The 113,344-nt window shown below is 41.9% G+C and overlaps 1 protein-coding gene across 2 annotated transcripts; it reads right to left on the bottom strand.

The window, feature by feature from the left end:
• Positions 1 to 18,012: 18,012 nt before the first annotated feature.
• On the bottom strand, positions 18,013 to 98,739 carry LOC122540912 (membrane progestin receptor gamma-B-like). Of its 2 annotated transcripts, none has more exons than XM_043677200.1 (8): positions 98,618 to 98,739; positions 54,183 to 54,411; positions 48,287 to 48,414; positions 39,345 to 39,577; positions 39,033 to 39,159; positions 25,389 to 25,485; positions 21,398 to 21,542; positions 18,013 to 20,088 (listed from the first exon to the last, which is right to left on the bottom strand). In XM_043677200.1, the coding sequence occupies exons 2-8, from the start codon at positions 54,231 to 54,233 to the stop codon at positions 19,763 to 19,765; spliced, it is 1,107 nt and encodes a 368-aa protein (XP_043533135.1). In that variant the 5' UTR covers positions 54,234 to 54,411; positions 98,618 to 98,739; the 3' UTR covers positions 18,013 to 19,762. The 2 variants fall into 2 exon arrangements, with proteins under 2 accessions (XP_043533135.1, XP_043533136.1); XM_043677201.1 differs by having other exon boundaries at positions 39,372 to 39,577; positions 98,618 to 98,730.
• Between the last annotated feature and the right edge of the window lie 14,605 nt (positions 98,740 to 113,344).

Raw genomic sequence — 113,344 nt, 5'->3', positions numbered from 1 at the left:
TCCACATTGATGCCCTGGGGTTGAAGTGTTCCGAGGCGGAAGATGAGGCGTTTTGTCGAACTCTGTTGGTTTAAAGGTGGTCTGGAGTCCGTGTGGGATGAGTTGGTTACGGAGGCAGGTACTGAGGAAGCAAATGTGGCTGTAGTAGCGGGTTTGTTTCAGGACATGGTTGAAGAGCTTCAGGGCAGAGGAAATGACCTGGGAGTTGCAGTGGGAGAGAGACTCCCTGAGATTGCCCATCCCAAATTGGCAATGATTTGCCAGGCCTTGTCAGAGGGCAGCTAAAAGTCAACCATATAGATATGGGTCTGGAGTCACATGTAGGTCTGACTGGGACAGCAGATCTCTTTCCCTAAAGAAGGTTTGTCAATGAGGACAAAATCAACACAACTGAGACTAGCGTTATATTCTCAGTTTATTAAATTTAAGTGCCATGAGGAGTTCTGGTTGGACCTTAACCCATGTCCTCAGGGCCTTGTGGCTTAATAACTCAGTGACAACTCCAACACCATCTTTCCACTAAGGTTAGAGAGGGTGAGGACTGTACAGGATTAGCTGTGTTTGCAACACCAAGTAACTTTGCCAGAGATGACTTCCATATAGCAGCATCTGGGTAAGATGCCAACAACATTTGCTCCCTTTCGGGGCTAAGGCAAAAGTCCAAAAGAAAATGAAAATATGAAACAGATTGAAACATATCAAGATCAGAGTTCCACATGAGGGCAGTAGAGCACTGGAAATGTGCTGATTAAATGAGTTCAAAGTGAAATGTTTCCTCCGAATGAATAGGATCAACAGATAAAATTAGATTAAGGGGTTCTTAAGGCAAAGTCTTAAAGGTAAAAAAGAATATTTGATCCCGAAGAGCATCTTAATTATATTAATGAGAGCTCTGAGTATTTTCCTTCATTCTTAATACTTGTGTTCATAAAATCTAGATAATTACATTTTAATCCAGATTCTCTATTGAAATCCATGCCAAACTAATTCAAGGAGATAAGGCAAGAGCATTAAGACAAAGAATTGTTTCCAAGTTGATAAATGCCTTTCTCTCAGCTTCTTTCTCAATCTTTGTGATGCCTGCGATGAGTCTGATTGAGACCTCAGTTTCAATTTTACAGTACTTTGAATGAACTGTTCTCAACCAATGGACCATGGGGAATGATGCAGTTAACTTCAACTTCCCCTAATCAGAGAGGGGTAAAAGTTAGTTGAGGTCCCTATTCCTGATTAAATACTACTGAGTGACTGTATTGGGAAAGCAACACATTGGAATAGCAGGTGAGAATGGTGTTGTTCTCAATTGTAAATCACCTAGTCCCTTTAGTAAGACAACTTACTGTTGAGGTTTAATCAATGAGAATGTGTAGTGAAAATCAACATCTTATTGAGAGCTGTTTTCAGGACAGACCCATACTACAGGGGATGTCACTCCGGGCAATATGTGTCCATACTGGTAGATGGTGGCATAGAGATGATATCTGGACTGTACTTCATTAATCCAGATGGGTACAAATCGCACCATAGCTGCTGTTGAAATTTAGATTTGATGATTAAATCTGAAATTGAAAGCCAGTCCCTAAAACTATTGATTGTTATAAAATTTCATTTCATCCTTAATGTTCTTTCAGGGAAGGGAATTGGCTGTCTTGACATGGTCTAGCCTACATAAAACTCCAGGTTTACCGGACTGTCCTCCCTCTGAAATAGCTGAGTAAGACCAGCTCATGAGGAATGAAGACATAGGCAGCTATACCCATATTCCATGAAAGAATAAAAAATATTGTAATAGCAGTGAAATTGGATTGGTTTATGGCTTTAAGGAGATAATGATGGTCATTAAGTCATAATTAAATTGGCTCCATTATTAGACAAATGCTTCTTGCATGTTTAAATTTTTTATGCACCGTCTGGGTGTGGGACATTACATCTAAGGTGATGAAACATTTTCCATTTTGAACAGTGAACATTGGGCATTGCTGGGTCAAGGGGAGAAATCTCCCTTTCAGTCCCTCCATTTAAATTCTGACTTTGGTTCCAATGCCTGCACTGGCTGTCTCATGGTCAATTTGTGAGAATTTATTTTAATAAAAAGCTGATTTTCCTACCATCCTTGTTGCATGCATCTGGTAGAATCTTACAGGGGCCTGAACGATGTGGGCTGTGGTGACAATGTTACAGAATTGTGCTCATCATCGAATGGGAGGCATGTGGCTTGTGGGGGTGGAGGTGGTACCTTGTCTCACTGCGTGACACTCAGAAAAGTCAGTCTGACTCCCAACTGCGGCAAACACATGGCACCTTTATTCATCCAAATCACCAATTCACAAACTGGGTGGGAGCTTGTCCTCAATCCAGTCAAGGGGGAACTGCTGTCAGTCAGAGGCACAGTCCACATGTTGTCCAGGGCCTTCGTCACGGTCAGTCATCTGCTCCAGCTGCTCACAGGCTGGTCTGGCTACAGCCTGGGGAGTGGGCAAGGATCAGTCCTGTCAGGAATGGGCAGTGGTCAGTCCTGGCCGGGAAGAGAGTCAGTGAACCGTGGGGTCAGTCAGAGAGTTGCAAGGACAGTGCTCAGTCAAGGCCAGTGAAGATGTGGTTCCACTACAGGTTTCCAGGGGACACAGGGGACAGGGTATCAGTGATGGGGAGAGGGGGTTTAAGAGGGGGATGTTACACTCTATTAAACTCAGGGGGGAGGAATCCTGAATGGGGTACAAAACCCACTGTTTCCTCATCCAGTCAAAAAGAGGGTTAAGTGAATTCAATTGCCTAAATAACCAGGGCCAACACTGCACACAAGCCCAAATTCTGTTTTTGCTCACCATTCACACACACACAGACATTGCCAATAGGGATGGTTGTACTGACACCATGAGTGAGACCCCTGAATATTGCCTTCACTCACAGTGGGCACAAGAGGGACATCTGCTGATTTGACCTGGGTGGATTTAAACCTATGCCTTAACCATATTCAAGGCTAATTATCGTATGAAAACTTAACGTGCTTATACTAAATCTTTTTGCTTTTAAATGCTCATCAGTATATTTGGAAGACATAGACACTCAATGTAAGTGTTTATGATAACGTGAAATGGTTTAATTTTACATAGAATTGCACACTCTGTTCAGCAGTAAAATCAGCCTCAGGTCCTTCCCATGTTTAACTCCCACATGGGCCTCCTTCCTTCATCAACGTATTCTTCTTTTCCTTTGTCCAAACACAGTCGCAAATATATATATATATATATATATATATACCTATATACTTCTCATGTATTCCCTTTTGATTTATTAGTGACTATCTTGCATTTGTATTATATATATCTCCATTTCTGGCAAGTGGAAATATCCTTAATTCCTTACATATCTTAAAGACCTCGATCAGATTAACCCTCAACCTCATCCATTTTAGACAAAAAAAAGGTGCAGCCTTTCCTGTTGGCTATCATCTCTCAGTTCTGCTACTGCTTTTGCAAGTTTTCGAATTACAACTTTTGTTTTTGCAACTAAGTGCTTTCCTTATAAAAAAAAAAGCACTCACCATGTTGGCAGTAAAATAAATCCATAATTTGTTTTGACATGGTTTGCAGCTGATGAGATTACATATAACATGCCTCTTGTGCACATTGACTACTTATCCACTCTTGTGTCCTGTCCTGAGTGTTGAGGCTGTTTCTGTTCAACTTACCCCTGCAGCAACACTCGGTTGAAAGGAAAGTTGAAAGTGCAGGCAGCTGGAAGGTATACCCAGGCTCCTATTGCAGTGGGTAATGTCTTATTTATCTGGTAAGTGTGAGCAGGCTTCTATCCAGCTGCTTTTAGACTCAGCTGCATTCATTTTCAAAGAGCACTGAGGTTTGCTAGCCAGAGGACAAGAATTCCTTTCTCTTACATCTATTCAGCTATTAGAGTAATTGAGGCAGCCTGCACATATTTGACATATTCTTTGAAAATGTATCTGATGGAAACTCCACTTTATTGTATTGCTGCACATATCCTACATAATTGGAGATGTTTCTGCAATAGATATATAATTTACATTGGAAGTCCATTATTATGTGGTTGAATATATCGTGAATATGCAAACTGCATGGAGGCTCCAAACAGAGGTAAACCTTTATTGAAATCTTCATTTTGTTAGTTTAAAAAAAAGGAATTTGTTTGTTAACACAGTGCATAATTAACAACCTCACAGATTCCAACATCCCCAATAAAATGCGAATTCACTGTGAGGCGAAAGAGAGTTAAGCATTGGAGGTGCGGTACAGTGGAAACTATAAGTCATGAAATAGTGTCACATACAAACTGTTCATTTGCCTCATCAATGGTCTGCAATTTTACATTACCCATCTAGTCTAATCCTACTTCCTGTTTACTCTCAGAGTGAGAGCGACAGCTTTTGATATCAAGGCCGTATTCGACTACGTGTGGCATCACACAGCCCTAGCAAACTGGAATCAATGGGTGTCATGGGGAAACTTTCCACTGGCTGGAGTCATACCTGACACATTGAGAGATGGTTGTGGTTGTTGGAGGTCAGTCATCTCAGCACCAGGACATCTCTGCAGGAGTTCCTCAGGGCAATGTCCTAGGCCCAACCATCTTCAGCTGCTTCATCAACCACTTTCCTTGCATCAAAGGTCAGAAGTGGGGAAGTTTGCCGATGATTGTGCAATGTTCAGCACCATTCGCAACTCCTCAGCTACTGAAGCAGTCCATGTTTGAATCTAACAAGATCTGGATAATATCCAGGCTTGGGCTAACAAGTAGCAAGGAACATTCAGGCCACACAAATGCCAGGCAATGACCATCTCCAATAAGAGACTATCTAACCAGTGCCCCTTAACATTCAGTGGTTTTACCATGATGAATCCATCACTGTAACCTTGGGGTTACCATTGATAAGGAACACAACAGCAGGTCACAATATAGAAATACCATGGTGAGTAACTCATCCTGACTTTCTGAAGCCTATCCATCACCTACAAGGCACTAATCAGGAGTGTAATGGAATACTCCCCATTTGCCTGGATGGGTGCAGCTCCAACAACACTCAAGAAACTCGACACCATCCAGGACAAAGCAACCCGCTTGAGTGACTCCACATCCACAAATATCCCCTCCCTCCACCACCAATGCCCATTGGCAGCAGGGTGTACCATCTCCAATTTGCAGAAATTCATCCAAAGTCCTCAGACAGTACTTTCCAAAACCATGACCCCTTCCAACTAGAAGGACAATGGTAGTGAATACATTAGAATACCACTACCTGCAAGTTCCCTCCCAACCACTCACCATCCTGACTTGGAACTCTATCAGCATTCCTTCAATATCGCTGTGGCAAAATCCTGCAATTCCCTCCCCAAGGGCATTGTGGGTCTACCTACAGCACACGGACTGCAGCAGTTCAAGATGGCAGTTCACCACCGCCTTCTCAAGGCCAACTAGGGACGGGCAATAAATGCTGGCCCAGCCAGTGACACCGATGTCTCACAAGCGAATTAAAAAAAACATACACTTTAATATTCCCCTTCTTTCAGGATCCTATCTTATTTTGTTTGAAGCAAATGTTTTGCCTTTGCTTCAATGACAGTTTTTTGTCACTGGCATTTTCCACAGTCGCGAAGAATAAGATAAAGTTCTGGATAAACATATAAACACCTTCCATCACCTCACAATGTCATAAAGGTGCTTTGAAGCCAAAAAGCACACTTTTGCAGCACAGTAACTGTTGCTCTGTGGGAAATGTGGCAGGCAATTTACACACAAGCTCCCACAAAGAGCAATGTGAAAATGACTGGACGATTTGATTTAATAGTGAAATGGCAGGGATAGATATTAGTCCAGGCCTAGAGAGAACTCTTCTGCTTCTCTTTGAAATGGTGCAGTGGAATCATTTTATATATCCACAGTAGAGGGCAGGCAAGTCTTCATTTGAAAGAAACAGCGTACCTTCACAACTGCAATGCAGTGTCCACTTCAATGTTGCGGAGGTATTGGACAGGGGTAGACAAAGTTAAAAACATACACCCGATCTATAACCTGATGTTGTGTGATTTTTAACTTTGCGAAAGTGAGTACTGCAGATGCTGGAGATCAGAGTCAAGATTAGAGTGGCGCTGGAAAAGCACAGCAGGTCTGGCAGCATCCAAGGAGCAGGAAAATCGACGTTTCGGGCAAAACCCCTTCACCAGAAATGGCATTCCTGATGCAGGGTTTTTGCCTGAGACGTCGATTTTCCTGCTCCTTGGATGCTCCCTGACCTGCTGTGCTTTTCCAGTACCACTCTAATCTTGATTTTTAACTTTGTCCACTTCAATGTTGCCCTCCACTTTCTCAAATGGAACTTATACATACGACCTTTTGACTCCTTGCTATCCACTGAGCCATAGCTGAACACCGAAATGAAGACTCGAGAAACAAGCTCACTCCCCAAGAAGAACCTTCTTGTGATCAGGGAGCATTGATTCACACAGTATAGGAACTGCCAGTTCCTGTGGAGCTGTACCTCAGCATGAGCTAAACACCTCCAGGATGGCAGGCAAACAAGCGAGAAAGGAATCAGCTTGGGTTTTAAAAACTATAAGAAATTTAACACTTGGCTGGAGCTCCAGAGCTTAGAAATCAATTTTCATGAATTCCTCCCACGCAAAAGCTTATCTTGATTATTGTTAACGTGAAGGATTTTGTTGGCTGATTTTTTATTTACACATTTGAAGATGGGGCCAAGACACGTAGAATGCGAGGATTGCAAATTTCTTCTCAATTTCTGCTATTGTTGCTCCTTCAAAAGTCATGAAATGAATTACCAATGAGCTCTCTCCCTGAAAGAACAATGTTTATCTCTCAATGAAACATCATGAGAACAGATTATTTGGTGATTAACAGATGATGGTGGGAGCCTGTTGTGTCTAAATTGGCTGCTACATTTCCTGTGTTACAACAGTGGCTAGATTTCAACAGGTACTCCCTTGACTGTGAAGGATGTTTTTGGATATCCTGAGATTGCAGGAGGTGCTAGAGAAATGTAAGTTCCTGAAAGAAATTTCAATTCAAATTTTAATTTTAAAAAAAGGAGAAAGAAACACACAGGCTGAAAGAGAAACAGAAACTGTTGTGAACATACAGTTTGTACCTGGAACTGGAAAGATAAAGCTTCCGGTTTTCAGAACTCAATTGTACTGCACAAGATTAAGGTCAAACAAAGGCTGCTTATCAAAACCACTCTGTGAAAAACAAGTCAACAGAACAAACACAAATAAAATCTATGGGATGGTATTTGAGTCCTGAGGGGTGGTTTTGAGTTTGTAGGGAGTGCTGTGTGGAACATGCTAAATATTTTGCATCATTATCCTACAAGAAAGGACAACGCGTCTTTACTGAAGATACAGAGTAAAGGTTTGTCGGGGGGTTGGGGGGGGGAAGTTTGCACTGGCAAAGAGTAAACTGGTTGAGGGATGTTAGCACCTATGCTACAAAGACGAGCTCAGAATAGAATGAGTTGCACAGCACAGATTTCCATAAGATATTGATATAGACAGATAACCTTAATGTTCATTGTTTTAGCTTCCACCATCTGTCAAATGCAGATACTTCTGTTTTATTATCAGCTTATACTAAACACATTAACACTGGAGAGTGTGATTAAAATATGCCCTTGACTGATGGTTAATTATATGAAAATATGATACAATTTAGCTTTAATGTTCTCATCACTTTAGATGCCTTTTCTTAATTAAACTAATTGAAAACACCTCAACCTCCAGCTGCACTTCACTCCCATGTTCCTGATCTTTAGTCATTGAGAGAGTGCGGTGAGTTTGAGAATCTGCTAATGGCTTTGCTCCTCGGCTTGATCATGGAGGCCATTCACAGGTTCACTGGGGATGTGCTTATTTAACCCAAATATAGTATTTGCCTCTCTTCTGAGGCTAGCACCCTGACCTGATACCACAGGCACGTTGCTTTCACTCCCACGCTTACAGCTTCTGTGATGGCTGGGCTCTACACGCACTAGAAGTGTTAGACAACAGGACCAACAAATGAAAACAAAATAGTATGGATGCTGAGAGTCAAATAAAAATAGAAAATGTTGGAGAAACTCAGCAGGTCTGGCAGCATCTGTCGAGAGAGAAAGAGTCAGTTTTGAGTCCTGTATGACTTAGAGTTGAGAACATTTTCCTCAGAATTAGAGAAAAAATTAAGGACACATTTTGCTTCAATTTAATAAGTTTCCACTTGTTTTCTAACCTGTGTTGTCATCCCTTTAAAAGAGACATTTTGTTCACTTATTTTGATGCCAATTATGTCAATCTAATTGTGATTTTATAAAAGATTTAGTTACACATCTGGATTACCAGAGATGCAAAACACTCGTACAGAGATCCAGAAGAGGTCACAGATATTTAGCTGCTTGACAATTAGCACTGTGGAGTTGAACATAACTCAATCCTTCATCAGTGATGCATAATAAAGTTGAACACAGCTGGTAAAGCAGATATTAAACATCAGCCTGCAAGCATGCTTACTTTTCCCATCACAAAGGATGGTCTGTTTTATTAAATTTAAATAAGTTTATTCTCCTTTCCCACAAACATTATACATTTGGTGTTAGTTGTCAACAATGTAACAAAAATAGAAAATCTTAAACCTGTTACAGTCGCATGTAGAATTCTCAACATGTAACGGCATCTGATAGCCAAGGGAACCACAAGAGTTCAATTTTAGTGCAGTTATCTTGATTGCAGCTTTAAGTAAAAACAGAATCAACTCTAAGAACACAAAATACATTCCACATAAATCCTAAATTACATATTTCAGACAATACCAAAAATACAAAATAGCTTTAAAGCTGGGCTGAATTGCTTTATAGAAATTTCTGATTGATTAAGATACTTGAAACACAGATTACTTAATTCCATTTTTCTAAACTATTTAAAAGCCTAAGACTGTACTTAATCACAAGACAGCTTTGCACCTACAGTACATTTGTGGTGTGAAGCTCGATCTGACTTTTAAATGATCCAAAACTCCCAAGATAAAATGATTACAAATCATTCCACTACAATCCTAGATTTACACTCCAAATTCGTGGTGCAAGGCAACGCTGTTTCACTCCAACAGTATGGGTTGCATCTCACTACACTCTCCATGAACCAGGGTATTGTGTCACAGTGTGTGACAGTCCACAGCAATTCTTCTTTTCAAATTTACTTATTTATTTCACTTAGCGCTAATTGAGATCTGGGCTGTTAGCGTTGCAGAGTGGAAGGCTGTTCATGTTAAAGCCATATTACCAGCATGCATCAATCCCAAGTCAAGCATCACCCAGGGAAAGATATGAAATGAAGCTCTTCTGCTCAACTGTTTCCAATATTAGAAGGTCACACCAACCTTCATCAATGTAACAGGTTTCCATTCATGAAATCACCGTGTCTTTTAACCCGAGTGAGATTGCCAAATTGGCATGGACCCCCTGGTTTCATGGTTCTGTCCTTCACTGTAACTGTGCTGGAGGTAGTTATCATATTTCATGTTACATTCTCCTTGCTCCACACCTTTAAGGCACAATTTCTCAAAACCAAAGGCCACAGAGGTGTTGAAATGATCTGCAACATTGGGCGGGTGTGCCTTTGTGCATACATTTTCTGATCACATTGATTTAGTTTTAATTACAAACCCCCAAATGAAAATATAAATATTTTTAAAAGATTTTGAACATCAACATTTTACAAATATAGATTGAAAAAAAAATTACTTCAGATAAAGGTTATGGCTTTAAATATAGACTGTCCATTTTCACAGCCCAGAATCCCCTATGGTTCCTCAGGCAGCTTTTTAATATGTGCTGGTGTACTGCCTCCAATTTCCATAGCCTGTAGCCCAAACTAATTACTTTGCACATTGTTATTAAATTAAAATATCTTAAATCTTCATGCACTCATGGGTAGTGCTTTTACTTCTGAATCTGACCATGGGTTGAAGGCCTATTCAAGATACTAAACATGAACGCTTTACCGTAGTACTGAGGGAGTGCTGCATAGTTAAATGAACTGTCTTACAGATCAAGCATTTCCTGAGGATAAATGTATAAGATCCCACTACACTATTGAAATGAAATTCAAGGGCATTCTCCCCACTGTCTGGTCAAAATATATCCCTCAATAACTATCACTAAAACGCCTGAGAACTTACTGTGTATAATCTAGTGACTGCCTCTCCTACATTACAATATGCCATTTCAAAGTACTTCATTGGCTCTAAGGCATGTTAGGATATCCTGAGGTTACAAAAGGCACTGAATAAATGCCACCTTTCTTTTCCTTCAATGCATCTATGCTATTCACATTAATTTGTTGAGACATTCCTCATCCTCACCCTGTCATGTGCATACCTGGCTTCCCCTTAAATGGACATGTGTGACTCCCCTCAATCTGTCCTCATGAAAATGAGTTCCACATTCCCACTACTCTGGGCAAAGACATTTCTCCTCAATTCCTCAACAGATTTATTGGCTACTATCTTATATTTATGGACCTGAATTTTGAAGGCACAAAAAAACTATATGTGAACCATTAAAAATACACACATTTTATATTTTGCAACAATCTATGTTACAGCTGTGCTTACACTAGTAATCTGGATCTTTTTAAAACAACTTTGAAAACCTCAGATTTACTCCAAGAACCTGTTTTACAACAAACAAAGGAACAATTTCTGGATTTAATCATTTGTTCTGTATCAGATTGGAGCACATACACAGATCTGTACTTCTGATATTGCTACACAAAGGGTGCTCCATTTGCAGTGTGGCACCTGTAAGGGTATTTTGCACAGCTAGCTGACCCGATTTCAGTTGCTAGTTCAATGTGAACCTTCCCTAGCATGTACAAAGCAGTCATCAGTGGCAAACTTATCTCAGTTGGGTTGATAACTTTCTAAGATTGTCTTCATTCAGAAATGAAGTGTTAATCTCATGGATTATGAGCAACACTCCTGAAAAAAATACAAATGTCCAAAACTATTGTGTGGCTTTTATCTATGTTTTCTTTGAACACTTTTGCTTATTAGAAAAGGGAGAGAAAAGTCCTTTGACTGGTTGAGGGGGAGAGGCTATAATGTCAGGATCTAGCAAATCCAGATGCCAAGGCTAATGATCTGTGGCAAGTGTTCAAATCTCACCAAGGCAACTGGTGATATTTCAGTTCAGTTAATAGTGTTTAATGCCACAGCAATAGGGTTTGCCACAGAGATAGTGTTTGTTCCCACTTTAGTCTGTAAGGTCCAGGCTACATTCCCATCATGATCTGATAGGCATAGACATATATCATAAAAACCCAAATCTTCAGCAACAATTTCAGAAACAATGGAACCTGACGAGGTGACTGCCAATGCTTAACATCACACCTTTCGAGGCATAGGTATATAGATAATCAAGCCAATGGAATTTATTCCCTTTAGTGGGAAGGTTAGTGACCAGGGGCATAAATTTAAGGTTAAGGGGCAGGAGGGTTAGAGACTATGTGAAAAAGACCACATAGAGGTAAGAATCTGAAACTTGTTGCCTGTGAAGGTGGTGGAGGTAAAAAGCCTCTTAACATTTAAGAAGTATTTAGATGTACACAACGCATACAAAACCATGAGCTAAGTGCTGGAAAATGGGATTAAAATAGTAAGGTGATTGCTTCTAACCTGCGGAGATTGATGGGCTGAAGGGCCTTCTTCTGCGCCGTAGAACTCTATGGCTATTTTAAAACCATCAGATATGTTTTCACATAGAATGATAACTCTATTTGGTAGTGTTTGAGAGTCAGCAATTGTGATTTCCAAGCAATGGAGCATTGATGTACCAATGCAGTACCCAAGAACTCATCCTAAAGATGAGATTTTAAACCAATTCCTATCAACTGGTTCTGAACTGCATTAAAGATCTCATGTAAGGGAGTCCTCCCAATGATCTGATCAACCTTCATCCTCAGCTAATACAGTAAAAACAGACCTGCCCCACGTTATTGATGATTGCTGGATTTTGCTGTATGCTAAATTGATTCTGCATCTGTGTAAATGAAGGAGGATAAAGTACAAAATAAATCGCAGGCTACACATGAATGGTGTCAGCACGTTGCTTTGATTTCACCATTTTACAGGGCAGCTGGAAAAGATGTGGCTTCCTGTGAGCCAGGCTTTATCCCATACTTTGTGCCAAACTCAAAAGGCTCTTGAGACCAATCTGTGTTGTTCTACCTTCAGCTTTACTTTACAAAGTAGTGTAAAAAGATGTTAAAACATTTCCTGCCCAATCCTCTGACTTCCCACTCTGCCTCCCCACAAAAAATTTACTCCAGTTACTAGTTCAATGACTTTTCAAACAATAAAACACTCTCTACAATATTGTTGGGTGAAGGCTTTGGGCTTTAGTTTCTGTTTGTTCAGTAGAGCAATGGTTAATTAACTAAAAGCAACTGACTCAGGGGGTTTTAGGATCAAGCAAACTGACATATCTACAGGCACTTCTCCCTAGATTAGAGAACTGAGAAAGCACTCAAAGCATTTTAATCTATTTGCTGTGTTTCTAATGAAAAAAAAAAGCTGCTTCAGAAGCCATTAATAGCAGCTGGTAAACCAGTTCTAGTTCTCATGATTAATCAATAATGTTTTAACCATAATTACGTTTAAAACACCCCTTATAATTGTTCCAATTGCTCTGACAAAACAGCACCAGGTCCTTTAGACCAGGCAACATGTTAGAGCGCTGTAAAGTATATTAATAGCTGCAAAGTATTCTTTTCATAATACTTTGCAACCAAATGTGCTTTTTGTTGTTTTACTTTGTGCTCACTGAATTGACCGTGAATATAATTTATGATTCTAGGACCAAGGGGCCAAAGATGTAGTTCTCATTCGAAGGGTTGGGGGTAGGTTGAGCAGAATGATTTTTCACCCAGAGAGTGATGGGTTCTGGAACTCACTGCCTGAAAATGGTGGTCTCACATTTTAAGAAGTCCTGGACATGCACTTGAAGAGCTGCAAGGACAATGGACTCTGAGTTCGAAAGTGGGATTAAATTGGGTAGTATTTACTTTTCAGGCACGGATAGGATGGGCTGAATGACTGTGGAAATCTATGAGGCTGTCCCAGGGGATACAACATTTTCTATTTAAGGCACCCAGGATAGAAACCTGACCAGAAAATGAGTGAAATCTAGATGCGAACAACCCTGGTATAAACTCTGCCCGCAAAGCATCACAGTCAATGGAATCGTTATTGGATAGAGCCACATAACAGACAGTGGATCCAAAACTGCACAAAACAAATTCCTATTGCATTGTGTTCGCTTCAGATACAGCACGGTGTAAGGGAGTTCACTGTCCCATTTTAACATGCCTCAAATCTCAAACACAGTCATGTGTAAGTGTAATAAACCTTACAAGGCCCGGGGGAACTCCTAAATAATCTCCTCATGGAGCTTGTAGAGGTCTCCTTGGTAACAGGCAATGGCAACTGGAACTAATCATATGAGCTCTTCAGAAAGCAGACTGGGGTTGAAAAGGGGTATTTTCCATCCATCTGTGCCAGGAGACTCAGGTTCATGTCCCACATGCTCCAGAATCATAAAATCCCTACACAGTATGGAAGCAGGCTATTTTGTCCATTAATTCCCCACACCAACGCTCCAAACAGCATCCCAAGTACTACCCTAACCCTGTAACCCTGCTTTTCCCATGGCTAATCCAACAAACATGCATGTATTTGGACAGTGGGAGGAAACTGGAACACGCAGAGGAAAACCATGCAGACACAGGGACAACATGCAGACTCCACACATATATATTTCACCATTCATCTCATGGACTTTCATACACCACTGATTCTGAAATTGTGCTCCTTGTGGGAAAATTATCTAATTTTCAATGTAATCATTGTACTAGCTAGACGTGTATTGTCTTTCAATTAATTGACTGTTCCAAGTATAATCAAATACTTCATTCTGTGAAAGTAAAGCACAACCTAAAAAAATTGCTTCTGGTTGTTTTAAAGATTTTTTTCTCACCTGTTAGCTAAACTCTGCGCTAATATTTCCTTTCAAACACTTGTCTTATGGAGTATTCTGTTAAATATTGGTCCATACTTGAGTTGCAGGAAGGGATAGATAGATATTTGCCTTATTCAGTGAAGATTGGTTCACCATTCTTAACCTAGACCCTGGAATTCTGCTTAAGACCAACAACAAATTATTAGAAATGAAATGAAATGCTAGAACTGTATCTTGACTTTGCTCAAAGTGTCGGATCTGGGCCCTTGACTTTCTAAATCAGGTATTGCAATCAGTTGTGAGGTTCACTTTCTCCATGGGTAAACATCTATACATTGGCTGTGGGAGTCACACCCACACAGTATTTCCTTATAGAGTTAAGTGCCAATATGTTAAATACACACATTCTCCTGAGTTCCAGCCATTGGGTTATACTTCAGGAAACTGGGAATCTGCTCTGTAAAATTCTGTTCCTATTCAGATTACTTGACGTTCCTTATCATAGCCAATCAATTGCAGTGTTGGAATCCCAGATTTAAGAATGTGGAAAATGTTGCATCTAGTTTCTCTCCATCAACACTCCCAGATGCAGTTTGAAAAGCCAATTAACATGGTTCCCTTATAACATCACAGTAACATGAACAGATCTGGCTTTGAGCTGTAGTTCTTTGCATTATATTCTTAGCAATAGTCATTATACACTCTCTCCCAAATGAGGGTTTTATGCCAGAGATAAATTGCACAGGGGCGCTACATATCTCATGTCCAGTTTTAGCTTTTGCCTCACAGGTCAATGAAAGTCAGACATTGTTGAAAAATTCAGAGAAAAATGTGTTGAAGGTTTCTAAACAAATATACTAATGATGATTTTCAAATAATCTCTATCCTCCTTATCAAGCAAGTGGTTGAATCAACACTTTACAAACTCATTACAATGTTTCCAAATCCAATTTCATTCTCTTCCAGGATCTAAAGTCTATGGATCCTCTAATTCCATCAAAAATGTACGACCTTACAAAATCCTGCTGTTCCTGAATCAATATACCTTTATCTAAAATAAAACAAGGACCTGTGGATTTGAAACACAAAAACAGAAATTGCTAGAGAAACTCAGCAAGTCTGACAGCTTTGGTCGAGAGAGAAGCAGAGTTAATGTTAACTCTGTTTCTCTCTCCACTTATGCTGCCAGACCTGCTAAGTTTCTCCAGCAATTTCTGTTCTCTGTGCCTTGATCTATCTCACTATTTCTACTATAAAAAAAATCTTTGCTGGTAAGCTGTGCTGTGATCTTCACTGATCACCTCACTCTCTATAAAAAACAATTCTTTTGTTCTCTGATCAAATTTACCTTCTCAGGGCATTGGGTGAGTGGAAAAGGAGTTTAGGATTGAGGGAGGAGAGATGTTGATCAATTAAAAACACACTCTGACCCCTACTTTCACATTATTCGGACAATTGAAGCATCAATGGGACCCCAATGCTGAAGACGTATCACCCTGACATAAAGCATGGTTTTGATTCCACAAACAAGACATTGAGATCAATGTTATATAGACTTATATAGAGAGTGTTATGTAGTGCATCTATTCAGCCTAAGCAGCTTGTCCTGCATCTTTATCACTTGTAAAAGTAGTGGCCCTAATCCCATTAACTCATTTGGTTCCACTAGTCATTAATCCCATTGCCCTCAACCTTCTGTGGGATCCAGCCTTAATGGTTGACACAGAGTTTATTTCAGTCAGTAGTGTACTGTGCATCTCTATGTAAGATAAACATTTCTCCTGATCTCTCAAGACTAAATCATATATCTGTCTCCCCTCATTCTGAACCCCTCATCCATTGTAAATAGTCCATTTCTATTAACCCTGCATCATTAACTTAATGATCAATATTTTCAAAATGATGCATAGTAGTTTACGTAATATATCAGCACACATGTAAAGATATCCAGGAATTCCTTTAAAAATTACATAAAGATTGATATTTTCTGCAACTATATTAACAAGGAAGTCAGTCATTGAAGAATGATGGGTGCCTTGACTTTTCGCAATCGGACTTAACATTAAGGAATTGAAAATGCAAACTTCACTTCAGTGCTTTGAGAAAGAGCTATGTGGAGCTTATTCCACATGCACACGAGGCTGGCACAGATTCTGTGCCAATATAACTTATACAAAACATATGACAAATCAATGGGCTGTGAAAAAAATTGGCATCCTTCTCATAACAACCCTCTCACTTTGAAATGACAAAGCAATTTGGCATAAACATTTTAAAACTTCGGATGCTAATATCCACAGCACAGCAAACACCACACAGCGTGGTTGAGGCAAATGATACCACAGCATTTAAGGGAAAAACATGAGGGGAGAAAGGCACAGAAGGATACAGTAATGGGACTGGTTAAAGAACAGCACGGGAGGAGGCTCATAAGAAACATAAACACTGTAAATGTTAGGTCAAACTATGAAATCGCTAACCTTTATTTCTAATAATATATTTAATTTCAAGCTCTATTTCCCACTTGGACTGTCCCATTAATTGGGTTTGAAGTGATGAAGGTCCAGTTTACCACTTGGTCCAATTATAATTCCTCTCAATTATGAAGAGAACATCAGTTCAATGAAGTTGTACAGCATGATATTACTTTCTCAAGGCTAAACATGTTTATGTCAAATACCTGTTCATTGAAACAAACCACTCAAAATGGATGGATTAGATTTTCTGCTAAAATAATTGTCACCCCCATATAATTACAAGTCCAATTATTTGCTTTGTTCTTGTTTTGGGTAAGATTGTTAAATTACTATTTCCTACATTGCACTAAGAACTTCATCGGCTGGAAAGTGCCCTGAGGGCTTCCTGAGTTTACGAAAGAAGTTGTATAAAAATGCAAATTTTATCTGACCAATTCCTTCCAACAGGACTACGTTGGAAGGCTTGACTATTTATGATTTTTTAAAACCTTTTCCTAACAATGCTTCAGTTTTTCGACCAAGTTTGCACCATCACAATCAATGAACGGAAAAAAAAAGACGTCACTTTTGAGCTTTTGTAATCCAATTGCCCTTAGCCTTCTATTCTCTAATGAAAACCATCACAGCTCCTCTGAAAACAGGAGAACTTAATCCGTGGGTACTATTCTAATAAATCTCCTCTGTATCCCCCTCCAAGACCCAGAGAAGGAACATGTGATGGACATTTCTGAAATTTCAATCCTGGTCTGCAACATTCAAGGAAGTGACACTAATTTGTTAGTCTATGGATTTCGCTCTGAGGTTGAAATGTAACAATATTGAAGGATTCTTAGAAAAAAGACGACTGGAAATGTTTTTGGAAGATGGGAGGGGAGCATTCTTCTGAGAAAAAGCAGAAATTCTCTTTCATTTTAGAATCACTTCTTGTTAATTTCTCTCAATGAGATAAGCTTAGGAAGTCTTTGTCATGCAGCCAGCTCATAGCGATGAGAAGTTTCCTCCCACCTATTTTCAAGAAAGTTAGAAGCCACACAAGAAACCTTTTGGGAATGTTAAAATGAAAGATCTCTTTCCAGGCATTTCAGGAAAGGGCGGCAAGTATGTGAACCAATTTTCTAGAGACCACATTTAGACATTGATCTACAGGCTTAGATGCAGTGTCAAGTTTTAAAATTCTCTTTAAAAGTTCTTACCCTTGCCTTCAGACACCCTTCCATGGTCTCTCTTCCTCACTCCTCTCCATCCTGGTAGCCTCATGAATTCTATAACCCCTCCACAAATTGTGTTCTTGCAATTCCTGCCCCTAATGATAAACGTCAATGGCCCAATTTACTATCGGCTGCTTTTGTCCAGCTCCCTTTGGCTTAAGCTCTGAAATTCCTCTCCAAACAGATCAAATTCTCTCTCTCTCTCTCTCACCTGAAGCTATGTAGCTTGAACTTTGACCATGCATTTGGATCTGTTCTAATATCTTCTTTTGTGACTAGATACAAAGGCTTGTTTGTTTACATTCGTGTGAAGCACTTTTCGATGGTTTTTGTTACAGTGCTATGTAAAAGTAAGTTGTTCTTGTAAAGCTCCCAACACTCCCGCTTCAACAATGCTTTAATTTCCCATGGTCTGGTTTAGACTGGCAACACAGACCACCCGTACCCTCACAATTAGACCTCATTCTAAACATGGCCATTGAGTAAATACAGAGGCCACAGAAGTCACCTGGAGTCATGGTTTTCATGTCACAGGTTATTCCCGGAAGGAGAAACCAGTAAAATGCTTGGAAACGCTCCGATATATGACATATTCAGAATGAATCAGGCCACTCACATGTTTTACTGATTCCTCCTTCTAGGATTGTGTCAGCAATGGCACCACGATCCTGATCTTGAGCCATGTTCAGAGACTGGTCGAGGGTCAGAGTGGTCACCCACCTGCAAGCTGCTGATAGCCTGCTAGGGATAACAGAATGGAGTCACTTCTCCGCACTACCTGGGATTTCCAGTCAATGTGCGTGGCCAGCCCAGATCAGCCTGAGGTTAGTTCAGGCTGAGGTGGTGGTATCAAGGGGTGGGGGTGGGTGGGCTGCTGTGTGATCCCACGAGAAACTCCACTTCTATCCCGCCCCCACCATCTGCACCATTGGACTGCAGCTGCAATTTCTGGCAGCTTCCTTACAGGTTTGAGGGGCAGGGTGGGAGAGGTGGTGTAATTGCCCCTCTATGCTATGCTCACAGCCTGGCAGCATTGGTCTGTTCTGATATGTATTTATATTTAAAAATGATCCACATCTTTTCCCTTCTCTGACGCTCAACTCCCACCTTGGCCAATGGGACTGCCAATCTGCAAAGAGCTGAAGGGCGTCCCAATTGCCCTCCACCCTCAGTGGCCCCCCCTCCCCCACCCAGTTGATGGGCAAGCCCATTCCCCTTGGCCTTTAATCAGTGGAAACTTTGAAGATAGTGTTGGAGATGTGAGAAATGACCCTGTCCTCAATGGAGTCACAGAGAAACACTGGGAAACCCAGCAGAAACATTTAGTCATGCGATTGGTTGCCGTGCCTGATCTATAGCCACAACTGGGGCCAGATTGAGGTCACTGCAGCTTTTCTTTTCAAAATCATTCACAGGATGTTGACATCATTAACTACGCCAGCATTTATTGACTATCCCTGAAAGGATGGACAATAAGATTACAGCTCTAATGGTGATGACATAGTTCAACACCTTACCTCTAAATCAAATGTCCCAGGTTCAAGTGCCACTTGCTTCAGAGATCTGTAATGAAATCTCTGAACAGGTCAATTTGGAAATATTCTTAAAGTAAGGTTAATAACTAATCCCTAATCAGCCCTATGACAAGGGTTCTCCAGTTAACTCAAAACTTGTCTATTCATCTTCCTAAAACTCTGAAATCCAGTCCTCTGAGAACACAATCTACATCTAACCTAGAGGAAAGGTGCAATGATGTATTCCATGATGGATGTGCTTATTGGGTACCAGTGATCAAACATGGGCTGCTGTAGTTGAACTGACCTTCCACTAGCCCCAAGGGCCATCTTCTAACCACAGTAAATAAACACCCGTACTGTCTAATATAAATATCCACATCATCAGACACAAGCTTATTAAAGATTACTATGTACCATTAAAAGGCACAGCCCGTTATTTGGGAGACATATCCAATTTAAACAGGAATGTACTTCATTTCTTCCTACGTCACCATAGCGACAGCTGAAGGGTTAGTCTAATCATTCTCACTCCTTCAAGACTCTCGGCCTCTTCACCAGCCGGGTCAAGAATCGTGGCGTGACATCCTCATCCGTCTTGAACTTCTCATTCAAGTATTCATATCTCAGTTCAGGCAACTTTGGTGTCCAGTACAGAGCCAGGGAGAATAGTGCAACGATCAGGAGGTTCAACACAAGGGCAAAACCAAGGGCACCTATGGTGCCCATGAAAGAGGGCAATGGTGCATGAAGTGAGAGCCAAGAGTGGCGCAATGTCATGTCCATTATGATCGCCTCCATTTGGAAATGAGTACCGATGATTGCACAGATGTGAAACAGCTGGTGGCTATGACCTGGAAGGAATACATTGTGAATGGAGACGGTCATAAAACTTGCAAACCTGAAACAATAGACTCAAAAACATATTATCAATGAAAAAAATGTTGCAAGCAGATGCATTTGTGTTCTTACTTTCTCACACACTGTTAACTTACTACCTGTGGGGGGAAGGAAAATGATCTCCCAGTGATTTGCCATAGAGGCACATCTTCCCACAATTCATTTCAACATAGAAAGCACTCTATTAAAGTTGTAAGACCTCTGGGCATTTGAAAGTGAAAGTGAATGCTAATGGAATGGTTCAGAATATAAAGAAGGAACAGCCATAATTCCGTACGTGGAGAGATTCCAAACTCAAATGTGCCTTTACTGACTTAGAATCATAGAATTTTATATCCATTGTGTAGGTACCAGCTCCCCAAAGAGCTACCCAGCTTGTCCCGTTCTCCAGCCCTATCTCCGTAGCTCTCTAACTTCATCCCTTTCAAACCTGGTGGAAGTTAAGCACTGCTTAAGTTCAGAAAGAAGTTTTAGGTGCAGGTCATTGAATCAAACACCTTCCTGGGTATTAGTACACACAATACAGGGGCAAAAACAGTATTGACGGAGTTTGTGGTTTGTTGGCCTAGATCATGTCTTATTCAAACCCTGACTCCAACTTCAAGTCTCTTTGTTGGTTCTCTCTGAATTGAGCACCCTGATGCCCTGCGTAATATAATGAATATAATGTTACAAAGTAAAACAGCAACAGTGAACTTGTATAATTAATCAACATTTACTGTACTGTGGACTGCTAGAGACTCGAAAGGAGCTGACCTGGTCAGAATCTAGGGGAGACCAAATGCTCTGCAGGTTAGTGCTGTGTGGTCACATGAGCACCACTAGTGTCAAGAGGGAAAGGGACAAAAACCCAAACGAAAACACATTCATTATACTTTTGAAAAATGCCCTGGGACTCCTCTTACATTATCTGTTGTATGTCCTTTTCACAGCCAAAGCAGATGTTACCAGCTTTTACTGGCATTGGATTGTTGGTCTTGATTCAACTTTGAAGAAGTTGTCTACATATTTCCACATTTAAAACTGGATGCCAATGGTCACATTTCTGGAACAACGCTGTGATGCAGAGCCATGGGTTATTGAGGTTAACCTGCAAGCATCAGTTTCAAACCTGGTTCCGTTTCATCCTACCCACAATTTTGGACATACTAAGGGGTTAATTCATGGGGTTGGCAATAATGGAGTAACACAAAGGATCACAAAACTAAGGATAACATTGAGCTTATTATAGCACAGAGATTCCAACTTTTCCCAACTCCTTACCGATGTAGTCAAACCTCCCTGGAGCAAGGCGCTCCGGTAAGTGTGTCACAAACAGGAAGCAAGTCAGAAAGGCAAGTGCCACATGTCTGTAGTGGATAGGAACTGTTTCATTGTGAGCACAACCTTCCCCGGAGCATAGGAACAACTGCACACAGAGAAAAAATAAAACAGAAACTGGTTCAGTTCATTTAACAACAAATAGCTAAAATCCCAAATTTTTTTAATAGAATCATTCATGGGATATGGACGTCACTGGCTGGGCTGGTCTTTGTTGCGATGCCTTTAGTAACCTTGAGAAACTGTCTTCACACAGTTTTCAGACTTTCAACTTCAGGAGGAAATATTTTTTGATTTTGGAAATGTTTCACCAGCTTTACACCATGACAAGGATGTTAATGAAATAGCTGCTGTTTCCTTTTCATTATTGAAGCAGTGTGGAAATCACGGTGAAACTCAATCTGGTTTAAAAGCTGAAGAAGGGCCTGTGCCCGAAACGTCGAATCTCCTGTTCCCTGGATGCTGCCTGACCTGCTGTGCTGTTCCAGCAATAAAGTTTCAACTTTGATCTCCAGCATCTGCAGACCTCACTTTCTCCTGTGACAGAGTAGCCCAGGATCCTGATAGAGCATGTGAAACCCATCATCACACAGCTAGTGGAGCTGAGCTGAACAGCACTGATGTAGCTAAGTGCCTGAGAGAGAGGGGGAGATGCTGATCATGTTCAATGCATTAAGATGGGTAGAGCTTTGTGCGGAGCAGAAGTACTGGCATAGATCATTGAGGGTGAAAGGTTTTTCTCAGTGCGGAAACCTGCCCTTCAAGCCATGCAGCAGCATGATTTGGAAATATATCGTTGTTCCTTCGGTGTCGCTGGGTCAAAAATCCAGGAAACTAACCGCCAGCAGCACCAAGTCTACTGATCGCTAGCGGAGTACAGAGGTTCAAGCCTACCACCCTCCCATGGGCAATAAGGGACAGGTAACAAAGGCAGGCCCAGCTAATGCCCATGAATGATCATGAAAGAAATCAAAATACAAACCTTGTTGCTCCAGCTTTACACAATTCTATTTTTTAAAAATAACAAAGCCTCTAACATTTTCTTGTCCTTTGTTTTTCGAGGATGGTTTGTTCATTGGTATGTTCATTTCACTTGTATTTGATTTATACACTTTACACACCATTTACAGTCATAGATTTTTAAAAACCCAACAATAGTCTGACCCCAATATTTAAATAGTCGGTTTTTCTCAAGTGTACTGGCTTCAGCTGGTACTTATACCTCCCTGTACATAAGGCAAAGTTACCATAGTCCCCCATAGGGCATTAGAGACAACTGGTGGTGAGTTTAACCTAAAGGTCACCATGCCTCAGGTAAGATTGAGAAGTATGGCCTTCGTGGTAACTTAACTGGTGTAGGAAACGCAAACTATTGGCATCAGAAACTAGCCATCCAGCCAACTGAGCAAACCAACCCTCAAACCCCACTGCATCACTTATGCATGACACTACAAGGGAGAGGAAATTGGTGACAAGTCCAATTTTTGGTGGTAAAATTAGCACGAGGAGGAACCCATTTTGGGTCACTATGACACCCTCCCAATTTCCTGTAGACATGCGTTGTTGCTACATTGAAAACAGGCAAATTTCAAATGTGCCAGCTACCCACCTCAAATGTAGGCACCTTCAGTATGCAAATCCTTGAAGACTCCTACTCAAAATTCTCATAAATCAGGAGAATGGGGGGGGGGGTGTGGAAAGGGGAGAGTGGGAACAAAATCTACACCCTGTGTGTGCTTAATTTTTTCAGATCCTCCTTCTCATCAGCCCTGTGGGTGAGGGAGCTGTCCTCGACTGAGAGGCTACGTAAACTGGGTCAATATTAAACTAGTTTGGTGCTTGTGTTTGAATGATATAGAACTGATGGCCTGAAGGGCCTGTTTCTGATCATTGGACCCCAATGACTCTACATTCTCTGGAGTTTAGAAAGGTGAGCAGCCATCTCCAATAAGATTCAGAAAGGGTCGGAAGGAAATCCTGAGAGTTTCTGCTGTTCCTTCAGGTGCACTGTATCAGGATAAGGAACAATCACTTAAGGATGTGATAACTAGAAGTTTTCTTATAGAGTCATACACCATGGAAACACCACCCTTTGGTCTAACTCATCCATGCTGACCCGACATCCCAATCTGACCTAGTCCCATTTGCCAGCATTTAGTCCATATCCCTCCAAACCCTTCCTATTCATGTACCCATCCAGATGCCTTTTAAATGGTGTAATTGTGCCAACCTCCACCACTTCCTCTGGCAGCTCATTCCATACACGCACCACCCTCTGTTTTCCCCTCGGGTCTTTTTTTAACCCTTCCCCTCTCACCCTAAACCTATGCCCTCTAGTTTCACCTTAGGAGAAAGATCTTGGCTATTCATCCTCTCCATGCCCCTCATGATTTTATAAACCGATAAGGTCACCCCTCAGCCTCCACGGTCTAAGAAGAACAGCCCCAGCCTATTCAGCCTCTCCCTATCGTTCACACCCTCCAGCCCTTGCAACATCCTTGGAAATATTTCCTGCATCCTCAAATTTAACAACATCTTTTCTTTAGAAGGGTGACCAGAATTCCTCACTCAAAGGGTTGAGAGTGTTTGGAATTCTCTACCTCAAAAGGTAGGGAATCAATAGATTAGATAGGAAAGTGGAATTGAAACGTAAGATCAGCTTTGAAAGTAGTGAGTAGCAGCATTGATGGGCTGAATGGTCTGCTTCTCCTTCTACTGCTTGTTTTCCTGTGCAGACTGCAGCAGTTTAAAGGTGGTGACCTACCGTAGCCCATTTGGTCAATTCGGGATGAGCAACCGAAGCTGGCCTTACCTTTGATGCCTACATCCCATTGAAGAATCCAAAGGAGTTTGAGATTGCGGCTCCATCAGAGACCACACAAGGTCAGGACAAAGGTGAATCAAATTGTTTTTGTGCTGACACTCAGATTTCAGAGCCTGAAAATTTCTCAGCCGAATATTAGCTGGCTATTCCTCTGCAACAGTCTTCATAGCCAACTCCAGCAAGCCTTGCTTCCCGACAGGAGATGCTGGATAATTATGACTGACCCTGCCATACTAAGAGATGGGGAGATTATCTTTAGTCCCTCCTGATACCACTCTGCCTGGGATTAACCAACGTGATACAAACTGGGCTGACTCAGATCTTATTGCTCAGTGACTTGTTGCATTAACTGGGTAAGCCAGTCAATAATATAATCTCTGACTGTCGGAGGCTATCACCTCACCCTTGCCCTCACAGAGAGGGGGTCTCATTGAAATGTATAAAAATTCTAACAGGATTGGATCGATTAGTTACAGAGAGGATGCTTGCTCTAATTGGGCAGTCTCGGACCAGGGGTCGCAGTCTCAGGATACAGAGATGAGGAAACATTTCTTCATTCAGAGGGCGTGGAATTTGCCACCATGAGGAAGTCAGGTCACCGAGTACATTCCAGAAAGAGAATGATAAACTTTTAAGATGTTGCAGGCGCCAAGGGGTATGGAGAGAAAGTGTGTGGTGATTGGAACGAGGTTGGCCTGGTGGATCTTGTAGGATGAGTTCCCCAAATGGGGTTGTGAACCTGGGCCCATCAGGGAATCCTGGCTGACAGATATAAACAGGAGTCACAGGGACTCTCCTCACTCTAGGGACTGACTCTGGTCAAAGTCCATATTCTGTGCACATGTAAATAAAGGGTGATTTGGTGAAGGAATTCTGGCCTCCATGGGGAATATAGTCTTGAGGCAGAGGATCAGCCATGTTCGGATTGAACAGCAGAGCAAGCTCGAAGGGCCAATGGCCTACTCCTGTTCCTATTTTCCATTTCGGACCCAATTCACAGGAGGGCCATTGATTGGACAGGAGATCGGAGGCATATAAACACGGGGGCCTACTGACTACAGAACTGACATCTTAAGATGTTGCATCGATGCTGCTTTCTCACAGACCTACCCTGTAAAACAGTGGGATGTTGTCAAAGAAATACGGATAAGCAAAGGCCACAATCCGCAGTACTTTACTCAGGTTGGGATGATCCAGTTCCGGAGATCTGAAACAAAAGCAATCATGAGGTATGTAAAGTACTCTTCAGTATTTCTTTTAACCTGAATAACCTCCCCCCACTGCCCCACCCCATCTCCTGAATTACAGTTGAATGTGGAAATGGCGGGAATTTGAGATTTGTTTCGGTCAGTTCAATGCAGGTTCAATTCCAACATGCACTCTGTTTGCTTATTGCAGCTATCCCAGGGGTTGAAGATGGAGTGGAGGAGGGAGGGGGTGGACGAGACCCTCCCTTCCTTGTCCCATCCAAATGGCCACTTCTTGCATTGCCACTCGGGTGGTGAATACCATTAGGCTGATCTACCACATGGGGTAGCACACCCAAGCCAGATCCTGTTCTGTCTCCTCGCATCATCCACCAGGAAAGCAGGATGTCAGCTGCAAGTGTAATTCCCCAAACCCCCTCATCCAACGACCCCTTCCCTTGACCCCTCCTACAGCTGCACAGCCGTCTTGTAATGTTGCAGGCTGGAATTGACCAGGCTGATTTCGAAACTGGGATTTTGTCTTTGGTTTGCATGACTCAGCACCCACACCACACTGAAGAAAGAAAATAATGCAGTTCAAAATACACAGAACAAGGACAGAGGGTTACAGTTACAATCAACATAAACCAACACATGCAGCAAATCAAGAGCACTTCACCTTCACACTGTACAAGATTGGTCTAGTTCCCAAAGAAAAGTAGCCAAACTCAAGCAAAACAAACATGACAAGGCAATTTTATTGAGGCTATGAACTCAAACACTCCACACTGATATTTCAGCATGGATGTCTCGAGTTATCCACAAGATAATAGATGGGGCAGAGTGGTGGTGTTGGTGCTGAGGTGGGGGCCTGGGATCAGAGCTCACCTTGTCACCGAATCTCCGAGGCCCTTTCAATCCTGCCACTGTCTTTCACTGAGGGCTCAATGGCAATTGAGACAGGGCCATGGTGAGGAAGTGTTCTACCTCACATAGCGACAATAGGGTCAAAGGAATGGTTTCTACCTGAGATGGGTAGGCCATGCAGCCACGTTTCTGAGTTTCACGGCTCCAAGAAGCGAGAATGGGGCTCACAACGTGGAGTGTGTGTCTTGGGAGAAAGTCCAGGGGTGAGGTTGGAAATCGCAGGGAAACCTTCCTAGGATATTTCACTGGATGCTGTCACTATGATTGTGGGGTTCCTCCAGTTAGTGGAAAGGGGACTAAAATTAGCTTGGCCTGCAAGGCGTTTTCAGTAGTCTCATTGGGAAGTTAAAATAGTGGGAATGGAGATTAGGGCAGTTGAATGTTCGTCCTGGGAGATAAGGGTCGCCATTAGAGTGTCCCTGCTAACTGCAACTGCAGGAAGCACACCCAACCCCTTGAAAATCACGTTAGGGAACTGGAGCTGGAACTGGATGAACTTCAGATCATTCAGGAGGCGGAGGGGGTTATTGAGAGGAGTCACAGAGAGGTAGTGACACCTCAGGTACAAGAAGAAGGTAGACAAGTTACTATCAGGGAATGGAAAGGGAACCAGCAGACAGTGCAGGGATCCCCTGTGGCGTTCCCCTCAACAACAAGTATAATATTTTGGATACTTTTGGGGGTGGACTTACCAGGGTAAGTCATGGGGTACAGGTCTTTGGCACAGAGTCTGTCCCTGTTTCTCAGAAGGGAAGGGGGAAGAGGAGCAGAGCAGTAGTCATTGGGGACTCCATAGTTAGGGGCCAGACAGGAGGTTCTGTGGGAACGAGAGAGACTCACGGTTGGTGTGTTGTCTCCAAGGTGCCAGGGTTCGTGATGTCTCTAATCATATTTTCGGGATCCTTGCAGGCGAGGGGGAGCAGCCCCAAGTCGTGGTTCACAAAGGCACCAACGACATAGGTAGGAAGAGAGATGGGGATTTAAAGCAGAAATTCAGGGAGCTAGGGTGGAAGCTTAGAGCTAGGACAAATAGAGTTGTTATCTCTGGTCTGTTGCCCGTGCCACGTGCTAGCAAGGTCAGGGATAGGGAAAGAGAGGGATTGAACACATGGCCACAGGAATGGTGCAGGAGGGAGGGTTTTGGATTCCTGGATAATTGGGGCTCTTTCTGGGGTAGGTTGGACCTCTACAAACAGGATGGTCTTCATCTAAACCAGAGGGGTACCAATATCCTGGGGGGGAAAATTTGCTAAAACTCTTTGGGAGGGTTTAAATTAATTCAGCAGGGGGAACTTGTAGTTCCATTATACAGGAGGTTGAGAGTAGGGAGGTCAGAAATAAGATTTCAAGTTCGCCAGAGGGCACCGGCAAGCAAGAAGTTGGTTTGAAGTGCGTTTACTTCAATGCCAGGAGCATCCAGAATAAGATGGGGGAACTTGCAGCATGGGTTAGTACCTGGGACTTTGATGTTGTGGCCATTTCGGAGACATGGGTTGAGCAGGGACAGGAATGGTTATTGCAGGTTCTGGGATTTTGATGTTTCAGTAAGAACAGAGAAGATGGTAAAAGAGGGGGAGGTGTGGCATTGTTAATCAAGGACAGCATTGTGGTGGCAGAAAGGATGTTTGAAGACTAGTCTACTGAGGTAGTATGGGCTGAGGTTAGGAGAAAGTGAGGATTGCAGTTGCTGGAGATCAGCCTTTCCTGAAGAAAGGCTCATGCCCGAAACGTCGATTCTCCTGCTCCTTGGATGCTGCCTGACCTGCTGCGCTTTTCCAGCAACACATTTTCAGCTCTGGGCTGAGGTTAGAAACAGGAAAAGAGAGGTCACCCTGTTGGGATTTTTCTATAGGCCTCCGAATAATTTCAGAGATTTAGAGGAAAGGATAGCAAAGATGATTCTCGATTGGAGTGACAGTGACAGGCTAATTGTTTTGGGGAACTTCAACTTTCCAAATATTGATTGGGAATACTATAATTCAAGTCCAGTGTGTCCAATTCCTGACACAGTATGTAGATGAGAAGGTTCAGTTAGGGCACTTGAGAGTTACAAGTTAGCCAGGAAAGACCTAAAGAGAGAGCTAAGAAGAGCCAGGAGGGGACATGAGAAGTCATTGGCAGATAGGGTCAAGGAAAACCTTAACACTTTCTATCGGTATATATGGATTAAAAATTAAATAGTGTAGGTTAGATTAGGTTCAGATTCTTTTCACACATTAACACAACATCTAGGGCCAAAGGGCCTGTACTGCGCTGTAATGTTCTAAGAACAAAGTAAAATACTGAAGCTGCCGTAACCAAGCAGAATAAGGTGCAAAATAAAACTAATCACTGCTGTTCCCACATTACAATTTCATGTGTTCATTCTGCATGATTTGGCATTATTTTAACACTGGTTATAACTTGTTTAACACAGTATTAAAATAGCACAAGGAGAAGTTGGAACAGGCATGTTAAATACCCACACAAGAAGCATGCTGATCATTTTTCAAATCTTATTGTCCTCTCGCTGTCATTTACCTCTCCACGATGCTGCGGTTATAATTGATGAAAGGCATGCCTAGCCTGTGCAGAAGTTACCAGAGCAGGGATGTGAAAGGAAGGAAATGGCAGGTGTTGGATTAGTAACCAAGATATTAGAGATAGCAGTATTTTACATACATGTCTCACAGTAATGCAGTAGGGGCAGAGTAAACAAAAAGCTCAATGAGCCTGCACTGTCATCCAAACCAGGTCTCGATGAAGAGGTATTTGGCAAAACTTTCTTCATTTGTTCGTCAACAGGATGTCAATAATATATCAGCCGTGCTTCGTAGGAACCTCTGTCGGAGGTTGCTATTTCAAACTTGACTCGGGCATGTAATTCACAATTGCATTTGTGTGGATCTAAATGCTGCACCATCAAAGGGATCTGCACAGGGTAAGTCAACTATTTCCACTGGTTGGGGATTCTAGAACTAGCAGTCATAGTCTGAGAATTAGATCTAGACCATTCAGGAGAGATGTTCAGAAGCACTTCTACACACAAGGGGTGGTAGGGAACTCTCTTCCACAAATGGCAAGGGATGCTGGATCAATTGTTCATTTTAAATCTGAGAAATGATTCTTTTCCCTTCAGCTATTGTTAAGCAGAGATATTAAGGGATACGTGCCAAAGGCCACGAGTTAGGCCACGAATCAGCCATGAGCTCACTGAATGGTGGAACAGGCTCAAGGGGCTGAATGGCCTTCTTTTCTTCTTATGTTCTAGTGTTCCTAAGTCCTGTCGATCCCCTCAGATGTTGGTAAAGATTCTATGAAGCTAATTCTATGAGTTGTGGAGTTATCCGTGGTGTTCTAGGGAGAACTTAACTGTCAGTCAATATTCAAAGCAGGAATCCAGATCAGTATTTCACTGACACTTCTGGGATCCTGCTATATGCAAATTTCCTGCAACGTTACCTACATTACAACAACGACTATAATTCAAAAAGCATTGCATTAGCTATGAAGTGTTCTGGGTCATGCCAAGAATGTAAAAGGAGATGTGTGAATGCAATAATCTAACCTTTACGATGGGACAGTGTCAGTCATTTGTAACCAGTAGAACCTGTCACATACACATGGTGGTGAAAGTGAGGACTGCAAATGCTGGAGATTAGAGTGGTGCTGGAATGATTCCTGATGAAACGTCGATTTTCCTGCTCCTTGGATGCTGCCTGACTGGCTGTGCTTTTCCAGCATCACTCTAATCTTGACATACGCTTGGTGCTCAGACAGCAGAAAAATGTCCCAGTGTGGAAAAGTCCCAGTGTGGAAAAACCCTGCTGATCTTTCTAATCAAGATCACAAACAAGTTTCAGCTACAGTAAAGAAAGATGAAATAAAAATTCAAAAATCCGAAACATCACATGTTAAGAGAAAGTTCCAGCCTGAGAAAAAATTATTCTTTTCCCTTCAGCTATGTATTTTTACTGCAGTCACATCACAGTAGCGATGCAGCTCAATAATGGAAATAAAATCTTCCCACTAATGTGAGCTTATCTTTGAATCTGAAGTGTTTCTTTGAAAAAAAGACTACAGCTCAGTGTGAGGTAGCACTCAAACACTCTGAAATAACAAATCCGCTCTAAAGACTCGTATCAAAAAAATCCAACCTGTCATGAAAATAGAAGATGATGGATACACACAACAGGACTGTCAGCATCTGCGATGAGAAGTAATTAGTACAGAGCTGAAATGCTCTTTCTCTTAGCAGATATTGAAGGAAAAACTATGTATTTCCATCAGCTTCTGCTTTTAAATTAATTTCAAACACAGTGTAAACCTAATTCTAACACTCTCTCGCAATCCTGATGGAGTAACAGTTCCACAATCAGCCAGGAGATGGTGCAATTTCCTGCTAACTACAATTCTACAACGGGAAGATGCTTTCAGCCCATCAATGATGATGAAGGGATCCTGCCCGAAACGTCGATTTTCCTGCTCCTTGGATGCTCTCTGACCTGCTGTGCATTTCCAACACCACTCTAATTTTGACTTTTAGCCCATCAAGTCTGCACTGACCCTCCGAAGAGCATCCCACTCTGACCTCACAAACATCATAGGTAACCCACCTAAGTCTGCACACTACAGTGCAAGATAGCACAGCCAATCCACCTAATGTGCACATCTTGGACTGTGGGAGGAAACCCACATAGACACAGGGAGAAAGTGCAAACTCCACACAGACAGTCACCCAAGGATGGAATTGAACTCAGGTCCCTGGCGCTGTGAGGCAGCAGTGCTAACCACTGAGCCACCTTAACTCTTTGATAGGAGCGGTTAGAATGTGGACCTTGTTACCATGTGGAGTATTTGAGATGAATTGTATTAAATTAGATTCCCTACAGTGTGGAAACAGGTCCTTTGGCCCAAGAAATCCACATCGACCCTCCAAAGAGTAACCCACCCAGTCCCATTTCCCTCTGACTAATGCACCTAACACTAGGGCAATTTAGCATGGCCAATTCACCTGACCTGCACATCTTTGGATTGTGGGAGGAAACCGGAGCACCCGGAGGAAACCCACGCAGACACAGGGAGAATGTGCAAACTCCACACAGACAGTTGCCCAAGTCTGGAATCGAACCTGGGACCCTGGTACTGTGAGGCAACCGTGCTAACTACTGAGCCACCGTGCCACCACATTTTTTATGTTAGAGGAATTGAGATAAAAATATAAGAATAGAAGGATAAGGTAAGATGTAGGAAGCTGAGAATAAGGTTTGTGTACAGCATTAATAGCATAGACCAGATGGGCCAAATGTCGTTTCTGTTATAATATAGGAATATAGGAACAGAAGGAGGCCATTCAGCCCACTGAGTCTATCCCACCATTTAATGGTTGTCTGTGCTCTTACTCCATAAACCTGTTTTTGGCCCATTTCTCTTAACGGTTTTGCTTAACAAATCTGAGATTAGACAAATATTTAAGATTAACAACGGATCCAGCTTCCAATGCTGTTTGTGGAACACAGTTCCAACCATCCACCATGCTTGTATGTAGAAGTGCTTCCTAACATCTGTCTCTAGTCTTTACTTTTAATTTATGCCACCCTACTTCCAGAATCTCCAACCAGTGGAAATAGTTTATCTCTATCTACTCTGTTTTTTCCTATAGAATACTTATGTCCTGACTTTTATGAGAAAATATGAGTCACAGAAAAAAAACCAACTATTCTTTCAACCAGTCACTCAGACATAGAGAACTTTTTGCCTTGTACTCATCAGGACTGATGCAGGAATGCCAAATTTCATAGGGAACAATTAAAATACATGAGGAGGAGGAGGAGGATACCAATTAGTCAAATTTCAGAGCATTCCCAAAAGCTTGTGATTTCACATAAACCTGTTGGTCTATAACCTGGTGTCATGTGACTTTGGAATTTGTCCAGCCTAGTTCAACACCGGCACTTTCACATCACGGTCAAAACGCCTTGCCATGGAGAATTAAAATGAGGTTTATCGTCATGTATATTCAAGTTACAAAAGAACAGGAGTTCAGTGAAAAGTGTACAATAATGCCAACACATGGCAACATCTTGGGTACAAAGTGCTTAGGTAGAAATTGTAGATACAAAAAAAGAGAGAAAATCAAGAAAAAGGTTTACACTACATTACAGCTGTACAGAGTACGTTAGGAAAATAAGAGAATGTACCAAGGATCAGTTATTCCCCAAGCATTTTTTTAAATGAAAAAAAAAAGCAAGTCAACTCTATCTCCTTTTACTGTTTCCTTTCAAATGACATTTGAGTTTGGAGCTCTGATGAGTTCTCTCTTGGTGGGGGCGTGGGGGGGAGCCTTTAAGTGATGATGTGATAATAAATGTCTCTAGTTCTTCTCCATTCTCTCCACTTTCCTCTGGGGTTGTTGTGGGACCACTCAATCTCACAGGCCATCGTGTCGTACATCAATCTAACAACCACGCAAAGATGAGATTTTCAGCTTGGATCACCGGACAGCCAGCAGAATGGAAATCCCAGCTGAAATACTTCCTTCTTTGGGAAAAACAATGTCTCCTGATATAATACATTTTAGCTAATCACAAAAATCAAAAACAAATGATGACAGTAATTATGAAAGTACAGCTTGCAGCATTGTGTCTGGGAGGGTAGGGACAGATAGAGTTGTGAGTGTGATTACGGTGATGAGAATGAGTCTGTTCAGAAAGCATATTAGCAACAAAAGCTGAAAACTGGGACCATTGGAAAGCAGAGATCAGGACCACAAAACTGTTGGCACATTTTAAATGATTTAGATTAGTTTAATTTCAATGTAATTAAAAATTTAATACCGTATATACTCGAGTAATAATCGATCTCATGTAAAAGTCAACAACCTATTTTTGGCTAAAAAATGTGGAATTTTCCATAAATCTTGTGTAAACGTCAGAGATGTACAGCACAGAAACAGACCCTTCGGTACAAGTCGCCCATTCCAACCAGATATCCCAACCCAATCTCGTCCCACCTGCCAGCACCCAGCCCATATCCCTCCAAACCCTTCCCATTCATATACCCATCTAGAAAGTCGACCCAGTTCTTCACAGATAACAAGTCTACATTTGTGGGTCAAGGTATTATCCTGTACATAAATGTTATAATGAGGAAATGAGTTTTTTAACGTGCTATTATGTGATTTGATGTACAATTCACACCAATTCATCACAAAAGTTTAAGATGCTTCAGGTCAGAGTCAGGTGACAACCAATATTGTGGAATACAGTCATATACCGAGTTGAGATTTTGAAATTTCTTCATAATTTTGTATAAAAATGTCCTCCAGCAAAAACAAAAAATGTACAGCAGCATTTAAGGTGAAAATTATTGAAGTTGCAGATAAGACAAAATACTGTGTAGCAACAAGAGAATTTTGTGTTTCAGAGAAACTTGTGAGAGACTGGAGAAAGATAACGAACCAACTTCAGACAATGCTAAAATGAAAGTGTGCCAATGGAGGTAAACCCAACAAATGGCCACAGCGGGAGAAAAAAAGTTGCTGAGTGGGTACTTGAAAATGGAAATTGCGTTAGTTGTGAAGCCACCTGAATCCATCCACGAAACTAATCAAAGAAGGATGGAATTTCAGACTTTAAGGCAACTGCTGGATAGTGTGCAAGGTTCATGCGAAGGCATGACTTAACACTTCTGCAGAGAACTAAGATTGCACAAAAGCTGCCTGCTGAACTAGAAGATATTACAGTTTCACCAGTTTGTAAATCAGAAATCAGCAGAAGGAAGGCTACAAGTTATCATGCATCGGAAACACGGATGAAACGCCTATTACTCTCGACATGCCGGTGAATCAAACTGTGAACCAAAAAGGAGAGAAAACAGTCTTTGTAAGAACCACTGGCCGTGAGAAAAGGTGGTTTACTCAAGTTAAAACCAATGCCTGTTTTTTTTTAGAGAAAAACTTTGCCAATGGAGATAATTCCAAGAAGAATTGTTGTCTATGTGCACCCACAAGGCTGGATGGAGGTAAATGTAGAAAATGGATCAAGGAACTTTGGAATTTATAACCTAATGGACCACATAATGAAAAGAGTTTGCTCATCTGGGACCAGTTTAGATCACATTGAGTGAAGAATGTTGTTGCTCACACCCCATCACATAACACTGACATAGCTGTGACTCCCGGCAGACTTACAAGTGTTTTGCAACCAATAGATGTTGGTATCAATAAGCCATTTAAGGACATAATGAGAATGAAGTGGAATAATTGGATGCATGATGGAGAAAAAACATACACAAAAGGAGGCAATATATGGGCTCCATCACTGCCACTGATCTGTGAATGGATCATTGATTCATGGAAGGAAATAAAAACTGACACTGTTTTCAAATCATTTAAGCAAATGTGGAATTTCAAATGCATTAGACAGTACAGCGGATGATTATCTGTGGGGTGACACAGAAGAAGAAGAAGAAGTGGATGATGTGCTACCGCTAATGACAGACAGCGAGCATGAAGGGTATCCATACGGTGACATCATTCATCCTGGTGATTAAGAAGCTTTATTCAGTGCTGAAGTTGTTGAACAATGTGATTTTGCAGGATTTTAATGAACTTTTGAATTTGACATGTTTAATTTAAGATATATCATGTAATTGTGATTTTAAAGTCCTGTTATATTTCCACTTCACTTTTTGTATGTATAAATAAAAGCTTACTAATTAATTTTGTTTTTATTGTCTTTATCCAGTAATTTCGGTAATTCGTTTTGTTTTTTTTCTCTTTATTCGCTTAGAGATCAGTTGGGCTTCTGCTAATGATACGGTATTTTAGACTGTAGTATGAATTCCAGCCCTCCAAAGCAGGATCCATGTAATAATTGACCCAATAAATTTAACCTTAAAAGTAGTCTAAAAATTTGACTTTTACACAAGTATATAGAGTACGTAAATAAAGCTTTTGCAGCTAATAATTGCAGTGAAGTAATCTTTTTGCAAAACAAATACAAAACATGTCACTGTTACTCTGCTGAAGCTGTTGGTGCAATTCAGGTTTTGTTAAAGTTTATCTTTGATAATGTTTATCTTTGTTAAGTCTGTGTTGGGACAAGGATAACAGTTTGTGGAGTCCATGCTTGATAGGGCTCATCTTTGGTACAATCCTTTTTCAGGTACGGTTTATCTTTGGTGTAGCTTATCTTCAGGTATGATTAATCTTCTGTAGATATTCTTTTTGGGTAGTACTCTTCCTTAGGGACATTCATATTGGCTAGTGTCGATGTTTTGGTGTGTTTCATGTCTTGCAGTAGTGGTCATGTTTTGATGCTGTGTAAAGTTGGGTGATCTTGTGTTTGGTTGCAGCTCACTATTGTGTAAGGGGCTCATGTGTGCATGTGATTTATGTTTGGGTAGGGATGATATTTATGGGCTCTCAGCTTTTGGGTTGGGTTCAGTTTTCATTTCATGTTGTCGTTGGGATCATGTTTAGGCAGGTGGCAGTTTTAGGCATGGCGCCTGTTTACGTTCTTTCCTCTGACCTACACCACATCGTTGGGGAGCAGATTGGCAGCAATAAATCGTGAAAATTATTGAGGTCATCCTAAATAATGAGACTATTTCAACTTTCAAAGTATTCTTGCATAGTAAATGTATGTGCTGTTGCAGTGCAGTGGTAGTGTCCCTACCCTTGAGCCTGGGTACACGTCCCACCTGCTCCAGAGGTATGACATTACATCTCTGAATAGGTTAGTTAGGAAAATATCTATAAAGTAAATGTGGTAATAATAAAGACAACAACTTGTATTTCCATGTACCTTTAAAACTGCAAAATGCTTCTCAGAAATATTATCAAATGGCCTGGCCATACAAGATACCCTCACAGTCCTCTTAGTGACTGACACCTGGGCTGTGTTGTGACACTAGAGAGACCCATGGAGAGGCCTCTGCACATGCACATGGTCAAGTCTGTGTTCATTTTGGTGTTTCCACCTGTGCTGCAGAACCCTGTCACAGATTACACCGAAAATAACCTTGCTTTACAAGAATAACCATGACAATGAGAGAGAGAGAGAGAGAGCGAGAGAGCGAGGAAGAGAGAGATAAATAGAGAGAGCGTGTGAGAGAAAGAAAGGGGGAGAGCAAGATAAGTAGAGAGAGAGAGAGAGAGAGAGAGAGAGAGTGCGAGAGAACAAGAGACTGTCTGAATAATCGGTACATATGAGCAAATAAAGAGGAATTTAGTCCTAGCCTTCTAATTACACCATCAACCACTAAATGAAACAGTTTGTGGAAATTAACTGAAGCCAGGGACTGCATTACTGTCTCGTAATCAACCACAGCCCAGCCATCTGGCTGATTTTCCTTCCTTTCACAATATGTTCCAAATAGAATTTTGAAATTACAGAAAGAAATTACAGTCGTGGCTGCACTGCAGAGGCTGAGCTGTATATGCTTTGCCTGTGAAAAGGCTAAAATAATGTAATTACTAGACAGCAATCACCTTATCTAATGCACTTAATAGACGACTTAGTGCATGAGGGAGAAAGGAACAGAAGCGAAAGCTGGGGGAGTTAGGTCAAGTGGGAGGGGCTTAAGTGAAGTAGGACAGGGCTTGTGTGGAAGGGTAAACATGAGTATAGGTTACATGGACTGAATGGCTTGTTTTGTTCTGCAGACTATGTACAATGTTGAACTGAGGCACAAGATTGAATAATCAGGGAGTGCTATGAAGTTACAAATTCGAAATAAAACACGCGAGACCTATGGGGAGCCTCTTTGCACATGAACATGCAAGTCTATGTTCATTTTGTTGTTCCCACCCATGCTGCAGAACCCTGTCACAGATAACACTGAAAATAACTTTGCTTTATAAGAACAACCATGAGAGAGAGATAAGGAGAGAGGGTGAGAAAGAGAGAAAGATAAAACAGGCGAGACCTTCTAGCACAAAAAACACAGACCCTTCAGCCCAGCTAGGCCATACTGGCTTAATGTTTTATTTGAACCACCTCCCTTTCTCCTTTCCTAAACATAACATTGTAATCAACTTCCTCTTTCTCCCGCAAATGCATATTCCCCCTAAATGCACCTATAATATTCAACTATCCCCTGTGGTAGTGGGCTCCATATTCTCACCTAGGAGAAAGTGAGTACTGCAGATGCTGGAGATTATAGTCAAGATTAGAGTGGAGCTGGAAAAGCACAGCAGGTCTGGCATCATCCAAGGAGCAGGAAAATCGACGTTTTAGGCAAAAGTCTGATGAAAAGCTTTTGCCAAAAACGTTGAATGTCCTGCTCCTCAAATGCTGCCTGACCTACTGTGCTTTTCCAGCACCACTCTAATCTTGGACTCCATATTCTCATCACCCATTGGATGACAAAGTGCCTCCTGAGTTCCCTTTTGGATTTTTTGATAGCTCTCTCATATCAATGACCATTAGTTAGAATCGTCCTGAGAGAAACAATCTCTCTGAATCCACTCTACCTAAACGTTTCATAATATTAAAGATCTCTAGTAGGTCACCCTTCAGCCTTCTCTTTCCATAAGTTCAGGAGAAATTGCTTCACAATAAGATACCATTACACAATTCCAGAGAACCATCAACGCAAAATTATCTGAAATGGAAGTAAATGCGTTGAGGAGAAATGATGTGAATTAGGAGGAGGAAGATTAAACCATGTAAGGTTTGTATAATAGAGACAGAGTGAGAAGCTGACTCTTGGGCCAATAGACTCTGGCAGGTAGAATTTCAATGGAAGCTCTCCCCACTTCTTGATGTAACATTAGGGAAGGATTAGCATAAACCTCAGAGAAATGAATAACCGCCCACTAAGGCTAAGTCAAGCAATCAGGTGACCCTGTTTGGATCCCTACCATTGGAGGTCTGATGGGTTGCACAGTTTGAACAAATGGAGATCAAACCAGATAAAGCCCACACATACAGGGCCATTAAAGCCTGTGGCGCCTTGAAAGTCGCATCTCTCAAACTCCTGCTCTTGACAATTTCCAAGAATTCCACTGGAGTGATTGCAGGAAACTGGGAATACTCCAGCGGCAATCCATCTCACATGATTAGGGCCATGGTGAAACTGGAGGACAAAATGAAATCAGGGATCCATCAAGCAATTCTGGATCCAGCAATTACAGTCACGGTCCAACTAGAGGGCTGACCTCAAATTAGGAGAAGTATAATCAAGGTCACAGCTTCAGTTGAGCTCCAGAGTAATTTGGGGTCAGAGTTGTTAGGGGCACGGCAAGGCCAGGGTTAAAATCTAATTGGGTGAGGTTTTACCAGCAGGTGTCATGATATGATCTGACCATTTTGATTCAGGCAATTGGCTCAAAACTCTTGCATCTAATTATATTGGTATCATATCAGTAAGCAGTGTGAGGCTAGTCTAAAGAACAAAAGAAATGATTTGGAGATTTTGGTGTTGGACTGGGGTGGACAAAGTTAAAAATCACACAACACCAGGTTATAGTCCAACAGGTTTAATTGATGAAGGAGCAGTGCTCCGAAAGCAAGTGCTTCCAATTAAACCTGTTGGACTACAACCTGGTGTTGTGAGATTTGTAACTTTGAACAAAAGAAAGATTGTAATGGTTCCCTCATCTTGCACCATAACAAGTCCAAAGGAAATGTGATGCTCTGGTAACCAGCCTTACCTGGAGTAGCATGACAGCGCAGTGCAAATGATGGTGTTAAAGACGGCGATGGTAGCAAACCACTTGTGGAAGGGGGTATTGATCCATCTGTCTGGCATAATGTAGGCTGCGTACACAGTAGCAGAGCCTATGGGGAAAGAGCAACACAGGATGTAAAGCATCACACTGTTTTCATCAGCATAACTGAAGATTAATTTCTTCAGAGCTTCTGGTTAGCGGTAACCCCGGTTTGTGTGCGGTTGGGACAGCAGGGGCAATGGGAGAAGCAGTGAGGTTACCAGCTTCCCAAAGTCACACACTAGCTACACATACATTTAGAATCAATGGAGTCATCTGTACCTAGACTGTACAGGCTGAGAGCACCATAGTCAAAAAAGAAGCAAATGTGTCTGGCTCGGGTGGACATCGAGCTAAATGTATGGGCACAACTTGAGGTAAATGGGTAGATGCAACTCGACAGCATGTAAACAAGGAAAGGCCACGTGTAGGCTTCATTCCAAAAGTCCAGGGTGTAGGACAGAGCCAGAAGATTCCAGAGGAAGTACCTGCAGAACAGAAGGAGACAATTTTAATTTAGTTTAATTTATTTAGATTCAGAATTCCTACAGTGTGGAAACAGATCCTTCGGCCCAACAAGTCCACACCGACCCTCCGAAGAGTATCCTACCAGACCCATTTTCCCACGTCACTCTACATTTACCCAACGAATTCACCTAACCTACACATCCCTGAACACTATGAGCAATTTAGCATAGCAGATCCACCCTAAACTGCATGTCTTTGGACTGTGGGAGGAAACTGGAGCATCCAGAAGAAACCCGCTCAGACACGGGGAGAATGTGCAAACTCTAGACAGACAGTCAGCCAAGGCTGGAATCGAACCCGGGTCCCTGGTGCTGTGAGGAGCAGTGATAACCACGGTGCTGCCCTAAAGTGAAGTACAGACAGAAAACCAAATATTCATTCAATTCAGCTTTGTGCTTGCTCACCCCACTTGCCACTTTATAACAATAAATACATTTCAAATGTAATAAACATATAGAACTGCGGATGCTGGAAATCAGAAACAAAAACAGAAATTACTGGAGAAACTCAGTTTGTCTGGCAGCAACTATGGAGAGAAAGCAGAGTTAATGTTTCAGATCCAGTGACCCTTTCAGAATATCATTTCTAATTTACTTTAATATAGTTAATTTTATTAATGATTACTGATAACTGATTAATTAATTTTATTGCATCATTCTGACGAACAGTCATTGGATCCAAAATTTAACTGTTCTTTCTCTCCACAGATGCTGCCAGACCTGCTGAGTTTCTACTTTTGTGTTATGTTTCAAATGTGCTGAGCGGGCTCTTTGAAATGTCCTGATGGCATTAAAGGATGTTTGTGATTTCCTGTCTCCTCTGACTGTACAGCTCCTATGGAGTCTATCCTGTTTTATAGAATCCTCAGATTCTGACAGAAATGAGTAATAGAGTCATAGAGCTGTACAGCACAGAAACAGACCCTTCAGTCCAACCCAAACATACCACACAGATATCCTAAATTAACCTAGTCCCAATCGCTAGCATTTGGCCCATATCCCTTTTAAAGCCTTCCTATTCATATATCCATCCAGATGCCTCTTAAATGCTGTAATTGTACCAGCCTTCACCTCTTCCTCTGGCAGCTCATTTCATATATGCACCACCCTCTGAATGAAAATGTTGCCCCTCAGGTCCCTTTAAAATCTTTCCCTGCCCTGATTTGCCTTTCCAAAAATGCAGCACCTCACAATCATCTGAATTAAACTCCATCTGCCACTCTTCAGCCCATGGGCCCATCTGATCAAGAACCCATTGTACTCTGAGATAACCTTCTTTGCTGTCCACTCCACCTCCATTTTTGGTGTCATCAGCAACTTACTAACCATAGTCTGCACATTGAGTGGCTGGACTGCAATCAAGGCCACTATACTTAGCTAGACCGTCCCTACTCAAACTCTGCTGCATCTCTGTCTCTAACTTATCAAAGAGTGACTATTGTCTGACTCCCAGTAGGTCCTGTAAACTATTTACATTCTGAAATACTGAATACTGGATACACTCTATTTTACAACTCTTCCGTTCCTCTCTTAATATCTCATTAGCATGCGATTATTAGTGTCAGTGTTACATCACAATTGACATATTCTCATTATATTAAAAGGGGTGCTATAGAAATGTAAGCCTTTATTTTCTTTTATTGAAAGAATTTTGGAATACAAATCACTTTATATTTGGCTTCTGTGGAACAAATTGATGAGAGTGTATGGGGTGTGTAGACACGAATGCATGTTTAATGTCCCCAGAAGAGACACATTGAATATGAGCAGCAACACATCGTAAAATCAGTATAACTGATTATCAATGTTTTTATGCTGGATTATCAATGATTTTCTTCAGTATATGTACCATGGTATATGTTAACAGGTGGACCTTAATTAAAATGTTTATACTTTTCAGAATCCAATTGCAGCTTTTTCTACAGAAAGGGCTAGAGGAACTCAGCAGGTCGGGCAGCATCTGTGGAGACAGAAACAGAGATAATAGGCTAGAAATTACATGCTGCCTAACAGAAATGTTTGCAGTGACTGAGCATGTAATATGTAAGCAGACTCTCATTATTCTGGGGTGCAGGGCTTTGAAATTGGTTGCCCTCCTAACGTATGTAAATAAATAATTAAGGATCAATTGAGTTTGTTCAAAGTGTCATCGTGCAGTAGCGTGGGTAGGAGTAGACAGGCTGCTTTTTAACAGAAACCTATGAAATAGCAAGAATAAATGGGGGAGGGGTACTACATTTTCTTAACAAAAAAACAGTATCAACATATAGCCTCTGTCTTCTCGGCTATCTGTGGATAAGTTATTTGCTATCAGTCTTTAATAGGAATCCAAAGGCAAAGTCGTGTGAGTTTTCCGCAGTGAATTCTATGGCTGGGAAAACAGTGGGCATCCCTGGGGAAACATCAGCTGTGACCACTGGATAAGTCAATGTTTATTTTGCTGTAATTCATTCACAATGTATTTATAATTATGTGTTTTAATACAGCAGGAGCTAGAACTATGGAGAATGGATGGAAAGGATTTACCCAAGGAATGCAAAGACTTATCACGCAAGTCTGAAAAGGTAATGCCTTTTACCCCAAGAAAAGAGAAGATTGAAATGTGGCTTGATCAAGTCTTTAAAATTATTATGGGCCAGATATAGAGGAAGTGATTAAATTTGCCTGTAGTTTGGTACATGTTGGAGCTACTAAACACAAAATAAACACTGATTATTTCATCAAAGAATTCAAGAAAACCCTCTTTACCCAGGAAGTGGTTTGAACATGGAACTTGCATAGTTAAGGTGAATGTAAGGGCTAGGTGCTTGAAGGTGAAAGGAATAGAAGGATATGTTGATAGAGACACAAAGTAAAGGAGGTGTGCAGAATACAAACAATGATAGAGGTCAGGAAGTGTTGGAGAAACTCAGCAAGTCTGGCAGCATCTGTGGAGAGAGAAAAAAGGAGATAAATATTAATTCTATTATTTTCTTTGCAGAAGAGCCAGAGTTTCTCCAGTGCTTTCTGTTTTTATTTTAGCTCTGCAGTGCTCTATCTTTCTTATAATGGGGTAGGTCAGTTAGGATAAAGTCTATGTGTATCGACAAATCTCTGTTTATAAAAGCCCACCCTGTAATGGTAGTTGGCTCCTTTACAGATGGTCACTATTTGCGCCCTGTTTATTCTTCCTGCATGAGTTTCCCCCAAATTATTTACAGTAAAGATGATTCCATGCTGTTTGTTGCCAGGTTGCTTTTGAACGAGTACTGAACTAGTCTGACTGCCACCAAAAGCAGCACTTTTGCAGCTACACCCTTCAACCAGCTTGAAACCACGTTAGGATTATTCAGGGACTATTGCATGGCTAACCTGGCATCCTGTCTGAAAACAGCACTTTCCTTCATAATGGAGAACCTCAACTGGGGGAAAAAGGTATTCAGTTTTCTTTCTGAAGCTTATTTTCGAGAAAGCAACCATGATTGCTCCACCCTGAGCCCCAAAGCCTTTGATTCATCGCCCTTGCAAATTCCCTGTGTGATCATGTCGGAGCCACGTTACATTTAACAAAGACGATTATGGAGCCCTTAGGCGCTGAAGTCTTTAGTATCTTTTATTGTTCATGTAGATTAACACAGCACAAGCACCACCTTCCCACTACTCACTGTGGTCAAAGCCCAGGCTGCAATATCCTGTATTTGATGTTAACAGGCTAGTGTAAGACATTTACTAAGTGACTCTGAGCAGCCATTAACCTTGGTGTATAATGCATGCTATTGCCAAGGGGATAATTAGCAAGACATTTATTGCCCGCATTTACCTGCTTGCTGGCTAATGCCGTACAATCAGGAAAATCTCTGGCTCCCTTCTGCTTTGCACCAAAGAGTTTTCTTGATTATACAGTGAAATGTTTGAAAGCAAATTGATGTTGGAGGATGCACTGCAGTGAGACCCCAGGGCGAAATTGTGATAAGAAAGGCCTGATGTAATTTGGACTGGTTTCTGGTTTAGTACAGTACGGATGAAAGCAGTTGTGTGACAATTGCCTCCCACACTCATGTGACTATTCCAGGTGGGTAATCCCTTACAAACACCAGCAGAGATGGAATCCAGCACTAAAGCTGATCTGGGCCCCGAGGAAGAATGTGCATTTATATCGTGCCTGTCACACCATGGGATGTTTGAAAGAACTTCACAGTCATTGAAGTTTTACTGACGTACAGTTGCTGCTGGATAGTAGGAAATGGGGTGACCTTCACACAGCAAGATCCCACAAATAACAAAGGGATGTATGGCCAGCACAGCAGCTTAATTTGTTTGTTGGTTGAGGGGTGAATGCTGTTTGAGACAATGGGAAGAAAAAAGCCCGTGCTCTTCTTCAGAATAGTTCCCAGTGCAGATGCCCCTTCTAGCTGATCTCTCTGGATGGTGTTGCTTTCTGTATGCTTTAAACCAATGCTGTCACTAGCACATTGAGATATTGGTCTGGAGTATTTTGGATTCTGGGTGTCTGCATGTGAACAGTCCATGAGGTTACTTGCTCCCTCTGGCTAAGGAAGGCTCTTGGAACTCCTTACATGCTACATTTCTTTATTTACATTGACTTGTGCAAGATTCATAGAATCCCTACAATGTAGAAGCAGATCATTCAACCCATTGAGCCTACACCAATGAAGAGCATCCCACCCAGACTCACACTATTGCCGTAATCCTGCATTTCCCTCGGCTAATATCAAATAAAGCTGTCCAGTATAGTATCTAAGACATCCCTTAGTATTTGCTCATCAGAGTAGTGTCTCCTCTCCTCTTGATTACAACCATGTGATTAGTCACATCCTTGTGATTTGTATGAATGGATCATATTATACTATAATGCTCAGAACCAGGAAGCCTAGGAGAACTTCCCACTTCACTAACCCAGGACTGTAATTCTGTCCCCATGCCAACAGGCCAAACCAACTTTGTTTCTGTGCTACAAACTCTATGTTGCTCAGTCTGTCGTGCGAGTGTGAGCATGAGATTTATTTCTTATTAGATTTTAATAGACATGACCTCTTCCATGTTCCCTTGCATGCAAGCATTGCTTCAGCTCCTCAATTAAAACCAACGAAATGAAATCATTTGAAATCCAGCCTTGGTTCAAACCCCAGCAAACACAAGGAAACAAATTACAGCATAAGATTGCTGCTTGTCCTGTGTGGACAAGGCACTATGCTATTGTTCTAATTGGTGCTGTTACCCTGTTAGGGATAGGTGACTTGAAACCTGCTTTAAAATAACACAAAGAGAAGTTTAGATCAAAAAGGTCCACACTGGGTCAGCATTGGTCAAAAATCTTCTCATTAGCAATATTACTCATAAAAGCCAGAAGGCTGGCTAACTGGGAAATAAAAACACATTCCCAGTGGTTCTCAGTTACTTTGAGGTTGGCTGATTTCTGAAAGGTACCACTCACCCCGAAGAAACAGAAAAGGTGTGGCTTAAGTAGCACGGGCCAAGTGCTGGAAATAATGGGATTAAAAGAGATGGATGCTTGATGACCAGGGGAGACATGATGGGCCGAAGGGTCTCTTCCTGTGCTGTATAACCGCAGCAACCCGGCAACGCAGGCACTTATTCCCCATCTCTAACTCTATGATTCCAAATCCCACTCCAAAGATTTGAGCACATACCCTAGGCTGACACCACAATGCAGTACTGAGGGAGTGCTGCACTATCAGTGATACTGACTGTTGAACAAGATGTTAAATCAAAGTCCGATCTGCCCCCCTCAGTTGGGCAAGAAAGATCCGATTGCACTATTTTGAAGAACAGAAGGCAAGGTCCCCTGATGTGTCCAGACAAATCCTTACCCCTCAACCAATGTTACAAAAGCGTTAGCTGGCTTTGGGAAATTTGCCAGCTGTGATTCCTACGTTGAAACAGTTATTTCATTTGAATAATTTAGTGTTATTTCAAAAAAACATATAATTGGCCTTATGCATTTGAATAAAATCAATATACTACAAATGCTTGAAATCTGAAACAATAATTAAAAAACAGAGTGCTGGAGAAACTCAGCTGGAATCGCAGCAATTGTAGAGAGAGAAACGGGGATAATGTTTTACGCTCGGTCTGACTCTTCTCTGGAAACTGCCGTGTGGTTGGGTGAGGTATTATGTAAATGCAAGTCTTTTGTGAACATGCTGTGAAAGAATAAATTATGATGTTCACAATATGACCATTCCCACATTTTACTGGGACATTACAAACAGAACATTGTAACACTATAAATAATCTGATACTGGCTGCCAAATATTGACACAAAAAGTGTTCCAGTTTGCAACACTAACATCTGTTCCCATTCCCTGTCCCGCATCCCCTTACAATTAATAAAAAGATGCAAAGTAAGATGAAGATAAAAGGAACAAATATTCCATCAGGATCTCATTGTTCAGAAAAAGATCATGAACCTTTTTCACAAAGCATTCGTTGATATTTTTCACTGCACAGATGTTGCCAGACATGCTGAGTTTCTCCATTGTCTTCTATATTTTACTTCAGATTTCCAGCCTTGGCAGTATCCTGCTTCTGCAAGCAATTCATTACCAGCTACCACTTAACAAATTAATCTTTAGGTAGGTAATCTATCTCAATGTAAATAATTGTAACCTCTGGTCAGATTAAATCCTTGTGTTCGCTCCTGGCTGTACTCTATTTATAAAATAAATGGACTGATAATCTCACAAGCATTACCCCTGTGACAAATACACCATTCTTTAGATTAGGATGTCCTTGAGAATGGGAGATTTTCTTCCTCTTTTCTGGCATGTGGGCATCACTGGCTGGACCAGCACTCTCTACCTGTCCCTAGTTGCCCATTGAGAAGGTGGTGGTGAGCTGCCTTCTTGAAACTCTGGAGTCCATTTGCTGTAAGTAAACCCACATGCTGCGAGAAAGGGAGTCACAAGATTTTGACCCAAAGACACTGAAGGAATATTGCTATATTTCCAAGTCAGGATGGTGAGTGGCTTAGAGGGAAGCTTGCAGCTGTGGAGATGCTCCCATGTGTCCTTCTAGATGGAAGAGATCATATGTTTGGAATGGCCTGTTTAAACAGCCTTGATGAATTGCTGCAGTGGAGATGGTTACACTACTGCTACTGTGTGTTGGTGATGGAGGGAGTGAATGTTGAAGGTGGTGAATGAGGTGCTGAAGAAAGAGGGTTGTTTTGTTCTGGATGGTGTCAAGCTTCTTGAGTGTTGTTGGAGCTGCATTCATCCAGTCAAGTGGAGAGTATTCCATCACACTCCTGACTTGGACCTTGTAGATGGTGGACAGGGTTTGGGGAGTCAGGAGGCGAGTTACTCACTGCAGGATTCCTAGCCTCTGACGTGTTCTTGTCACCACTGTATTTATATGACTTGCCCAGTTCAGTTTCTGGTCAAGAGAAATGTTGATAATGGAGAATTCTATTGAAGGCCAAGGGGCGAGGATCAGATTTTCTTCTGCTGGAGATAGTCACTATCCAACAGTCGTTGGGTGAAAATGTTAACTTGCACTTCCCAGCCCAGGTGTGGATGTGCCCTATGTCTTGCAATGCTGAAGGAGTGCCGTACTAAGGGAGCACAGTACTGAGGGAATGCAGTGCTGAGGGAGCACATTGTTGAAGGAGCACTGTACTGAGGGAGTGCAGTGCTAAGGGAGCACAGTGCTGAGGAAGGGCTGTACTGAGGGAGCACAGTGCTGAGGCCTTTAAGAAGAAAGTGAGGGTTTCTTACTTAAAAAAGGTTTTTCTGGTGCGCAATCCAACATTCATCCTTTTAACCAACTCCAATGAAGCAAGGTAACAGGTCACAACCTATTGCCTTTGTAGGCCTTTACTGTGTCTAAATGGATTGCTGCATTTTCTTACAAAGTAACAGTGGCTTCACCACTGTGCTGTGAAGTGGGATGTAAATACATGCTCATTCTATGTTGTGTTATAAAGGTGTAGAAGTCCTGCACCTTTAAGAAAGTTGAAAAGCTAGTTCAGCCTGCCAGACACAGCACAAACTGTTCTGAACAAGGTAACAATGTAACACATAGTCGAAACACCTAGCAGTAGATGGGTTGCCTTGAGACAAAAACAAATTCAAATTTGGCCAATCAGTTTAAATTATGCCCCAAGATACCAAAATCCAATCAAGTTTGAATTTAGTTTTTTGATAATATTAAAACCAATGAAATGATCGAATGTTTTGGAATACAGACATTTTTGAACATTTGATGGAGAACTGCCAAAGGACCAACAAATACAGGCTGCTTGATCAAGTGTTCTCTGAGAGGTACCTGTCTGGGGAAGGAGTTTGCACAGCAGAAAATCTACAGAGGAAATTCAGCAACACTGTCTGGTTTTGAAACGTGATTAATTTTTTTGTAAATCTTAATCTGGATTTTTTTTAAATCAGACTAGTATTGTAGAGTGGGCAGTAAAAGATAGGTTTAAGAGAAAGGAGTTCTAAATAATTGTTGATTTTAACATTCTCTGTTGGACTTAAATAATAAAGTTTTTAGTTAATACTTTAAATAGTGACCTCTGGGATAGCTCTTTGCTTCTCAAATTTTAAGAGATTATAGCACGGGGTGAATCTTTTCTGCTGATTTAAATTAGCAGAGGGGTTTACCACGTGTTGTAACAGTTGCTCTAGTGTCATATCAGCAAGCACTTACCAGGTTGGCAGGAAGTGGGTCCAGATATTCACAGTCTCATTTGTCAATTGGAAAAGGCTGAATAAACAATCAGTTGCTGTGCTCCTTGGGTGACGATATCCAAAAATGATGCTGTGTTCATGGAATACCTGTTGCAGGTAATTAAAGCAGATCAGTAAGTGTCCTATTCTCTGACTGAATTGCCTGAAATGAAGTGTTAGCATTTGCTGGGTTTTGACATCCTACAGAGGGGAGATATCCACTAACTGCAGAATTCAATGCCCAAACAGACTGGTGAAGGTTAAAAGATCGCAAATTACATGACACTGTCCTAGCCAGGTGAACAAGAGACCTCACCTTGGGCACCAAATCCCTTGTTTAGAAACCCCCTGCTCATGATGTCCAGCAACAGACCACCACCTGGTGCAAGGAACAGCAACTTGCTGGTCAATGAGGAATTCCAAAAACATGTTGTTCAAATTGTCAACCCTCGATAATGTTCTGTCAGTAACAGTTGCATACAAAATGCTGACACATAAGAAGGGCCATCGTTACTTCAATGAACACAAAATCCATGGACAGAAGGAGAGTGGACCAATCCTGCCCCACACACTATGATTGCTGGAGCGGTGTTTATTAATTCTTGGGATGTGGGCTTCACTGGCTGGGCCAACATTTCTTGCCCAGCATTAACTGCCCCTTGAGAAGGTGGTGGTTTGCTGCCACCTTGAACACCTACAGTCCACACGCTGTTAAGGAGAGAGTTGCACGGTTTTGACCCAGTGACAATGAAGAACGTTGTGTAGTTCCAAGTCAGAATGGTGTACGAGATTTGGAAGGGAACTTTCAGATAGTGGTGCCCCATGTGCTCTTGTCCTTCGAGATAGTAGAAGTCACAGGTTTGGAAGGTGCTTTTGAAGGAACATCAGTACATTATTGGGGTGGATGGTACACACTGGTGCCACTATGCAACAGTTGTGGAGGGAGGGAGTGTTAAAGTGGTAGGTATGGTGCCAATTAAGCCGGCATCTTTGTTCTGGATGGCATCAAGCTTCTTGAGTGTTAATTGGAACTGCACTTATCCAGAAAACTGAGGAGTATTTCATCTCACTCCTGACTTGAGCCTTCTAGGTGCTGGCTGTGCTTTGGGGAGTCAGGGCGTGATCTCCTTGATGTAGAATTCCCAGCATTGGACAATGCACTTACTACCTCAATCCCTGTAAATGAGCTCAGACAGGCAAAAAGAAACCTGAAAAACTTTGGAATATTCCTTTCCAATTTCCTGTCCCCTCTACAAGACATTATCAACACCTACCAGAGGTGTAAGCATTATCAATCTTAGCTTCTAAAATATTTGGGGAGGGAAGTTGCATCAGCCCCACAGCTCCTTCTCTGATGGGCCCCTACTCTCACATCACACCCCTCCCCCTAACCCCTACAACCCACTCTTTCATTTCTCACTGAGAGGTCATGACAAGTTTCAAAGCTTGAAATGGGGCCATGGTGAGATGGTTTGGGAAGCACTGGTATGTGGTTTCAGAGAGCACGATGGTTTAACATTTTATACACATTATGAAATTTTGACGTGGAGATAAATGCATTCAGTTGGCAGCCCCAATAGACAGAACATTTTACCAGGTGAGAGAGTCAAACACACTGAATTTTGTGCTTTGTCCCAACTGTCCGTGAACTACTGGGACCGCTCAGTTGAGACACTCACCTCCAAATGGTTTACTATAGGGAGACACTAAATAGGCTGGGGCTATTTTCCCTGCAGCATCAGAGACTGTGGGGTGACCTTGATAGAAGTTCGTAAAAAAGTCATGAGGGACATGGATAGGGTGAGCAGCCAAAGTCTTTTCCCCAAGGTAGGGGAGTCCAAAGCTGGAGGATATAAGTTTAAGGTGAGAGGAGAAAAATTTAAAAAGGGACCCAAGGGTGACTTTTCATGCAGTGTATGAATGGAATGAGCTGCCAGAGGAAGTGGTGGAGGCTGATACAATTATAACATTTAATAGACATCTGGGTGGGTATATAAATAGGATGGGTTTAGAGGGATATGGGCCAAATGCTGGCAAATGGGACTAGATTTATCTAGGATATCTGGTCGGCATGGACGAGTTGGACCGAAGGGTCTGTTTCTGTGCTGTACATCTCTACGACTCTAAATGTCTAGTTAACTGTCAATCACTGAGCTCAAGATCAGCTAAGGAGGGTTTTGCAAATATGTTTAAAAGTCAATGGCTTTCCGCCAATTTCTGTTCTGATTTCTCCAGATCTAAGGATGCTCTAACCCAATCCTATCGCTACACTGTGAACCACCTTGTGTTTGGAGGGAGGTCCAGGAATATCTCTGAAGCTAGTTTTCTCTGTAGTCACAGTATCTTAGATAGCAGTTCAGCTGTACCATTGCCAATTCCAAGTGGACTTATCCCTGGAAGCTCTCACTTCCCAACTCGAACCACGTCACCTGATCAGAAAAGCCCCATGACCTTGTTTTTGCAAATACAGTTATGGAAGTTCTAAAAGAAGAGTTTTGAATGCCCTTACAGTGTTTCTCCTAGGTTGATTGCAGCTGTGTGACCAGCAGATTAATTTTTAATTCAGGAGCATTTCTGGAGAGTGGGCAGACCTATACCACAGTAGCTATGGGACTAAGTGAGTAACCCAACGGATATAGGCTGAGTGCCTCCCGTTGATGGGTATGGAATTTGACTTAAATGAAGTTTTTATTGGCACCAGGATAAAACAAGCGTTAAAAACTGTCAGACCATTGCAAAAAAAACCGACTGATAGAAAAGGGAATGTGCTCTGTGTGCACAGCCCTGCCTGCCTGTGAAACTAGTCCACGCTGGCTGAATTATAATGCTCTCTGAAGTAGGTACGCTCATTCCGAGTCTCCAGAAATTAAAAATTAATCTTCAGCGCCCTGTTGGAGGAAAGATCATGAGGGCATTGAAAGTACAATGCATGTTTTCACCACTGCTGTTGTAAAAATACTGAAAATACAGAGGCTAGAGGGAGAGGTGGTAGGGCAGTTTGATTTTTTTCTTTATTTACTTGTGGGATGTGGGTGTCGCTGACCATGCCAGCATTTATTGCCCTAGTTGGTCCTTGAGAAGATAGTGGCTTTCTGGAACCCCAGGAGTACATGTGTTATAGGTAGACCCATAATGCCCTCAGGAAGGAAGTTTCAGGAATTTGATCCAGCGATAGTAAAGGAACGCAATATGTTTCCAAGTCAGGATGGTGAGGCGGCAGGTGGGAGGGTTGCCATGTACCTGCTGCCCTTGTCCTTCTAGGTGGAAGTGGTTGTGTGCTTGGAAGGTGCTGTCTAAGGATCTTTGGCGAATTTCTGTAGTGCATCTTGCACTGCTGCTACTCAGAATCAGAGATGGAGGGACTGGATGTTTATGGCTGCAGTGCCAATCAAGTAGCTGCCTTGCCCTGGATGGTATCGAGCTTCTTGAGCGTTGTTGGAGACGCACCCATCCAGGCAAGTGGGGAGTATTCCATCACACTCCTGACTTGTGCCTTGTAGACGGAAGGTCACGTAATAAAATCTCCGGGAAGTGTAGCAAATCTCTGAAGTGAAACAAAAGCCATTCTGCTGTACAAAGACCCAGCACCTTCTCTGGCCAAGTCATTTAGAATGGGGTGATAATGTGGGCTTGTTAGAATCCTGAAAAAAACTCTTCCATTAAAATAGACTTTCCTTCCCCTCTGATCAGGAGTTCCTGACTGTTCACCTTTTCACTGAGACAAGGACTGAAGCTCCCCCCACTAACCTCCCCAGCTAAATATCACCATTTTAATTTAATACACAATATGGAATAAAAACTGAACTTGTCATTTTTAGCGCCACTAAATAAGTATCACATTTGCAAGGATAAAATAACTGAACAGCATTTCAATCATTCGCCCATACAAAATTGAAAGTAATGAATAAAATATTTTCTAGGCAGTGAGACTGACGCTATTTTTAGGATTTGTAACCCTGGATACAACAAGGGAAAAAAAACAAAAATACTGGTGGAAATAAATTCAGTGAGAAAACATGGAATCATGCAACACAATGGAGGTCATTTGATGTGTCATTCTGTGCAACATTGGGGAAAGCAATACAACTTACAAAAGTAAAAATTAGGAGTTGGAGTAGATCATTCGGCCCTCCACTTGGAGCTATATTGTCTTTACTTCACTGTTGCTGGGTTGAAATCATGAAACACCCTCCTGAGCAGCATTGTGGGTATACCTGCACCATTTCACAGCACTTCAAGAAAGCAACATACTATCTCTTAGTCAACAGCAGTTAGGGACAGCTCCCTGTCTTTGGGCCACTCCATACATTCCTGGTACTCTTCGAGTAAAATCAGTTACGCTAGAATATTTTTGTTTGATTTATTAGTGACGATCTTAAGCTAATAGTGATTAGGTGTCCCTGCCCACCTCTCCTTCCCCTGTCTGGAGGTAATGGGGTCACTTGTATTAAGTCTAGGGACCGTGAGAGACAGAGATCAATGAGAGCCTGAGTCAGGAGGCGACTTTTTGTTTTATTCATTCAAGGAATGAGGGCGCCACTGGCTAGGCCAGTATTTATTGCCCATCTCTAATTTACCCAGAGAGTCAGGCGTATTATTGTGTGTCTGGAGTCACATATAGGCGGACCAGATAAGGATGGCAGTTTCCTTCCTTAAAGGACATTAGTGAACCAGGTGGACTTTCCCAACAATTATTGCATAGTCATCATCAGACTCTTAATTCCAGATTTGTATTGAATTCAAATTCCACCATCTGCCGTGGCAGGATTCAAGCTTGGGTCTCTGGAACATTACCTGGGTCACTGGATTAACAGTGCCTCCTCTAGGCCTCCTCCACCAGCACTCCCTCACCACCCGATACCTGGAGGAAGAACGCCTCATCTTCCGCCTCGGAATAATTCAACCCCAGGGCATCAATTTGGACTTCACCGGTTTCCTCATTTCCCCTCTCCCCAGCTTATCCCAGTTCCAACCTGCCAGCTCAGCACCATCCTCATGACTTGTCCTTCCTGCCAATCTTCCTTCCCACCTATCCGCTCCACCCTCCTCTCTGACCTATCACCTCCATCCCCACCTCCATCCACCTATTTTACTCTTCGCTACCTTCTCCCCAGCCCCACCCCCTCCCATTTATCTCTCCACCCCGGAGGCTCCCTGCCTCATTCCTGATGAAGGTTTTTTGCCCGTAACGTTGATTTTCCTGCTCCTCGGATGCTGCCTGACCTGCTGTGCTTTTCCAGCACCACTCTAATCTTGACCCTGTCACTGGATTAGCAGTCCAGTGATAATACTACTAAAGGCCATCCTGATGTGATGTTCTATAACATGGTACAAGATGCGATTGTTTTCTGTAAGGTGACCTTTGCTCAGGTGTAGATTTTTTTTGCCCTACTTTTAAGGTCTCAAAGGGATAATGTACACATCAGTTCTTCCAGCAGCACAATGGGAATAAACACCCGCACTTCAATCCACATTGAAAACTATTTTCTGTTGTGTTTTTCCAGAGGTCGACAAGTTCAGATCACAACCCGAAGAGAAAAAAAAACAAGACCAAGTGACGTGGGTCCACGGAGTGCTGCCGCTAATTCAGGTAGGGCCCCAAGAGGCAGGGCCTGATGGTCTCAGGGTAGGGAGCTTCAAGCTTTAACACAAGGATTTAATTCTCCAGAAGCTGCCTTGTTTATATCGATGTCACACACTTGCAATTAAGGTCCTAGAAAACAGGAGCCTGTTGATGGCGAAAAGGAAAATAATGCGAATTGTTGCAGTGGCAAGCAATCCCACAAAGCACTTTACGGCTTTATATCAAATTGAATTGAGAATCATCATGTGGTTGTGACACAAAAAACAGATGATAGGTTGTAAAATTCACCTACTTTTGGCACTTGATTGATGCTGAACAGACGAGGTAACTTTAAGCTCAGCATCCCTGAAGTTATTCTGCCCTCCTCACGTAATGTGTCAGCTTTGTCTCAGACTGGACAAATGTTCACTGGCAACACCAGCCCCTTTGCAATCTCCCACCCTACCGCGGTGGCCTGACCTCCAGGATCTTTCACATCAGTTTCCTCTTCCACGCTTGACTGTGGCTGCAGCACATCTGGTCTAAGGAAACAACAGAAAGCATGTACATGTATCATTGCTCTAGCAACGCTGATAATAAGCAAGTACTAAAAACATTTTAACTTTTGACTGGAAAGCCACTCCTATATCAACTCATTGCGGCTAGTTTTTTCTTTCACTCTCTTTCTCTTCCAGTATTCGTCTCAGTTTTTCCACAGTGCTTGCTTTGTAATGTCAGGATAGCTGGATCAGTGACTGGAGCAGAGAATGTAAATTAATCGTTCAACTCTTTCCCAGATAATAACTGGGGAGCCACACAAAGAGGATAGTTTACAGCCCACATGCAATTTATAACTGTCATGGATTAAGTTACCAGTGCATTTTCTAACAGTAGCTTAAATGGACACTGGTGATTCAGTTCTTGGCAATGAAGTTGGATTGAGGAATGCCTATAATCCTTCACTTTCAGTTCACACAATGGCCTAATGGGCAAGAGCATCACTAAATGTACAGACTCAACATTCCCAAACAGTACTCCTGGTCTGCACTGAGTCAGTTGGCTGATTTTCTTGGCACAAACTCAAAGCTGAGCCAGGGTGGGGATATAAATTGGGAAAATTAAGAGCCATTCAGCTCATCTAGCTCACTGCACTGTTCAGTCAAGCCCAGGACTGAAACGTCTCTCAGCTCCATTTAGGTTTTGCTTCCTATCCCTGATAAACATACCACACAAAGACCTAAAGATAGTGTCAGATTGCAGCACAGAAAGAAGCTATTCTGACAATTGAGTGCGTGCAAACTTTCAATTCAACAATCCAATCAGTCTCATTCCTCCGCCTGATTTCCACAGTCCTGCAAGTTTATTCCCCTCAAATTCCCTTCCACTATCCTTTTGAAATCATTAATTTAAACCAAATCTTAAAACACAACTAACCCCAAATTTCAAAATCTTTTTACAGGAAAAGGGTTCCAGGTTTCTATTAGCCTCTGCACAATAAGGTGTTTCATGATTTCACTCCTGGCCCTATTTCAAAGGCAAAAGGTAGAATTTAATTCTTGGAGATAGTGAGGCCTGCAGATGCTGGAAAGTCAGTTGATAAAATGCGGTGCTGGAAAAAACACAACAGGTCAAGCTAGGGCAGCACGGTGGCTCAGTGGTTAGCGCTGCTGCCTCACAGCGCCAGGGACCCAGGTTCGATTCCTGCCTCGGGCAACTGTCTGTGTGGACTTTGCACATTCTCCCAGTGTCTGCGTGGGTTTGCTCCGGGTGCTCCGGTTTCCTCCCACAATCCAAAAATGTGCAGAACAGGTGAATTGGCCGTGCTAAATTGCCCATTGTGTTAGGTGCATTAGTCAGGGGTAAATATAGGGGAATGTGTCTGGGTGGGTTACTCTTCGGAGGGTTGGTGTGAATTTGTTGGGCCGAAGGGCCTGTTTCCATACAGTAGGGAATCTAATCTATGCTTTTTCCAGCACCACATTTTATCAACCCAGAACTTAATTCCCCTGGTTCCCCTACCTCATCCACCATTTAGGGAGTTGGTGGGAACCCCACATCACTTCCATCCAGGAGGCCTAATGCTCTCATGCTGTGACTGAAATAATCATTTTTGGGCCTTTTATGTGATTAAAAAGCATCGAAAATAGGAGCAGACCATTCAGCCCTTTGAGCCTTTTTCAACATTCAAAATGATCTCAGCTGACCATCCAACTTTGTCCCCTGTTCCCACTGCCTCCCCATAGCCTTTAATGTCTTTAACCCTAAAACCCATATCCAACTTCCTCTTGAAAACATTCTATCTCAGTCTCCTATGGCAGAGGCCTTTTTGGGGGGTGCAACCATCTTTCTTTCTGCAGTTTTTTTATTCAGTCACGGGATGAGGGAATCGCTGGCCAGGTCAGCATTTATTGTCTATCCCAGAGGACTGTTGAGAGTAAACCACATTGCTGTGGGTCTGGAGTAACGTGTAGGCCAGACCTGGCAAGGACGGCAGTTTCCTTCCCCAAAGGACATTTGTGAACCAGATGGGTTTTTCCAACAACCGACAATTAATTCATGGTCATCATTAGGCTCTTAATCAGAGATTTTCATTGAATTCAAATTCCACCATTCAAAGTGGGTCCTTTAGAACATTCCCCTGTGGTTTCTGGATTAATAATCCGATGATAATATCATGAGGCCAATTCTCCCCCAACTACTGAGGATTTTTGTTCCTGATTCCCACTGCCTTTATTTATATTTTGATGTCGCATTTGGTCAAATGCATCAAGAACAGTCAGTCAGTCTCAGTTCACCACTCACTCCCTCTAGGAATTCCTTCAGACCAAAGTACTATTAGAACAACATTGTCAATGAACATTTCTTGCAATTCTCAACATTTTAATCCATAAGCACTTCTATTTTTGACTACAACTTCTTCATATTTCTCTTCACACTAAAACTAAACACATTCAGAAGAGCTCTGGAACCAACAAATTGTTAATAAAGAACTCATTTCCAGACTTTTATGTTCTTTTGGCTCGGTTTGGATTAACTGAGGTGAGCTTTCTAGATCCCAGTTTAACTTCCCTCTGCGGATGAGGATTTATCCTATACTTTACTGATCTCTCTCCATTTGCCAAGCAGTCTCCTGTCTCCCATTTAAAGATGATAGCTGCTATGGAACACAGTAATTCCTGTGTAGACGAGATTGTCACCTAGCCAAGTCACAGAATTGTTAGATTAGATTCCCTACAGTGTGGAAACAGGCCCTTCGGCCCAACCAGTCCACACCGACCCTCTGAAGAGTAACCCACCCAGACCCATTTCCCTAATGCACCTAACACTATGGGCAATTGAGCATGGCCAATTCACCTGACCTGCACACCTGTGGAGGAAACCGGAGCACCCGGAGGAAACCCACGCAGACACGGGGAGAATGTACAAACTCCACACAGACAGTTGCCGGAGGCTGGAATCGAACCTGGGACCCTGGTGCTGTGAGGCAGCAGTGCTAACCACTGAGCCACCGTGCTGCCCCTAATTAATATGGTTGTGAGAAATGGATTTTCTCCTGTTGTTAAGAATGAATTAAAAATAATGGTCATAGGTTTCTTGTTCTGTCTTAGCAGTATCCCAGGTAAGAGAGGGCTAATTACATAAACTTCTCTTGTCTTTCCCGGAGTACAGAAAACAGTGGGGTGTCCTAATCAACAACAACAACAACCTCCATTTATATAGCATCTTGAACATTGTAAAACCTCTGAAAGGACTTCACAAGAACATTAACAAAGAAAATTTGGCACACAACTGTGTAAGGTGGTATTAGGGTAGATGACTAAAAGCTTAAACAAAAGAGTTAAGTTTTAAGAAACATCTTAATGTCATCCTTTATCTTAATAAACACATCTCCATGAAAGTAATCCTAAATGTTGTCCCCAGATGGATGAAGTGGTGGAGTGAAGAAAATCTGTGCTTCATTGAGTTGTTTTTGTAAAAGGTCAGATATAATTAATGAACTATTTTATAGAGTCACAGGATCATAGAGGTATACAGCACAGAAACAAACCCTTCAGTCCAACCCGTCCATGCCAACCACATATTCTAACCTAATCTAGTCCCACCTGTCAGCACCTGGCCCATATCCCTCCAAACCCTTCCTATTCACATACCCGTCCAGATGCCTTTTAAATATTGCAATTGTACTAGCCTCCACCACTTCCTCTGGCAGCTCATTCTATTCACGTCCCACCCTGTGTGTGAAAAAGTTGCCCCATAGGTCTCTTTTATACCTATCCCCTCTCACCCTAAACCTTTGCCCTCTAGTTCTGGATTCCCCCACCCCAGGAAAGAGACTTTGCCTATTTAGCCTATCCATGCCCCTCATGATTTTATAAGCCTCTATAAGGTCACCCCTCATCCTCCAACGCTCCAGGGAAAACAGACACAGCCTATTCAACCTCTCCCTTTGGTTAAATCCTTCAACCCTGGCAACATCCTTGTAAATCTTTTCTGAACCCTTTCAAATTTCACAACATCTTTCTGATAGAAAGGAGACCAGAATTCCCTCCAAACCCTCCCTATTCATATACCCATCCAGATGCCTTTTAAATGTTGTGATTGTACCAGCCTCCACCACTTCCTCAGCCAGCTCATTCCATACACATACCACCCTCTGCATGAAAAAATTGCCCTGAGGTCTCTTCTTTATCTTTCCCCTCTCACTCTAAACCTATACCCTCTAGTTCTGGATACGCCCATCCCAGTGACAAGACTTTGTCTATTTATCCTATTCATGCCCCTCATGATTTAAAAACCTCTATAAGGTCACCCCTCAGCCTCTGACACTCTAGGAAAAACAGCCCCAGCCTGTTCAACATCTCCCTATAGCTCAAATCCTCCAACCCTGGCAACATCCTTATAAACCTTTTCTGAACCCTTTCAAATTTCACAGCATCCTTCAATAGGAAAGAGAACAGAATGGCATACAATGTTATAAACGTGGCCTAACTAATCTCCTGTACAGCTGCAACATGACCTCCCAACTCCTGTACTCAATACTCTGACCAATAAAGGAAAGCATACCAAACATCTTCTTCACTATCCTATCTACCTGTGACTCCACTTTCAAGGAACTATGAACCTGCACTCCTAGGTCTCTTTGTTCAGTAACACTCCCTCGGACCTTACCATTAAGTGGATAAGTCCTGCTAAGATTTGTTTTCCCAAAATGCAGCACCTCGCATTTATCTGAATTAAATTCCATCTGCCACTTCTCAGTCCACTGGTCCATCTGATCAAGATCCCATTGTAATCTGAGGTAACCTTCTTCTCTGTCCACTACACCTCCAATTTTGGTGTCATCTGCAAACATACTAACCACACCTCTTATGCTCACATCCAAATCATTTATATAAATGATGAAATTCTGGTATGATGGTCCAAAATAACGGGAATAATCTTAAAATTAGAGTCAGGAGTGAAATCAGCAAAGCTGTCTTCATACGTTCGTCTCAAAATTATGGAATGTGACTCAGATATTTTCAGTCCATTTGTTCAGATATGATATGACACACTTCCAGGTCAAGTGGGACTTGAACTGGCCTCATGGCTTAGAGATAAATACACACTAGAAACATTGGCTGAGTTCAGTGACTGACTAGATAGCCTTTTTGGAAGGTGTAGATGATGTCATGGTAATGTCACTGGCCTAGTAATTCAGAACACCAGGTTAATGTTCAGAAGACATGAGTTTGATCCCAACTTGGCAAATAGTGAAATTTACTTTCAATATCATAGAAACCCTACAGCACAGAAGAAGGCCACTTAATCCTTCTGAAGACCACCCCCCACCGCCTAGCCCTGTAATCCTGCATTTCCCATGGCTAATCCACCTAAACTACACATCTTAGGACCGTGGAAGGAAACTGGAATATCCAGGGAAAACCCATGCAGACACAGGAAGAAAGTGCAAATGCCACACAGTTACCTGAGGGTGGAATCGAACCTGTGTTCCTGGCGCCGTGAGGCAGCAGTGCTAACCACTGAGCCACTGTACCACCCCACATAAGATACTTTGTAAACAGCTAGTCTAATAGTGACCATGTAATTACTGTCAATTATCATTAAAAAATCATCTTGTCCTTTAGGGAAGGAAATCTGCCATCCTTACCTGGTCTGGCCTATACGTGATTCCAGGTCCACAGCAATGAGTTGACCCTTAATTGCCTGCCTGGCAATTAGGGATGGGCAATAAATGCTTGCCTAACCAGTGATATCCACACCCCACAAAAGGAATAAAAAAGCTTCATTTAATTAATTGAGTATGAGTTATATATTTTGTGGGATACAGCTTGAATTTGTACATTTGGATAAAACAGGTGATAAATGCACTGTCAGCCTATTTTACATAACCCCTGTGATTTAATTCCATCAAGGTCACCTGCAGAAGTAGAAATCCACTTGTCAACTCACAATACATTTTTCTACACTGTTCCACACAGTCAAGATGCACTGTTGTTTTTGAGTAGACTATGTTGCTGAGTGATTCCTGCAATTAGGAGTAAGGCCATCAATTATGAATTGCCCATTTTTATACTTGATTTATGGAGAATTCTGAGGCAAGTGTAACATCTCTGGGCAAGTTCATTATCAAGATCCTCCACCTTCCTTGACTCTTTGGTGTTCTCATCGCTTAAAACACAACACTTTCCACTTGGCTGTCATTGACAACCCTATTTACCTAAAGTGAACTTGTGAATATAGGAATGAGGCTTAAAATCAGTGCTGTAATCGTCATTTTTACAAAAGCAACTGGGTCTTAATATAGCATCTGTAATACAGTAATAAAACTTCTAAGATGTATTTGGAAGCAAAATTTGACAGAAGGAAACATTAGCGCAAACGATCAAAAACTTAATCAAGAAATAGGTTTTACAGAGTGTCTTGATGGGGAAAGAAGGGTTTGAATACCAAAGATTAAGCTTCAGTTTTGCAGAACACTGATGCAATCACATGTGGAGTACTGTGCATCATACAGATTACTTAAACAAGGGAGAATATAGATGTGTTGTTTACCAGACTAAGTCTTTGACACTCTCGTCACGAAAAGATGGTGGAAGAGAGTCCTTGAATATTTTGAAAGTAGCGGTTGATAGATTCTTATTTAGCAAGGACATTAAAATGTTATTGGTGGGGGGTGGGGGGGTGGTGGTGAGAATGTATATTTGAGGCCACAGTCAAACCAACTATGATCTTATTGAATGGCAGAGCAGGCTGGAGAGCTGGATGGTCTACTCCTGCTCCTTGTTTGTAAGAGAGCTGGGAAGGCTCAGAGATGGAAGTTCAGAGTTCAGGGTCTAGGAAACTGAAGACACATCTGCTATACTTGCAGCAATTAAAATCAGAGATACTCAAGAGACATAAATTGGAGAATTTCTGATCTGCTTTAATGAGTCTTGTCACCAAGTTTTTCTGATCTATACAATCGGAGAACATTGAGAAGAATTTTCCCAATATGGCCACTGTCCTGGCGATGCTAATCCTATAAACTACTGCATCCAGAGGATGTGCAATTGTAGCTAACTGCGAAATTGAATTGATCTTTTGCAGCATACTGTTCTTACAATCAGATTTTGTCATTCATCATTTATCTAGAGAACCTGATAATAATAATAATATGTTACAGGTTTAAGCCAAGTTCTGTAACTGGGTCACATACTTTGGAATTTCCTCAGACTGAATTTCTGTAATGACATTATTGCTCTCATTGTTAAATGTTGGTCCCAAATTATTGCTGCAAAGAGCTTACTGGATGTAGGTGAGTTTCAGGTATTTAATGACTGTGACCTGAATTGAATGAATGATCAAAGGAAAACAGATTTGACACTTTAAGTGGCCAGTGCTGCAGAGATTGCTCTATCAGAGATTTTATCCATGCTGTACTTTATTTCTAAGGAAGATTAATTGTCCCCTCATGGCGTAATTACATGTGTTCAGTTCCCCGCCAGACTTCCCTTGGACGCTGCACTGCAATTGTAGCTTTAGTGAATAGTCACATGCCAACAAACATTACATTCCATCCACAAGCAGTTAGTGAAGTGCATTCTTTATGTATTTGTTCAACCCTTTCCCAATTAACACTTCATTATTTTTGAATCTAGTCAACAGTGTCAGCGGGCTATTCAACCATGGGAAGGTCTTGTCCCCACCCCTAACTTTCAGACCTCACTTCTCAGCAGAGATGATTGAATATAATGACATCAAAAGGTTCCTGGGAGATTTGTGTCCTACTTATTCAAGACTACTCAAGACCAATTGTCGCATCTTCATCACTCACACATTTCTTCAGTTTTGGGAAAGATTAATAAAAAATATTATTACTAAAATTATTATTTCAAGTATCATCTGGATGGTAATGTTTAGTCTCATCAGAGATACTTATTACAACAAGGGTTCTGGAGTACTGATTGCCATTTTGTTTTTTTTAAACAGTGCCAATCAGTAAACTGCATATCTGCATCACAGCATGTTAACTCAATATCATTACAAAGGCACAGCTTTTCATTTACGCTTGTCCCTGTCCCATTGATGATCGGACCCACAAAGCTGAGAAAAAATTGTTTTATTTGGAGCTTCCAGCTCATTGAGGTGGCTCCAGAACAATATACATCCAACAATCTGCTCTTAAAACTCTGATCACATTTTGACAACTGTGACAAATTCCAACATTGCAACTGAGAGAATCCACAGCAGTCTAAAATAATAAACAGCAATGTAACTAAAATAGCCCAGAACATGTGCACACAAAAAAAATCAACTTGTCTTCTCTCCCAATGATAACGGAGTCTTTCATTGTGCCAAATCTCTGTACTAATTTTCATTCAAATCTGATCATTATTTTTGAGATATATTATTTACAGATAAACAGATGTAAACATTACTTCCTCTCTCCTTTAGTAACAGAGGTAATCAACATCACTGTCATTGGTTATCTGGTGACTACGTCATTGCATCAATTGGCTGAAGGGTTAATCCAAATTACAACAGTGGCTATTTGGAAAATAGTTCATTGACATTAAAGTGCTTTGGGATGTGAAGAGCATTAAATAGTTGCAAAAACAACCTGTTTTCCCATGACACTGTCCAACTGGTAAGAGTCTCAAGATGGTCCATCGAAATTTGACATCAAGCCACATGATGAAATGTTAATGAAGGGGATTGGGTCGGCCAAAGACGCAACTTTTAAGGAGCATCTGTAATAGAGATAGGGAAGTGGAATTCTACAATGGGCCTAAACATCTGAAATCCAAGTGCTTTCTTTCTGAGTTATTTTTACACTGGTACATAACTGACTAGAATCACAGGGGAAAGGGATCTGTGCTGTACCCTCTGTTAGACTGGCTTGTGGATATGAGAGCAATGGAAACTGTGATCAGGGGGCACATTCTCCTGAAACCTTAAATAAACAAGCAGCTTATATAAACACACTCAACCAAAAAAAATCATTGGCAAGCTGTCAGTATTAAGCATTTGTATCCTGGATCTCATTACATTTTTAAAGATGTGGGTGATATTGGCAAATTAATGCACACCAACCACCCCCATCCATCATGGTCCTTGCAAAAGGGGGTGGTGCCCTGACTTTGAGTACCTTTGCAGTCTGTACAGTGAGGACGCACCCCTCCTCTGCCTCCCCACTGCATGATGCACAATGGTGAATGACCTGGGACGTTGGTCCAAGTCAGGATCATGCATGTCTGTCAGAGGGGAAAGCGTGATTATGTTCCCATGGGTCAGGTTTTATTTTGATTTCACTCACATGATGTTGGTGTCATTGGCTAAGCCAGCATTTATTGCCCATCCCAGAGGGCAGCTAAGAGTCAACCACATTGCTGTGGGTCTGCAGTCACATGTCGGCCAGACTGGGTATGGGTGATAGATTTCCTTCATTAAAGGGAATTAGTGAACCAGAAGGGCTTTTCCCAACAATAGCTTCATGATCATCAACAGACTCTTAATTCCAGATTCTTTATCATGTTCAAATTCCACCATCTACCATGACAGGACTTGAACCTGGGTCCTCAAAACATTCGCTAAGTTTCTGAATTAACAGATTAGTGATAATACCACTAGGCTTTTACCTCCCCCTTTAGGATGCTTTTTCTTTTTCTTGTCTATTTAACAAGGAAGAACATGTGAGGTTTTGATGATGCGACAAGAGAATGGCACAAGTTATTGAGAGAGCAAGCCCAGGCACAATGGGCTGAATGGCCTCCTTCTACACTGGAACAGTTGTGTGATTTGGTTATCGCTGCTGGATGGTGGCGATCACAGCTTTGGGAAACACAATTGATAAAGTTTCCAGATGTGAAGATTGTGGGTCAGGCTTGAAGATCAACTGGATCGTTTCTGCCTATTGTTTGTACACATTTGGATGTAACTGAGATATGAGTAGAAAAGTCTTCACCTCAAGTGGCCATCTGAGCTGATTTGAATCAGACAGTCTGGTGTTATGGAGCAGTTTCCGCTAATTTAAAAATAGAACAGAATCCCAGCTTTCAGTGACCATATCCAAGCCATTTAGATATTAATGTGCCTGGATCTATATGCAATGTCATGTGAGCATGGATGGGCACTTCTGACCTGCAGGGCTATCTGGAAAGGGAGGTGATGGACCGGCTCTTGCAGAAAGCCAACAGAGTTGTAATGGGCGGAATGGCCTCCTTATATTCTAACCATTTCAATCGTAAGTGTGGTATCTTTCTAGTTTACCTTCAATTTGGCCTGCATTAACAAAACTGAATCCTGTGGTCTTGAGGATGTGATGAGAGCACTTTCTTCTCTCTATGCAGCTGAACTAAAAATCTTCCCGAGGTTTCCCCCTCTTGTATGCCCACTTCTTAACCTATTCCCAACAATTTACCCAGACACTAAAAACTCTATAACATTGCTTTAATTTCTGATTATAATGGTTGCTCCACTGTAAAGGATCTCACTTTTTCACTTGAGTGGCTTTAAGCACCCTTTCATTAAGAGATTATTAAATCCAAATCCAATGTAGAGTCACATTCCCAAATCAGCATACAAATGTGCTTTACAGCTAAACCTGTGCCCAGATCATCCACTTAACACAGCCACTGGACCATCAAGATGCAATTCAATTACAAAATGCCATCTCAAAATCTGCATGAGTGCCCCAGAAGACAATTATAAAAGAGACAGCCCCTTTAACTAGTACTGACTGGGAAGCAGAATCTCTGGAATAATAAACCAGTAAGACTGTTTCTCAGTTTTTTTTGTGATCCCACCCTCCCCTCCTGTCTTATCATCATGCAAGTTAAGCTGCTAATGCCTCACAGCTCCCACAACCCCTCATTCTGCCAATGTGTTGTGTGATGACACATAACAGCAGACATTTGCCTGGCTGCAGTGTAAGATTTAGTTTGAGATTCCTGGCTCCTGTAGATACCTCCATGTTACCTTTGTTTCCTGTGTGGCATCCAGGGGCAACTGGCCAAAAGGGTAAAATAGCCTACAGAGCAAATAAAGAGCACAAGTAGTCCGCATCCAATCAGCCCACCCCCTGAGGACTGGTGTGGGGGACAGGGGCTGTCAAAAGCAGCAATTGTATTCAAACAGTAGGAAACACTTTATTGCTTGGTTCAACTGCTTGTTGAAAAGGTTTAAGCCAAACAGCAGGCAATGACTTACAAATACAGAACTGACATTCATTGTCACTTTGCCATGATTAAAATGGAAGAGATTAATTTCTGAGTTCAGGAAAGCCAATAATTGCTCTCCCTGTGTTCTCCCCACCTCTCCCGAAGGTACTGACTCAAGCTTGAGGCAGGGTTCAAAGACCGAATGGTTATTCTTCAATTAGGATTCTACATTGTTAGTTTATATTTTTCAGTTATATGCAAAGATAACACGAATTCCTATGGGTAACAAGTTTCATCATAATGCTTCAAAATTCTCTCCATCCTTCAGTTCTAGCCTGCAACTCTTACAACAACTTCCTTATTTGACCTACAGTTTTCTTGCAGGCTTAACTAATCCAGCACATAGAGAATAGATCAGTTACCAAACTCATAATCAATCTATAACCAATCACAGAACTGTTGAACACTAATTAGGATAGACAGACTCTTTTGACTATATAGTATGGATCACTCAATAGTGAACTGAAAATTAATTCAGTGTAGCTATTTCATCTCAGATTAGAAACTACGAATTTGAATTTGTGCATCAACTGCGGTTCCAATATTCCATATTTATTTATTTATGTGTCTGACCACAAGGCTGAAGGGAGACATAGTTGAGGTCTTCAAAATTATGAAGGTCTTTGGCTGTAGATGTGAATAAGATGTTTCCACTTGACTAAAAGTGATACATGTATGATAATCATTTAGAAATCTGGTTCAAAATTCAGTTCAAACTTCATTCCCAGAGAATGGTCAGAAACTTGTCCTCATATGGAATACGGAAGCAATTTAAGGAAACGTTAGCAAGCCACATGAGGGAGAAAGGAATACAAGTATAAGACGTTAGGACTAGGTAAGGAGAGGGAATTATTTCCCTTCTTCTTAACTCCTCTGCCAATCATTTGCGACAAATATTTTGACTGTTTTTCTTAGCACGTGGCAATCAGACTTCAGATAAAATGTAATCGTCAAGATCAAAATGAAGGAACAAAATTACAAAGGTTTTCCTAAGTGAAAGAAAGGAGGAAAATATTACCTACCATACTGAAACTAAATAAAAAAATACAACATCAAACACATGCACAATATGTGTAACAGAAAGGGGAGGTGGGGTCTACTACAGGCAGGAGAAAGTGAGGACTGCAGATGCTGGAGACCAGAGTTCAAAAATCTGGTGCTGGAAAAACACAGCAGGCCAGGCAGCATCCGAGGAGCAGGAGAATCAACGTTTCGGGCATAAGCCCTTCTTCAGGAATGAGGCAGGTAGGAAGGTAAAGGCAAGTGCAGTTTGAAGTTCCTAAGTTTGAGTTTCAGTATGACCTGAGTCCCTAGTGTTGTTATTGTCTTATGTCCATAACAGTGGCAAGGGTTGCAGATGCCTTTGTGTTCTCAGTGAATGGTTGTTGTTTAAAGTTGTGATTTTACTAGGCACTGATTTCAAGGTTGAGAAAAAGAGATAGAGTACACTTCAGTTAATGCTCACAAATCCATTTTTCCATCTCTCTCCTCTGCTACTCAAAAGCTGCTGTTGGAATAGTTATTTGTGGGTTTTCCTGTCTGGCATCCTTATACTTTCAAGCTGGATGGTCTCCAGGTGATTTTTATCCCCAAGATATAACAGTCCGGTGTGGTGGATCTGGTGGTGCAGTGGTAACATTCTTTATGTTAAGGTAAGAGGCCTGAGTTCAAGTTCCATTCATTCTAAAAGTGTGTAAAAATATCTCTGAGCAAATTGATTAGAAAGAAATCCATGAAGCTATGAACCAGGAGACATAGGTCTGAGTTCCAGATCCTTTTTAACAATGCTAGTTTTTCCACAGACTGATCCTTGTTCACTGATGATTTCATGTCCTTGTCTGAAACTGGGCAGGTATTTCACAATAGCTATTTTAGGTTAGACTTTGTCCTTATTAAAAGTCAGTTAGTCCATAAAATCTCAGGTGTTATGAATATCTATAGTCCGTTTTTACGATCACAGTTAGATTGAGTAACAATAACATCTTGCATTTGTCTAACACCTCTAAGTAGTGAAGTGTCACAAAATGTGGTGCCAATGACTAAAAGCTTGGTCAAAAGGTAGGAGGCTTTGAGGAGATAAAAGGAGAGAGTGCAGCCGAGGGCTGGAGAAACGTAGCGAGGGTTTATGGTTTTAGCTGCTGAACGCACACTGTAAATAGTGGAATGATTGAGATTGGATAAGTGGAAGAGGGCAGATTGGTGGAGCTCAGTGATGCACTGGGTTGGAGAGCTGCTGCACAGAAGGAGGTAAGGATTGTGTGTCCTAGGTCCAGCTGCAAGTTGGGCATCGCACACACTGATTGGCTGATTGTGTGCAGCTTTTTACCATTATAGTTGGGGGTGTTAGGATCCACCAAAGCTCAGCATCTTTTCACAACTATCAGAGACCCCTCAAAGTCTTCACAGACAATAAATTACTGATAAAACCCAGTGGTGCAGAAAAATATGGCAATCAATATGCGCATAGCAAAAACAGCAATAAAAATGTAACAATAGAAATCCTGACTCACTGGTGAATGACACGACATGCTCTTTTAGTTCTTCACTTTCCCCAAAATAGCTTTCACAAATGCTTTTTTTTCCCACCAACTCTATGCCTCTTTAAGGACGTGCGAGGGAACAAAACAGTTGGGAAGGAAGACTCACAGATGTTGATGGCATCAGTACTCTTCCTGACAGGCTTGGCTGTAGCTTTTAAGAAACGTATGTTCAATTAACCCTCACTCATATTTCTGTACAGGTTGCAACTCATGCTCCATACTTTGTTGTAAAACTGACTTAATTTGTCCAAATGTCGCACAGTTACTTTTTCACTTCTTCCTTCTGTCCGTGAAGTCAGATTATTTCTGGAAGTTTCTTTTTCCTCTACCCTGGACAGACATAAGCTTTTCAATCCAAATATTTAGTGACTCCATGGGCCAAAACAAATAAGTGAGTCATTTTAACAATTGGAGCTTTCTTAAAGGGACATTAAGGTGCCAAAGTGCCTCATGGATCACAGAATCCCTAAAGTGAGGGAGTAGGCCTTTCGACCCATCCAATCCAACTGACCCTCTGAAGAGCATCCCAATCATACCCCTTACCCTATACCCTTACATTTCCCAAGAGCCCCTTCCTCTTCCTAATTGCCACAGATGGTATAACCGAGCAAATGAGACAGGAAGCACCATCTCAATGTTATTTGCAGATGACATTGAACTGTGTGGTCTGGACAGGACCAATTTGGTCAAGGAGAGCCCTGATAGATACGGTATGACTATCAAGAGGCCAAAGGCCCACTTTATGGTCTGCTGGTTTGACCCTGGTGAAAAGCACCAGAGTGAAGGTATAAAGACGAGGGCTGAGGACTTGGAGAAAGGGGGTAACTTCAGGTACTTGGGGTTAGTGATGGTAGAAAGTGGAAACATGGAACAATGGATTAGCTCTGGTGGGAGTAGTTGATGTTTCTCGGTATCTTCTCTGCATAGCAGGCAAAAAAAAACAAACTTTTCACTGTTTCTCAGCATACTTGACAATAATAAATCAAATCAAATAATTGGAAGAAGTGTGGTGGAGTGTCGTATGATAGGAAAATACTCCGGAAATTGACAGGAAGACAGGTACGAGGCCAGTCTGTGGAAATGGGCAACATCTAGAAGGGAGGAACAATGACTGGATACTCACAAGAAGTGATCACTGAGGTGGAATTGTAGATTGAGTAACTAAAATAGACAAAATGGGGCACCAACACATTGAGGTGGGGAAGTCAGTAAAGAGCAGACAAGAGGTAGATTGAAATAGCACGTTGTAAAGAGATAGAGAGGAGAAATGTAGTGAGCCAAGTGCTAGAGATGGGTCTGCCAGGAAAAAGCAGCAGAATGACCTAAGTAGCAAACAAGGGCTCGTGGGAGAATTAAACTTGACAGGATTGGAAGAAGATTGAGTGACACACGGGAGGTGATGGAGAAGGGGATTGACCAGCAATGTGGTGGTGCTGCCATCAATAAAATGGTTGGATGGAAGAAGAAAGAGGAAGAGAAAAAATGAGGGAAAAGGAAAAAGGAAAAAGGACACAAAGAGGTTAAGGAGAACAAGAGGAAGAGAAAGGAGTTGAGTCGTTCAAGGTGTGAGAAACTCCAATGAGGAACTAGAGTAATTGGGTCTGTTTTCCTTGGAGAGAAGGCTAAGATGAGATTTAGAGTCATAGATTCATACAGCATGGAAACAGACCCTTCAGCCCAACCCATCCATGCTGTACAGGTTTCCTAAACTGGACTAGTCCCATTTGTCTGTGCTTGGACCACATCCCTGTAAACCTTTTCTATTCATGTACCTGTCCAAATGTCTTTTAAACATTGTACTTCGTCAAAGTTTTCAAAATCAGAAGGGATCTGGATAGAGTAGAAACTGTTCCTACTTGTAAAAGGTTGAGAAGGAGAGGCCTCAGGTGTAAAGTAATTTATTAAAAAAGCAAGAAGTTAATACTGGATCACGTAATAGGAGGAATAGGTGGAGTGTCGTATGGGAGGGAGAGGAGAGGGATTAGCCACAATACCAAATCTATTATTTCATCTCCAGTGAAAAGTTCAAGTCCACTGGCGTTATTGGGTGCCAGTGGGATCTGTGAACTTTTCTTACTGAGAGCCAGCCTTGTGGAGTGACCACAGAAACAAGCAAGCAATCAGCACCAGAGCAGAGGGGAAGCTTGGCGCAAGGGTGAAATCAAAGTCAGAATGACAATGCTGTGCATCTAAATCAGGCATACATACCAATTTTTTTATATTTCTGAGCTTCAGCTGTTGGCAATACAAATGTTAAAAAGAAGCTGATAAAGCCCATTCTTTAAACATTGACACGGGCCTCCTACATGTCCAGACTTCAGAAAGAGAGCTTTAAATCCAGATATTTCAAAATAACCGTCAATAGCAGGCAAGCAAACTAGAATACAAATCACCCCAAACTGACCCTCAGGAAACATTCTATTAAAGATTTGTGTGTTTTTTGCATCTTTTGTAAAACCCATTTATAGTGATGTTGGGATAGTTAGCAGCAGCGATGTCACAGCTTCATTGTGAGGTCATGAATATGCATCATGTCATTTGCATTTCTAATATCCTAGCTTCAGGCCGTAATGGTGATTGTGAGGTAGTACAGGTGGATTTGTCTGTTCAGACCATAAGACTGGAAGACGCAGGAGCAGAATTAGGTCATCCAGCCCATCGAGTCTCCTCGGCTATTCAATGAGATCATGAGATCTGGATAACCCTCAACTCCACTTTCCTGCCTTTTCCCCATAACCCTCGATTCCTTTCCTGACTTAAAATCTGTCCATCTCAGCCTTGAATATATTTAATGAGCCAGCCTCAGCAGTGAATAATTCCACAGATTCACTCCCCTCGGAGAGAAATCCCTTCCCAACTTTGTCTTAAATGTAGGACCTCTTATTCTGAGATTATGTCCTCTATCCCACAAGGTGAAATAACCTTTCTACACCTACCTGTCAAATCCCCTAAGAATCCTATATCTTTCTATAAGTTTGCCTCTCTTTCTTATAAACTCCAATGAGTACAGGCCTAACCTAACCAACCGCTCCTCATCTGACAGTCTCCCCATTCCTAATGAAGCTTCTTTGGAATGCAGCCAATGTCAGTGTATCTTTTCCTAAATAAGGGAGCCTTCAAACCATTTGATCACCTCCTTCACAAGTATAAACCCAGCTGAGTCCCAACCTCAGGGACCACCCCTGCCAAATGTATTCTTTATTTCAGGAATGTACTTTACAAACAGAAAAATGGGCTACTTGGGACAGGCTGAAGTGGGTTGGGCCCTCTATTTACATTCTTGGTGCAGTTGTACAAACACACGCCTACGTAGAATTTTTCACAACATTGAGATGTCTGAAAAGAATTTCGCAAACAATGACGTGTTTTTGAAATGTAGTCACTCTTCCAATGTAGGGTGTTGCACAGAACAAAGCAATGTTCCACGAATGATAGAAAGAAGTGGCCAGATAATCGATTTCAGTTGTTTTGATTGAGATGTAAATATTATCCAGGAAACCAAAGAGAAGTTGGGTAAAATAGTACCATGGAACCTTATAGGAGAAACTGATTCACTCTTAAATTGGCTGTTCCAACAGTGCAGCACTCTACAGTACTGGAGTGTTTACATGTGATACAATGGTGTGGGACTTAACCCTTTTCGTACTATTCAGCACCACTAATTTCATTTAATCATCAGCAGCTGATCCTGGTCTTGATTCAACATTTGCATTGCAAGCAGCAAAGGTACATGAGGTGCAGTGGTAGTGCCCTTAGCTCTGAGCCAGAAGTCTCAGGTTCAAATCCCATCTTGCTCCAGATGTGTGTAATATCAGGTTGATCAGAAAATTTCTGTATTTGTAGCACTTCATTGGCTACAAAGTATTATGGAATGACCAGTCGTTGTGAAATGCAAGTGTTCCTTTGTTTTTTTTTAGAAAGCATACAATATTCCAAAACTTGCTGATTCAAGAACAGGTTGATTAAATTAGAAGAAAACAAGGTGAACTTCTTTCTTCAAAAAACAGGAAACAGGAAACTATAGGCCAGTTAGCAATATTAGAAGCTAGTATCAAAGAAACTATAGGAAGCCATTTTAGTGTGTTGTGGACAAAGAAGATGCATTGTGTGTAAATTATCAAATAACATTTGTTAACCTGTCACATCAAATATTATGGGAGAAATCAAAAGATCATGGTGTCGAAGGTAACATATTGCATGGATAGAAGATTAGTTGTCTAACATGAAGCGCAACGTTGGCATAACTGGGCCTTTTTCAGGTCAGAAAGATGTAATGAGTGAAGTGTCACAGGGACTGATACCAGGTCCTCACTGCATATGAATGACTTGGCTAAAAGGACAGTGTGGAGCTTTTGTGGCACAGTGGCAGTGCCCTTGTCTCTGAGCTCACAGGCCGAGGTTCAAACCCTACCTGCTCCAGAGGGATATAAATGCCAATTCTGAACATGTTGATTAAAAAGAATGTAACTGAAAGGACAAAAGGAATGTGCTGACAACACAAAGATAGATCGGAAAGTAAGTTGTGAAAAGGGCATAAGGACTTAAACTGGTTAAGTACAATATAGGTACAATATGGAGTACAATATAGGTGAATCTGTTCATTTTGACATTATCTAAGTGGTGAAAAATTCTCAAACTCTGGGATCTGGGTGTCCTCATGTATGGATCACAAAAGGGTAGTATGTAGGTACAGCAAGTAATAGGAAAGTTAGTAGAATGTTACAGTATAAAAGAGCAAGATTAGGCCATTCAGCCCCTCAAGTCTGCTCCACCATTTGACAGATCATGGCTGATCTCATCTCGGCCTCAACTCCACTTTAGCCCTTTAACCAATTACTAATTTAAAAATCTATCTCCTCCATAAATTTATTATGTGTCCCCGTGCACACTACACTTGGAGTAGTGAATTCACTAGTCACTCGTCATGGGGAGAACTGAGTACAAAAGCAGACAATGTACATTTTAGTTTTGAAAATCATGAGGCAGAGTAGATAGGGAGAAACTGTCCCTGCTTGTAAAAAGACATGAACCAGAAGACACAGATTTCAACTGTTTTGGAAAAGAGGCAAATCTGAGGTGAGAAAGAATTTTTTCACACAATGAGAAATTAGGGTCTGGAATGCACTGTCTGCAAATGTGGTACAGGTAAATTAAATTAAGAGGGCATTAGGTGTTCTTTCTTGCCCCTTTGTAAACTTCAAGTTTTTTCTTGGAGAAAGGTATGAAAGGATATGGGCCAAAGGCAGATAAATAGTTTTAGGTCATGGATCAGCCATAATCTTACGGGGAGGTGATGACCTTGTGGTATTATCGCTGGACTGTTAATCCAGGCAATGTTCTGGGGACCTAGCTTTGAATTCTGCCATGTCAGATGTTGGAATTTGAATTAGATAAAAAGAATCTGGAATTAAAAATCAACTAAGATCCTTTCGGAAGAATTCTGCCATCCTTACCTGGTCTGGCCACACGTGACTCTAGGCCCACAGCAAGGTGATTTACTCTGAACTGCCCTTTGGGAAATTCCTTGATATTAGTTAGCACATCAAGAGATTAGTTAATTAATTTGAAAAGGCCATCGAACTGAAACGTTAATCCATTCTCTCTCTCTCTCTCTCTACAGATGCTGCCTGATCTGCTCAGTATTACCAACACTTTGTTTTAATTCAAGCAAGTGCTTACAGGAAAATGTTAGATCTTCAGGAACACAGAAGTTAACCTTCACCATGAGGCAGGGAGGTATGGTTGCCTCCTGAAGTGGTACTTTATGAACACAGTTAATTCAATGTCGATACAAAGCCATTGTAAGCTCATCTCAGGAAAAGAATGTATGCAAAGATCACTTTTTGTTGCTACAGCCAGTGCATTCCAAACTGGTCATTTCAACTACAGCATCTGCTTAAAATTCTTTTAAATGTGGCTGGTATGTTTTCTTCTGTTTGGGATGTAATTCTTCATGCTTAACCTCCACAGGTTAAAAAACACTGAATTGTGAAGGTCAAGTGTGCTATTTCTAGTGATATGCAATTTTTGTTAATGGTTCACTGTTGGTTACAAATTAGTATTTGTCATTGAGAAAATAACATTCTTATTGTTCAACAGTAAACCCGTGGAGCTCATTTTAAAGAGCCTTAATGCATCTCACCAATGGCACAGCTGATAAGCCCATTACTTAATTACACTGATTTCACAATATCTATTTTCATTTAGTAACTTTAGCAGAGTTCCAATAAACCAATGCATTTCACTGAAGGTGAAACAGGTGAATAAAAACCTGGTCTAAGATGTAGGTTTTAAGAGGTTTCTTGGAAGGGCATAGAGGCAGAGGTTTAAGGAGGAAATCATGGAGTTTAGGGTCTGTAGAGGTAGGCATTAATGACAAATTGATTCAAATCAGGAATGTGCAGGAGGCCAGAGTTGGAGGAATTTTGACTTCTTCAAAGGAAATAGCACTGGATGGAGTTACAGAGAGGGAGGGGGGAGGTGGATTGATGGGATTTGAAATTAAGGCAAGAAACAGGAGCCAATGTAGGTTACCAGGCAGAGGACAGGGGTTAGATAACAATCAAGTGGCTTAAATATCTCAGTAACTGGTGAATGCTGTACACCTGAAATATCGATCCCTGCTTTTCCCCTTGTGTTGGTCCATCTTCTCTAAAATCATATGAAAACAAAAAAATCTACAACTTTACTTTAAGTAAATGGCATTATCTTTAGGTTTCGAGCTGCCGTTGTTGGACTGGGGTGTACAAAGTTAAGAATTACACAACACCAGGTTATAGTCCAACAGGTTTAATTGGAAGCACTAGCTTTCGGAGCACTGCTCCTTCTTCACAACCACCTGATGAAGGAGCAACGCTCCGAAAGCTAGTGCTTCCAATTAAACCTGTTGGACTATAACCTGTGGTGTTGTGTGATTTTTAACATTATCTTTAGGAGCATTGATATACAAAAGGATCTTGGGGTCCAAGTCCATAAGCCTCTGAAAGTGGCAACACAAGTGGATAAGTTGGAAAGAAAGTGTGTGACATCGGTCAGGGTATCGAGTGTAAAAATTGCAAAGTCATGCTACAGATGTATAAAACTTTACTGAGGCCACATTTGGAATATTGTATGCAGTTCTAATCATCATATTATAGGAAAGATGTGGAGGCTTTGAAGAGGGTGCAAATAAAAGGTAACCAAGGTGTTGCCTGGACTGGAGTGCAATAGCTAGAAGGAGAGGTTGGACAAACTTGGATTGTTTTCGCTCCAGCACTGGAGGCTGAGGGGGTGACCTGATAGAAATATATAAAACTATAAGAAGCATGGATGGGGGAAGCGGGGGGTGGGGGTCAGTCAGTCAGAGACTTTGTCCCAGGGTAGAAATGTCAAATACTGAGGGGCATAGGGTTAAGATGAGAGGGGAAAAGTTTAAACAAGATGTGTGAGGAAAGATTGTTACACATAGAGTAGTAGGTGTCTGAAATGCATTGCCAGGGGAGATGATAGAAGCAGGTACTTTAGCAGCATTTAAGAGGCATTTAGGCAGACACATGAACAGGGAGGGAATAGAGGAAGATAGAATTAGTTGAGAATGGCATCATGGTTGGCACGACACGGTGAGCTGAAGGGCCTGCTCCTGTGCTGTACTGTTCTGTATTCTACATTTTATGTACACTGGCACCTAAAAGGTTAACTTGTCAGTTCTGCCACTCAACTTTATTGACTGAGTGTGAATTTATTTGACCTGAGTGTTTGTCGTGATTGATTTTTTTCTGAGCTGTACTTTCCATTAGCTGATCATTTACTGGTTTTTTTCAAGGTTGATATCAGCTCTGCTATGTTTTTTCTAGGCCTTCAGAAAGTGTTTCATAAAGATAAATTAATCTGTTAAGATCAAGGATTTTTCGACTTTTAACCAATAAAATAGGTCAAAAAAATCTGACTCGGGAGTTGATCTACCTTTCAATGAATGTATCCAAACGGATAATTTTCAGAGGACAGACTGACAGCAAGAACTCTCGACCATCTCTGGTACATATCAGGTGATTGCTAGTGTCCAAAGAGTGCTGGCAACGTGAGATCAACAGGCACATCCTCAGATGGTTTGGGCTAATATATCTTTTGTTCACCGGGCTTGCTGTAGTTGGGCAGCAGGCTCAGTTGGCAATGCTCTTACCTCTGAATCGTAAAGGTTATTGGTTCAATTCCCACCCCCAAGGATCTACATGGAAAGTCTAGACTGATACTCCCAGTTCAACTGTAAGAGCTGATGTCTTTTGGACAGGGTGTAAAACTAAAGCCCTTTCCGATCTATCTCATGTGGATATAAGGGATTCCAATACATTTTCAAGGAGAGTTCAGACATTTGACAAGATGTTCTGGTCAATATTTGACCCTCATCCAGAATCTAAAACACCTAGCCAAAGTAACATTGCTGTTCAGGAAAGCATTTCACAAATGTATGACCTTGAGGTCATAAAAAAAAAGGTGGCATAGAAATGCAAATCCTTTATTCACAAGTTTCAGCAGGTTGGCTTAATATTACATCCCTCACTTGCTCATGTTTTAGTTTTTCAGCTTTAACCTTCCTCATGTGAGAAGGTTTACACGAGTGAGTCATTTTCCATAACTGTGTGCTTCTGAGGTTGTGCATAGTGTAGGGGGGGGTCACTAAACAGCATAAGAGGAGATGAAGTCCTGTCTCATTTTCCCTAATCTAGTCTTGAGTGCTAATGCCATTTCTAGCACCCTTGTTTCACTGTAATTTATTCAGTGCAATCAAAACAGTGCCCTTTTTGACTGCAGCCTGCCAAAAAAAGATGACAACCTTTTATCATGAGACCATGCTAGATCATTCCAGCACTCTGTCAGGAGGTGCCAATCCCTGAGTGAGATGATAAAATGACAAACCCATATACCGGTTTCTGTGGCTCAGATCAACATTCACAATCCCACGTCGATGTGAAGGACAGCATCTGGGTGGCATGGTGGCTCAGTGGTTAGCATTGATGCCTCACAACGCCAGGGATCCAGATTTGATTCCAGCCTCAGGCAACTGTCTGTGAGGAGTTTGCACATTCTCCCTGCATCTGCATGAGTTTCATCTGGGTGCTCTGGTTTCCTCCCATAGTCCAACGATGTGCAGGTTAGGTGGATTGGCTATGTTAAAATTGGCAATGTGTTCAAGGATGTGTAGATTAGATGCATTAAGTCAAGGGCAAATATAGAGTAATGGGGTAGAGAATGGTCTGGGTGGGTTACTGTTTGGAGGGTCAAAGTGGACTTGTTGGGCTGAATGGCCTATTTCTATGCTGTAGGGATTCTATGACTCCCCAATGCTTGTGTTTACATGCCACCCCCCAGGCAACATCATCTTTCATCCAGGGGCAGTTTATGGGATCTTTCTGTGTAGATACTGGCTTGAGTCTGCCCAATGAAGCAACAGTGTTTGCATTCAAAGTAATTTATTATGTAAGAAGAAATAGTGACACTTCTGAGAGATATTATACAATATCATTATATATCATACAATATCAGAGAAACCTATGGCTGATTGTGTTTCTCATTGGGTACTTGGAGCTGGTGATAACAATGAGCATGCTCAAATAACCAAGGGGCCCGAGACGCCGCTCACAAATGATTTACCAGTAACAACAATGTCAAAATTTAATTGACATCTCAGCCTCATGAGACTATCATCAGTTGTTATAAAAACCCATCTGGTTCACCAATGTCCTTGAAAGGAGGAAATCTGCCATCCTTACCTGTTCTGGCCTGCATGTGACTTCAGACCGATACAATGTGGTTGGCTATAAACCACTCTCTGAAATGGCCAAGCCAGCCACTAAATGCAACAAGTAGGAATGTCCAATAAAGCTGGTCTGGCTCACACTGCACAAAAGGGTTTTTTTTAAAACAAATCCTTTAAAACATCATCCAATGCCATTTTAGTGACTTTAGCTTCCACTTTGAAGATCATATATAAGACCTTCAAAATGTCACAAAGTGCTTTACGAAAAGGTAAGTAGATGAACATTTGACAGTGAAGTGAAGGATGGGATATGGAGATATTGGTACAGTTTCCCAAAGAGGTACGCTTTGAAGAGTGCCTTACAGGCAGACAGCATGGTAGAAAGAGGAGACATCTGGGGGAAGGAATTCCAGAGATTAGGACCCAAGCAGCTGAAAGCGTGGCCCCAAATAGTAAGGGGATGGGAATAGGTGATGCACAATAGGTGAATCGTCCAATTCTAAATCCAAGGATGAATTTTTGACCAACTCTCTTGACAGTCAATAGTGTTATGTGCAAACTCATAATGGAAGAATTAAAATAATGAACTGGATATGGACTAGAATTTTAAGGGGTTAATGATTTATCTTTGCCAATTAAGCAAGCCAGTTGCAGAAGGGTGACAGTAAAGGTATATTATTGACTTCCTTGCCCATGAGCTGTGAAATGGAAAATATCTTGCAGAGTTTTTGCCCCAGATTGTTAGTTCCATTGACTTGAGCTGGGATTCCCTCATGGCCCAAAGTCTGCTGACACTCATTGCTGAAATTCATACGCTGAGAAACGGCACTTTGTTGGGGTGGGGGGGGGGGTGCGGAGAGAGTATCGGAAGACGAATGGTCTAACTGTGAGTCCTGTGCCTTCAAAGGTAAAAAGGAGAAAATAGAGAGAGAGAGAAAAAAAAATCACATGAATATTTGTTTTGGAGGTCAAAAGTAGATAAGAAAGTGTTTTTCATTAGCCAACTCCACTATCCCCAGACACAACAAGGCAAGTCTGTCTTTGGAAGGTCATGAACAACAGGTGCTCAGTATATTTGCCAACTCCATTTGGCTGCATTCCTGCAGGCTCCATCACATGACCTTCTGAATTAAATCACCTAAAATCCCAGCAATTGTCTTTTCTCCAGCTGCACGATCATCTTCCAACAGGAAAGGGAAGAAATAATTCTGCTCATATGGATTAATCTTGACTTCTAACACCCACACTCCCTGGCCCCTTTCCTCAATAATTTCATAACTGATATAGAAGCATTCACAAAAGTGAGAACAAAAACTAATTTTCCTCAATGCTGAACAGACGGTTTTTTTCTCTAGACCCTGGGGCAATCCTTGAGAGTTGGCAGTGCTAGTGCACAAGTGGAGAATGTGTTGAGCAGCACAGACCCCAGAAATTGTGAACTAGGATCCTGATATTTTCTAATATTCAAAACTGCAATGACAATAAAGCAAAGGTTTTTGGTCAGTATTCACCCTACCAAAGATCTGACAGAATCCAACCAACAATCTCAAATACTCCACACCCACTCCTCAGGCCATATGAAACAGAGTCATAGACATATACAGCACAGAAACAGACCCTTCGGTCCAACTCGTCCATGCCAACTATATCCTAAATTAATCTAGGCCCATTTGCCAGCACTTGGCCCATATCCCTTTAAACCCTTCCTACTCATATACCCATCCAGATGCCTTTCAAATAATGTACCAGCGTCCACCCTCTGCGTGAAAAAGTTGCCCCTTAGGTCTCTTTTATATCTTTCCCCTCTCACCCTAAACCTATGCCCTCTAGTACTGGACTCCCCGACTCCAAAGAAAAGATCTTGTCTATTTATCCTATCCATACCCCTCCTGATTTTCCTTTATTTCCCCTGGGATGCCCTCTGTTTTGCAGCCTCTCCCAGGAGTTCAGCAGGCTGTGGAAATGAAGTGCTGGGAAGGCTCAAGTCAGTTTACTCCCAATGGTTGTGAGGGTGATGAATATTTTAAAAACTAACAAACTAAATATTACTACATAACTGATCACCCAGAGATAATGTAAAGCAAGCAAAGAAATGTGTTTCCTAAACATTGGAATTTCTTTTAAGGCAATCATCCTGAGATAATATGTAACTGCGAAAGTAACTGCTTTGTTAATCTCCCATTATCTCAAAGTGAGCTTTCCTGCTCACACCTTGGCAAGATCATATCAAGACGGCTGTCATGTGAAAGTAATTCAAGTTACATAATGCTTTTTCTCCCTTTTGTTCACAAGGATCCTGTCTGATTAAAGGCAATACAATGTAACTATTGTTGGTCTTTTCAGAGAGAAAGAAATTTTAAGGGCAATTTTAAGGAGGTGTTTTAAAATTAAGAAGCAACAGAAGAGATAAAAACAACCCATGATTGAAGAGATACAGGTTCAATGTTACATACGGGAAATCTCTATCGGAGAGTTTTGCAATGGTACGGCAGTACTTCTTAAACTAATGCTTGAAGTGGGGCCTTTGAGGCTAGATCAGATAGGAGGGTGAAGACTACAGGAATAAAATGATATAGTACTATTGTTGGACAGTATTGAGTGAGTCCAGCCAGCTTTTGTTAGCTTTATCCTTCAGGCAAACAATAGTACTATATCATTTTATTCCTGTAGTCTTCACACACCTTTGTCATTCCATATTATCTTGATCTGTTTAACAAGTGACTGAACTTTACACTATGTTTTCTGTCATAATTGTTGCTCTTTCAGGGAGCGACCTTACCCAATGCTTCAACATTGCCCAATCCACGTGGAGGTGGAGCTGACTCCATGAGTGTATTTTCGCACTTAATAGTTGATCTGTTATCTCTTTCATCTCAAACAACAAATCTGCATTTGTTATTTATTATCTGTTCGAGGGATTTAAGCATTGCCTGCCTGGCACAGCATTTATTACCCATCCCTAGTTGTCCTTGAGAAGGTGGTGGTTAGCTGTCTTCTTGAACTACTACAAGCATAGAGCTGTACAGCACAGAAACAGACCCTTCTGTTCAACTCATCCATGCCGACCAGATATCCCAAATTAATCTAGTCCCATTTGCCAACACTTGACCTGTATTCCTCTAAACCCCTCCTATTCATATACCCATCTTGATGCTTTTTAAATGTTGCGATTGTTTCAAACTCCACCACTTCCTCTGGCATCTCATTCCATACATGGACCACCCTCTGTGTGAAAAAGTTATCCCTCAGGCTCCTTTTACATCTTTACCCTCTCACCTTAAACCTAGGCCCTCTAGGTTTGGACTCCCCCACCAAGCTATTAACAATATCCAGGCTCCTCCATGATTTATAAATCTCTGTAGGGTCACCTCTCAGCCTGTGACGCTCCAGGGAAAACAGTCCCAGCCTATTCAGCCTCTCCCTGTAGCACAACCCGTCCAATCCTGGCAGCATCCTTGTAAATCTTTTCTGAATCCTTTCAAATTTAACATCTTTCCTATAGCAGGGAGACCAGAATTGAACACAGTGGCCTAACAAAGTCCAATACAGCTCCAACATGACATCCCAACTCCTATAGTCAATGCACTAACCAGTGAGGGCAAGCATACCAAATGCCTTCTTCACCAGCCTGTTTACCTGAGACTCCACTTGCAAGAACTATGCACCTGCACTCCTAGGTCCCTTTGCTCAGCAACACTCCCCAAGACCCTACCGTTATGTGTATAAATCCTGCCCTGATTTGCCTTTCTAAAATGCAGACCTTCACATTTATCTAAATTAAACTATATGTGCAACTCCTCGGCCCATCTGATTAAGGTCCTGTTGTACTCGGAGATAACCTTCTTCACTCTCTACCACACTTCCAATTTTGATGTCATCTGCAAACTTATTAACCATGCCTCCTTTATTCACATCCAAATCATTTATATAAATGATGAAAGGCACTGGACCCAGCACCGATCCTTGAGACACACCACCTCCTCTTCTGTAATATGACACTACAATTTATTTTTCCAAGTTCTCTTGCATTCATCTCCTTCTCCATAGCCCATGTGCTCTAGGTAGATCCACAATGCCCTTAGGGAGGGAATTCCAAGAGTTGACCCAGTGACAATGGGGATATTGAATCAAGACGGGTTGGTGTGTGGATTGGAGGAGAACTTGCAATTTGTGGTACTCCCATGCATCTACAGCCCTGTCCTTCTAAATCAATGCTTCCCAAACCTTTTCCTGCTGTTACCTCATTTCACATTTTGAAATTAATCATAACCCCTCAGTGAGAACTCTCTTGAGTTGTGGTGGTCGAGGCTTAGACAGTAGGGACCTGGTGGTAAAGGCATAAGCTCAGTTGAAACTCTATAGTAGCTACTATCACTTGACAACTCATAACACCAAAACGTCAGCTCATGATCCTGCCCTGGGTCCCAACCTCCATTTGGGAAGCATTGTGCCAGGTTGTAGTTGTCTGGTGGTGAGTTGCTACAGTGCATCTTGTAGATGGTACACAGTGTTGTTACTGCACATCAGTGTTGGAGGGAGTGGATGCTAATGATGGTAAATGGCGTGCCCATCAAGCAGGATCCTATTTATGCTGCTTCTTTAACTTGCAAAATGTTTCATGCACTTCACAGGAGCATATTCGATCAAAGTTTGACACTGTATCACAACTGGACTGACAGCCAAGAACCTGCTGAGAGAGAAAGATTTTGTGGAGCATTTAAGAATGAGAGCGAGGGAGTAGCAGCAAGATAGAGAAGTTTAGGGAAGGAATTCTAGAGCTTTGGACCAAAGCAGCTGAAAGCACAATCACCAATGGTGGAATGATTAACATCAATTCTAACTCCCTCAACTGAGTTAATTAAAGCAGAATGTTTCTAATGCTACAGTAAAGATACAAAAAGATTAAAAATGTACAATATTTAGGGTGGAGTGAGAGAACATTTTCATACACACAGAAGTATGAGGTTGTGGAACACACTGGTGGTGATAGTGACTGAAGCAAGGGCCATGTCAACATTGAAAGGTAGGTTGAATAGGTATTTGAAGATAAAGTGAGATAAGGATGTAGGAATAGGACAATAAGCTTGACAGTGGATGATAACAGCAACACAGATCTTTTCAGCTGTGACTATTAGCTATTTTTCTGAATAAATACTGTAATAGTTAGTCTCTAATTTGCTCACTATACAATCACTTCTGTTGGAACAACGTTCTCCTGATGCGCTAACCAAAGTAATCCTCTCCTTCCAGTAAGATTATCGGCTTAAAGAAAACTGCATTTTGTCCTTGACACATCTTAGTCAAACCTTTGTTTGCAAATCAGTAAAGAAATAGTAAAACGATCTTGCATTTATTTGACACCTTTCAATCCTTTAGGCTATCCTAAAACATTTGTACACTTACTTTTTGAAGTGTAGTCACTGTTGTTCATGTCGAAACCTAGCAGCCAAATTGCACACAATAAGTAACATGCTAAGGACTGAATAATCTGTCACATTGGTCAAGAGCTAAGTATCTACTAGGATGCTGCAGGGAAACCCCATAGTGTTTTTTCCAATAGAGACATGGGATATTTTAGTGAGTCCAAATGGGTACGTAAGGCCCTCTGTTTAACGACCCAACCAAAGAAAAGTGCCTCTGACAGTGTAGTATTCCCTCAGTATCCCTGCAAGGGAGATTGCGGACACAACACTGCTCACTCAGCCCCTGTGGAGGGAACAGTGAGTTACCATTTCAGATCTGAACCCTTTGTCAGATATCAGATTTCATGAATCAGAGGTGGAATCAGCTAACACAATAGGAGACAATTCTTATCTATGCCAGGTCTTCGAAAGTGCTACCCAATTAGACCTACACGCCCCTTGCTTTGTACCCCCTCCCCCAATAGACTTGTGCATCTTTCCTTTTTGAAGTTCATATGTCAAATTTCCTTTCAAACATTGTGACAAAATCTGTTTCCACTGCTCTCTTAGGCAGCATGTTCCAAATTAAAATGGTTTCTTTTCCATCATCTTTCATTTCCCTTACAGATTTGCCTCCAGCTTTCTCTTGGACCGTGTTTACCTTGATGTGGAGTTGCCGTGCTGGTCTGGGGTGGACAAAGTTAAAAATCACACAACACCAGATTCGAGTCCAACAGGTCTAATTGGAAGCACTAGCTTTCGGAGCGCAGCTCCTTCGTCAGGTGGTTATAGACACCACAGACACCCACAACCATCTGATGAAGGAGCAGCACTCCGAAAGCTAGGGCTTCCAAATAAATCTGTTAGACTATAACCTGGTGTTGTGTGATTTTTAAGCTCTGTTTACCGTGTTATGCAAGTTTATATCAAACAGCCAGACTTGGATCCTCCGCGCCTTTTGTCTGACAACGTTCCACCACCCTCTGTCAAATTCTGAATAATCTCAGGTAATAGCAGAATCCTATTATCTCTCCCTTGTGGGTCCTTATTTTCAGGGTGAGAGGCATTTTTATACACTAAATGATTCCCTACCAGAATTATGTAGTCTTATGTCTTATTTTACAGAAACATGCCATTTAAATCAACATGTCTATGTTAGTGTTTCTATGCTGGTGTTTAAACTCCACACTACCTTCTATCTATCCTTCAACAACTAATCCCATCAACAACCTCTTCGACTCTGTCCTCCTCATGTGTTTAACTAGTTCCACCAGGACTGGCAGCAAGCTGATTCACCCAAACCTTTGCACAGATATATCTGGTCAGCATGGACGGGTTGGACAAAAGGGTCTGTTTCAATGCTGCACTTCTCTATGACGATGACACCTTCAATGAAGCCTCAGACTTTGCTTAAACTGAATTTATCAACTGCAGAATTGAGGAGTCTTAGCGATGTACTTAGAAATGCAGATAAAAAGGAGAACATTTCTGAGGAAGGATCACCGGACCTGAAGCGTTAACTCTGATTTCTCTCCACAGATGCTGCCAGACCTGCTGAGCTTTTCCAGCAATTTCTGTTTTCGTTTCAGATTTCCAGCATCCGCAGTTCTTTCGGTTTTTAAAAAGAGAACATCCCACTTTGTGATCATTCCGCCAAAGGAATGTTTGTTTAAAGGCAATGGTAATTTGGGGAATCTTGATTATTTTTACCATCACTGAGGTCCAGAGAAGCATAAAGTCTGTGTTGAAGACTTTGGACTTTCTCGATCAGTACATGCTCGGTGCCAGCACTGGCACTTTCAACTCCTGAATCATAAGGTTGAGGGTTCAACTTTCACTCCAAACACTTGAGTACTTTAGGGGAAGTGATGGCCATGTGGTATTATTGCTGGACTGTTATTTCAGAGATCCAGGGACCTGGGCTTGAATGCTTAAAGTTTGAATCCCACCATGGCAGATTCAATAAAAATCTGAAATTAACATTCAAATGATGACCATTGTTGATTGTCAGGAAAAAACCCATCTGGTTCACTAATGCTCTTTAGCGAAGGAAATCTGTCATCCTTGTCTAGCCTACAAGTGACTCCAGACCCATAGCAATGTGGTTGACTCTTAATTGCCCTCTGAGCAATTAGGGATGGGCAATAATAGCTGCCTTAGTTAGCAATGCCCTCATCCTGTGAATGAATGAATAAATAATAAAAATAACAGAATGTCAACTGATGCATCAGTATATCCTATTGAGGAAGTGCAGAAAAAGGTTGTCAAAACAATCAAAACAATCAGCATAGTTTACCTTCCAAATCCCTGACCTCTCCCATCTAGAAGAACAGGCGCAGTAAGTGCATAGGAGCATCACCGCCAACAAATTCCCTTTTACACAGTATCCAACTTAGAATCTATCACCATTCCTTTATCACTGGTGGTTCAAATCCTGTCTCCTTCCTTATTCGCAGGGCAGGGAGTTGGAAGCTGCTGTTGAAGCTTCTTCGGTGCATTACTTCAGTGTTACAAATGGTACACACTCAGAGTTAAGAAGATGCTACCTTGCTACAGGAAACAGCAAATTTAGGACACACCCAAGACTTCTCAAAAGCACTCAGGGGTTGGGCAGGAAATGTTGGCCCAACCAGTGAGGTCCATATCCCATATATGAATTTTTCTTTGAAAATCAGCATATTGTGTTTCTTCAAATGCAGAGGAATTAGTGAACAATCAATGGATTCCTGGGTATATAAGGGGAGCCACAATTCCAGACATCATTTAAGAGACTATTTGATATTTGCATGAGTGGATTTTACAATCTTTTGGACTGATAAGCTCAGCTTTTCTCATCTTTAATTATTTTCAGAACACTAGGCCCAGCAAGGTATCATCTTCAACCCCTTACTGTTGACAAGAGGACTGCATGAGGAGGGACATTATACAGATCTATACAGTGCTGGAAGGAAATGAGATGTCAAATCCTGCTTTCATTGGCATTAGGACACCAGAAACAGAATTTGAAAAAAAAGGGACACCAATTTAGCCCAGTTTACCTCAGATTATCTGGAAGGGGAAATTTCTCAAACATTTGAACAAAGGAAACTGACTGTTTCATGCTGCTATTATACAGGTTGTTCTGCTATAATACATGTTTTGTCAATGTGAATTCACTGCAATGAGATTGACGAATTGGAAATGCTGTTTCTAAAGTGCGAACTTTTAAAAGTTGTGATAACAAATATACCTGTTGGACTATAATCTGGTGTCATGTGACTTTGACTATGTAGACAAAAGGAATTTATACATACATCGCGCCCTTTTCACAGACAAAACAACATCATGGAAACAAGATTCCTGATGAAGATCTTAAGCTTGAAACGTCGATTCTCCTGCTCCTCGGATGCTACCTGACCTGCTGTGCTTTTCCAGCACAACTCTCTCGTCTCTGATCTCCAGCATCTGCAGTACTCACTTTCTCTCAAGATCGTGGAAACTGCCGATCTTTGCTGCGTTCCCATGGTAACACCCTGATCAATCAGAGTCAACCTACTTAAGGTCAGAGGATTAAGATTGACAGTTTCTGTTGTCATCTCCATGCTCGTGATGGCCCAACCAATCACCACCCTCTTCTCACCCTCTATAAAAGAGTAAAAACCAAAAAAAACTGTAGATGCTGTAAATCAGAAACAAGATGGAAATTGTTGGAAAAGCTCAGCAGGTCTGGCAGTATCTGTGAAGAGAAGTCAAAGTTAATGTTTCGGGTCCTCATTTCTGAGGAAGGCTCACCAGACCAAAAGCGTTAACCTTGATTTCTCGATAAAAGGGTGCCCCTATTTTCATGGCTAAAGCGTGCATCCTAATTCTAACTAGTGTAGCGTGATAAGCTTTGATATCTTGCCTCCTTTTAAAGTTCTATACTACTAAGTAATTATCTGCATATTGCTTTAAAGTTACAGCTAATCGAAGTACCAATTTAATCAGCTTCTACTTTTGATTACAAAAAGCTCTGAAAGCAAAATTAGCAAAACTCCAGGAAAAGATTTTTGCGTGTTTCCTAAGGCATTGTATCTCTATGGAATGAGCATTCATTGAAACTGGTAATGACATGTCAATTAGTTGGACAAATATCAAATTATGACTAAACAGTTGAGGTGAATACAGATGGAGATGATCAAATGTAATGTAGCGTTGTTGCTTCACTTGTAGGGATGGTATCTATGGAATGCAGCTAGTCAGGTTTGATGCAATGTTACACCAAATATTCAGGAAATTTAAAACCTGTAAGAGCCAAGTAAAATTCAAAGAATGTCTCTTCGTCGTAATGTTCCTTGCACTTACCTACCATCTCATTATTGTCTATATTATACATGTGGATAATTAGAAGATGTCCCTTGGAGTAAAAGATTTCTCTAGTGTAGTGCATCCATTTCTTCCATTTTCCTCTATTTCCACCACTGCCACTGGTTAACATGAGTCTGTTTTTAAATCTGCACATTCCTAGATAATAGGCTTGGTCTCTGATTTTGGTGACTTTGTAGCTGAAATTGCCATAAAGGGACATGTACCACATTAAACACACTTAATGACAACTGCCATAAGAGATTAAAAAAAAGTATTTACTGGGACTGCTTGAGGTTGTATGAGAAGATAGTCAGGGCATGATGCAACTTGATGTATAGTCACACAGATATTCATTTCTGCAATTATAGGAAATAAATGGAGTTTGGTATCTGGACTGCTCTGTATTCAGGTAATTGGATGTCAAGAATTTGTTGAAGCCGTGGAGATGCTGGTTTCATGTCACAGTCTTTGTATTTTGTGACGATATTTTGGTGAAGCAACAGGAATCCAAATATTTGTTGACTCCAGTTCAATCAATTCACTTCCCACTCTTCTCGGTCATATTCTCTCTCTCAGCCAAGCCTGAACAGCTCCACCTATCCATTGCTGCCTCTATCCAAATTCTTCTCATGGCGGACTTGATTTGGAAACTGGTTCCAGATGCCAACCTGTTATAGAAGCTGGGAAATAAAAATTCAGTTTGGTTTGTTCCTCATCTTTCACTGGCAAGTGGATGCTATTTCAGTTGCAGCCCTTTAATTGATTTGCTTTCTAGGCCATCTTAAAGGGTAGTCAGGAGCCACCAACATAGCATCTACCTGGACAGAACTCCAAAGCTTAGGGCCAGGATGGCTGAAGGCACAGCCACAACATTTGAGTGAGGGATGTGTGGCATGCAAAAGAGGCCACAGCTGGACAACCACAGAGCTCTTGAAGTGTTTTGGGGTCGGAGGAGGTTACAGACCTAGAGGGGAAGGATTTGAACCTAAGGGTTACATTTTAAAAACGAAGACATTAATGGACAGGCGGCAAGGTTTAGTGAATACAGGAGTGATGAGCGAATATGTACTTCCCATGAATCTAATTACAGGCAGCAGAGATCCAGATAATTTCAATTTCTGGAGGACTGAAATCTCCATTCTATTACCCACTGGAGTTGAAGTGAGTCGAAGCACTGGTATGAACTCTAGGGGCTGAATGGCTTCCTGATGTGCGCTAATGAGTGTACAACTCTGAAACCAATTCAGAATAAAAGTCAGCTGATTTAGCCCTGACCATACATCAGAACAATTTGAAGCTGTTTGGTTTAATTTCACCTCATACAATGCTGATTAAGCCATCAGGGCAAGTTAGCCACACCTTCTACTCCTGTTTTCTATATCATTTGAACCACAAAGTACATGACACAAGGTTTCAAGCAGCTATGTCATTACAGTAACAAAGAACTTCTATTTTAACTTCACAAATAGAATCAACGCTGGAACGTTTCCAAATTAGGTGCTGATTGAAAGTTAATAAATGTTTGTTGACAAATTTATTAGCAACTAAGATATTGGTCGATACTCAAACTGCATCCACTCTCAAGTAAATGAACACTGAAAAGAATGCTTTGTAATATTTAATAATTATTTCACTTTATCAGCTGTGACTCAGTTGGTAGCACTGTTGCTTTTGAATCTCCAGTTTCGAGTTCAAAACTTTCTGTAGGGCTCAAGCACAAAATCAAACAAGGCTGACGTGCCAGTGCAATACTGAGGGAGCACTGCAATGTTGGAAAGTGCTGACTTTTGGATGAGGAGTTCACCTGAGGCCCCTACTACATGCTCATATAGATGGGAAATAACCAGTGACATTGTTTTCTTGTAGAACAGGGGAGTTATTCTCAGAATCCTGGTCAATATCTATCCATCGATCAACAACACACAAACATAAAGCAGATTACCTGATCCTCTTCACATTGCTAACCATATCCACCAAAAAGAGTTTTGATTCCCAAGAAGAACAATGCTTGAACTGAAGAATTGTGTAAACCACTCTGTGAATGCTTCGATCTGAACCTTCTACTCTTGGGATGCTCATTGATGAGGGACCCAAGCCAAAGGAGCTGGATTGCAAGGGGTTACTAAAAGCTCTGGGTGAACGAGATAAATTCTAAGGAGGAGAGAGAGTCAGTGAGGTCAGAGAGGTCTACAACTTGTGTTTAAACATGGGGGACTATCATAAGGTGGCATGGGGGTAATCCAACAACAAACAATACTATGTTAAAATGGTTATGGAACACTTAGGCAGAGAGTTTGGTTTTGTTGAATGTGCAAACAGGAGTATAGGGATGGAGAGGAGAGAAGTTTCTGGATAGAATTTAAAAGCTTAGGCTCGGACCCCTGAAAGCAAAACTGCCATTGGTTGAGTGAAGGAAATGGGGCATACAAAAGAGGCGAAAGCTAACTAAACGTAAAGCCATCACTCTGGGAGAGATTCAACTGGTAGTGGGTTTAACTTGAGGATCACCACATGTCAGGCAATGGGCAATGTTGAGAAGGTGGGACCTTCCTGGTGACCTCAGCCAGTGCAGGATTTGAAACCAGGCTATTCACATGAGATTGCAAACAAGCAGTCCAGCCAACTGAGCATGGAGAAACATGGGGGTTGAAATTTGGATACCTCACGTACACACTAGAAAACACAGCTAACTAATAGGCTATTCTGAGGCTATTCCACCAGCCAAGCATCTGGGAATGACAATCATGTCCTGGCTGCTTCTTCCCGGTATTCCATTGCTTCTTAATCAGCTTTCCCTGAGGCCAGGAACTGTTAACTGAACTGTGATGAATTTTGTCTTAATTTCTCTTTTATTATTATGCATGACTTCAGTCATTAACATAGGCGCCATAGTAGGGTGGCTTATAAAACTTTTCACTGTGTACAAGTACACATGACAATTTATTTCTATTCTATTCTAGATGTGATGTGGAGGTAACGGCGTTGGACAGGGGTTGACAAGGTCAGAAGTCACATGACGTCAGGTTATAGACCAACAGGTTTATTTGAAATCACAAGCATTTAGAGTGCTGCTTCTTCATCAGCTGAAGTCCCTTTTATCTATACAACCTTACTTTTAATGAGGTATCTTTCAATTGTCCAAACTCAGTGGATTCCGCCAAACAGCTTAATGCCCATCTCACTCTGAGAGTCTTCCTCTCCGGTGACATCCCATATAGAACCAATATTCTTCACAATCAGAAGTCACGTGACACCAGGTTATAGTCAAGATTAGAGTGGTGCTGGAAATGCACAGCAGGTCAGGCAGCATCCGAGGAGCAAGAAAATCGACGTTTCAGGCAGAAGCCCTTCATCAGGAAACCAGGTTCCTGGTTGACACCTGGTTATTAACACCAGGTTATAGTCCAACAGATTTATTTGAAATCACGAGCTTTTGGAGCCCTGCCCCTTCGTCAGGTGAAGTCTCGAGGCTCCGGCAGTTGTGCACTGCACCTGACAAAGGAGCAGTGCTCTGGAAGCTTGTGATTTCAAATAAACCTGTTGGTCTATAACTTGGTGTCGTGTGACTTGTGACCTTATTCTAGATGTGGAATACATTCTTTCAGCTCCTGATCTACAGCCAAAATTGGCACGAGTTTCTTTTTCTTATTTATATTTAAATTCACTTTGGAATCTGAAGTTGAGTAATGTCATAAATACTGTAAGCAAATTCCTTGACAAGGTTATGTTTGTACACTGAAAGGAGGGAGCAGTTTGCCTCTGACTTTTTATGCTAATTATCAAAATTGCTGCAATTGCATGAAGGTATTTTCTCTGTGTAATCAGCTAATCATTAAACAGAAAACCTTTGTTCCAGTAAAAGATTCGTGCAGTCTGCACCCACACCTGACACCAACTACTGTATATAAACAACTATCACTGATTGCTCTGAAAATCCAACCGATTCACTAATGTCCTTCAGGGAAGGAAATAGAATTGTACAGCACAGAAGCACACCCTTCAGTCCAACTCGCAGAAAGTGAGGACTGCAGATGCTGCATAGTCAGAGTCGAAAAGTATAACGCTGGAAAAGCACGGCAGGTCAGGACAGACGATCTCGGGACTGCAAACCCAACAGTTCAAAGTGGAGAATATTTTTTCTTCTGCATGAAGAATCACCTCCTGAAAAGAGCGTGATCAACATGCACACACTCAAACTATCTAGAGCAAAGGACAGTGCACAAGAAAAGTAAACAATGTGCCTGTGCATTTTTAATGATAATTGGTATTTGCAGGATTAGCTCACGGGATATTACCTTGTCATTACCAAAAGGAGGTGGCCCCAGCTAGTGGGTAGTTAGTATGAGATTGTATGCAAAGCAAAGGGGAACAGTCAGGAGTTTCCCTTCCCCCTCCTGTGCCAGTTAGCTCTGCTCTGCCCCCCTGGCAACAGCTGTGGCACAACACTGATAGCACTTTGGCCTCACAGTCAAGGGCTCAAGACCAACTCCAGAGCCACAGAATCAAGGCTGACACTCCCTGATTAAAGGAGAAAGTGAGGACTGCAGATGCTGGAGATCGGAGTCGAGAGAGCGTGGTGCTGGAAAAGCACAGCAGGTCAGGCAGCATCTAAGGAGCAGGAGAATCGATGTTTCGGGCATAAGTCCTCCATTGGGAATTCCTTCAGGGGGCACAGCAAATCTGATGGCACTCCCTCAGAGGAGTTCCCCTGGTGCCCTGGCCAATATTTACACCACAACTAGCCCATGTTGCAAAGGTAATGTGTGCTTGTAGTGCACTTTGGGATATTTTGAAGTGATGGAAGGTGCTGTATAAGTGCAAGTCCTTCTTTGTTGCCTTGGTAGCTTCTCAGGGAGGGAGGGGCAAACCCAGAACAAGCTGGGGTCTGTCCAGTTCTGCCTCACATCACTCAGAGCTTTTCATTCAAATGCATCTTTGTCCCCAAACAAGTGTCACTGAAACTTGGCCTTGCCAATTCTGCTGTTGAGGCAATGTGCTCTGGAGTTCACAGCATGTATATTATTGTGGCCTAGAGTCATTGAAACATACAGTATAGAAGAGGTCTTTAAGTGCATCCAATTTGTACCAGAATAAACCTCTAATACCAACATTAGTACCATTTTCCTCTACTAGGCCCACAGCCTTGAATGTTATGACATTACAAGCATTCACCCAAATACTACTTTTTAATTCATTCACAGGATGAGGGCATCACTGGCTAGGCAGCATTTATTGCCCATTCCTAATTGTCCAGATGGCACTTCAGAGTCAACCTCATTGCTGTGGGTCTCACATCACATGTAGGCCAGACCAGGTAAGGATGGCAGTTTCCATCCCTAAAAGGGCAATGGATTCTTGCTCAAGATTAGATTAATTCCCAGATTTCTACTGAATTTAAATTCCATCATCTGTCATAGCAGGATTCAAACCAGCATTCTCAGAACATTATCTGGGTCTCTGGAATAACAATCCAGCGACAACACTACTAGGCCATCACCTCCCTATATTTAAAGAGTGTGAGGTTTTCTGTTTCAACTACCCTCCTTGGCAATGCATTCCAGATTTCCACCACCCCCTGGGTGAAGAAGGTTCTTAATCCGATCTCCTATAAACCTGCTGCCTTTCATTGTAACAGCTGACCATCCACTGCTCATCTGGTGGCTCATTTGTCGAGAGCCCCTGAAGGGCTTATGCCTGAAACGTCGATTCTCGTGCTCCTGGGATGCTTCCTGATCTGCTGTGCTTTTCCAGCACCACACTCTCAATTCTGATTTCCAGCATCTGCAGTCCTCACTTTCTCCTCATTTGGTAAAGACTCTGCCAAACATAGTACTCAACTACATGAAGAACGACTTGTGTTCATAAGATGCCTTTCATGACCTGAAGTATGGTAAGAATTTCTATTGGCAACAAAAACTTGCAGCAAAAGCAGAAACTGCGAGAAAAACTCAGCAGGTCTGGCAGCATCTGTGGAGAGAAAGCAGAGTTAATGTTTCAAGTCATAGAGTCATACAACACAGAAACAGAACCTGTGGCCCAACTCATCCACAACCAAGTTTCCTGAGCTGAACTTGTACAGTTTGCCTACGTTTAGCCCAAGTCCCTCTAAACCTTTCCTATCCATGTACCTGTCCAAACCTCTTTTAAAATGCTGTAATTATTCTTGCCTCCACCACTTCCTCTGGCAGCTCATTCCATGCACACACCACCCTGTGTGTGAAAAAGCTGCCCCTCAGGTCCCTTTTAAATCTTTTCCCTCTCACCTTAAACCTATGCCCTGTAGTTTTGGGCACTCCTAACCTGGAGAAACGACCTTGGCTGTTCACTTTATCTATGCCCTTCATGATTTTATAAATCTCTATAAGATCACCCCTCAGCTTCAAGGAAAAACGTCTTAAACTACCCAGCCTCTACTTATAACTCAAACCCTCCAGTCTCAGGTACATTCTTGTACATTTTTGTACTCCTTTCCAGTTTAATAACATTCTTCATGTATCTATAAACTAACTCTGGGAGGATGGGACTGAAGAAATTCCAATACCCAGCCAAATGGGGAGATACTAGGATAGGTGAGGACACTTGGTGACATCACAAGTAGTCTTTAAGGAGATGAGAAAGATGGACAGGGTGCGACGAAGAGTCGAGTGTGTTGTGCTGGAAAAATACAGCCGGTCAGGCAGCATCTGACGAGCAGGAGAATCGACAAAAGTCCTTCTTCAAGTGCAACTAAGAATCTAATTTCAGCAGCGTGCAGAGAAACATTATTTGGAGCAGGAATAATGAGGCTTAATAATCGTGAAGTGGCATGTTGGCACAGTAGTTAGCACTGCTGCCTCACAGCACCAGGGACCCGGGTTCGATTCCAGCCTCAGGCGACTGTCTATGTGGAGTTTGCACATTCTCCCTGTGTCTGCATGGGTTTCCTCTGGATGTTCCTGTTTCCTCCCACAATCCAAAGATGTGCAGGTTGGGTGAATTGGCCATGCTAAATTGCCTATAGTGTTCAGGGACGTGTAGGTTAGTTGCATTAGTCAGGGGAAATATAGAATAATAGGGTAGGGGAATAGGTCTGGGTGCGTTACTTTTTGGGAGGGTCAATGTGAACTTGTTGGGCAGAAGGGCCTGTTTCCACAATGTTGGGATTCTATTAATTGCGTCTAGAGTTACCTTTTTCAATGGTAGAGGCGCCTTATGTTTATTGCTCCACAAAAGAAATTTTAAGTAACTGCAAAACAAGAAAGCAGATCTCTGTGAATGTGTCCTTACTGGTAGGTCCAGTTCTACAGCTATTTTGTTGAATGGGCACAGAAATCCTGTTGCTACGAGTGACAAGAATGTAGGTTATTGAGACAAATCTAGCCTGACATTGAATCAAAATCTGATCCAGTGAGACATTTCAGTTGTTTATAACAATCTGAGTATGTTTTACATTTAGACTTCTGGCTGATGCCTTTCTTCCTAATTTCAGTCATAACCATTAAAGTGATCCCATCCAAGTTAGACATAACATATTTTCAATTCTAAACTTTCATTTCCCTTCCTTTCCTAAAAACATTCACTTTCTCCAGAAACCTTGTGTACGAGCAGATCTTCTTTCACAGTATCACAGCTGCGTAGAAGGAGGCCATTTGGCCCTTCGTATATGCACCAGTTCTATCCCCCAGTGCCAATCTCCTGCTTTCTCCCCGCATCCTTCAATTCTATTTCTATCCAAATATTCATTGTCCTCTCCAATGTCTCAAATTGAATCTATTCCCATCATGTTCCCAGGCAGTGCATTCCAGACCCTAACTACTCGCTGTGTGAAACAGTCATTTCTTTCAGCACCAGTACTTCTTTTGCACATCATTTTTGATCTATGTCTCGTTTGTTTTTTTCCTTTTACGACTGGGATCAGCTCTCCCTATCTACGCTAACCAGGCTGTTCATAAATTTTGAAAGCCTTTATCAAACCTCCTCTTAGTCTTCTTCTCTGCAATGGGCACTGAAGGGACTTTTAGATAAGCACATGCAAGGATTGGAAGGATATGGACCAAGGGCAGGCAGAAAAAATTAGTTTCATTTGGCATCACGTTCAGCACAACATCGTGGGCCGAAGGGCCCATTCCTATGCTGTACTGTTATAATGTTCTAAGGAGAATAGCCCCAATTTATTCAATCTATCCTCATAATCCCTTACAGTGGATGTTTCCTATGAGTGATCCCAGTGAGTAATTCCCCACTTTTCACCATTGGGTGATTTGGGATCAGGAGTGGGAAAGATTCTACAAAACCCTTCTATGATAAAGCCTTAATAAATGCTTTCCAAATCTATGAGTGTACTGGATAGAGCAGAGAGCGAGAAGCTGTACCCACTCAAACATGTCTCATTGGCCTATCATAGAACATTCTGGATTTTAGTTTGAACCTGAAACAGACAGGATGGAATCGTTCAAAGAATCTGTTGCACAGAAAATGCCAACAAATCATGTATCCAAAGAACCATTTCTGACAATCTTCAACCCATCTATCTAAATATCCATCCAATACCCTCTTGAATGCTTCCAAGTGAGCCAGCCTCCACCACTTTTCCAGACAGTACATTCTTTATCCGGAGATCCAAATACACCATGGTTGATAAATGTCATGGAAAACCAGGGGACATAAGGACATGCTCATTAGATTCTAGCTTTATAACCGTGTAAGTCATAAGTCAATAATGATATGTTTGATCATTACCATCCCCCATTCATTCACCCCCAAACCCCAACTGCCACCCCAACCAACAAAAGGACAGAACAACCTTCCATGATAAATACAGCATATATTCTTTGAATAAATGCCTGTTGTTTTTCTGTATGGTTCCTGAGATGTGAATGCCACTGTATTGACACCTCTCCAATACACTTTTGCCCAAAGAGCAAACATCGGCCAACTATTTGACTCTAAGGTGCATCACTGCCTTCCCCAAACCTGACTCTGACAGCAATGTCTGCAGGAGCCATTCAATGGTAACCACAACTCGAGTAACATGAATTTCTATCAATGATAGACATAACTTTGAACGTATTACTGAAAACTCAGTCACACTGTAATTCAACAGTCCTTGGGTTCAGGTAAGCAAACTAATCTCTATTGATCTCAAACATTGGACCCTTTAAGCACAATTTAGGGCTTGAGCTTGCACTCAAGGTCATAGAAGCAGGAAGAGGCTGTTCAGCCCCTCAAACCTGTGCAATGAGATCATGATTAATTAATACCTTTGCCCCACTTTTCTGCTTTGTTCCTATCTATGGTGCTAGCTGCTTGCATTATATATAGTGAAGGAGGTGTCCTATTGTACTTGGTTCAGCTGATAGCATTTGTATTTCAGGACATTGAGAACTCAAGTACCACTGAATTTGAGCATGTGGTCAAGGCTCTTATTTTAATGCAGGACTGAGAAAGTGCCATGTTGTCAGAGGTGCTTTGTATGGATTGTTACGAGACTGTAACGTACCCATCAGAGTCACCAGCTTGAGGCAAGGACACTCCAAGGTATATCATAGATTTTTAAAAATGTTATTTGAACAAATGTTCTGCAGTGTTTAATAAAAACAGCTCATCCACACCAAAGTGGAGGGAGGCGTGGGACACGGCTGTTAGAGTCTGCTACAAATCTCCTGCTGGAATATGCCTATGCAAAGGAGGTCTAGAGGAAGATGCAGTGATTACTGTCAAGGATCGTCCTGAGCCGCTCAATGATGCAAAACTCTGTGCTCCACGGCCTGTTCCCTGGATGTACATCGAGATAAATACTGATTGTGCCTGAAGGACCATCAAATCAGTGAAAGACGTTCCAAAGTCTAGGACTACGTGCTGAGGGATGTGCTAAAGCTTGGAACAGCTGCCGCCGAGGTACAGTGGGGGAAAGACCACGATCTGAGGACATTCTGCTAAAGTTAAATGTGGATCTGTTCAGTTATTGCCCCTCCTGGTGTCTCAAATGCATGTAAATATAGTCTTGTGAAAATTAGCGATGCCTTTGGTTTTGTTTGCTGGATTGAAACAAATTCCAATGTTTGCTTGTTTGATACGCTACTGTACATCTGAACTGCATTTGTGACTAAGTTTTTTATGAATAAAGTATACTTTTGAAAAAACAATCTACTCTGATTGTAATGTTGGTAAAAACACAATATAACAAGGCCCCTTGCACCTGACAGGTGGGATTTAAAGACACCCAAGCAGTTTTTGGAGGGGGATTTTGCAATGTCCCAGTCGCGACACTGATACTTCATTACCACTCATTAAAAAGGAAAACAAGTTAGCTGGCAGTGCATTTGTTGTTGGTTGGATCTTACTGTGCAGCAGGTGGGCAAGTTAAGGTCAGGGTATTGGGAGGTAGTTCATGAACACTGAACAGGGAGCTACCTACACTGAAGGGAACATCAATGACCTAAACCTTGGGAAGGCTTTCAAATTGGGCATGATACCGCAATCAGAGATAAAGATTTCAGACCCAAATTCCTTGTAGCATTTTTCAGCTGAAGCCAAGTGGGCTAAGAAAACCCCATAATCCCACCACCATCCCCGCCCCCCCTCTTGTTTCAGTTACCATGGTGATGACCCTGAAATTCAAGTGATATATCTTGTTGTGGAACTCTGATTTTTCACAGAGTCTTGCTGGTGAAGTAGAAAACAGATGGAATAATTTTGTTCAGCTTTGCCGTTCCTTTAGCTGCAGAATCGTAATGAAAATTATGAGACAGCTACTGTGAACGTCTGAGAAACATGTGGCCCTGAAATAATAGTACAGAGGTGGTCTTCTAGCCTCAGGCATACTCTCAGTAAGATACAGTACTTTAAATACAGACTTGGAAACAGAGATAAAAAAATTCTGTTGGCAAACAGCGAGACAGATCAATATTAAACATCAAGACAACAAAACAGCATCTGCCAACAATTAACCCGAAAGAAAGCACCGTGTCTCCTGCAGCGACAAAGATACAAAGTGCAACAAGTTGGTTTCTTAGGAACCGACTCAGACTCCTGTTTAAATTCTGTTAAAAAAGGGAGAGACATACCTGCTCTTACTGTCTTGAGCCGCGTCTAAGGTGCACCTACCTGTGACATTCACAAGTAGGTGTGTGCATGTGCCTGTGTGTGTCACACTGTTATACTGCACTTACTTCCTGATCTGCCACCAACATTGCTGTTGGCTGTTCTTGTAAGCTTGGGAGGGGAGGGGAAGAGGTGGAGTAGTACGACAAGAGGGTGTGTGGGGGAGCAGACATGGAACGAGCAGTCACAGGAAATCCTTTAACTCAATTGTTGGTTAAAATCCTCTCGTTACCAAAGGTCTGGAAATAGGATTCGCCTTGGAGGCCCAGTGAAGTGTATGTAATAAGATTAATTATTATAACTTCAGTTTTGCCATTCTGCACAAGTAAATGCAGAAAAGTAAGAGGTTAATAATTAAAATATTTCCCCCGCAATGGCCCAGATGCTGAATTTGCAACAGTCTATTCGATGTCCCTAAGTACAACACATGTCAGAAACTAACAGCGGCCAAGTGTCTCAGGTGTGTAGAAAATGCTCGAAACTTTTCAGCCATTGTTTCTTCCTGTTTTAAATGAGGGAGGCCTCTGCTGGGATTCGGCCTCACTGGGGGATTCTGTGCTGGGATACAGCCTCACTGGGGAATTCCCTACTGGGATACAACCCCACAGGAGGACTCTCTGCTGAGAAACAGCTCCACTGGGGAATTCTGTGTTAGGATACAGCCTCACAATGGAATTCTGTATTGGGATACAGCCTCACAGTGGGATTCTGTGCTGGGATACAGCCCCAGATGAGCATTCCCTGCTGACAAACAGCTCCACAGGGGGAATTCCCTGTTGGGATACAGCCCCTCAGGGGGATTCTCTGCTGGGATACAGCCTCACTGGAGAATTCCCTACTGGGATACAACCCCGCAGGAGGATTCTCTGCTGAGAAACAGCTCCACTAGGGAATTCATTGCTGGGATACAGCCTCACAGTGGGATTCTGTGCTGGGATACAGCCCCTCAGGAGCATTCCCTGCTGACAAACAGCTCCACAGGGGGATTCCCTGTTGGGATACAGCTCCTCAGGAGGATTCTGTGCTGAGAAGCAGTCCACAGGGGATATTCTGTACTGTGATACAGCCCCATGGGGATTCCCTGCTGGGATATAACACTACAGTGAGATTCTGTGCTGGGATACAGCCCCATAGGGAAATTTCTGTGCTGGGATACAGCACCATGGGAGAATTCTGTGCTGGGATACAACACCACAAGGGGATTCTGTCCTGCAATACACCCCAACATGAGGATTCCCTGCTGGGATACAGCACCACGGGGGAATTCCCTGTTGGGGTACAGCCCCTCAGGAGGATTCCCTGCTGGGATACAGCCCCACAGGGGGCTTACCTGTTGGGATACAGCCCCTCAGAGGGCTTCTGTGCTGGGATACAGTACCATGGGGGGATTCCCTGCTGGGATACAGCCCCACAGGGAGATTGTGTGTTGGGGTAATTCAGCAAGTAGGAGCCGCTGTTGCTTTCTTGCCTCATATCCTTTGTATGGTGCATCATGGACCTCAAGCAAAGTAGAAGGTAAAAGGTTTCCTCCTGAGTCTGCTCCCCGATAGATGCCCTCAATCACATGGGTATTATAAGAAATATGGCTGGCCTTAGTGCTCCTGATCTACAGAAGGAAAAATTAAACAAACTGTTCAACTCAGAATTGCTGGGTAGTTTCTCTTGCTGGAATGGACACAGGTCACTCTTGGCTCCAGTGCCGAGCCTGCAGCTGAATTGCCATCCAAACATTGTGTAGCTCACAGATGAGAATCACTAAATGTGGCAATGTGGTGGAGCATGCACACCGCGCACACACACAAACACACACATACTGACTCACACAAACATATACTGACACACACACAATCACAGACACACATGCAAATGTACATATGCACAGAAATACACCCAAACATGTGCACATATACACAGACGCGCACCTATACACTCAAACATACACGTGCACACACACTCACACATACACAGACACCCACATGTACACAGACACACATGCACCTGTAAGCGCGCACGCACACACACACCATGGTCAGTCTGTTTATGACATTGTGAGCATTTTAAAATTGTGTAATTTTGTTAGCTATTGAAAGAGTTAATTTTATTGCTGCCTGCTGAAGGCTGGGACTTTCTAAAAAACACAAGGTCATGCAGGCTCCATGTAACTGTGCCACAGGCAAGTCCCACAGGGGAACCTCTCTAATACCTCTGGCACATGACAAACTGACTACAACCTTTATCTAAAATGAACATTTATAATTGTGTATACAGTAAACATTCTTCCTCAATCATTGATATTGCCCCAAAACATTTGGTTTGACACCTGGAATCATCAAACCTGCAGGTACTGGCCCCTCCTTCTGAACTCTCATTGTGTACTTCACGTTTTCAAAGTCATACTATCAACAAAGCTTATTATTCCTCAAACAGACTTCTCACAAGTTCCAAACTTCTCACACTGGTAGTGATTAGTAAATCAGTATCAACAATTCCTAATATCCCTGCTCATACTCTAGTTTCATTGCACTTCATATAAGAATTGCTTAAATGATATTGCCCCAAAACATTTGGTTTGACACCTGGAATCATCAAACCTGCAGGTACTGGCCCCTCCTTCTGAACTCTCATTGTGTACTTCACGTTTTCAAAGTCATACTATCAACAAAGCTTATTATTCCTCAAACAGACTTCTCACAAGTTCCAACACTCACACTGGTAGTGATTAGTAAATCAGTATCAACAATTCCTAATATCTCTGCTCATACTATAGTTTCATTGCACTTCATATAAGAATTGCTGAGTAAAATCGATTGTGGTTAGGCTACTTTTAATCACACCCATGACCTCATAGTCAAGTGATCCATCCTAAAATGACTTTGAACCCCCAAACAATTATTGCCTTTGATAAAGAGATTCCCCACTATCCTGAGTTCTGCTTTGTTGGTTGAAGATTGTGGGGGAGCAAAGTGATTCTCTTCTGAGCAGTGATTCATTGGGGGAAACTGACCTCCAATTGGACCATGATTTTGGGTGTGAGGTGCTAAGTTTTCTATTAATTTACTAAACTGTCTGACCATGACTGTTTCTGTCCCTACTCCATCCCACTGTGTTTTCACAACCAGAGGAAAGGAGTGAAGCCAGATAACCCGAGCTAAGTATGTAAGATCAAAGACTGCCTACACTAAGGATGTGCCTTAGTTACTGATTACTGAGGCAAGGTAATGCATTTTGATTTAATATTAGTCTTTTGAAAGCACATCAGTGCCTATAATACTTGCACCTGATTTTCTGTTCCACTGCCTTTTATTAATAAAGTAAAGAGTCGATAAAGTATCACACTAGAAAAGCATAGCAGCTCAGGCAGCATCCGAGGAGCAGGGGAGTCAACATTTCCAGCAGGACTTTTCATCAGGAATCCTGACGAAGGACTTATGCCTGATATGTCAACTCTCCTGCTCCTCAGATGCTGCCTGAGCTGCTGTGCTTTTCCAATGCTACACTTTATCAACTCTGACTCTTGAGCATCCGCAGTCCTCACCATCTCCTCGTTAATAAAGTAAACATGATGGAATTAAGTTTAATGCAAAAGCACAAGATTTAACTGTTGCTCTTTTGCCAAATACTTGCTGTAACAAAATTTGTACAAATTACTCTTGCCCTTTTCTATTCAAACATTATTTGGCAACAGTTACAAAGTGTGGCATCGAAACTGTGATGTTTTGGAAATGCATATCGATTTATATCATATAAAAGCATATAGTGGAGTCTTCCCACCAGTGAAGATTGCAGGCATTGGTAGGAAAGTTGGGAAAATCACTTGAAATTGGTAATAAGGGGATTCTCAATGTCAACCCAACCAAGTATTGAATAATGCATGAGATTCTCAATAGTGAGTGATGAGGGGTCTATTTGTATCTGTTAGCAGGCATTAACATTTTCTAATTAGTTAATCTCGCAGTTTCCATTCTGCCTTTGGCTGGATAGAAACAGGATAGCAACAATCCACAGCATGGAAGTCCAAGCAGGTACCTGTTGACCCCAGCTCACTGTTTGCTCCTCCGGCCTTCTATCTTGGACACCAGTAAATAATATTTCACGGTACACCCCACAGGTAGTGACCACATGTAACACAACTCTCTCCCAATATCTATCCACAGAGATTGGCATCGGGATGTTCCACCCTACCTGAACCCTCATGCCACATTCCAGTAATGCAATTCAGTACGTCAGAACTGTACTTTGGAATGCACAGGCACCTTTCATTGGAATGATGCGACCAAGGCACTCTGCACACAGTGACTGGCACCCAGGTCATGGGTTTGACCAGAATGCATAAAAGGGTTCATTACATGCTCCATTAGCACTCACTTATTTTATGTCAAATGCAATGTTCAAAGCATCTCTGCCTTGGTTTGCCTTGCCTCTCAGCACAGACACAAAGCCAGGCAATTCGTCATGATTGTCAGCAGTTATCAGTCAAAGGGATAGACATGTTGGTTCATGACACTGTCTTCCCTCACCGTCACAGCTGCAAGATGTGCCAACAGCTTTTGCAGAAAAGAATATTGCAAGTAGTGCTTCAATTCAATGGCCATGTCTCAAAGTTAGATAGTAGTAATCCTCAATCAAGTCAAGGAGCCAGCCTTCAGTCAGGGCGTCCGGGCACAGAGAGTCAAGGGCATTGTCTGCTGTCAGTCCGGGGCTTGGACATAGTCAGTTGGTCACATGGGACAGTCAGGGTCAGAGGGCGCCTCTCACTCCAGTCTGGAGAGTAGATCATGGCCACTCCTACAGGTGCAGTCATACCAGTCTAGGGATTTGCATTAAGTCATTTACACACCAGTCAGAGTTCCAATCGCACATCAGTTGGGACTATGCATCCAAGTTCATCAGAGGGTGGGCCAGGGTCAGTCATGGGAGTCAGATTAATAAATACCGAGAAGGGTCCTGGTATTGGGGGGGGTCACTGTTTGGAAGGGAAATGGGTGACCTCAGACGTGGGAATTGGAGACAGCACACTGGCATCAGAGGGGCAGTATTTGTGAAGGGGGAGCTCAGCAAATAAGCAGGAGAGATGACAGACCATGGGAACACTGCGGGAGGGATATCATCGATAGTCACAGCACTCTGGCTTCAACTGGGGGACTGTGCAACATGATGGGTGGCTTTACCAAACTGCAGGGCCAGGGCTTGGGAGTAACGTTGAGAGGTGAACTCAAAGAGGTCCATGGGAATGTCTGGTAGGCTTGACAGGGAGTGTGAGGAAGGAAGGAACACGGAGGTACTGGTGGGTCCCCTTCATTATCAGCTGAGCTGCACCTCACTGATCCAAGCATTATCTACATTTCCTTCAATACTCGTGTGACTTGTAAACGTGTACACAGCCCGCGTGAGCAGAGTAAGTGTTTTCTTTCTGACTGAGTATGCAAACTCAACTTATGAGTGACCTGTGGCCTACTGCATTAATAAGGCACTTTCATAGCACAGGTCAAAGTCACCTATAATCATGCAGCGTCCAACTGTGTGGGATACAAACCCTGGTCACGATAATCTTCACTATGTCATCGGTCATTGCAGATTGAAGACAGCTATCTCTGTGAAGCAGAGGTAATCCCAGGTGACCGAAAAATAGCATCTGCGGGCCACAATTCACAAAGACAACACAAGGTTGCAAATACATAAGCTGATTTCCTCTCAACTTCCAGATGAGATGTGAAAAGTCAAAGCCCAGTTCCCCGTTCAACTTGATGTAAAAGATCCCCCTTTTGAACAAGAGCTCAAGAGTTCACCCCAGTGTCCTGAGCAATATTTCTCAATAAGCGATGCCAATTACAAATTGCCTCATCATCACCATCTCACTCCTGGGACATCCTTACTCTGTCTGAATTACACTGCAGTGTTTCCTACATTACAACAGGGCTTTAAAGGTGTTGGGTATAAAATGCTTTTGGACACATTGGTGATTGTGAAAGGAATTACATAGGCACAAGACTTTGGTTTTATCTTTGAAATGAAAGGACACCCCAGCTTGGAGTTATGGGAAGGTCGTTGGTCACTGTCATTCCTCCAGACCGCTCTGATGGCATATTGAAGTGTGAGGTTTGGGTCAGGCCATTCCAAGGGTCATGATTAAAGAACTGCCTCTAGGGCTAGCTCCTGGGCAATGTGCACATGTCGAGCAATAGGACTCACTGTGACAACCACAGTCACATGACTGGGCAGTTTGCATTGTTTTGGAGTCACATGTCAAAAGGGGCTGGGGAGAGGCTAACATCCTGGGTCCCCTGACAAATCCTCGCTACCTCCATGTAGGGACAGGACAGTGCTGAAGGGAAACTTCAAATCAGCTTCCAATCAAAATAACCTGCAAAGCAGCACAATACCGGTCTGATTTATGCAACCAAAATGATCTAATTTTTCAGTGTTATTATTATGTGAGAGCGGAGTGAATACAAAAAGTCTGTATGGAGTAGTGTAATTATCATTAGTATTGGCTTACTGACAGAATTAATGTACCAGTACAGTAACATGACGGTGATCTAAACAATTGCTTTTGCAATGACACAAAAAAACAATTAAACGCCACACCGCACTACATTAAAGGGATGGATCCTGCATTCAGTTCCAATATTAGAACACATTCAAGTAATTCGAATAGATAGCTGCAGTTCAGAGCTAGCGTGAGGACAGTCTCAGCAAGAGAGTCTCTTCCAAGGCTGGAATTTCCATGGGACCTATTTCACAGGGAGGCAGTGGTCTCAATTCCTGGCTGAAAATCCAGGAGTGGGGAGAGCGGTGTGCAGGATAGGTGGAAGGTGCGGACTCTGCTACCATAGGATTGGAAATCTGTGACCTGATTTATTAGCTGCCAGACTGTTAAGCATCTCAGGTTGTGGCTTGCCCCCTTCTGTGGTTGAACGCTACCATACTTTCAGATACCCCACCGCCAACCTCTGATGTACCTGGTTTCAGTATTTCACTGTCCACCACATCACTATTCTCTTGGAATCTGGAGTCGGTCTAATGAATGGACCACTGGTTAGTCTAAACAGAAGAGACACTTGTCATGGGTAACAAGGTATTTCTTGTATGATAGCAATAAATACTGTTGACATTCATTTGCAAAAATTGCTTACTAAGGACTGTCAGGGGCTGTATAGAACACGCCTGCTCCGTTCAGGTGCTTGTGCAGAACTCAACCCTCTCCAACCGATGACTATGTGATGCCATCAGAATGGGTGGAGCTCAATGTAACATGAACACGACCTCTTTCAGAACCGTGACCTTGTACAACAAATGCCCCTTCTCAGTCAATCAGATGACCAATAGCACCCCAACGGGGGGGGGGAATGATAGCCATTGCTGGGACTGCAGTCAGATCATGAAAAGGAGCAGAGTGGAGTGCAGATTGTGAGGTCAGTTGGTCAGTTTCACCAGGGTCTCTCAGGCAGATCCCAGTGGGGAGGTCTGTGCCAAGGTCATGACCACAGTTTTTGGAGGAATGGAAAGTGGAAAAAAAGCAAGGATAGCAATTAACATGGGTGGAGACTTCCCTTTGGATTGGGGTCTTTGAAAAGGAGGGGCTCCACCTTAATCCACAGTCTCACCTTGGCTAGTGATGCAAATCCCTGTGGCAATGGGACAAGACCTTTCAGTCAAAACCGACACAGAAATTCCTGGAGAAACTCAGCAGATCCGGCAGAGTTAATGTATTCTGTCCAGTAACCCTTCATCAGAATGTCTCTTCCATGTTTCCGTCTGTCCTACATGTAGCACTGAGATGCTTTTTCTCCTTGCTGTCTCTATATGCACTGGAAATCAATCCAATCAGAAAAGTAGAGGGAGTTTTGGACTGAAGCAGAGTGAATTGGAATCCATAACAGCAGGTTGGTGGAGCATGTGGGTGAAGTTACATTTGAAATAAAAACCTGGCAGGATCAGGAGCCAGGCTTTAGATGCATGGAACATGTATAAGGAAAAATACCAGATTATCCTGTAAAACGTGAGAACTATCAAATGATACTGACAGGAATTGCACAATTCAGGGGAGAGGCAACCTGTCTCTACATCAGGCTAAAAAAATGTTAAAAGGAATGTTAACTAGGCAGTGAAAGGCTTTTCATGGACTGTCGAGAATGTGAATTCTACTTTCATTCAACCCTGGGCTCTCCTTGACATCTTTTGCCTCACTATTGTTGGCCATGTTTTCTTATTATTGAGACAATAGGTGAGGTACAGGATTGGACAATTAGGGGATGAAAGGAAAGCTCATTGTAGAGGGGGTCAGATGTACTAAATCAGCTCTTTCTCTGCACCTTCTCTGTAGTTGTAACCCTAGATTCTGCATTCCATTTGATTACCCTGATGTATTTATGTAAGATATCATTTGTCTGGTTAGCACACCAAACAATACTTTTCACTGTATCTCGGTACATGTAACAATAATATATCAAATCAAAATCAAATCATATTTCCTTTCATTCAATGTGGCATGATGGCTCAGTGGGCAGCATTGCTGCCTCACAGCACCAATTCCAGCCTCGGGCGACTGTGTGGAGTTTGCACATTCTCACTGTGTCTGCGTGAGTTTCTCCTGGGTGCTTTGGTTTCCTCCCACTGTCTAAAGATGTGCAGGTAGGGGGATTGACTGTGCTGAATTGCCCGTAGTATTCAGGGATGTGTAGACTAGGTGCATTAGCCATAGGAAATGCAGGATGATAAGATGTGTCTGGATGGAATGCTCTTTGGAGGGTTATTGTGGATTTGATGGGCTAAATGGCCTGCTTCCACACAGTAGGAATTCTAAGATTCTTCAATGCAAGTTAATATTGGCAGATTCAATCTACTGGCACATGTGGAACATTGGTGGAGATTAGTATTCAAAGAAGAGTGGCATAATTAGAATCATACAATCCCTAGAGTGCAGAAAGTAGCTACTCAGCCCATCGAGTCTGCACCAACTCTCTGAAGAGCATTCCACCCCAACCTGTAACCCTAGATTTCCCATGGCTAACCCAACTAGTCTGCACATCCCTAGACACTATGGGCAATTTAGCATGGCCAATCCACCTATTCTTCACATCTTTGGATGTGGGAAGAAACTAGAGCACCCGGAGGAAACCCACAACGACATGGAGAGGATGTGCAAACTCCACACGGAGAGTCACCCAAGAATTAAACTCCGATCCCTGCCGTTGTGAGGCAGCATTGCTAACCACTGTGCATCTGTGCCAAGTGGTTACCCAAAGAAGACAACTCATGAGGATCTAATAATTTAGATCCAAGATTCCTAAGGGAACCTCGGGCCAAAGCAGCACGGGATCTGAATGTTCCAAAACCTGGGATAGGAAAATGGTCCCAGACTACTTGTGGGTTATGTTATGTGTTTCGCCTCTTCAAAATAACAGAGGTTGAAGACAGTAAGTTGGAGGCCAGCTAATCATACCTCAGTATATAGCAGAGGCTAAAACATGTGATGAATTTATTACTGTTTGCATGACGTTGAATTAATGAGGGCTACTCAGTACAATTTTCATCCTTGTTCACATTTCTTCCACTTGGAGTCATAGAGTCATAAAGCTGTACAGCAAGGAACCAGACCCTTTTGTCCAACTTGACCAGATATCCTAAATTACTCTAATCTTATCTGCCAACATTTGGCTTATATCTCTCTAAAATCTTTCTATTCACATACCAACTTTTGTTACTTCTTTCATTTTTTTCCACACTACAAAGAGGTGTCTTTATGTCTTGCACTGGATTTGTAATTATTAGCAGTCGAGACTTCTATTTGAATCTTGCATCATTTCTTCCAAACACAGAAATATATTTATCATACATACTCTTGTAAAAGTTGAACTTTTTAGTCTATTTTTAAGGTTAAAATTTTTGGTGTCAACTATTACATGGATACTACTTTTGAGGGGCTGAAATTCATGCTAATGGTTCTCACCAATGCTGTTTTTTTCTCCTGTGTGGTTTACAGTTCGATTCTCCAGTGTGTTGAGAGTAACAGGCATTTCGTCCATGTTTCCAATGCACGATACCTTGTAGCTTTCCTTCTGCCAATTTCTGATTCCAAACTGGCAAAACTGTAATATCTTATCTTCGAGTTCATCAGGCAGCTTTTGTGCAATCTTAGTTCTCTGCCAAAATATTAAATAATGCTTTCTCATGAACCGTGTACACCATCCAGCAGTTGCTTTCAGATCCGAAATTCCATCCTTCTTTGATTCGTTTCATGGATGGATTCCGATGGCTTCACAACTAACACATTTTCCATTTTGGTGATTTTCAAGTACTCACTCAGCAACCTTTTTCTCCAGTTGTGGCCTTTACCTCAGTTGGCACACTTTTATTTTAGCATTATCTGAAGTTGGTTCGTTATCTTTCTCCAGTCTCTCACAAGTTTCTCTGAAACACAAAATTCTCTTGCTGCTACACACTGATTTGGCTTCTCTGCAACTTCAAACACTTACAATTTAATCACTGCTGTACATTTTTTGTTATTTTCTGGAGGGCATTTTTATGCAAAATAATGAAGAAATTTCAAAACCACATTTAGGGGCAGTATGGTGGCTCAGTGGTTAGCACTGCTGCCTCACAGCGCCAGGGACCCGGGTTCAATTCCCGCCTTGAGCAACTGTCTGTGTGGAGTTTGCACATTCTCCCCGTGTCTGCGTGGGTTTCCTCCAGGTGCTCCAGTTTCCTCCCACAGTCCAAAGATGTGCAGGTTAGGTGAGTTGGCCATGCTAAATTGCCCATAATGTTAGGTGCATTAGTCAGAGGGAAATGGGACTGTGGGTTACTCTTCGGAGGGTCGGTGTGGACTTGTTGGGCCAAAGGGCCTGTTTCCACACTGTAGTTAAACTAAACTAAACTAAACTAATCTAGGTATATGACTGTCTTCCACGGGTGCTACAGGGGACCGAACTCAGCTGAGCTGCGCACAGAGGGAGGTTGTCACCTGACTCTGACATGTATCTTAAACTTGTGCAAATCAATTCACAAATTGATGTGAATTGTACATCAAAACACATAAAGCATGAAAATAAAATTCATTTCTTCATCATCATATTTATGTACAGGATAATGCCTTGACTCACAAATGTTGATCTGTTAGCTGTGAAGAACTTTTATATGAGATGTATGGAAATTCTTCTGGTGTAAAATAGGAGTTGACTTTTACATAAAATCAACTTTTACTCTCGTATATACGGTATATACAGAAATCAGATGGGACATTTATTTAGAGTAATGCACCTACTCAATAGCAAATCTTTTATCTCCCTCCCTCTGCAGAGTCAAGCACTGATTTAGTTTTGGAGGCATCAGTTCCCCTGTGGACTGAGCTGGACAGTGTGTATTAACACATTGCAAGGTGGCTATAGGTCAACCTCATTGTGCCTTTGCCTGGCTTCAGGATCCATACATTTTTTAGCAGGACAGCAACCAAGAGAGGGATCTCTAGCTGACATTTCACTTCCTCAGTTCTGGCAGCAAACTGTTATCCTGGATGTTTGGGGACACATATAAACTATCCACAAGACTCACTGAGTAAAAGTGATAATAAAGGCTATCCTATTTTAAAGGCTATTCCAAAGAGATTTATACTGGCTGACATGCCCTAATCACAACACCTTTGCCTCTGCTGTTCACGCTTTTATTTTAATGTATGTCAGCCACTAAAATACATTGCACGAAACATCATTCTGTAAACATGAAACTAAGATTGTGAGAATTTTCAGAGCTGTAAAAGAGCTGGCTACTTAAAAGAAATGACAAGGAAGAAATAAAATAACAGCCTGAACTTTGAAGGCTTGGGTGAGTCTGAATGCTTGGAATTCCATTCTGCTATAGAAATTAAAAGAAATGTGAGATAGAATTGGAATTTATTTTCCACTCTCAATTCGAAGCTATGAAATAGCTGCAGAATGGAATGAATCACTGAATAAGTAATAGTATCAACCCATTATCAGTGCTGAGCAAAGAGTTCTACCTGAACATCGTCTTTCCCATCTATCCGCTCCACCCCCCTCTCTGACCTATTACCTTCCCCTCACCTTCATCTAACTATCGCATTCCCAGCTACCGTGCCCCCAGCCCCACCCCACTCCCATTTACCTCTCAGCCCCCTGGCCCATAAGCCTCATTCTGATGAAACGTCGATTCTCCTGCTCCTCAGATGCTGCCTGACCAGCTGTGCTTTTCCAGCAACACACTCTTCAACTCTGATTTCCAGCATCTGCAGTCCTCACTTTCTCCAAAGAGTTATACAAGTTCTATTGCATCTTAGATCTCAATGAGGGGTTGAAAAATCAGATGGGTTATTTTGAAAACTCTGTAGATGTAATTTTTAAATGTTAATTATGAAGAGTATCTATGATGTGGAGGAGTTGGTGTTGGACTGGGGTGGACAAAGTCAAAAGTCTCACAACACCAGATTAGAGTCCAGCAGGTTTATTTGAAATCACAAGCTTTCGGAGCGTTGCTCCTTTGTCGGGTGAACAGGTGTTTAAAGTGGACAAATTGTTTTGTAGCTGTTAAAATGATGCAGAAGGAGAGCATCAAGTGAATGTGAAACATCAGGTAGGCACACATGCTTCGGGCCACATCATGAACATCACAAACCTTTACAAGGTAGCTCAAGATGGGAACCCAAAACTGGAACCCTCAAAGGTAAGATTGAGGCTGTATGATGGTATAACATTCATCCCATGGGAATAAATTATACCAGGAATTTCTGGAAAAGCTCAGCAGGTCTGGCAGCATCTGTGGAGAAAAATCAAAGTTAATGTTTCAGGTCCAATGACCCTTCCTCAGCAGTAAGATTGTTCAGACTCTGATGGCTAATTAGGCAAGAATCTTTCTCGATAGTTCATGAATCCAGAAGGATCACCGGCCCTGAAACATTAAGTCTGATTTCTATCCATAGATGCTGCCAGACCTGCTGAGCTTTTCCAACAACTTCTGTTTTTGTCTCTGATTTCCAGCATCCGCAGCTCTATTGGTTTTTAAATTTTACCAGGAGCCTCACGCAATGGGAACCATAAAGACCTGCAGTTCTACAGTTACTAAGCCACTGACTGTCATACAAATCCTGGAAGATTATAAAGATGCTCTTACAAGGTCTTGAATGTCTTCCTGGTAAACATCATCTCAAGTGGATAGATGTGTGAAACCAACCCAACATCCTCCATGAAGGATTGCAGCTACCCCTAAGTCAAGCCTGAATGATGAGATAGAGTAACCAACACCCCCAATAGTGCATGTGATCTTAAAAACTGGGATAGAAGATCAAGCAAGGTAAGAAGACCGAGATATTGCCTTGGAGGAACTGTCAGCTGACACCAAGCAAGTGAAATTGGAAGAGGCTGTCATCACAAAACAGCAGATGACAAAGTGTGATAAGGGCAACCAGAGATGGCCAATAAATGCTGGCCCAGTCAGCAGTGCCCACGTCCCATGGGTAAACCAAAAAAAAGAAAAAGAATGGAACAAGGAGAAAATGCAATTCCAGGTGCTTGACGTTAAACCTCTAGGTCATGTAAAAGTGACTTTGTTGGGATTTTGACAAGGTGAGAGATTTGGCAGAGATACAACAAGCAACAGGTGTGAAAGCAGTGCAATGATTCATTGGATTCATGAACTATCAAGAAAAATTCTTGACTAATTTGTCATCAGAGTCTGAATAATCTCACTGCTGAGGATGTACAGTGGCTTTGGGGCACACAACAGGAGGTAACTTTTACTCACATCAGAAAACTAGCAATAATTCCTAGAACTAATAACTAGCTGGACGCACTCTGAAAGTCATCAATCCAGCAGAGACATTGAATCTGAAAGACAAATATCTCACTTGGATCAAACTCTCACCAGGAGAATGATACTTTTCAGGAAAAGACCATTATGATAGGAACAAGCAGACACCATAGAAACTGACAATAACTTACTTGCATATCATTAAAAAGCCTGAGCACCGTAGACGCAATGGATGAAATGTATGTGCAGAGACTGATGAAAGTGAGACAGGCTAGAATTACCACAGTTTTGTTCATGAATGATAACTTTTCGAAAGTATACGAAATAAGGTAGATGAACGTGCAGCATGGGTTGATACCTGGGATTTCGATGTTGTGGCTATTACGGAGACAAAGGTAGAACAGGGACAGGATTGGCTGTTGCAGGTTCCAGGGTTTAAATGTTTTAGTAGGGTCAGAGGTGGGGATAAAAGAGGGGGAGGTGTGGCATTGCTTGTCAAAGATAGTATTACAGCGGTGAAAAGGACGATGGATGAAGACTCGCCATCTGAGGTAGTTTTGGCTGAGGTTAGGAATAGGAAAGGTGAGCTCACCCTGTTAGGAGTTTTTTACACACCTCCTAATAGTCCTAGAAACGTAGAAGAAAGGATTGCGAGGATGATTCAAGAGAACAGTGAAAGTAATAGGGTGGTTGTTATGGGGGACTTTAAACTTTCCAGATATTGACTGGGAAAGCTATAGCTCGAGTTCGTTAGATGGGTCAGTGTTTGTCCAATGTGTGCAGGAGAGTTTCCTGACACAATATGTAGACAGGCCAACAAGAGGTGAGGCCATACTGGATTTGGTTCTGGGTAATGAACCAGGCCAGGTGTTAGAATTAGAGATAGGTGAGCACTTTGGGGACAGTGACCACAATTCAGTGACTTTTACTCT

The sequence above is a fragment of the Chiloscyllium plagiosum genome, chromosome 36 (genome assembly GCF_004010195.1).
Source record: "Chiloscyllium plagiosum isolate BGI_BamShark_2017 chromosome 36, ASM401019v2, whole genome shotgun sequence".
Taxonomy (NCBI): Eukaryota; Metazoa; Chordata; class Chondrichthyes; order Orectolobiformes; family Hemiscylliidae; genus Chiloscyllium; species Chiloscyllium plagiosum.
This window is presented reverse-complemented; position numbering and strand designations above follow the sequence as displayed.

Excerpts from the sequence above, each read along its gene's own strand:
- LOC122540912 (XM_043677200.1), bottom strand. The coding sequence starts at position 54,233 with ATGCTGAGCTTAAAGTTACCTCGTCTGTTCAGCATCAATCAAGTGCCA. Across the intron at positions 39,578-48,286 it reads ACCCACTTCCTGCCAACCTG|GTACTTCCTCTGGAATCTTC; the intron begins GTAAGTGCTTGC and ends TCTGTTCTGCAG. Across the intron at positions 21,543-25,388 it reads ACATCCCACTGTTTTACAGG|TTGTTCCTATGCTCCGGGGA; the intron begins GTAGGTCTGTGA and ends CTCTGTGTGCAG.